This window comes from Oncorhynchus mykiss, chromosome 7, assembly GCF_013265735.2.
Source record: "Oncorhynchus mykiss isolate Arlee chromosome 7, USDA_OmykA_1.1, whole genome shotgun sequence".
Taxonomy (NCBI): Eukaryota; Metazoa; Chordata; class Actinopteri; order Salmoniformes; family Salmonidae; genus Oncorhynchus; species Oncorhynchus mykiss.
In genome coordinates, this window is record NC_048571.1 from 69389347 (window position 1) to 69518542 (window position 129196).

General features: G+C 44.1%; 4 protein-coding genes and 1 long non-coding RNA gene across 8 annotated transcripts in view; 1 reads left to right on the top strand and 4 right to left on the bottom strand.

Annotated features, from left to right (window-relative positions):
* LOC110528356 (zinc finger protein 227) overlaps nucleotides 1-2288 on the bottom strand; it is an 8748-nt gene extending 6460 nt beyond the window's left edge. The window contains exons 1-2 of one of the 3 annotated variants that reach the window (XM_021610370.2): nucleotides 1656-2288; nucleotides 1025-1172 (exon numbers count right to left, since the gene is read on the bottom strand). In XM_021610370.2, coding sequence (XP_021466045.2) covers nucleotides 1025-1079 — 55 coding nt within the window. In that variant the 5' untranslated portion in view covers nucleotides 1080-1172; nucleotides 1656-2288. The remainder of the gene's footprint in view (nucleotides 1-1024; nucleotides 1173-1655) is intronic. The other 2 variants (XM_036983944.1, XM_021610369.2) reach the window with 2 other exon arrangements.
* Nucleotides 2289-8765: 6477 nt separating this feature from the next.
* On the bottom strand, nucleotides 8766-14195 carry LOC110528357 (acidic mammalian chitinase-like). Its single transcript, XM_021610371.2, has 11 exons — nucleotides 14094-14195; nucleotides 13584-13616; nucleotides 13096-13357; nucleotides 12835-12891; nucleotides 11843-12008; nucleotides 11497-11621; nucleotides 11230-11353; nucleotides 10148-10330; nucleotides 9869-9985; nucleotides 9542-9674; nucleotides 8766-9325 (listed from the first exon to the last, which is right to left on the bottom strand). Exons 2-11 carry the CDS (start codon nucleotides 13606-13608, stop codon nucleotides 9078-9080), a joined length of 1440 nt encoding a protein of 479 aa, XP_021466046.2. The 5' UTR covers nucleotides 13609-13616; nucleotides 14094-14195; the 3' UTR covers nucleotides 8766-9077.
* A 15866-nt stretch (nucleotides 14196-30061) lies between these two features.
* chia.1 (chitinase, acidic.1) lies at nucleotides 30062-34388 on the bottom strand. Its single transcript, XM_021610372.2, has 12 exons — nucleotides 34323-34388; nucleotides 33506-33573; nucleotides 33318-33347; nucleotides 32832-33036; nucleotides 32674-32730; nucleotides 32155-32320; nucleotides 31841-31965; nucleotides 31547-31670; nucleotides 31221-31403; nucleotides 30841-30957; nucleotides 30602-30728; nucleotides 30062-30456 (listed from the first exon to the last, which is right to left on the bottom strand). The coding sequence occupies exons 2-12, from the start codon at nucleotides 33528-33530 to the stop codon at nucleotides 30248-30250; spliced, it is 1368 nt and encodes a 455-aa protein (XP_021466047.1). The 5' UTR covers nucleotides 33531-33573; nucleotides 34323-34388; the 3' UTR covers nucleotides 30062-30247.
* Nucleotides 34389-40345: 5957 nt separating this feature from the next.
* On the bottom strand, nucleotides 40346-110982 carry cntn2 (contactin 2). Of its 2 annotated transcripts, XM_036983945.1 has the most exons (23): nucleotides 110857-110982; nucleotides 110391-110536; nucleotides 66474-66619; nucleotides 57798-57939; nucleotides 57500-57672; nucleotides 57149-57244; nucleotides 56797-57009; nucleotides 56454-56556; nucleotides 56045-56226; nucleotides 55792-55928; nucleotides 55387-55516; nucleotides 55131-55281; nucleotides 54388-54515; nucleotides 54097-54272; nucleotides 52926-53046; nucleotides 52504-52662; nucleotides 52157-52377; nucleotides 51808-52042; nucleotides 51411-51526; nucleotides 50513-50699; nucleotides 45877-45989; nucleotides 45233-45401; nucleotides 40346-42348 (listed from the first exon to the last, which is right to left on the bottom strand). In XM_036983945.1, the coding sequence occupies exons 3-23, from the start codon at nucleotides 66529-66531 to the stop codon at nucleotides 42239-42241; spliced, it is 3120 nt and encodes a 1039-aa protein (XP_036839840.1). In that variant the 5' UTR covers nucleotides 66532-66619; nucleotides 110391-110536; nucleotides 110857-110982; the 3' UTR covers nucleotides 40346-42238. The 2 variants fall into 2 exon arrangements, with proteins under 2 accessions (XP_036839840.1, XP_036839841.1); XM_036983946.1 differs by lacking the exon at nucleotides 110857-110982 and having other exon boundaries at nucleotides 110391-110658.
* Nucleotides 46512-51518, top strand: LOC110528360. The gene is made up of 3 exons (XR_002474239.2): nucleotides 46512-46740; nucleotides 51075-51261; nucleotides 51403-51518. It is a non-coding gene; the product is annotated as an uncharacterized LOC110528360 (long non-coding RNA).
* Nucleotides 110983-129196: the final 18214 nt, after the last annotated feature.

The window sequence follows — 129196 nt, forward strand, 5'->3', positions numbered from 1 at the left end:
TGTGATTCTTGAAAATGTGTATTTTTTTACCAAACGCCCCTCAAGATTAGAGTGGAATTGAATGGAGAGAGAGAGAGAATGTTCTCTGCTGAGTTTATAAAATGGTAAAAAACATTTGTAGATACAATATTGTCAACAAATTTACTCCCATCCTTATTGCAGAATGCAGCAATTTGACAGCATGTACTAATGTCGAATTAATCCACACTTGCATTAGTACCATTGTTTTGGTGATTGGCATTTAGGCTCTGACAATGAAAAGGTAGCAGACAGACCTACAGTATGTTTAGTAGTGATTTGTCACTATGAAAATCATTTGGTCAAACAGATTGTGAACTCAAAAGCGTAAGTTTGATTCTAGAGGGGAGACAATAGATATAAAAACATTTTGGTTAGGGTGTAGGGGCAGATTTATGTCTTGCCTAGAGCAGATTTGATTATCAATTTACTTTATTTAGTCTGATCAGTTGAACAATTCTCATTCTTAACAATGGGCTGAAATAAAAAAGTGGAATTAGTGTGCATGTCAGAAAGATCCCCACATTTACAGTATTTTATTGCTCCACTTCTCCCAATTTTGCCAGTGTAATCACAGATTTTAAATCTGATATGCCTACTTGTGTCTTTGAAAATGAATATAAGGCTATATATTTTTGCAGCCATTCATTGACAGTTTTGAAGTCCTACAAATAAGTATTGGATATTAAAATGCTCTAGGCCTCAAATATAATTTCACATTTTAGTACTGTGCACATGCAAGGCAGCGATAGAGGGAGACTGACAATTCATTAACAAATATTTTGTCTATGTAGAGTAAGAGAATGACAATGATCTTCAACTAGTAGACATAAACCACCTGAATATTGATATTCATTCGACTTATTTTAAACGGTTGGATGATTGACAAATTAAGAACATCCAGCACTTGGGAAACATAGATCAAGGAGAGCAAGCAGGATTTTCATCCAGCACTATTTTAAAGAGTTCACCAAAATGACCAAATACTAAATGTTTGTGTCCTTACCTTGAAAGCAGTCTACGACAAAACTGCAATCTATGATTTGGTTACCCACTGCCATCAACCATTAATATTAGTATTTCCTGTGCAGAGCATTCTCACTGACCTTCCCACTGTTTCTCCCATTGGCCTGTTTCCTCATCTAATTTCATTACTGAAATAAAAAATGTTTAAAGTGTCAAACCACCTAAAAAATAAATTTAATTGTATACTTTTAATTCCATCCCCCCCAAAACCTAAAAGTAACAAAGTCGTAGAATTGAGTGTTAATTTATTGTTTTAAAAATTCTGAATACATCTGACCTGTTTTTTTATATATATATATATATATAAATATATATATATAAATATATATATGATATATATATCATGTCGAAATACATATTACAGGAAATTAGCTTTAAAACAGTAACATTTCACAGGCCCCGTCTAGGCAAAATCTCACTCCAAGCTTTCTTCAAAGTTGGCAGCCCTGTGGTCGGCTTTTCATATTCTCAGTCTAGTCTAACGTTAGTCCAATAGAACAATTCTGGTATTTTGTATATATTATTTTGTGGAGTCTGGCAACAAACAAAACAATTCCCTCGTTTTGAGAAATAAAAGTAGGTTCATATCCTAGCGTTACTTAGCTAGTTACCTGTTTGAAGTAGAACGCGCTGAACAGCGATATCCAGCAGCTTTCGGAGACGATTGTTCTCCTCCTTGGAGCGAACGATTTCTGTCTGGTACTCAACTATCGTACCCTTCACAGCTCCAAATATCTCCTCGGCAGCCGCGGTTAATCTCTTCGTAAGAAATATATTCAACAATTCCAATTTTGACATTTTGTTTGCTGTGCGAGTAGTACCACAAATGAAAGATGTTACTTATCTTTCAGGTAGTATTATTATTTTTAACAATCCACCATCTTTGTTTATAGCTATCTAGTTTCACGAATGTGACGACACAGATAAAACAATGAGCCAGATATTTCACCGGATGTATAAATGTGAAGCATCCAGTTGGCGTTTCCACTAACTACCAAATCTGATAATAAGAGGAAGCCCAGTGACCGGTAGTGGGAGAAGATGGAGGGAGATGGATTTTGAACGACATTCTGCAAATGTTGTCATCGATGAAACATTTGATCTACATAGTTTTATATTTCCAAAACTAGAATCTGTTACGAACAGAGTGGACTTATCTTTGTAGACTTCACCCTTTGCAATAGTTTTTTAAAATTGCGTTTTTTAGGAGCGCAAGGGCGTATTGAGTTATTGCAAACGCGCACTTCAGAGTAGGCGTTCTCTTACGGAAATATGCAAGTACATGCTAGCTTTGCCTATATCCTTGCTTGTTCTGCCTACTTTGATTAATTTGCTCCCATTGGAAACACAGTCCATGGTCTATCTTGATTTATAAAAAATCTTCGCCTACGATGCGTCTATTTCGGCTCAGATAGCACTGACCAAACTTAGGAGCGCCGTCTGCTGTATCGGAGGGGAAAACAATTTATATTGACAAACACACGTTTCAAGTATTATAAAATCAACAGTAGTTGGTTGATTGCTCCAGGTAAGTTTAGGGCACATTAACTGAAATGACCCTGGCACTCAGATTTTTACATTGTAGCTGTAACAACCACTTTCTTAGATTGACATGTCTTCAGTCATCTTCATGCCATTTGCACACACTGTATATAGACTTCTTTTTTTTCCTATTGCGTTATTCACTGTACGCTTGTTTATTCCATGTGTAACCATGTTGTGGTTTGTGTTGCTCTGCTTTGCTTTATCTTGGCCAGGTCGCAGTTGTAAATGAGAACATAGCCTTAAACCTTAAATAAAGGTGAAATAAAAAAAGTCCTCGAGACTGGGGAATCGCAACTTGTCATGAAAGCCTTTTTATTATGTACTACACCCTTTAGACATTTACATAAGAACAGGCTCAAGCAGGTACAGATACACAATCAACAGACTCATCATCCATGATCATACAACTCTGATCAGCAGATATCTGATCACAGTTGACATGGGACAGGACCAACTGGTACTCCGACCACTAAGGCCAGTTGTCACATGCTAGCAGTGGAAAGTGTCAGTTGAATTCAGACATGGTGTATGAACATTACAAATAGGTTCAAAGTCAGACAGCAGATTCATAGTCCTTGAGAAGCTGCTTTTTCACATTTTAAGATTAGAAAACACTATTTGTAACAAAAGGTTTAACAGAGAGCAGGTTGTATGTTAAACAGTGTGTAATGTTTCATATTCAACTGTGTCAAATAATTGGGTAGGTTTAAAACATTGTCCAAAATGGTATTTAATCCAAACACGTGTTGACCAACGTACAATAGGGAAAATAGGTAGGTGAAACTAGAGGAACATGGTAGTTGTATTTAAAAAAGGGACTTATTTCAGAGTTAACTTCTGTAATACAAAACTGAAAAACAAATCTTACTTTTAAACATTAAAACATTAAACATTCACTTCATACTTCAACCCATATTTCCATTTAGTTCATCTCAAATATAGCTAACTCAAAGTTCCCACAACCACTTTACATTTACCGTTGAATCAGTTCAGAACTTGAGGTGAACAAAACTTTGTACATTATTTTTGGAGAGTGAATGGGGTATAAGGTATCAGGTGACAGGAACATAAGCGTTACTCAAGGTCAAGGGTCGGCCAGGGGTCGTGATTGGGTTAACTGGTAGACAAGTTTAGCTGTCAATCATCTCAGACAGCTCCAGCAGGTAGTCGTCCTCTCCCTTGCCGGGGTCCAGCTCCAAGTCGTCTTCCACACGGTCATCTGTGAACTCGATCATCAGTTTGTCAAATTCGTCCATGGCGGAGGAGCTAACGGTGGGCCGCCGAGCCTTGGGCTGGGTGGACGTCTTCATCAAAGGACTGGTGAGGAGAGCAAGAAGAGCAGAGTTCATTTAACACCAAACTGATCATGCCACACCAAACTGGTCTTCCGACTAGCTTGGAAAGACAGTACTGTGCAGTATCAAAGAGCCCTCACTGCTGCTCGATCATCCTATTTTTCCATCTTAATTGAGGAAAATAAGAACAATCTGAAATTTATTTTTGATACTGTCGCAAAGCTAACTAAAAAGCAGCTTTCCCCAAGTGAGGATGGCTTTCACTTCAGCAGTAATACATTCATTAACTTCTTTGAGGAAAAGATCATGATTATTAGAAAGCAAATTATGGACTCCTCTTTAAATCTGCGTATTCCTTCAAAGCTCAGTTGTCCTGAGTCTGCACAACTCTGCCAAGACATAGGATCAAGAGAGACACTTGTGTTTTAGTACTATATCTCTTGACACAATGATGAAAATAATCATGGCCTCTATACCTTCAAGCTGCATACTGGACCCTATTCCAGCTAAACTATTGTAAGAGCTGCTTCCTGTGCTTGGCCCTCCTATGTTGAACATAATAAACGGCTCTCTATCCACCGGATGTGTACCAAACTCACTAAAAGTGGCAGTAATAAAGCCTCTCTTGAAAAAGCCAAACCTTGACCCAGAAAATATAAAAAACTATCGGCCTATATCGAATCTTCCATTCCTCTCAAAAAATTTAGAAAAGGTTGTTGCGCAGCAACTCACTGCCTTCCTGAAGCCAAACAATGTATATGAAATGCTTCAGTCTGGTTTTAGACCCCATCATAGCACTGAGACTGCACTTGTGAAGGTGGTAAATTACCTTTTAATGGCATCAGACCGAGGCTCTGCATCTGTCCTCGTGCTCATAGTCCTTGCTTGCTCGCTACCCTAACTTCCTTTCATTAAGATTAGCCTACTACATCTAGCACCAAACTGAACTTCCATCCTCTCAGGCCAATGTGTGAATTTATAGTTGAATCAGAATCGCATTTGAAATCATTGGCCATTATGGAGAATTAAGTAAAACCAATTTTAGCTCGCTAGTTAGCCATCGGAGGACAACAACACAACGAGACGTAACAATTTAAGTTATTTTCTGTCAACAACGTTTTGCTCTCGATGTGATGGGACTGAGGTGAAGCCAAATCCAATGGCTGAATGGCTTCCCATTCACAGTTGAGCTCACTCAGTTTAGCTCAACGCTGATTGGCTATTATTTTATACTTTTTTTTATCAAGGGAGACCAAATGGTTACTGGCTTACCTTGCATTCAATGCTACGACTGACAATATTGTCATACTCTTTTTGACCAGACATCATCAGATAGATGGCGTACACATACAGAGACAGAGGTGTGCTGTTTCACTCACTCGGATGCTTTTTCCAGTGAGATACATTCAGCCTCTTGTGAATTGAAGGAAAATTATGAAACACAGAGAGATGAAAGATATATTGTTGTGTATATATTTTTTCTTATTATCTTGGTTTTGATTTTGGGGGATGAAGCCCGACTGCTCCTCACCCAGCTACTGGCTGGTGTTCCTATACCGTCCTATACAGAGAAACCTGACCTACTACAATGTCATGGTGTCTGTCAGGCCAACATTTTTTGTGAACTGCGGAATATTACGCTGCCATTTATTTATTTATTAAGGTTTTCTTTTGTGTTTTGTGCTAAATTGCTGTGTATATGTGTGTTGAGAGACGGGAGTGGTTTAAAAAAATAATCTCTGTGGGATGTTTTTCATTCATGTTTTATTATATGAGGAATTTCAACATTTGTTTTGTACTATATCTAATTTGCAGCCCCATTCCCAAGATAGTGCATGTGTATTTGAACACCCTTCTATTTAACTTAAATGTGTTTTCCACATGTTTTCACTCCCCTTTCACATTGTCTTGTGCCAGTAGCAATATAGGCTCCCGTGTTGTGAATTCTATGTTTTTTTTATTTCTATATGTTTTTTGTATTACTAAACCCCAGTAATATGCGGCGATATGAGGAGGCAGCACAGCAGCGCGACAGGCACGAGAGGCAACAGGGAGTGTGTCATAGTCAGGTTGGAGACCTGAGCCCACTCCTCGGGCTTCCTGAAAGAAGCGCAGTTCTGGTCAGGGACCATGTTATGCGGTCAAGCGCACAGTGTCGCCAGTACGCGCTCATAGCCCGGTGGGATAAAGGCCAGCCCTCCGCAAGTGCCAAGCGAGAGTGGGCATTCATCCAGGGCATGTTGTGCCAGCCCAGTGTGTTTGGTCTCCAGTACGCCGTTTCGGCCAAGGGTATCCTGCGCCGGCGCTGCGTGCTGTGTCTCCGGGGCGCTGGAAGGGTGCAGTGCTCGTTCTATGCCTGTGCTCCGCCCGTGCCGGGCGAATGTGGGTCTTGAGCCTAAGGGAGAGGTGCGAGTGGTATGCACCAGATCTCCAGTGCTCACCCACAGCCCGGTTCAACCTGTGCCTGCACTCTGGAGGGTCCGGGCTAAAGTGGTCATCCAGTCTGGAGGAGGGGAGCCAAGGCTGCGCAGCAGAGCTCCAGTACTCCTCTACAGCCCGGTCCATCTGGTGCCTCCTCCAAGCACCAGGCCTCCTGTAGGTCTCCCCAGCCTGGTGGGTCCTGTGGCAGCCCCACGCACCAGGCTCTCTCTCCGTCTCCTCCCTCCAGGTCCGCCCGTCTGTCCTGAGCTGCCAGAGCTGCCCGTCTGTCCTGAGCTGCCAGAGCCGCCCGTTTGTCCTGAGCTGCCAGAGCCGCACGTCAGTCAGGAGCTGCCAGAGCCGCCCGTCAGTCAGGAGCTGCCAGAGCCGCCCGTCAGTCAGGAGCTGCCAGAGCCGTCCATCAGAAAGGAGCTGCCAGAGCCGCCCGTCAGTTAGGCGCTGCCAGAATCGCCCCTCAATCCAGCGTAGCAGGAGTCTGCCGCCTGTCCGGTGCTGCCGGAGTCTCCCGTCCATTTGGGGTTCGCTGCTAGGGTCCCCAGGCCGAGGTCGGCGGCGAGGGTCGCCGCTCCAAAGGCGCCACGGAGGCGGGTAAAGAAGCGAGCAAAGACTATGATGGAGTGGGGTCCACGTCCCGCGCCAGAGCCGCAACCGCGGACAGACGCCCACCCAGACCCTCCCCTATTGGTTCAGGTTTTGTGGCCGGAGTCTGCACCTTTGTGGGGGTGGGGGGGTACTGTCACGTTCTGACCTTAGTTCCTTTATTACAGTGCCTTGCGAAAGTATTCGGCCCCCCTGAACTTTGCGACCTTTTGCCACATTTCAGGCTTCAAACATAAAGATATAAAACTGTATTTTTTTGTGAAGAATCAACAACAAGTGGGACACAATCATGAAGTAGAACGACATTTATTGGATATTTCAAACTTTTTTAACAAAAAAAAGCGCAGAGAGCATCATGAAGAACAAGGAACACACCAGGCAGGTTCGAGATACTGTTGTGAAGAAGTTTAAAGCCGGATTTGGATACAAAAATATTTCCCAAGCTTTAAACATCCCAAGGAGCACTGTGCAAGCGATAATATTGAAATGGAAGGAGTATCAGACCACTGCAAATCTACCAAGACAAGGCCGTCCCTCTAAACTTTCAGCTAATACAAGGAGAAGACTGATCAGAGATGCAGCCAAGAGGCCCATGATCACTCTGGATGAACTGCAGAGATCTACAGCTGAGGTGGGAGACTCTGTCCATAGGACAACAATCAGTCGTATATTGCACAAATCTGGCCTTTATGGAAGAGTGGCAAGAAGAAAGCCTGATGGAGTCTGCAAAAGACCTGAGACTGGGACGGAGATTTGTTTTCCAACAAGACAATGATCCAAAACATAAAGCAAAATCTACAATGGAATGGTTCAAAAATAAACATATCCAGGTGTTAGAATGGCCAAGTCAAAGTCCAGACATGAATCCAATCGAGAATCTGTGGAAAGAACTGAAAACTGCTGTTCACAAATGCTCTCCATCCAACCTCACTGAGCTCGAGCTGTTTTGCAAGGAGGAATGGGAAAAAATGTCAGTCTCTCGATGTGCAAAACTGATAGAGACATACCCCAAGCGACTTACAGCTGTAATCACAGCAAAAGGTGGCGCTACAAAGTATTAACTTAATGGGGCTGAATCATTTTGCACGCCCAATTTCTCAGTTTTTGATTTGTTAAAAAAGTTTGAAATATCCAATAAATGTCGTTCCACTTCATGATTGTGTCCCACTTGTTGTTAATACTTCACAAAAAAATACAGTTTTATATCTTTATGTTTGAAGCCTGAAATGTGGCAAAAGGTCGCAAAGTTCAAGGGGGCCGAATACTTTCGCAAGGCACTGTATGTCTTTGTTTTAGTTTCGGTCAGGGTGTGAGTTGGGGTGGGTAGTCTGTTCCTTTTTCTATGTTGTGGTTTTATGTTTGGTCTGGTATGGTTCTCAATCAGAGGCAGGTGTCGTTCGTTGTCTCTGATTGAGAATCATACTTAGGTAGCCTTTCCCCACCTGTGTTTTGTGGGTGATTATTTTCCTGTTTAGTGTTTTTTCATTCACCTTAATTAAGAGGACTGTTCATTTGTCGTTTATTGTTTTGTTCAGTTATTTTATTAAAGATATGAACACTAACCACGCTGCGCTTTGGTCCTCCTCTCCTTCCACCAAGGCAACCATTACAGTATTACTGGTATATTTTCACCTGCCATTTGATGAGGAGTCAGTAAGAAAAGGGGAAAAGATACGGATAGTCAAATAGAATAGAGAAAATATAGTTAAATGCCTTTGGGTTTGTAGAAGTATCGCAATACAAAGGTGCAATGTTAAAGGTAGCCTCAAGGTAATATATGTTGTAGGGCTGAGAATGAAAAGTCTTAAAAACCATGTCAAACACAGGGAAATTACAACAAGATAAAGCAGGAAAATGTTTTATTCATATGCTTCTAAAGTTAAATGCACATTCAAATCAACCAATTTCCACTACTACTAAACTCAATGCAAGACTCAACTGAATGCATCTCAACTATTGTCTACAGAAAGTATTCTTCCACAAAACCTTTTTTTCACGACGATAACACTTGAAGTTGGTAAATACAAAGTTGGTGTTAGCTTTAGCATTAACGATGCTAATGGACGCTAGGAACGAAAGCTGCTTTTTCTTCAACAGCTAATGGGGATCTGAAATTATAATCACAAATCATAAATTCACTCCCTAACAACACGCTCAAGGCCACACACAGCACTTGCAGCTATCGTTGAAGACGGTGCCGCTGCCGCATTTGCTGAGGTTAGTGATGCCACCAGCGCACATGTAGAAGGAGTTGTTGTCCTCTGCGTTGGCGTAGATGCCATCAGGCTTGCCGTTGCAGAAGCCGGTCCCAGGGGCGTGGGTGGTGGGGCGTGTGGTTGTGGGGCGTGTGGTGGTGACTGAGCCAGGTTTGGGGGTGGTGGTAGGGGGCAGAGGGGGCAGCTCTGGATGGGAGGAAAGAGAAAAGGAGAGAGAGTTTTACCATGAGGGACAGAGCTGAGGTGATGAAATGTCTGGACATTATTTAATCTGACTGCATTTACCATAGTGGCCCCCTCCACAGTGGGATAATCTGTTCCAGTATTTGGTTCACTTCCGATTACACTTTAGTTAAGTTTTGGATTGTCAAGTTTGTTCCTTCATTGAAAAGTCAGACTTACCAATGTCAAGAAGGTTGCGCAGATGTCCCAGCAGAGGGTGGTTACCCTCGGCGCAGAACTGGTTGGCGAAGTCATCAAGATCCAGGGCCCACACGAAGGCCCCGCCAAACTTGTTGGCCTTCATGTAGCGGACCTGTGGGATTGAAGGAGGACAGAGAAAGGTAGAGAGACAAAGACAGAGAGAGAAAGGGTATATATTTAGAGGCTATGTCACCCAAGTTTTCACAAAGCTTAAGTATCAGATACTTTGTTTACCACTTTAATGACTGGGCAAGAATGTCTTATTTTCTAAATTAGTATCATGGTAAATGTTGAATTGAAAATGACCTTGGTCTCGTAGCTCTGCCTGTTGTCAAATCCAACCCACTCATTGCCCTTGTAGGCATAAGGAACCATCTGGTCTGCAATCATCTCAACTGTTGTGCCCTTCACAAAGGTGCAGATCTGAACAAAACACATGAAACGGGAGATTGTTTTGTGAAATCATCATGCAAATGAAATCATCCTCTTGTACTGCATTCTTGAAATAACAATGAAAAACAAATATATAACTTTGCTTAACATTTTGGTCCTGAGTGTATGAATGTTTTGGCCCCCAGCTTTCACCTCATAGTATGCCCAGAAGCCGGCCTCGCGGGTATAGGGCCCGGCGGAGGCGGGGCCACTAGCTGGTGCTCCAACACTGGTGTCAGATGATGTAAGGCGGAAGGTACGACCATAGGAGGCAAAGCCCATGTTCAGCTTCTCCACTGGGGTGCCATTGTCTCTCCAGTACTTCATGGCATAGTCCTGAGAGAGGAAGAGAGGGGTGGAGGGATGGGGGGGATGGGGAGAGAGGTGATAAATATAGCAAGTACCTCAGCAGTGCTAGGGCATTTATTGTTGTTGAACAGGGATGGGTAAATTTGATGGAGGTGGGGGCCACAAAAAAATGGAACTCATCATTAGGGGCCGCAGTGGCTCGTGGGTCTGCGTACTCACATCCATACCCCGCCACCTTGCGAACATTTTAGTCGTCGTCCCCCCCCCCCCCCCCCCGTGACAGCAAAGAGAAAAAAAATCCTGCAATTCTGCTCATCTTGCCATGGGGTGGAGATGAAAAAGTGAAGTTTTACAGCTAATTTCCTGCAATTCTACACATTTTTCCAAAAAAGGTGGAGGCAAATGTCTGCAGTGTTTAATGTGATAACTGATGATCACTGGGCCCCACCCCGGTCGGTAATTCAACCATGATTACTACAAGTTTAGATAGCTGGCCACTAGACTAATTTACCAATCTATAACAAATGTAGCTGACATGGGCTAATTAAAGGATTGCTGATGCACAACCAAACTTCAAAATTGCAACTCGTGTATTCTAAGACCCTGACTGAGTCCCCCCCCCACCCCCCAAAAAAAACCCATAAATAATGGGGGCCGCAATGTCCCATCCCTGTTGTAGAATAACACTCAAAGGTGAAGTGGCACTATGGTGCAAATGTCATATTTCTACCATAATAAGGCAACATAAGGCAATATCATCGGTAAAGCTGTATGATGTATGAAACCAATTTGTCTTCATGAAGATGGTTGGAATGAGAAGGGTTTTGAACTTACTACTCTCTTCCTTCTACAGGTTTAGTCACTACAAAAGTATCATTATACACACTGCTAAACATTCTGTCAGTTTGTGTGGAATCTTTCCTTACAGTGTTGAAGAAGATAAGGTCTCCCGTGTCATGAGCACCACGGTAGAGTGGGCTGTTGTGTCCAGTGAATTGCTCCCAAGTTCCGTGGAAGTCATAGGTCATCACGTTGATGAAGTCTAGAGACCTGGAGATACACACACAAGCAGACACATAAACTATAACTATTTAGATCAGAAATGCCACCTGGAAGCTGTTTCTAAAGATCCAGAGCTTACTATAAAAACTGATGGAACAATGCTGGAAACATTCATATTAAAAATGACTCACTTGGCGATCTCAGCAATCTCATATCCAGCGTCGATGGTTCCCTTTCCAGCGGACACGGCAGCAGTCAGCATGAGCTGGGCATTGCCGGTGGACTTGGCCTCAGCTGCGTAGGCAGCCACAAGCTCCTGTAAAACGTACATACACAAAGCATCATGGGTCAGAAAGGGTTGGAGATACACGGTAAAGATGTATTATGGGAAACCATACAAGCTTGGGAAAATATATGAATATGATGCACTCAGTTTTTGTAAAGCTCTTTGGATGCTTGGTAAAGCACTAATAAATCCAAATCATTATCTACATTGTTTCCATTGACTAATAACTGTAGTGGAGGTGCCACACCCACCTGGCACAAAAGAGTGAACCTCTTCTTGTCCTCTGGAGGGCTCCCTCGGGCTCCAGGGTACTCCCAGTCCAGGTCCAGCCCGTCAAAGCCATGAGTCCTCAGGAAGCTGATGGATGACTGGATGAATGTATTACGGTTGGCAGCATTGCTCACCATGATGGAGAACCTGAGGTGAGGAAGAAAGTTTTATCATAAGGCTGTGTATTACAATACACCATGTGGTTTCTAAATACAACCTACTACTGTTCTACTTCCACAGATATACTACTAGCTAATTTCTCATGGACCAAGTACGTAAACATAAATCGAGCATCTGACAGAACTAGGTGAGATTTTCGTTCTGGGTTAACTCAGTTTTCTACTAGAACACCATGATGGAACACCTGAGAGAAGATCAAGGTTTTATCACAATGCCTTAATATAATACACTATGGATGCTAAAGTGTGCTACAAGTAAATTAGTACAGATATCAGTAGTCATATAGTACTGATAGTCATGATGAAAGTAATCTTGACAACACAAACGTGTGGCATTGTCCTTTGTCAAAAGCACTTTGAACAGCATCGTATCTTCACTTTGCTTGTAAAACACGATCGTTGTGTGATTTCAGGTCCCCTAGTATAGTTAACATACACCCAGACAACCTACATTCTATTAATATGTATGTGTGAATTGGAAATCTGTTTTTTGCATATCCCAACTCTTCTTGAAACAACCTCAGGGAGTTGGGTCACAGCCAGGGTCTGCCATTATTAACAGTAACCCTGGTGCAATTAGGGATAAGTGCCTTGCCCAAGGGCACATCGAGAGATATTGAATCTTGTTGGCTCAGGGATTCGAACTAGCAACCCTTCGGCTTGCCGCCCTTTCCGCCAAACACTACGATACTGTAGGTACAGTTGAAGATGTACTCTAAACCCAAGTCTGGTCGTTTAAGCCAAATGTATGGTGTGTTTCATAGCCCTGTGGCATGACTAAGGAAGGTACTTACTGGGAAGAACCGAAGTTCCATCCTCCGACAGCCAGCAGAGTCTTAAGATGAGGGTTCCTGCAGAGAGACGGCAAAGAAAGGCGAGTTTGAGATTATTCAGCGATTTTGGATATAAGTAGATTGAAAAATCTAAGTGGCTGCTAAAAACTAGCTCCAGTTCAGAGAAATGAATAACAACAACAATGAAATATCCTGGACAATTGGGAATCTAAGTTTCTCATTCAACACCAACACTAATAAGTTGTGACGCGAGCCACTTACTTGGTCTTCAAGGCGTTGAAAGACTTGTAGAGGACATCATCATTCCACTCGTATGTGACCAGCTCGTTGCGGCTGTTGATGATGGAGAAAGCGTAGATCAGGTGAGTGCACAGGTGGGGGTCCACGTTCTCGGGCTTGTACTTCCCTTTGTCTGGTCTGTATTGAGACCAATTGGTGAAGTAGCACACCATCTTGGGAGAGGCTGCAGCTGTGGTGGACACTGAGGTGGAAGCACCCAACTGGCACAGCACCAGGCACAAGCCTAGAGAAAGAGAGAGAGAAAAATCTGAGGTTCATACATGAGTAACTCATGAGAATAACTTTTATCTGCACTGATGTGATAGGCATTTGCTTTGCCTTTCAAAACTGCACTTTGTAAATTGCCAAAAAACATTTGTCAAAGCATATCCTTTTATTAGACGACAGAAGGCAGTGATTGTGCCTGATGTAAACTATGGAGTCGTAGTGGATGAGTTGTATGTTATCACCTGCTAAGATTGTCAGCTTAGACATCTTAACTTCTGTTTGATACAAGAGAGAGAGAGAGAGAGATTAATCAATAAATCTTGAATCTGATATTAATGATTACAGTTGGTATTTACAGTGGGTTATGCCAGCATGGAACTGATGCAAGGTGTCAAACATGTACCTGCCCACTACATCACAAGAATAAACTACCCACAACTAATATTTATCTCCCCATTAAATAAATAAACCTGACAAACTGTACTGTGCATGGTACTGTCCTAAACAACATGTCCTACACTATTGAAATTATAGCATTAAATGTGTTCATTCACGGACTCTCATTAATACATTTAGATACTTAGAATCTTTAGAAAACTAATTTAGCAATAGAATTAAAAGCAACAGTGTCTAGCAACTAAAACAAAATAGCAGCTAACATCAAAGGTTTTTTCATCCAATTACACAATGAATCATTGGTCAAAATATGACGGAATAAACTGTCAGCTCTCAGAGTTTCCTTCTAAGCTTACCTTGGGAATTTCAATGATGAAAGAACCAGTGATGAGAAGTTTCGTTTGTCCTTTTATATAGATTATGTGATCAAATGGGAGGGGGGTTGATAAAATGATTGCAATACATCAGATAAGATAACTACAGAATGGTCTGGACTGGGTGGAGATGTATTTATGACAGGGTCGTGCCAGGTAATGCACAGTACTCAGCTGAGAAATGCAAAACAAGACAGATAAGACACAGTGCCTATAGAAAGTACACCGCCTTGAACTTTTTTTCAAATGTTGCCGTGTCATTGGCCACGTTTACACGTGAACAGTATTCCGGATAGTAGCTCATACTCTCACGAGTATACCTGTAACCATGAATAACAAAATATTCCTAATTTAAGTTTATATGGGTTAAAAGGAATGGTAACTGAAATCTGGACACTGACCGTAGTCCTATGACCTCTCACATGTAGCCTAATAAAATATGAATTATTGCAGACTTGCAGACTGCATTTGTTGCAGTAAAATTATATAACGCATGTTAATTTTGTCTCTGGAACAGAAGTGGAGAAATATGATTACTTTCTTTAAGCAACTCTTGAGAACATTTTAATATGTGTGAAACAGTTATCTTTGACACTGCTATGCATGTCACGACTTCCGCCAAAGTTGGTTCCTCTCCTTGTTCGGGCGGCGGTCGGCGTCGCCGGTCTTCTAGCCATCATCGATCCACTTTTTATTTTCCATTTGTTTTGTCTTGTCTTCCCACACACCTGGTTTCAATTCCATCATTACGTTGTGTATTTAACCCCCTGTTCCCCCCATGTCCTTGTCCGGAATTGTTTGTAGTAAGTGCATGTGCACGTTTATCTGGTGTGCGACGGGTTTTGTATCCATTGATTGTTTGTTCTGATTCCGGTGGTATTTATTATTAAACTGCTCCGTTGTAAACACTGTTTTTGCTCTCCTGCGCCTGACTTCTCTGCCGCCTGTACGGACCCATTACAGAATTCTGGACCAACTATATGGAGTCAGCAGGAGCAGGTACCCTGGGTATAGGGGTGGAGGATGCGCGTCCGGGAGCACGTAGCAATGCTTCACCATCTTGGCACCGCCATGGACCGCGTTGTCCAGACAATGGACCGCTGGGAGAGACAGGGAGTTCTATCAGTCCCTCCTCCAGCACAACCAGGGTCTCCACTATTCTCACCCAGAGCCCTCTGATGCACATGTGTTTTGTCGGTGGATTTTCTTACCGATCTCCCCCCTCACAGGGTAACACCGCGATGCTGGTCGTTGTGGATCGGTTCTCTAAGACCTGTCATCTCCTCCCTCTGTCCGGTCTCTTACGGCTCTACAGACTGCGGAGGCGTTGTTTACACACGTCTTCCGGCACTACGAGGTGCCTGAGGATATAGTGTCTGATCGAGTTCCCCAGTTCACGTCTAGGTTCTGGAAGGCGTTCATGGAACGTCTGGGGGTCTCGATCAGCCTTACCTCGGTGTTTCACCCCGAGAGTAATGGGCAGGTGGAGAGAGTAAACCAGGATGTGGGCAGAATTCTACGGTCTTATTGCCAGGACCGGCCGGGGGAGTGGGCGGCGTTCGTGCCCTGGGCCGAGATGGCACAGAACTCGCTTCGCCACTCCTCCATTAACCTCTCTCCCTTCAAGTGCATACTGGGGTACCACCCGGTTCTAGCGCCTTGGCATCAGAGTCAGACCGAGGCTCCTGCAGGGGACGACTGGTTCAGGCGCGCGGGGGAGACATGGGAAGCTGCCCGTGTTCACCTTCAGCGGGCCGTGCTGCGCCAAAAAAAGAACACAGACTGTCACCGCAGTGAGGCCCCGGTGTTCGCACAGGGGGACCGGGTCTGGCTCTCGACCCGAAACCTGCCCCTACGCCTGCCCTACCGGAAGCTGGGTCCGCGGTTTGTGGGGCCATTTAAAGTCCTGAGGAGAGTGAATGAGGTTTGTTATAGCTTACAGCTTCCCCCCGATTACCGTATTAACCCCTCGTTCCATGTCTCTCTCCTCAGGCCGGTGGTGGCTGGCCCGCTCCAGGAGTCCGTTCGCTCCATACTGGATTCGAGGCGTCGGGCGAGGGGCCTTCAGTATCACGTGGAGTGGGAGGGGAACGGTCCAGAGGAGAGTGCATCGTGCACCAGTCCCTCGTGCAGCAAAGCACCCCAACAACATGATGATGCCACCCCCGTGCTTAACAGTTGGGTTGGTGTTCTTTGGCTTGCAAGCCTCCCCCTTTTCATCCAAACATAATGATGGTCATTATGGCCAAACAGCTCTATTTTTATGTCATCAGGCCAGAGAACATTTCTCCAAAAAGTACGATATCTGTCCCCATGTACAGTTTCAAACCGTAGTCTGGCTTTTTATGGCGGTTGGACTCTTTTACTGACTTTTCAACTCGTTCAGTAAGAGGAATGAATCTTTCGACTAACTTGATTCAGTAATGCCCAGAGCACACAGGACCCACCTGCGAACGATGAACTAAAATCTAGAATAAATCATGATTCTGCAAGCCCCTCATTCACCATAGGGAGCTTATTGGAGATGTTATCTGTGACTGAGACTTATTAAAATGTGCCTCAAACAATATACATGCATTTTTCTTCTCTATGCATGATCTATTGTTTCTGCACAAACATGATAGACTTGTCCGAAGCAGCTGAGCCAGAGGAGCGTGTATTGACCCTGCTGTAGAAATCTTTGCGCCCAGCTGGTCAAGCTATCGACTAAAGTGAACAAGTCACTCGGAAAAACGATCATGACTGTTCAGTCACAAAAATGAGTGCTTGAAAAATTATGAATTGTTCGCAACATCATTCTTCTACAAGAAATTCCAGCAATTTTTGTTTTGTTGATGGTGGTGAAAAACGCTGTCTCAGTCGCCGCTCCATAATCTCCCATAAATGTACAATTTGGATGAGATCTGATGACTCGGACGACCATGGCATATGGTTAACATTGTTTTCATGCTCATCAAATCTTTCAGTGACCACTCACGCCCTGTGGATGGGGATATTGTCATCCGATGGGGGCATTGCCATGGTAGCCAAAATAATGGATTGCCCAGCATTTTTATACATGACCCTAAGCATGATGGGATGGTAATTGATGAATTAACTCAGGAACCAGACCCGTGTGGAAGAACCTGCTTTCAATATACTTTGTATCCCCCCTTTACTCATGTTTCCATTATTTTGTCAGTTACGTGTATATAAAAATAAATGTGACCAGGGAGCAGGCATGCTGCTGATTTGACACTGAAAAAAAGCAGCTTGCCCTTTGACTGGCAGATGTAGTGTCGCAGGTCAGGAAAAGGGCAGTTGGTGTGTGTGAGGAAAACGGCATGTCAGCAGCAGGAGCACGTCTGTCATGTGACTAAAGCAGCCAATCGCAAGCACCTCACCGGTGAGGCCACCGAGCATCTGGGCTATCTCGCCATTGCGCAATCACTTTGGAGGGCCGCCTTCCTGCTGCCTGCTTGTTGCTATCTGGGTACTTCTGAGTCTACTGATTACAGTAATAGATACTAGTGGTGCAATGTCTTCAACAACATTTAATAAACTGTCTATCTGTAAGTAATAAAGCATTATCTAAACTGTCCTCATGAAATATGGTATAGCTATGCATTTGTTTCTTTTTTTCAAACCTTGACTTTTAGGGTTCAGTCAGTGACAGCAATGGCAGTTCAAATCAATCATGTAAGTTACATTTTTTCTTAAAATCATTACTAAACAAAAATACTGTGTAAACGCAACATGCAACAGTTTCAAATATTTTACTGAGTTACAGTTAATATAAGGAAATCAGTCAATTGAAATAAAGTAATCAGGCCCTAATCTATACATTTCACATGACTAGGACTACAGATATGCATCTGTTGGTAACAGATACCTTAAAAAATTGTAGGGAAGTGGATCAGAAAACCAGTCAATATCTGGTGTGACCACCATTTACCTCATACAGCGTGACACATCTCATTCGCATAGAGTTCATGAGGCTGTTGATAGTGGCCTTTGGAATGTTGTCCCAATCCTCATCAATGGCTATTCAAAATTGCTGGATAATGACAGGAACTGGAACACACTAGAGAGAATAAAGTAGACGGCGAGCGTCAAACGTTTGATTTATGACCCTATGTCCAGATGACGCGTACATGCCCAAATATGGGCATCCGGTCAGGACATCCTGGCGGGAAGGTGTCACGTGGTTATGCCAATATAAGTGCATCCTGTTCCTGTTGTCACGTGTTAGAGTGTGTGCTATTTTATGGCTATATTGCATTTATTCCTTTGAAGTTGTCATGATGATTGATGTGTAGGGACCTCGTTGAACTGGGGGGGATGTGTTTGAACATTTCAAAGAGGATGGCCCCACACCCACCCTACTTTATTGCCCTTAGGGTTGTTGTCTATGAAGCAGGAATGTCCGGGGGCGAGTGTGTTGGCGGCAGACGCATTATAAATAAGGCCCAGAACAACACATGCTGCCCCAGAACACTAAACAATATTTTAAAAATAAACATGGATTTTGTGATCAGTGGCAAAGCAGTGATTACCGCAACAATGGAAGCAGGACCGCGGCTGAAAGATAGAGAAAGGGCCAAGTATAAAGCAACAATATACGATGCACCAAAAAAAAACGGATTCTAAGTGTGTATAGAACCCAAATACCGCCCCCAACAGCGCTGAAAGATCAAGTGATGATGTCTAATGGACAGCAATGGGGGTATCAGTTTGATTACCAGGCCTGTAGAGTGAAACTCTATACCGTAGCCGAAGGAGAAGTATATACAGACCAGACTTTAGGAGCGGACTACGGGCTTGAAGACCGGTTTTTCGCAAGGTTGTGTGTCCCGAACTGAGAGTTATCACAAAGGGGTATAGCGTGTTCACAGGCTACGAGACCCGTTGGGAAGGTACCCCTGACTCCTCAGGAAGAGTATTTCACCAGGTGAAAATACAAAGAAAGAATGGACTTCCATGTGGATGCGTGGAGTTCTATATCAGCAACGAGGAAACCCGCAACCAAAACATTTGTGATGGGTATTTTAGGTTGTGCATGCTTATTCCTTTTAAAAGTTGGGATCTACTGGAATTGAAAATGTTAGAATTGTTGGACGCTCTTTTTGTACAGAGCCAAAAGGGTCAGCCCCCAAAGAAAACTAAGTACACGGCTGCGTAAACCACGCCCTGATACCCAAAGGACTGGTTCAACAATGAAAGGAGTGTCGATAAAGCCTCCGGTTCTTCATTTCAGCATACATCATGGATATTCATACAACATACCAGGACTCAGATACGTCATGGGGGCCAGACCCTAAGGACTCTATGCCTCGCAGCCCACCATTCTACTCCCCCCAGGCAAGACCCCCGACACCTCCTACATGTACACAGCCTGAGGATGTGTTTGATGGGGTGGTCAGTACTATTTTTGTGGACACCATCAAGGCCTCTGTAGCCACACTTTTAGACGTTGTGAATGGAGAGTATATAAGAGAAAAATGCATCGGTTGTGAGTGTCACGCCCTGACCTTAGAGAACCTTTTTATGTCTCTATTTTGGTTTGGTCAGGGTGTGAGTTGGGGATGGGCATTCTATGTTTTGTGTTTTATGTTTTATATTTCTTTGTGTTTGGCCGGGTACGGTTCTCAATCAGGGACAGCTGTCTATCGTTGTCTCTGATTGGGAACCATACTTAGGTACCCTTTTTCCCACCTGTGTTTGTGGGAAGTTGACTTTGTTTGTAGCATTATAGCCCTTAGGCTTCACGGTCATTTTTGTATGTTATTGTTTTGTCAGCGTCATCCGAAAGAAAGGAATATGTACGCTCAACACGCTGCGCTTTGGTCCTCCTCATTCAACGATCGTGACAGTGAGATCAATCACTCCAGCCAGCGTCGTCATCCGTGTTTATACGAGCCCCCAAGACACTACTTCTTCAACCATTTTGAGGAGCTGGTGAAAAGACTGTGGTCCTGCAGGTTTATACCTTCACTGGTCAGAGCCCTGGAGTCTTGTGCCGTCTATTCCCAGAGTTTACGGGGTAACCAAGGCTTTCCTACATGAACTGAAGGAGGCGATCTACATCCACTAGAAACTCAAAGAAATCCGACACACTCTGGTGGACGACAATAAATACAGGGAAGCTGTGGTGGCTGATGTGATGACTTTTTTACTCAATAAACCCCAAGAGACAGAGTGACAATACATATTTATGATTTAAATGTAAAGAAATGGGTAACTATATGCATACGATGTTAGAGAGAATAAATACATTTTTACTTTTGAGAGAACTTACAAATGTGATGCATCAAATTGTTGAAAATAAAGTGAACAATGTATCGTTCTACACAACCCACAATACATGGGCTAATGTAGAGTGTGTGCTAAAAATTGAGCAAATCATGAATCATGTACGACATACGGGCGAGAGTCTACAATGGACACAACTGGTATCCCATCTTGTGGATGATTCTGAAGAACTAGAAACAACTTTGTCTAAGATTTTACTTTATTTGTTTGAAACACTGTATAATTGTAACATGTATCATATTTGTTGTTTATATACTTATATAGCGGATGTGTGTGTTTTAATTCAGTGACACAAGCCTGTAAATCTTAACCAAATATACAGGGTATTGCATGCTTGGATCGTTGATGTCATGATCGTTAGAATGATTGGACCAAGGCACAGCATTCTTAGAGTTCCATATGTTTAATAAATATGCAACTCACCAAAAACAAACAGAAGAATACGAAACGTGATGTTCTGGGCTGCTCACAGGCAGCTACACAAAAACAAGATCCCACAAACAACAGGTGGGAAAAGGCTGCCTAAATATGATCCCCAATCAGAGACAACGATAGACAGCTGCCTCTGGTTGGGAACCATACCAGGCCAACATAGAAAACTAAAAACTAGAATGCCCACCCTAATCACACCCGAACCTAACCAAATAGAGAAATAAAAAGGCTCTCTAAGGTCAGGGCATGACAGTTGAGAAAATGGGGACAAGTATCCTGCAACTAATCCTGAATTGTCTGTATATGTAATACTTGATGTTTGCAAAAATAAAAATTCAAAAATGAAAATGAAATGTTGTCGTTATTTGAAAGTGGCTCATTAACGTTATTGTACCCCATAGAGGCAAGAAGGATGGCGAAGCAAATGTTGAAAAACATATATTTTACCCCCTCTAATCCTGGGTCTTATGGGGGTAAGGAGCATTTACAAGTGCTGCTCAAGTGAATGAGTGGTTATCAGAGCAGGATGCTCATACATAAACCTGTACGAAAACAATTTCCAAGAAATATAGTTTTTTCTATCCCATCCTCATCCCAGTTTCAGGCGGATCTATATGACATGCAGGCCCTTACAGATAAAAATGATGGAAATCGCTACATGCTAGTATTTTCTCTAAAATAGCATTTGTAAGGGTCTTAAAAAATAAGAGCGGGCAGAGGTGACCCGGGCCTTTGACTCTATCTTTAAGGAAGGAGAGCCCCCAAAAAAGTGCAGACTGATGGCGGAAAATCATTTTTTAATAATACTTTTCAGAAACTCATGAAGAAGCACAATATAGTACATTTTGCTACAGGCTCGGATTTGAAAGCTGCAGTTGTTGAACGCTTTAACAGAACTCTGAAGGAGCGGATGTGGCAATATTTTACAGCTCACAACACGCATAGATATATCGATATAGTTCAAGATTTAGTAAAGGCGTACAACAACAGCTGCCATAAGAGTATACGTATGAAACCCTCAGAGGTCTCTTCTGAAAACTCTTTTCAAGTCTTTAAAATCTGTATGGTTTGTTCCCCCTTCGCCGTGGATTTTAAATTCATAGTGGGGGACTTGGTACGTATATCCAAGTTGAGAGCTGTTTTCGACAAAAAAATATGAGCAAGGCTACAGCGATGAGTTGTTCACGGTTACCGAATGTCTACTGCGCATACCCGCTTTCTACAAGTTAAAAGATTATGATGGGGAGCTTATAGAGGGATCTTTTTATGAGAAGGAACTACAGAAGGTACAGTTGGGTAAAGACAAAGTCTTTCACGTGGAGGAGATTCTAGATCAAAAGAGAGAAAAACTGGAAAAACTGGCCCCAAAAGTTCAACAGTTGGGTATTAGAGCACGATGTGGTGGAGGCATCGGGGGTTAACTTAAACCCTCATGCATGATAAATACAACATCATTCGTGTGTAGACAGGAGTGCATCATGGAACACAACGGCTTCTACCTGACTCTCCCCAGTAATGCATCTGCACATATATATCGTAATAACCAAAGTTCGAATTATACAACCAATTTTCCAAAGCCTATAGAGTTATCAGAGGCCTGGAAAGTAGGTCTCAGTGATATTACATACCCCCATAGTTGGTATAATATCAAAGATAAGGACCTTGTTTTTTATTGCAAAAGGATATCGGAACCTCCAAAACTTATTAATTTTAAAAAGGGTTCTATAGAACCGTCGACAGGATCGTCTCAGACTTGAATGAACTCCTAACCCTGAACAATATGGAAATACTTGATCTACAACCCTATACATAAACGTGTACAAATCTCAGGGGATGCTGATGGGGTATCCTATCAAAGGGTAGGAGACATTTGTGTGCCCCTCCTGAGAACAGTTCATATAGATGGAAAGGATGGCGATATAGTCACTGTTAATGCAACCACTGTGTCAGATTTCAAAAAAAGCTTTACCGAAAAAGCACACCATGCAATAATCTGAGTACAGCGCTCAGGCAACAAAACAGCCAAACAGATATCTGCCATGTTGTGTAGTCAACAGAAGTCAAAAATAGCATTATAAATATTCACTTACCTTTGATGATCTTCATCTGAATGCACTCCCAGGAATCCCAGTTCCACAATAAATGTTTGATTTGTTCGATAAAGTCTATTATTTATGTCCAAATACCTCCTTTTTGTTTGTGCGTTTAGTACACAATCCAAACTCACGACGCATTGGCAAGTCCATGCGAAAGTTCAGACGAAAAGTTATATTACAGTTCGTAGAAACATGTCAAACGAAGTATAGAATCAACCTTTAGGATGTTTTATCATAAATCTTCCATAATGTTCCAACCAGAGAATTCCTTTGTCTGTAGAATTGCAATGGAACTCAAGCTGACTCTCACGTGTACGCGCGTGGTCAGCTCAGGGCAATCTGCCAGAGCCCTGACTTAATCTCCTCTCATTCGCCCCCACTTCACAGTAGAATCCTCAAACAAGGTTCTAAATGCTGGTGACATCTATTGGAAGCCTTAGGAAGTGCAATATGACCCCATAGACACTGTGTATTCGATAGGCAATGAGTTGAAAAACTACAAACCTCAGAATTCCCACTTCCTGGTGGATTTTTTTGCCATATGAGTTCTGTTATACTCACAGACATAATTCAAACAGTTTTAGAAACTTCAGAGTGTTTCCTATCCAAATCTACTAATAATATACATATATTAGCAACTGGGCCTGAGTAGCAGGCAGTTTACTCCGGGCACCTTATTCATCCAAGCTACTCAATACTGCCCCCCAGTCCCAAAGAAGTTAACAAACGTGGCATTGTTCGATGCCAGAAGGATAGATCCTGACTGTATTGCCGCTCGAGTAAAGCCACCATTTGTTTGTGTAGCAAAACCTTTCTGTATTTTAGAGCCCTGGAAAAGGCTGTGAGAAACCTAGCTTGTTCTATTTCAGGTTTGTGTGTTTCTACAAAATAATTGGAGGAATCAAGAAGGTTGGCCGCTTCACATAACATCACGTCATCTACCTCTGAAATGTAATTTAAAATTTATTCGGGATGTCCTGTGCGCCAAAATCCTGCGTGCTCTCGTTGTGTATGGTGTTCTGTGCCGTTATACGCCGGGGAGGAGTCTGAAAGAAAATAATACATACAATATAATATAGATTATATATAGATATAATACTATATATTAACAATACGTAATTAAATTACCTTGGCTTTTTTGAGAGGGCTGTTCTGACAAATCGCGGAAACCGGGGGCTCTAGACTTTTTTGACCAAGCATTCCAGATTCTGCCGGGCATGTCTCATTATTTGTCATTGTTTTAACATATTCAATCATAAAAATGCATAAATAATAATAAAATATGTATAACTAATAATATATATATATATATATAATGGCTTCCTTGTAGCGCTGTTTTTTCAAGCAGTAAGTTGACGTCCCAGTAACACTTTTCGGGCTGGAGTGATTCTGCGCAATGCACTAGCGCCTGAGTTGTGCGTTGCTGGTTTGGGTCTGGAATATAGAGCGAGCGGTTGGAGGTTCCTGGGGGAGTTGATGTGACAGTTAAAGCCTCGGTTCTTGGTGTGTTTGAATAAACATTCGTACAGAACGGGAGAATAGCATCAATGTCATCGTCTCCGCCGTAGTCGTTCAGAGTCCATAATGCAGCCATGATCCTTCTTTGCGGTCTGTCAGCTGTTAACACAAAAATAGCTTTTAATATAGGGTGCACACTTTTTGTTTTTAATGTATAAATATTCTTATGGATTTTATTATTGGACTTACAGTACGTTGACAATAGTGTGATGGGGACTGGCTGCACTCGTTTTGCTCCACTGAATCCACTTCTAATGAACGCTGTTCCAAATCATTTATTCCCCGGAGCAACTGGGTAAAGGATTGATATCCTGTGAAAACTTCACAGTTGAATCCTCAGGTTGGAATATGTAAGCCATATGTCCATCACTCGAATCCAAAACTCCTTTAAAACATTCAGGGGCCTCATATAAAATGTCCTCGATGCTTTTATCATTGGGTTCGTGACAAGATAATCATAGCACCCCGTGAATTGGTCTAGGTGACATAATTTTCTGTTTAATGTTCTGGGTTTTATTTTTAAAATCTTGTTTAGTGTTCTGGGGCAGCATGTGTTGTTCTGGGCCTTATTTACAATGCGTCTGCCGCCAACACAATTCCCCCCCCCCACCCCCCCCCCCCCCCCCCCGGACATTCCTGCTTCATGGACAACAACCCTAAGGGCAATAAAATAAATAAGGCCATCCTCTTTGAAATGTTCAAACACATCCTCCCCAGGTCAACCAGGTCCCTACACATCAATCATCATGACAACTTCAAAGGAATAAATGCAATATAGCTATAAAATAGCGCACACTCTAACACGTGACAACAGGAACAGGATGCACTTATATTGGCATAACCACGTGACACCTTCCTGCCAGGATGGCCTGACTTGATGCCCATATTTGGGCATGTACGCGGCATCCGGACATAGGGTCATAAAGACGCGCGCCGTCTTCTTTATTCTCTCTGACACTGTCGTGCACATCGATCAAGAGTATCCCAAACATGCTCAATGGGTAACATGTCTGGTGAGTATGTAGACCATGGAAGAACTGGGACATTTTCAGCTTCCAGTAATTGGGTTCAGATCCTGGTAACATGGGGCAGTACATTATCATGCTGAAACATGAGGTCATGACGGTGGATGAAAGGCATGATAATGGGCCTCAGGATCTCATCATGGTATCTCTTTACAATCAAATTGCCATCGATAAAATGCAATTGTGTTCGTTGTCCGTAGATTATGTCTGCCCATATCATAACCCCACTGACGCCATGGGGCACTCTGTTCACAATGTTGACATCAGCAAACCGCCATGCTGTCTGCCATCTGCCTGGTACAGTTTAAACCGGGATTTATCCATGAAGAGCACACTTCTCCAGCATGCCAGTGGCTATCGAAGGTGAGCATTTGACCACTGAAGTCGGTTACGACGCCAAACTGCAATGAGGTCAAGGCTCTGGTGAGGATTTCGAGCACACAGATGAGCTTCCTTGAGACGGTGTCTGACAGTTTGTGCAGAAATTCTTCACTTCTGCAAACCTACAGTTTCATCAGCTGTCCGGGTGGCTGGTCTCAGACAATCCCACAGGTGAAGAAGCCAGATGAGGAGGTCCTGGGCTGGACATTCCTGCAGTCAGCATGCCAATTGCACGCTCCCTTAAAACTTGAGACAGTTGTGGCATTGTGCTGTGTGACAAACTGCATATTTTAGTGGCCTTCTATTGTGCCCAGAACAAAGGTGCACCTGTGTAATGATCATACTGTTTAATATGCCACACCTGTCAGGTAGGAGGATTATCTTGGCAAAGGAGTAATGCTTACTAACGGGGATGTAAACAAATTTGTGGCCAAAATAAATAGGCTTTAAGTGTGTATGGAACATGTTTGGGATATTTTACGTCAGCTCATTAAACATGGGACCAACACTTTACATGTTGTATATCTATTTTAGTTCAGTATAATTTGTAGACTGAAAATTGACGGCAATAAGCCCAATACAGTGCATTCCAAACACTTGACTTTTTCCACATTTTGTTATGTTACAGCCTTATTTTAAAATTGATTAAATAAAATGTTTTAATCATTGATCTACACACAATAACCCAGAATGACACAGCAAAAATAGGTTTTAGAATTTTTAGCAAATTTATGAAAAATTAAAACAGAAATACCTTACATGAGTATTCACACCCTTTGCTTTGAGAGTCAAAATCCAGATTTCTGGACATGGGAGAAGATATTGGATGGTGAAGGACCCTGGGCTCAGCCTGGAGAATATCGCCGCCCCAAAGAAGAGCGGCGCTGGTATGAGGAGGCAGCACGGCGACGCGGATGGAAGCCCGAGAGTCAGCCCCAAAAATGTATTGGGGAGGGGGCACACAGGGAGTATGTCGAAGCCAGGTAGGAGACCTGCGCCAACTTCCTGTGCTTACCGGGGGGCTAGAGAGACCGGGCAGGCACCGTGTTATGCTATGGAGCGCACGGTGTCCCCAGTGCGGGTGCATAGCCCGGTGCGGTACATACCAGCTCCGTGTATCGGCCGGGCTAGAGTAAGCATCGAGCCAAGTGTCATGAAGCCGGCTCTACGTATCTGGTCTCCAGTGCGTCTCCTTGGGCCGGCTTACATGGCACCAGCCTTGCGCACGGTGTCCCCGGTTCGCCTGCATAGCCCAGTGCGGGCTATTCCACCTCGCCGCACTGGTAGAGCGACCGGGAGCATTCAACCAGGTAAGGTTGGGCAGGCTCGGTGCTCAAGAGCTCCAGTGCGCCTGCACGGTCCGGTCTATCCAGTACCAACTCCACGCACCAGCCCTCCGGTGGCAGCTCCCCGCACCAGGCTTCCTGTGCGTGTCCTCGGCCCAGTACCACCAGTGCCAGCACCACGCACCAGGCCTACAGTGCACTTCGCCTGTCCAGCGCTGCTGGAGCCTTCCTCCTCTCCAGCGCTGCCGGAGTCTCCCGCCTGTCTAGCGCTGCCAGAGCCTTCCTCCTCTACAGCGCTGCCGGAGTCTCCCGCCTGTTCAGCGCTGCCAGAGCTGCCAGTCTGCAAGGGGCAGCCAGAGCTGCCAGTCTGCAAGGAGCAGCCAGAGCTGCCAGTCTGCAAGGAGCAGCCAGAGCTGCCAGTCTGCAAGGAGCTGCCAGTCTGCAAGGAGCTGCCAGTCTGCAAGGAGCTGCCAGTCTGCAAGGAGCTGCCAGTCTGCAAGGAGCCGCCAGTCTGCAAGGAGCAGCCAGATCTGCCAGTCTGCAAGGAGCAGCCAGAGCTGCCAGTCTGCAAGGAGCTGCCAGAGCCGCCAGTCTGCAAGGAGCTGCCAGAGCCGCCAGTCTGCAAGGAGCTGCCAGAGCCGCCAGTCAGCATGGAGCAGCCAGAGCCGCCAGTCAGCATGGAGCAGCCAGAGCCGCCAGTCAGCATGGAGCAGCCAGAGCCGCCAGTCAGCATGGAGCAGCCAGAGCCGCCAGTCAGCATGGAGCAGCCAGAGACGCCAGTCAGCATGGAGCAGCCAGGGCCGCCAGTCAGCATGGAGCAGCCAGATCCGCCAGTCAGCCAGGATCCGCCAGTCTGCCAGGATCCGCCAGTCTGCCAGGATCCGCCAGAGCCGTCAGTCAACCAGGATCCGCCATTCAGCCAGGATCCGCCATTCAGCCAGGATCCGCCAGTCAGCCAGGATCTGCCAGAGCCGCCAGTCAGCCAGGATCTGCCAGAGCCGCCAGTCAGCCAGGATCTGCCAGTGCCATTAACCTGCCTGAGCTTCCTCTCAGTCCTGAGCTTCCTCTCAGTCTTGAGCTACCCCTCAGTCCCGAGCTACCCCTCAGTCCCGAGCTACCCCTCAGTCCCGAGCTACCCCTCAGTCCAGAGCTACCCCTCAGTCCCGAGCTACCTCAGTCCCGAGCTGCCCCTCAGTCCAGTGGGGCCCTTGGTTAGGGAGACTCTGGCGGCTCAGGACAGACGGGAGACTCTGGTGGCTCAGGACAGATGGGAGACTCTGACAGCGCTGGGCAGGAGGAATGCTCTGGCAGTGCTGGACAGGCGGGAGCATCTGTAGGGGGAAGACGGAGAGACAGCCTGGTGCGGGGGGCTGCCACCGGAGGGCTGGTGCGTGGAGGTGGCACTGGATAGACCGGACCGTGCAGGCGCACTGGAGCTCTTAAGCACCGAGCCTCCCCAACCTCACCTGGTTGAATGCTCCCCGTAGCCAGGCCAGTGCGGCGAGGTGGAATAGCCCGCACTGGGCTGTTCTGGCAAACCGGGGACACCATGCATAAGGCTGGTGCCATGTACGCCGACCCGGGGAGATGCACTGGAGACCAGATGCGTAGAGCCGGCTTCATGGCACCTGGCTCTATGCACACGCACCGGGGACACAGTGCGCTCCACAGGCACCCTCTCGCTCTCCACCGCATAACACGGTGCCTGCCCGGACCCTCTCGCTCTCCGGTAAGCACGGGGAGTTGGCTCAGGTCTCCTACCTGACTTAGCCACACTCCCCGTGTGACCCCGCCAATACATTTTTGGGGCTGCCTCTAGGGCTTCCTTGCCAGCCATGTTCCCTCGTATCGCTGGCTCCTCTCTCCGGCTGCCTCTGCTCTCCTAGCTGCCTCCACCTGTTCCCATGGGAGGCGATCCCTTCCAGCCAGGATCTCCTCCCATGTGTAGCAACCCTTGCTGTCCAAAACGTCCTCCCATGTTCAGGAGTCCTGACATCGCTGCTGCTGCTGTTGCTGCCTGTTACCACGCTGCTTGGTCCTTTTGTGGTGGGTGTTTCTGTAACGGTTGTCTTGGGTGGAAGAAGGATCGGACCAAAGCGCAGCGTGGTAAGTGTTCATGATGATTTATTCAAATCGAACTAAACACTGAATAACAAAACAATAAACGATGTGAACAAAACGAAAACCGAAACAGTACCGTGTGGCCCAAACACTCAAACGGAAACAAACACCCACAATCCAAAAGTGAAACCCAGGCTACCTAAGTATGATTCTCAATCAGAGACAACTAACGACAACTGCCTCTGATTGAGAACAGGCCTAACACAAAAACCCAACATAGAAAAACAAACAGACTGCCCACTCCAACTCACGCCCTGACCATACTAAAACAAATAATAAAATAACAAAACTATGGTCAGAACGTGACAACTCCTATGGTTATAGACTGCTCTACCTGGATGTTTACCAGAAAACATGATAAACCACTCCCATGGTTGTAGACTGCTCTACCTGGATGTTTACCAGAAAACATGATAAACCACCATGGGAGTGGTTTATCATGTTTTCTGGTAAACATCCAGGTTTGTAGGAAGGAAAATATTTTTCAGTCCCCGATATTAACTTAGAAATTACTTGGTAAACTGGTAATAATATAACATTGGCTGTTATGTATAATATTGTGTGAGATGACACAAGGTAACCCCCTAACTTTGGGAAGTTCTTTGAGACCAAGAGAAAATTGCTAAACTATAGTAATGTAATTGATTATGAATTTGTTCATAAGCGACTTGCCTAGTTAAATAAAGGTTACATTTAAACAAATGTTAACACTTGCCTTCTAGTGGCCTCATGGGTGGAACGTTGTTAATATTTTTCATAATTTCATAATCAATATACAGGATTGTCAAAAAAATTATACATTCACATTATATGTTATTTTTTTATTGAGGAAGATTGTAGCCAGGCAAACAAGAAAGGACAAAATTAAAACATTTATTTTCATGACTAAGTTGCTAAGGTAGGTTAATGCCGTAACAGCATGTTGTCATTGAAGGTTGTTATGGCATTCTAACTAATTGGTCCTACAGTACATAGCTAGCAGTAATTCAGGGCCAGTTGCAGCACTTGCAGGCATCAACATAGACCAGGCCGGGCTGGCATTTGTGCAGGTAGGTGTTGCCACGGAAACACTGGAAGTAGGTGGTGTTGTCGAAGATGTTGACGTACAGGCCGTCTGGGCGTCCGGAGCAGAAGCTGAGGATGGGGTCTGGGGTGGTGGTGGGTGCCCGAGTGGTGGTGGGCTTGGGGGCGAAGCCTGGGAGAGGGAGGGAGAAAGGAAAGGATGTATGGAGAAAGGGAGGAGAGTTTGAGATGATATATAGACCTACATACTGTATAGCTTTACTTAGAGGTTTGTAAAGTCAACTGAATTCAATTGAACTGAATGGAAGTTCATTTACCCAGAGAGTTGCGGAGGTGGTTGACGAGAGGGAAGGGGCCATCAGCACAGAAAGCACCACTGAAGTCATCCATGTCTAGGGTCCACACAGAGGCTCCTCCCAGGTTCTTGGTCTTCAGCCACTGGACCTGATGAAGCAAAGAAGACACAGACAAATGTGCTAACATGGACATGGCTTTAGTGATAAATCAGTTGATTGCATGATTGATTGATATTGACTCAGATGTTCCTGGCATGTACCTTGGCAGCGTAGCTCTCCTTGCTGTCGTAGCCCACCCAGGAACTGCCTTTGACGGCGTAGGGGACCTTCTGCTCATCAATCCATTCGATAGTGGCACCGGAGGTGAAGGAGCAGACCTGGGGGGAGCGAAACATTCTGTTAGATAATGACAAACAAACAGATAAACAAACAAACTACACAAAATGGCGTATTGTTTTGAGATTTGTGGCCTGTGTGCTTTGAGTAAAACATTTTATATATATATATATATATATATATATATATATTATTATTATTATATATATATATATATTATATATATATATATATATTATATATATATATATATATATAGATCAGATGTATGATCATGAACATAGTTATTCAAGTTTTAGCGCACCTCGTAGTAGGACCAGTATCCTGCGTCCCGGGTGTAGGGACCAGCGTCAGCCGGGCCGTTTGTGGGGGCTCCCAGGCCAGTGTTGGAGGTGGTGAGACGGTAGGTACGGCCGTAGGTGGGGAAACCCATCAGCAGCTTCTCAGCTGGAGCACCGTTGTCCAGCCAGTAGGTGATGGCAGAGTCCTAACACATAGAGACAGGTGGTTAAGACAAGGGAGCTACAATGGAGGACATCTATACCAATATTTTGTATATTTACATAATTTCTTCACAAGTTTCCTGGTGAAAAACTTGGTGTAGATGTTAAAAAATAAAGTGTGTCTTACGACATTGAAGTTGTAGTGTGTCCCCGAGTCATGGCTGCTGCGGAACAGTGGGCTATTGTGTCCTGTGGCTCTCTCCCAGTGTCCGTGGAAGTCATAGGTCATCACGTTGATGAAGTCCAGAGAGCTGCAGAGACATGAATAGACAGGGGAATGAAGTATATAAAGTGTGTTTGTTTGAAAAGGAGAGCGAGGGAGAGAGATAAAAAAGAGAAAGAGAGAAAACAGACTTCAATTTATATCAGAGACTTCTATCAGCTGAGTGGGTTTCTCCCAGACCCATGCTGTCTACAGTACCTGGCGATCTGGGCCACCTCGTAGCTGGAGTTGATAGTGGGCTGAAGAGCAGCCACGTTGGCAGACAGGAGCAACTGGGTCAGCCTGGTGTCTTTAGCGTCATTCTCAAAGGCCTTCTGCAGCTCCTGTTGAGCCATACATAGACATTAGGTTCAGAAAATAGTCAAAACTATATGGCCCTTCAGGCTGAGCTGGATAGACAGCGCTACAACGATAACAAGCCACAGAAAATGACAGAAACACATTGAAAGCTAAAGGTGCAAATCCTCACTCATGTTATAACTGTCAGTAAAAAAGTTTATGTGCAAGCTTACTCTGACGAGCTTGGTGAATCTCTCCCTGTCTCCATCGGGGCTGCCGTTTTGAGTGGGGAACTCCCAGGCCAAGTTGAGACCGTCAAAGCCATGGGAACGCAGGTAGCTGATGGCAGACTTGATGAAGGCCTGGCGGCCCTCAGGCTTGGACACCATTCCAATGAATCTAGAGGGGTGGAGGGAGACAATGTAAACCGTTTCTCTGGTCCTGAGTCTATTGATGTGCAGAAGTAGGGAAATGGAAAACACTATGATAAAACACTATGATAAAACACTATGATTAAACACTATGATAAAACACAATGATTAAACCTGATAAAAAAAGGAGTGGAATGGGCAACAATAAAAACCTTCACCATTGAAATTGACTTTTTTAGATGCTGGGTACAAAAACACAAATCTGTTTAATGTGGAGTAGTGGAAAGATGTGAAAGTAAAATTTTATCTTATCACAAACCATGCTTTTGGAGAGCTGTGAAATCGCAATAAAATGCTGTGAAGAACCAATAAGAGACTTACGGGCTAAGTCCGTTGACTGTGCCTCCGACAGACAGCAGAGTCTTCATCATTGGGTTCCTGCAGATCAGAGAGGTAAGATGAGGAGTCAAACCGAGTGTTCACCATGGAATTATTAACTAAGGCCCAACTCTCACTGATGTCAACCCAGAGTCACTCACACGTTCTTCAGGTGGTTGAGGCTCGTGTAGAGGGTCTCGTCATTCCACTCGATAGGGGCGACCTGGTTGAAGCTGTTGATGGTGGCCAGGGCGTAGATCACGTGGGTGCAGAGGAATGGGTCGATGTTCTCGGGGGTGAACTTCCCAGTGGTTGGGCGATACTGGGACCAGTTGGTCATGTGACACACCAGTTTGGTGGAGGCAGCTGAAGGTAAAAGAGGAAATCTATCCAGAGACTGAATTTCACATTGACCCTTTGGGGTGCTCTAAAATAATGGGTTGGATTATTTTACTTTATGGGATTCCTCATTTTAAATGCTTATGTAGGATGCATGAATTTGAGTAGGATTACCGAGCCTCAGAGGTGTAATTGTGGCTCAGATAAGGAGATTTAAACCACAGAATTAGATTGAACACAATCTTAATCTCTATGGTTTAAACATGTCAATTGAGAAATGTAAAAAAGTTGATGAGGGAAACGCTTACCAATCTGCAACATCAGCAGAAGGCCCAGACCTGAGGAAAGATTACTGAGTTAACAGAGTAGACACTAGGGACTCGTTTGCCAGTGGGTCATGTTGAAGAATAAGATGAGGATGATGATAATGATAACAACAAGGACAATGGGGATGATGATAGTGATGGTAATGACTGAAGACGGCATAGGCATGTACCTGCAAGCACAGTAAGTCTGGCCATTGTGTTGTAAAAATAAAGTATGTTTTCCTTAGAAACAATGTACCTGAAAGAAAGGATAGATTATTAAAATAAATGAATACATACAAATAAACAAACAAATGACTTAAGAAATACATTCTTAAATATAAATATATAACGAAATCGTATAATTATGCAATTATAACATTTTATACATGCAATTCTGTTGTTATGTTGTTCATTCAGGTCAACCAAGTATGTAAATATTAGATATCACAAAGTATTGGATAGTGTTTTGTATTTCACAATCTCTAACATTTAGTAACCCATGTAACTATTGTTCTTGATTAGCTGGATCTTAAACAAAATCACATTCATGTATACCCAGACCTAGGTCAAATGTATAAACACTTTCAAATACTTGAAGTGCACTTCACATACTATAACTTGACTGGTATAATGGAACCAATTAAAAAGTCCCCCAAAAAAGTAGTTTTGAAAAACATTTTGAAACGTTTTAAATGTAACCTTTATTTAGGCCCTGGTCACCATAACCAAAAGGGTCAACTCCACCCACCCTGCAGTGTATTCAATAATGTATTGGAACCAAGTCTGATCTAAGCATACACACACTTATATCCACTGTTAACAAACTGAAATCTTTTCAAATGCTATTCACAGGTTAATTAATAAACTGTTATCACCATGTCATGCATGATAGGTAAGTTGCAACATAGCGATGATATTACATATGAAATTACAAGCTATGTTACATACATTAATATAACATTACATATTACATACAAAACATGAATATGGATGTGATCATATTACCTTTCTCCACCAGTGACAGAGGGCGAGTTTCTAGCTGTGCTTTGTTCTTGCTTATTTATACTTTTCACTTTCCTTAATAATAATTGGTATCAAAGTGCAAGTGATAAGTTTCCCGGCTATTCTGGGTAGTGGGAGATTGACTGATTAGGGGAGACCGGAGTTGGCTTTCACACTTTTTACTCTCGTGTATTTCTCAGCGCTAGTATATCTTACAAGACTATTTTAAGCCTTAATAGAAATACCAAGGCCTTGGGTTGACATACAGTACAGTAGTCTATCCTCATATCGTATTCCAACATTGAGCTAAAAGCCATCAAACACACGCTCCATTCTTGGGTTGGTTGTCACAATGTTTGCTAGTTGCTTATTCCTTTTGTAACAGGAACTACAGCATACAGAGTCTTAGAAATAGCCAAGCCTTTCTTTGATCAAAAAATATTCCCAACAAAATTCAGCATTTTACATTTTGAGTAAATTTGTTTGTGTATGCATGTCTTTGCATACACATGTGTACGTGTGTGTATTTCACAGTGTATGGATGGTGTATACCATGTGTATATTCTGTACATACGACTAATAATAACGTGAAACATGTCATGCTGACAAGAATTGACCAGATGGATGAGATCTTTCAAATAATTGACATATTTTAATATTACACAGCAATCTCTAGATTGGGAATAATAAGGACTGTGACAACCAACCCTTGAGACAATCAACCCAGGTCCCCCCTCCCTAATAGATGAAATGACGCACACTAGGTAAAATGGCAAGTATTTAGGGGCTATTCATCCTGATATGTCACAAGTGACATAATAAAGCAATATTTGATCATGCTACATCATCCATGCAAATTCAACAGTGATAAGAAAATAAAAACACAGTGGAACAGGAACGTTTTAAATACAACCTCAAGGTGTTTATTTAGTCACATTTACAAGTGCCATCCCCCCTTCACATTTCCATTCAATCACAGATTTAGATTGGCCAAACGGTATCATAACATATCAACATTTCAGCCCGACCAGCTGACAGGCAAGCACATCCTAGCAGAGAGGTTGCCCTTTTTAACCACTGATACAGGGACAGTGTTTTCACCCCCTTAATGCTTCAGGTTAGTATTAAGGGGAGAGTAACTGATCCTAGATCTGTGGTTACGGGCAACATCTACTTCGAGCACCATCATAGCTTCCACCATGAAGTGAGAGATGAACCGACCAATCAGACTTCCTGAAGTTGACACAACATTCCAACAGTTTTTGGACATGATGTCACCTTAGTATTACAGAGATATCTGATGGTAGTTTTAAATATGAAAAGCGTTGCGTTAACAAAAACATTTACACACACACACACACACACACACACACACACACACAAATGAATAAGCTAGCATTACGTACATAACCAAAAGGGCAACAACATTCCATGGCTGAGGCAACCTTCCCGATTGGGGTAGAATAAGCAAGGACAGATCACGTGTACTTGTGCGTCTTCTCAGACCTATACCAGTGCTGGGTGAGGAAGGAACAACACTACCCACCAAACAGTAGGCTCTGAGTTGTCAGCTAAGTGTGTGCTAACAACTGTACTCTAGCAGCACAGTACAGTACAGTATAGTATCTACAGACCGATGATAAGTGAGATCCAGTGTACGAATACATTGAGTGTACAAAACATTAGGAATATCTGCTCTTTCCAGACTGACCAGGTGAATCCAGGTGAAAGCTATGATCCCTTTTTGATGTCACTTGTTAAATCAACTCCAATCAGTGTAGATGAAGGGCAGGAGACAGGTTAAAGAAGGATGTTTAAGCCTTGAGACAATGGATTGTGTATGTGTGCCATTCAGATGGTGAATGGGAAAGACCAAAGATTTAAGTACCTTTGAACGGGGTATGGTAGTAGGTGCCAGGCGCACAGGTTTAAGAGTGTCAAGAACTGCAACACTGCTGGGTTTTTCACACTCAACAGTTTCCCGTGTGTATCAAGAATGGTCAACCACCTAAAGGGTATCCAGCCAACTGTGGGAAGCATTGGAATCAACATGGGCCAGCATCCCTGTGGAACGCTTTCAACACCTTGTAGAGTCCATGCCCCGTCGACTTGAGGCTATTCTGAGGGCAAAAAAAGGGTACAACTCAATATTAGGAAGGTGTTCCTAATGTTTTGTATGCTCAGTCTTTACCATAGTAACTCCTATCCTGTGCTTACGGGAACACAGGCTGCTTTCCCAGTTGGTGGCTGTATCAGTTTAGATGCGATACAGTGTACAGAGCTGAGTGGTCCAGTGGCTTCCAGCATGTCAGGCCTTAGTAACTGTTTGACCCTGCAGAAGCTGCTGAATGAGATATATGTTTGACTATAGTTTGACCGGCATGTTGAAAGAGAGTCAAATTGATGCCCTTGTTCTGCAGTTTTAACGACAGTATTACCATGCATTCATTGTCTTCAACTTCAAAGTGAGAGTTTGTGTTTCCTCAAGTAACTCGACGTATGGACGTATGGACGTATGGACATGTGGACATATGGACGTGTGGACATGTGGACATATGGAGGTATGGACGTGTGGACGTATGGACGTGTGGACGTGTGGACGTATGGACGCATGGACGTATGGACGTATGGATGATGGACGTATGGACGCATGGACGTATGGATGTGTGGACGTGTGGACGCATGGACGTGTGGACGTATGGAGGTATGGCGTGTGGACGTATGGACGCATGGACGTATGGCGTGTGGACGTATGGACGCATGGACGTATGGCGTGTGGACGTATGGACGTATGGACGTATGGACGCATGGACGTATGGCATGTGGACGTATGGACGCATGGACGTATGGCGTGTGGACGTATGGACGCATGGAGGTATGGACGCATGGACGTATGGCGTATGGACGCATGGACGTATGGCGTGTGGACGTATGGACGTGTGGACGTATGGACGCATGGACGTATGGCGTGTGGACGTATGGACGCATGGACGTATGGCGTGTGGACGTATGGACGTATGGACGCATGGACGTATGGCGTGTGGACGTATGGACGCATGGACGTATGGCGTGTGGACGTATGGACGCATGGAGGTATGGACGCATGGACGTATGGCGTATGGACGCATGGACGTATGGCGTGTGGACGTATGGACGCATGGACGTATGGCGTGTGGACGCATGGACGTATGGACGTATGGACGCATGGAGGTATGGACGCATGGAGGTATGGACGCATGGACGTATGGCGTGTGGACGTATGGACGCATGGACGTATGGCGTGTGGACGTATGGACGCATGGAGGTATGGACGTGTGGACGTATGGACGTATGGCGTGTGGACGTATGGACGCATGGAGGTATGGACGCATGGACGTATGGCGTATGGACGCATGGACAGTCACGTTTTTTCTTTTTTAGCTGCCCTCTTTATTTTAAGGTACAGTGATCAACATACCAAAACAGTTTATAAAACACAACACTCCCGATCCAATAGAAAATGACCTGAACACTGTCAGGCACAGGATTGGGTGGCTTCACACACTGGAATCAAAACACTACGGGTCTGAAACATCAAAACTGACAGGTGTTGAATACATCAATTTATTATGAAAACAAAATGACTGTCAAAACTGGGAACTCTGGGTATAGTGGCGTTGTTTCTGTACTAACAGATTGTCATCAAAATGTTTCATGCCCAGAGTGTGTTTGTATCTCGCTCATTCTGATGTTGACAATCAGTCGATGTCTGTTTAAAACAAACAATAACTTCTATACAGCTTTGGCCCTAAAATGTGAGATGTAGCTAGCAAACAGCACTGGAAAAAACAAGTGATCCATCATCCAACCACTTGCTCAACAAACCGTTTTCAACTCCCAGACTTTTACAAATAACAAAAAAAGACCCCTTGCAAACCATAAAAGGTATTGTTTGATTCCTACACTCCTGAGATGTTTTGAAATCATAGAATTACAATTAGTGATGACTAAGAAACACTGGAATGCCACAGAGCATCTTGGTTCCTAGAACTGTTCTACTGCATAGAACAACATGTAGAAGCACAAACGTACTGCTACTGCCCAACCTGCCTTTATAAGGTTCAGACCAACAGAAATTGAATAAAACAAGAGACAACATACAGTAGTTGCCATCTTGTTTCACGTTAAGATGTATCTAACAGTAGTTATATTGAGAACAGACACACTGTGTTGAAAGAGCAGTTTACCATTGAACTTCTTGGCTACGCCCAAAATCAATAGTTCAAGGTATTGTACTGAACATACATTCCAGAGACTTTCTAGGTGCAGGAGTTATCAGATGGGAAAATATAGGAGAAGACCCACTGTTCAAAAGCTGCCACGGTTTTAATGTACAGTGGCATAACACTTGACAAAGACAGTGGTTGTGTAAAGCTCGTCATCGGTGGAAGGAAGAGTGGACCAAAGTGCAGAGTGGAAAGTGTCCATGATGTTTATTTTCAAAAAACACTCAAACAAAAATAATACATTCAAAAATGAAAGCGAAAACGAACAGTTCCGTCAGGCACAGACACTAAACAGAAAATAACACCCCACAAAACCCAAACGGAAAATACCAACTTATATATGATCCCCAATCAGAGACAACAATAGGCAGCTGCCTCTGATTGGGAACCACACGCGGAAAAAACAACAAAGAAATGGAAAACATAGATTTTCCCACCCGAGTCACACCCTGACCTAACCAAACATAGAGAATAAATAAGGATCTCTAAGGTAAGGGCGTGACAGTAACCCCCACAAAGGTGTGGACTCTGGCCGCAAATCTAAACCTATAGGGGAGGGTCCGGGTGGGCATCTACTCTCGGTGGGGGCTCCGGTCAGGGATCGTCGCCGGGACCTCCGGACCGTAGATCGTCGCTGCAAGCTCTTGACTGGGGACCGTCGCTGGAGGCTCCGGACTGGGGACCGACACTGGAGGCTCCGTGCCCTGGATTTTCACTGCAGGCTCCGGGCCATGGATCATCACTGGAGGCTCCGGGCCATGGATCATCACTGGAGGCTTTGTGCCATGGATCATCACTATAGGCTCCGGGCCATGGATCATCACTGGAGGCTTCATACGTGGAGCCGGAACAGGTCTCACTGGACTGAGGAGACGTACTGGAAACCTGGTGCGTGGAGCTGGCTCCGGGCCATGGATCATCACTGGAGGCTCCGGGTCACGGATCATCACTGGAGGCTTTGTGCCATGGATCATCACTATAGGCTCCGGGCCATGGATCATCACTGGAGGCTCCGGGTCATGGATTATCACTGGAGGCTTCGTGCCATGGATCATCACTACTGGCACCGGGCCATGGATCATCACTGGAGGCTTCATACGTGGAGCCGGAACAGGTCTCACTGGACTGAGGAGACGTACTGGAAACCTGGTGCGTGGAGCTGCCACAGGGCTTACCAGGCTGGGGAGACATACTGGAGGCCTGGTACATGGAACCGGAACAGGTCTCACCGGACTGGGGAGATGCACTGGAAGCCTGGTGCAGGCACCGGATACACTGGGCCGTGGAGGCGCACTGGAGGTCTCGAGCATAGAGCTGGCACAACCCGTCCTGGCTGGATGCCCACTTTCGCCCGGCAAATGTGGGGCGCTGGCACAGAGCGCACCGACCTGTGAATGCTCACTGGAGACACCGTGCGCATCACCGCATAACACGGTGCCTGACCAGTCATACACTCCCCACGGTAAGCACGGGGAGTTGGCTCAGGTCTAAACCCTACCTCCGCCAATCTCCCCGTTTGGGGCTGCCTCTCGTGTTTCCGTTGTTGAGCTAACTCTTCGTATAGTCGCCGTTCCGCTCTCGCTGCCTCCATCTGCTCCCTTGGACGGCGATACTCCCCGGCCCGTGTCCAGGGTCCTTCTCCCTCCAGGATTTCCTCCCATGTCCAGTCCTCCTGGCCACGCTGCTTGGTCCTTCTTTGGTGGGGTGTTCTGTAACGCTCGTCGTCGGTGGAAGGAAGAGTGGACCAAAGCGCAGCGTGGAAAGTGTTCATGATGTTTATTTTTGAAGAGACACTCAAACAAAAATAACAAATTCGAAAGCGAACAGTTCCGTCAGGCACAGAAACTAAACAGAAAATAACACCCCACAAAACCCAAATGGAAAATACCAACTTATACAGTATATGATCCCCAATCAGAGACAACGATAAACAGCTGTCTCTGATTGGGAACCACACGTGGCAAAAATAACAAAGAAATAGAAAACATAGATTTTCCCACCCGAGTCACACCCTGACCTAACCAAACATAGAGATTAAATAAGGATCTCTAAGGTCAGGGCGTGACATGTTGACATGTTGCTTTTGTAACTCTGGAAACATCGGGAACATCTAAACAGCTTGCGGGAATTATCTTTGCTTTACACCCAAATCAATATCACAGGGGCTTCATGATTAACTAGCATATGCAGTATGTTCCTTAGATGTCGTATCCTTGCCGTGAACCCTTCTCAGACAGACAGTATTTATGGCAGGTGTGTTGCATGATTAACAGTTAATGAACAACAGGACATGTTACATAAAAGTTCATGGATAAAGGGTGACAGAATAATGGTGGCATTAATAATAATACTAACGATAACTCTGTACTTTGGTGATCACACTTTCATCGTATTTTTGCTGTTGAAAGAACTGATGAAGCTCTTTATCAAGTTGAGTTCTCTCATCTAAACATAAACAATAAAAAAGGTAAACATTCATTTGGACCATTAAAGTTATTCATCCGGATGCTGCCATCGCAAACAAATAATAAAGCAACCAAACAAATACACAGGTAGACAATCCAAAGAGAAAAGGGACCATTTTAAACAGAGACTGTGTCATAAGAAAGACCAGTAGGCTAAGGTAGCGTTCTATTTACAGTGAGTTCCATTTGAAGTAGACTTTCTCAAAAATCATGACATTTATGACATCACTGTTTTATCCCCCTTCATCTTATTCTAGATACAAACGTTTGAGTTGGTCAGTGTCTGAGAGAACCAGAGATGTTGTCTACTGTTCCGTATGTGTGTACCATAGATAATTACAGAGGACTCATCATTTTACCTGTCCCATTATGGGGTCTGTGAGCGCACGGGCAGCGCCATTGAGACCATCTCCATTTTGAGGTAGTACATTTTCTTCTACTACTACTTCTATGAGTTGGTAAAAAAAAAATGAAAGGGTGCATACTGCCACATGGTAGTGTGTTGCTTAAACAGGTATAAAGTGAAGGTTGGCGATTTACTGCCACCTGCAGTTACGGAATGTTTGATCACAAGTATAATTCATTGGCTGATCCCTCCTGAGGACCTGGATGGAATTATGTGATCCTTCCTTAACCCATAGGATGTCCCACCCATTTGACAACTTCAAAATGGTGAAAGTCCTCAATTGCGCAGCCCTTGCTAGAACGTGCTTTTGGGCACTAGAGTCCTCTTTCATTCTCAATGGTATGTACACATGATGCTCTACATACACAGGCTGATTTGGGTGACATACGCCAGTGAGCCTTGGGTTTATAGCAGAGTAGGGAAAGCCAGGAGACATGGAGAGAGTGACCTATTGCTGTGAAGCACAAAGGCCTCTCTTATCCCCATAAGGCATGGTTCTAACGACACCAATGTAACTGACAATCAGGTAGTCTGACCCACTTGAAACCCCATAGACACACACATAAAAAAATTACCCTCTTTGATTTTCTTATAAAAAGAATAAAGTAACCATTAGTCATTTTGACAACTCCCACCATCCCCCTTGCTTCAAAATATTACCCCACACATCCCTCCCCACCTATTCAAATTCATCCCTTAACCCCACCCCAACAAAACTCCAGATAGGTGAATTTGACCAATCGGCTTAGATCATGAAACATAATGTCCAGGGATTGTTGTAGATCACAGGTCCAGTAAGCCAATGAGAGTGATGGAGAGTGTGGCGGTGAGCAGGAGAGGAGCATGATTGGACCATGGGGATCCCGCCTGGTTCTGCACCATCATTCCAGTTCCTGTTTGAGAAAGAGAAAGAGAGCGAGATAGAAAGCGAGAGAGAGAGAAAATTGGGGACATGCTCTGGTACAGTATTATCATAACAGTTGCCTTCTTGTCTCCTTTGCTTATTGAAGGAGTCACAGTTCTAATACTGAGCTCAGTAAGCAAAAGCTAATTGACAGACACTGACTAACAACCACTGTCTCTCTGACTGGCTCACACAGCCCTCCCGGCTCTAGAGACTGGGACTGGAACACAGCTAGTCTTAAGCATACTCCAAATAACAATGTGTGTGTGTGTGTGTGTGTGTGTGTGTGTGTGTGTGTGTGTGTGTGTGTGTGTGTGTGTGTGTGTGTGTGTGTGTGTGTGTGTGTGTGTGTGTGTGTGTGTGTGTGTGTGTGTGTGTGTGCGCGAGCGCATATGTGTTCAGTATGTGTGCATTCCTGCATGTGTGTGATAGACAGGCACTAATACAGAATCCAGTGAGGTAAACCCCCATTAACCCTCTCTACCTCTCATTAAACCCTGTCACTCACTGACAAACCTCAGCTTCCCACACCAGCCTAGCAACCTCACAGGCAGCAACGGGACTCCAGAAAGCTACCCAGATCCAATATTCCAATTCCCACTTGAGAAATGATAGGCTATCAGAAACAGGAAGGCCAAAAAGGTCAACAAGGACAACAACCACCAGAGCCACTGCCTGTTCACCCCACTATCATCCAGAAGGCGAGGTCAGAACAGGTGCATCAAAGCTGGGACCGAGAGACTGAAAAACAACTTCTATCTCAAGGCCATCAGACTGTTAAACAGTCATCACTAACATTAGGTGGCTGCTGCCAACACACTGACTCATCTCTAGCCACTTTAATAATAAAAAAATGGATGTAATAAATGTATCTCTAGTCACTTTAAACAATGCCACTTTATATAATGTTTACATACCCTAGATTACTGATCTCATATGAATATACTGTACTCATCTACTGCATCTTGCCTATGCCGTTCGGCCATCGCTCATCCATATATTTATATGTACATATTCCTATTCATTCCTTTACACTTGTGTGTATAAGGTAGTTGTGAAATTGTTAGGAATTGTTAGATTACTTGTTAGATATTACTGCACGGTCAGAACTAGAAGCACAAGCATTTCGCTACACTCGCATTAACATCTGCTAACCATGTGTATGTGTAACCGATGTGAAATGGCTAGCTAGTTAGCGGTGGTGCACTCTAATAGCGTTTCAATTGGTGACGTCACTTGCTCTGAGACCTTGAAGTAGTGGTTCCCCTTGCTCTGCAAGGGCCGTGGCTTTTGTGGCGTGATGGGTAACGATGCTTCGTGAGTGACTGTGCTTGATGTGTGCAGAGGGTCCATGGTTCGAGCCCAGGTTGGGGTGAGGAGAGGGACGGAAGTTATACTGTTACATATGTGACCAATAAAACTTGACTTGACATGGATTTCACAGAACAGTTTGACCTCATCCTCCCAGCTAATTATGACTGGGCTGCCGTGTATAGCCGCGTGGTTCCAATTACCACTTAAGCTCTTGTAACCTTCTTTGTGTGAAAGCTAGCTTATCCTGTTAGCCATGGGCTAGACTAGCTGTTGGGGCAGACTCATGCAGAACAGGAGATGGGATTTTGTTATTTTATATTTTATATAGAGTAGTCCTAGGTGGGGTTGTGACTTAAACTTGGCACAAAACCTTGCCTGAAGAAGCTCTGGGTCTATGTGGTGTGTATAGAGTTGCAAAGCTATTGGTAATTTACCAAGGTTACTGGAATGTTGGTCAAGAACAGGTCATCTATGGCAACGTTGGTAATTTATACTTGTATAACTTTTACATTTATTCATAATTAACATGATTTTTTTTTTTAATATCTGTGTCCATATTGTCCATGGGTTTCTAGTGGACAGACCATATGTGATTACGTGCGTCTAGGTGAGAGGTGTAGGAGTCAGGCGCAGGAGAGCAGGGATGTCTGAGAAGCGTGTTTAATACAAACTACGCTCTCGATACTGAGAACTCGTGCAAACGCACGGAGGAACAAACACAGTTCCGACACTCAAATACACGTGCGTAACCGTGAAAACAACAAACTTTAAATACAATCGAGCACAATACACAAAAGTCTAATCCCGCACAAACTAAGGCAGGCAACAGGTTACCCTATATACACACAGAAATAAACGCAAATGAAACCAGGTGTGAAAAAGGAACACAGACAAAACAAACAGAAAAGGAAAAAGGGATCGGTGGTGGCTAGTAAACCGTCGATGCCGAGCGCCGCCCGAACAGGGAGAGGAGTTACCTTCGGTAGAAGTCGTGACACCATAAGTGTCAAGATAATATAGACTAATTAATGAAAAAAGTATCTAATCAACAATGGCAACTCTGCAAATCTTCCAACAATTGTATTTTATCACAACTGCCACCAGTTTGGCCCTAAAACAACAAAGACATATTGACATCGTAAATTAAATTAAAGTGGGTAAAAAAAAGACAAAGGCTATTTCATGCTGAAACCCTCAGTAGAAAAACCAATGGTATTATTTCATTATTTAACATAGTATACATGTGATAAGGCCACACGGAGGGACAGAGATAATTAGACACCTGTGATAATCTGAACTACCCAAAAAGGCCCTAGATGCAATCTGATAGAATTCCACAAAATCCTTGAAAGTTACAAAAATGATGTTAGTGTGCACTTGTTCACTTCCCTTCATTGATATGAAAGGAAATGACTGGTATAAGAAATATGGTAGAAACAATCTATAGCCCATCCTTTCACCAATCCAATGCTTATAGATTTAGGGGCAGTAGTGAACGAGTGTACACTTTATGAGAAAAAATATATTATTGGGACACACACAGTCAGTCCAAGTCTCACCTGAGTCTCGAGAGACGATGGTCTCTTGTGCGGCTCCGTCGCCCCCCTCCCCCCAAGAGCGTATCTCCAGGACCACGTAGCCATTGTCTTTAGGTAGTGGCAGGGTCACAGACGTCTTCCCCTTGTCCAGAACCTTCAGAGCAGACTGGCCCTCGTGCTTGTACAGGACCTGAGAGAAGACAGAGGGAGGGAACCTATTCACACAATTTCTACAGAGGAAATACATTTGTTGGGTTATTGAATGTGTCCTTTCCACCTTGATGGACTATTATTTGTTTTATTAAGATAATGTTTTCATTACTTTTGTGTTCTCTCTGCACAGCATCACACTATAAAACCAGAATAGGATGGTTCATGTTATCTACCGATGATATGTCATATCTTTAATGTTTTTCTATTGCCAGGCTGAGCCTTATCAAATGCTCTTTGATTCCTTTACATGACCTTTTTATTGCACTACATATCTGATTATTTACAGAAGGTTTTACAAGTAGCTTATGAGAACAACTTTATTCATTTTGACCACATAATCCCTTTCACTTCACACATGTTAACAGGATTTAATATATTTTGACAGTGCATTCGCAATATGACAAGAACATACCTACCTGCACACACCTCTCCTACAAACAGACACCACTCACCTTGTAACCCAGTACGGCTGATTCATTGTCTAGGGTCTTGACATGATCCCACCTAACAGTTACCCATGAGCCATCAGTCTTCCAGGACACGTTGCCAGGGGGACGATTAGGAGCTGTAAAGGTAAACGAAGGAAAACAACTAGAGACACCAACTTATTGACCTGCCTCACCTTCCGGGAGTCACATGACCAAGACATGAATTAAACTTAGATACATGTACTTGAAAATACAATGGTCTCACACACGTTTTACGGACACAGAAACATGACGATCCAAACTGTAGCCAAAATGCAAACCAAAAGGCATGATATCATATAGAATATATTAATATAGGCATATTTTTGCCTAATGTTGACAGTGGGTTAAGGTATCAGTATCAGTAGCTTAAGGAGAGGAGATCAGCACAGACATGATTCCCTCTCACTCTATAAATCCTCCACAAGAATCCCTTTACACTCTTAAGCCCAGTAGATACTGGTAGCCAGGTGCATATCCACCCTCCCCAAAACACTGGGCCATACTTACGAACTTCAGACAAAGTTTAAATTCAAGTTTAAGCATCAGCCAATAAAAATGGTTGGTGTATTGTCACGCGATAGAATGCTGCATTGCAGCTGGTCCCATCAGATAACATGGCACACGTCAGCCCTATGCTAAGTTCACCAGGTGGCTGTAATTATTTCCTTTAACAACTTCCTCATCAGCCTATCAAAGATGTTAAACTTGTGGGCGACAAAAGTCAAGCGGCACAATCTGCTTTTGAAGTTACTAAAAAGCTTCTTATTTAAACTGGATGTTTAGATCACAGTGTAGTGATCCTGGCACCTGGTACTTTTCACGGTGTGCTGCAAGTTGGAATCCCAGGTGAGATACATTTTCTTTCCTTTAAAATATAGAATGACATTTGTAGTGTTAGTGTGTTGCAGGGAATTGCATACAAAACCTTGGAAATGAAGATCACCAATTGACTACTGCTACTACGCAGGAGTATAACATTAGTGCGTATAACATTAGCGATGCTCCACCACTCCTCAGAATGGTGCATGTTTAATACAGTTTATATCAAAGCTGAATCAATGTCTTGTAAGACCACTTAATGATGAATTTGTATTCTACATAGGCCAAGCATACTGAATATAATAGCATAGTATAACAGTAGTGTTAGACCAAAAACGTCCTTTAATTTCTGATGTAGGCTACACTTACATGTACAACGTTTTGTATGCGTTGTTAGAATCATCCACTTCGTCATTTAAGCCTTATTTGAATTGAGCTTTGAGGACCAGCAGTGAACAGTTTTTTTTCTCAACAAAAAAGCTTGACTTCACAGGGACTCAAACCCACAATTACTGTGCCCCAGAGATGACAAGTTAAACCCCTTAGTGCTGTATGCCATCTGGCAGGGATATCAATTGTGGTAAATGACAGCTTTTTGACAAGGCCACAAGGCTCTTTGTCTTTTTTTTTTACAAAGAACTTTGTCTGACTTTAGTAGCTAGTAGCCTTGGCAAGGATGCATCATGCTACATATTGATCTTTGTGACAGACCAAGTGGAACAAAAGTAAACCTTGACTTTGGATGTTTACCAAATCCATCTGGAGGCCAAGTTGACCTATTTCATTGAAATACCGTTGGTTTGTGGAGAAAAAGTTGAACATCTTTGATAGACTGATGACGAAGTTGTTACAGGAAATATTCAGTGCCACCTGGTAAAGTTAGCATAGGGCTAAAGTGTGCCAGGTTATCTGATGGGACAGCTACAATGTAGTGTTTTATCACGTGACACTACGTCAGCGATTTAAACTGGCTGATGCTTAACTTCTTGGTGACAGGGGGCAGTAATTTCACGTCTGGATGAAATGCATGTCCAAATTCAACTGCCTGCTACTCATCCCCAGAATATAAGATATGCGTATTATTAGTAGATTTGGATAGAGGACAGTCTGAAGTTTCTAAAACTGTTTGAAACATGTCTGTGAGTATAACAGAACTTATTTAGCAGACAAAACCCTGAGGACAAACCATTCAGATTAAATTTGAGGTCACTCTCTTTTCAATGAGTTTTGATTGGGAATCCAGATTTCTAAGGGGCCTTCTTGCAGTTCCTATCACTTCCACTGGATGTCAACAGACTTTAGAGAATGGTTGAGGTTATTCCTTTGTGTAATGAAGAAGTACGGCCATCTTGAACGAGGGTCACTTGAAGTGTACTGTTAGATAGAGGCGCGAGACCAGAAAGCATGCTACAGTTTGTTTTCTTCCTGTATTGAACACAGATCATCCCGTTTTCAATTTTATCGATTATGTACGTAAAAAAATACCTAAAGTTGTATTACAAAAGTAGTTTGAAATGTTTTGGCAAAGTTTACAGGTAACTTTTGAGATATTTTTTAGTCACGTTGCGCAGGTTGGAGCCAGTGTTTATCTGGAACAAACGCACCAAATAAATTGACATTTTGTATATATATCTACGTAATTAATCAAACAAAAGGACGATTTGGGATGTTTATGGGACATATTGGAGTGCCAACAAAAGAAACTCGGCGAAGGTAAGGCATGATTTATATTTTTATTTCAGGGTTTTGTGTCGCGCCTGCAGGGTTGAAATATGTTTTCTCTCTTTGTTTACGGAGGTCCTATCCTCAGACAGTTTGCTTTTGCCGAAAAGCCTTTTTGAAATCTGACCTGTTGGCTGGATTCACAACAAGTGTTTCTTTAATTTGCTATCTTACATGTGTGATTTAATGATAGTTTGTTTTTATAGTAATTTATTTGAATTTGGCGCTCTGCATTTTCCCTGGCTTTTGGCCAGGTGGGACGCATCCCACATATCCCAGAGAGGTTAAACTTAACCTTGAACTTAAACTTTTTATAATGTTTGCAAATATGGCCCCATTGTGTTTGACCCCCTGGGATGTTATGTCATATATACGGAATGGTGTCTTGATGCTGGCAACACTGTGTGTGTGTGTGTGTGTGTGTGTGTGTGTGTACACATGTTAGGTATCCTACAGTGCCTTGCGAAAGTATTCGGCCCCCTTGAACTTTGCAACCTTTTGCCACATTTCAGGCTTCAAACATAAAGATATAAAACTGTATTTTTTTGTGAAGAATCAACAACAAGTGGGACACAATCATGAAGTGGAATGACATTTATTGGATATTTCAAACTTTTTTAACAAATCAAAAACTGAAAAATTGGGCGTGCAAAATTATTCAGCCCCTTTACTTTCAGTGCAGCAAACTCTCTCCAGAAGTTCAGTGAGGATCTCTGAATGATCCAATGTTGACCTAAATGACTAATGATGATAAATACAATCCACCTGTGTGTAATCAAGTCTCCGTATAAATGCACCTGCACTGTGATAGTCTCAGAGGTCCGTCAAAAGCGCAGAGAGCATCATGAAGAACAAGGAACACACCAGGCAGGTCCGAGATATTGTTGTGAAGAAGTTTAAAGCCGGATTTGGATACAAAAAGATTTCCCAAGCTTTAAACATCCCAAGGAGAACTGTGCAAGCGATAATATTGAAATGGAAGGAGTATCAGACCACTGCAATTCTACCAAGACCTGGCCGTCCCTCTAAACTTTCAGCTCATACAAGGAGGAGACTGATCAGAGATGCAGCCAAGAGGCCCATGATCACTCTGGATGAACTGCAGAGATCTACAGCTGAGGTGGGAGACTCTGTCCATAGGACAACAATCAGTCGTATATTGCACAAATCTGGCCTTTATGGAAGAGGGGCAAGAAGAAAGCCATTTCTTAAAGATATCCATAAAAAGTGTTGTTTAAAGTTTGCCACAAGCCACCTGGGAGACACACCAAACATGTGGAAGAAGGTGCTCTGGTCAGATGAAACCAAAATTGAACTTTTTGGCAACAATGCAAAACGTTATGTTTGGCGTAAAAGCAACACAGCTGAACACACCATCCCCACTGTCAAACATGGTGGTGGCAGCATCATGGTTTGGGCCTGCTTTTCTTCAGCAGGGACAGGGAAGATGGTTAAAATGGGAAGATGGATGGAGCCAAATACAGGACCATTCTGGAAGAAAACCTGATGGAGTCTGCAAAAGACCTGAGACTGGGACGGAGATTTGTCTTCCAACAAGACAATGATCCAAAACATAAAGCAAAATCTACAATGGAATGGTTCAAAAATAAACATATCCAGGTGTTAGAATGGCCAAGTCAAAGTCCAGACCTGAATCCAATCGAGAATCTGTGGAAAGAACTGAAAACTGCTGTTCACAAATGCTCTCCATCCAACCTCACTGAGCTCGAGCTGTTTTGCAAGGAGGAATGGGAAAAAATGTCAGTCTCTCGATGTGCAAAACTGATAGAGACATACCCCAAGCGACTTACAGCTGTAATCGCAGCAAAAGGTGGCGCTACAAAGTATTAACTTAAGGGGGCTGAATAATTTTGCACGCCCAATTTTTCAGTTTTTGATTTGTTAAAAAAGTTTGAAATATCCAATAAATGTCGTTCCACTTCATGATTGTGTCCCACTTGTTGTTGATTCTTCACAAAAAAATACAGTTTTATATCTTTATGTTTGAAGCCTGAAATGTGGCAAAAGGTCGCAAAGTTCAAGGGGGCCGAATACTTTCGCAAGGCACTGTACATACGTGGTCTCCTGGTAGTGACAGTGGTTCTGGGTGAGGCTGGTCCTGTGCCAGCGCTGTTGTAGGCCATTACGGTAACATGGTACCGGGTGCTGGGTCTCAATCCCACCACACGAGCCGTGGTCTCAAGCCCAGCTGTACGCACACGGTCTGCAGATGCCTCCCGCTCATGCTGACGCCAGTACCGGATCTGTAAACATACACAGCATTGTCAAACAATTAGTTACGTGACCGTGGGTACATCTCTTAAAGGAATGAGATGCCTAATACTGGAATTGTTTCTTCTACTGAAAAAAAACACATTTTGTCAAATCATTAGGAATGTTAGATACCTGTACTCTTCCTCACAATATACTGTGGTTCTATAAATTTGAGCATATTTTCTGGTGAGCCTTGTATCTAAGCCCTTTGCTGTTTTTTGATTCACCTGAAGGCACTGTGTATTCTGTATTTTTTACTCACTTAAACTCTGTTTCCTTTCAAATATGTACAATAAAAAAATATGAAAGTGTGACACCTGTTGAACCATGATAATATTAATGATTCTGCCATTGTTTCCCCACAGGGCCATCGTGATAACCAACCATCAGACCTAATCTGCCTGTCGACAGACTGAACATGCTGATCCCAACCACACACAGGCCATCTAATACATTAGTACCATCTTTATTGGTGTGAGAAGATAAGATGAGGTGAGGTCAACTCCAGGACGGTCTCTCACTGGCGTCAGGGGACTGATGGCACCATAGATGGTACTGACTGGGACTGACTGGTTTTGAGCAAAAGTCCAGAGATGGGTCCCAAATGGCACCCTATTCCATTCATAGTGCACTACTTTTGACCAGGGCTCATATAATAGCTTGTCACATATGTTATATGCTGGTGTTGTGCAGGTCCTGACCTCATATCCTTGGAGGATACCGTTGGTGCTGAGATGTTGGATGGGGTCCCACGACACCTGCATCTCGAATGCTGTCAGAGCCGTGGCATTGATCCTCAAGGGCGCCACCGTGGGCTCTGCATGGAGGGTCATGGGTAAAATAAGGGTTGGGGAGTCGGATCATATCTAACACACATAAGTACAATAAACACAATTAATTTACATAATGTGGTTGGTAAACATCTGCCTTTTTGTGTTTTTGTTCGCCCTCTTGTGGCAAACAAGCATAATGCTCCTAATCCTTCCTGCATGCCCCAGACCTGTTCTGACTCAGCCTCCTCTGCAGAGTGCACCAGGGTGATCTGACTGAAGGGTTAAGGCTAGGGTTGAGGTTAGGGTTAGAGTTTGGGTTGCTCACCCTCTTCTGCAGAGTGCACCACAGCGATCTGGCTGAAGGGACCCTCTCCTTTACGGTTGTAGGCTTTGATCTTCACCTCAAAGAGGCAGTAGGGAGACAGGCTCTGGTTGGAATAAACGTAGCGAGACGACTCCACGTTGGAAACACGCTCCACCACCCACGTTGGAGAGTTCTGCTTCCGGAATGCCAGGATGTAGCCGAAGCCATCTCCGTTCTGGTACTCTCTGGCCATGGGCTGGGATCAGATTCAAACAAAACTTTATGTACATTTTCACAATGACAAAACTCTCTCTCTAACACCCCCCCCCCCCCCACCCACACACACACACACACACACGCACACACTGACCGTCCAGGTGATGATGAGTTCGTTGCGGTCTCCTCCTCCTCCACCTAGTCCACTAGGGGCCACTGTGGGAGCTGCTTGCTGGGTGCGTATAGTGTGAGAGGACATACTAGGCTCTCCACTACCCAGGATGTTACTGGCAATGACCTGGAACTCATAGTCCATCCATGGCAACAGGCCAACCACACGAATCGACTCAGCATTGCCTTCAATGTTAGATGGGTCTGTGGGAGAAGAGAGGAGGAGAATGCGGAGGAAGGAAAGAAGGAGAAGTCAGGGACTAATTGATTGACACAAAAACACACAGGTACACAGATAAGCACACACATAGACAGTGGTGGTCCTCTTACCTGTCCTCATCCTCTTCCAACCAGGAGACAGTGGAGAGTGACCCATGATAACATACTTTCCGATGGGGCTGTGGTTGTCATAGCCACGACTCCAACGCAACTCCACCGACGTCGAGGCAACGTTCTTCACCACCAAACCACCTGGAGGTCCCGGGGGACCTGAGGAGAGACAGTTGGAGAATGCCTAGTCAGGACTTTTATCTAACCTCCTTCATGTACATGCAAGTACAAATTCTCACCCAGAAAGTAGTGGACGTAGCTCATTGTGGCCTGGGGATAAGGATGATTATGTAAGTAATTAACTCAAAAATCCTCATAAAATGTTACAATTAAGTTCTGCAATGCTGTAAAACAAACATTTTATAAGGATGACCATCATAGAAAAGGTCAGGTGAGTTGTTGTGATATGATCGGGGTCTTACCTCTGACCACCAGTTTAGCGGAGGCTGAGGCGCTGTCCACCACAGTCTGAGCTGTACAGCTGTATGTTCCTGCCTGACTCAGATGACCACTCACTATCAACAGGTCACCTACGGTCTCCTTCTGTTAGAGAGAGATAGATGGGTGGAGAGGGAGAGAGAATGGGAGGGTGGAGAGAGAGAATGAGAGTGAGAGATTAAAAAGAAAGAAGGCGAGAGATTAGAGATTAAAGAGATGAAAGAGGGCAAGAGATGAGATGAAAGAGAAAGAGGGCAAGAGATGAAAGAGATGAAGGAGATTAAAGAGAAAGAGGGCATGAGAGAAATTAAAGAAAGAGTGGGAGAGATTAAAGAGAACGGGGCAAGAGATTAAAGAGATTAAATAGAAAGGGGGCAGAGATGAAAGAGAGATTAAAGAGAGAGTGCGAGAGAGATTAAAGAGAAAGAGGGCGAGAGAAAGACAGAGAGAAAGGGAGGCAGATATATATATATAGAGAGAGAGACCGAGAGAGAGACCGAGAGAGAGGAAAGAGAGAACAAGTGATAGTGGAGAGAGAAAGAGAGAAAGAACTTGTTTAGTAATTGGAGACATGGTCTGTCTGCTACAGAGAAACAAGCCAGATATTCAGTATTCATATCATCACCATTTCACAGCAGTATTGAAGGTAACTTTAATTAAAATTCAATTCAATTATATCCAACACTCGGATTTAAAAGTATATACCATTATAAAGATGACTCCAGTGACAGTGAAATATTGGTGCTGACCGAAACTTGTTTGGGTCAACATTCTAAACTCTAATCCCCAGTACACCCAGAGTCACATCATCAACCTAGAAGTGTTAGGTCAGCAAGACGTGAACGGTAGGGAGGGAGACACATTACACGGATGGTCTCCTTGATATGGTCTGCAGCATAGATCTTAAGTGATTCAATTAAGCGTATAATAGCTGTCTCTAATAAAATGTTTGTTGTTTAAATAAACCCTGCTGAATGGTTCTTATTTCCATTAATCACACTGGGAATCATATTAATTTCAAGCTGTTTGATTCCAAAATCAGTTAAGCAGTTTCATTAAATTTCTAACTCTTTGATTCAAAATAACCCCAAAAGAACCCGTGGACGCACCCCCATTCCTGCAATGGTTTGCTCTGCTGTGGCCTGACTAACTCACCCCCTCTACGCGATGGTACGGTCCGCCGGGGTCCTCCAGGTCCAGCAGAGCTCCGTTGAGAGCCCAGGTGAAGGTGAGGTCCATGGTGGGGTCATGTGAAGCGTGACACTGCAGCGTGACGTTCTCCCCCTGGTTGATGTCAGCGTTAGAGGGAGCCAAGGTGATCTTAGTAGCATCTGGAGGGAAGGAGGGAAAGGACAAAGGGGAGAGTAGGAGGGGAGGATAGTGAGGGAGTTCAGTTACCTCTGACAGATTCAGTGTGTGTGTGCGCGCGTGTGTGTGTGTGTGTACCTCTAACAGAGAGGTGTCCAGTGCTGTTGGCCTTGCCCAGGTAGTTCTCAGCAAAGCAGGTATACTTCCCCTCATCGGCCCTGCTGATGTTGTGGATCCGCAGCATCCCGTCTGGAGTCACTGTCACCCTGGAAGAAGAAGCAGGAAGCTCAAGTTACCTTCATTATCTTTTTGGGCTTTTTAAATGTTTGGGCCTTTTAAGTGTTTGCAGTTTGTTGCTAGACGGGAGTTAAGGACGAAATCAAATCTAAAACATGACAGACTCTCCTTCAGATCACGTTTCTCTTCTAATCTCCATTTGACCTTAACTTCGACCTTTTATGTTTACTTCCCTCTGGAGATGTATCAAGTGAACATTCATACACGTACACACATGCGCATAGACACACAGGTTAATTAATTATGTTTTTCATCTAGACACACAGACCTAACAAAGCACCAAAATGTGATGAAATCCGAAGAAATAGGTTCCTTTGATACACACATAACAGGGGAATGCTCTTTTGATCTTACCTTCTACTATATACCTATTGCACATTTTGGTTTCTCAATCAAGCCTCAGGGTTGAGGTGTGTGTGTGTGTGTGTGTGTGTGTGTGTGTGTGCACCTAAGTGTGTGTGTGCGTGAGTGTGTGAAAGGGGAAAGGAAAAGAGGGATACCTAGTCTGTTGTCCAACTGAATGTATTCAACTGAAATGTGTCTTCCGCATGAGTGTGTGTGTGTGAGTTAGTGTGTGTGTTTACCTGCTGCTGTTGGTAAGGAGCTCAGTACCGCGGCTCCAGAACAGGGTGGGTTTGGGGGCGGCTCGTGGCCGACACTCCATCATCACCTGCCCCCCTCGGGCTGCTGGGACAAGCCTCCTCACCGGGTTGGAGCGGAAGTCTGGAACTTGGACTGGAGACCACAACATGGGGGAGAGAAGTTACAACTGAGTTCCAGTTCTCTTGGACTGCAGTGTTTACAGGGTTTGATTTTAACCCTTGAACCCTGACCTCTCACCTTGCACCCTCAGCTCAGCGTTGGAGTAAATGGTGCCGTGTTTGTTCTCAGCCACACACTGATACATCCCAGAATCCTCCAGGGCCAGGTTGATGACCTTCAGACGACCCCCATTGACCTCCACCCGGTCCTGAGAGAGAGAAAGGGATGGATTGAGAGATAAAGGGAGGGAGAGATAGTGGGAGAGATAGAGAGAGGGATGGATTGAGAGATAAAGGTAGGGAGAGATGATGGGAGAGATAGAGAGAGGGATGGATTGAGAGATAAAGGAAGGGAGAGATGATGGGAGAGAGAGAGAGGGATGTATTGAGAGATAAAGGAAGGGAGAGATGATGGGAGATAGAGGATTGTATGTATGTATGTATGTATGTGTGTGTGTGTGTGTGTGTGTGTGTGTGTGTAAACCTGTGTGCTGAGGGGCTGTCCATTGCGTAGCCAGCGTATGGAGGGTCTTGGTTTGCCTGCTGCAACACAAGTCCAGTGCAGCTCAGAGCTGATCTCCACCTCAGAGTCACTCATAACTTGCAGCCACTCTGGCTGTGCTAGAAGGGACCAGATAAACACAGGGACAATAAAGTGCAGGTCAACACGCATGGTTTTGATGGTCATATTGTGTGTGTGTGTGTGGGGGGGGGGGGGGGTTGTGTCTCTACCCTACCTTGCACGGTGATGCGTCCTTGTTGTGTGTCGCGGCCCTCAGAGTTGTAGGCCTCACACTCATACACCCCCTCTTCATGGAAAGTCATATCAGGCAGTGTGAGGATGGGTCCCTCTGCACTAGCCCCGGCCTTAGACGGCAACAGACCATCCACCTTCCTCCAACGAAGTTTTGGGACAGGACTGGGGAGGGGAGGAGTAGGAGAGGAGGATTAAGAGTGCAAGAGGGTTGGAGTTGGGGAGGAGGAGGGGGAGGGGGGGGAGAGAGAGAGAGGGGAAATGGTGGAGAGAGGAGGAGAAGGAGGGAGAGGCAGGAAGGGACATGTAGGGAGAGAGTGTGTGAAAACAAAAGAAATACAACAAATCAGAGATATCCGAACATGGGACAAGAAAATGGATCAGGGACTTACTTTCCGTAGGCGAAGCATTCCAGCTGGGTGGTGTGTCCTGTCAGGGCGTACGTCTCTGCTGGGAAACCCACTGTGATAGCAGGAGCTGACTTCCTGGCGTTGGCTGTGGTGAATAGAGAGGATATGTCAACAACAGAGAAAATGGCTGATGTGGTTCAAATCTTCCCTCTTACAGGAGAAACACACTTTATCCTTCCACTTTATTTCACTGTCCTGAAATTGTCAATTGAAATGTCAAAACTTTTCAAAGCTGTACAATTACTGTGTAAGAGTAACAGAGTCTTGAATAGGCCTTTTTCTCACTCAGCTACATGCACAAACACACACACACAGAGTCCAGTACCATCTGGCTGCACGGTGAGCTGGTTAGCCTTGCTGAAGGTACTCTTGGTGCTAATGTCCATGTTGATGGTGGTGAAGCAGAAGTAACTTGCTGTATCGTTAGGCTCCGCCTTGGCCAGGTACAAGTTGCCCGTTACCTGGGAAACGAACCACCGACCCCCGTCAGGCTTCATGAAGCTAGGAAACTCGCTAACGAACCAGCGGTAGGAAAGAGCTAATGAGAGATGAGAGAGAGGAGAGGAGAGTGAGACTCGCATGTGTGTGAGTGTGCATGTGTGTGTGCATGTGTGTGTGCATGTGTGTGTGTGTGTGTGTGTGTGTGTGTGTGTGTGTGTGTGTGTGTGTGTGTGCACCTGGGTAGTGGGCGGGGGGCTGGCAGGCTAGGAAGGCACCTGCTCCCTCGTAAGCCGTCTGTGGGCTCCTCCCTTCCCCAGGGAAGTCATGGAGGTCTGGAAAAGGAGGACAGAAGGGTCACAAGAATAAGAAAAAATCTAAGAAATCCACTCAGTCAAGACAAAAATGTACTTCTCACTCAGAAATGTATTCTTTTCACTATGTAAACCAATCAATGGAATGAGATGAGATCCAAATAAGGTTTGATGAACAACAACTGGGATCCAGTAAATGTTGATGAATATGCATTGTCCCCATAAACACTGAGAGAATGGAAAATAATACCTGAATAAATAAATCAATGTACTCACAACCGAATTTGAGGTTGGCGGCCCGGCTGAGTATGGTGCCACAGCGGTTGATGGCCAGACACTGGTAGGAGCCTCCATCATGGCCGAACTGGGGACTGCTGATCACCAGGTTACCGGCTACCAGTGTGTACCGGGGGTCACCTACAGGGACGTCTGTACCATTGACACGCCAGCTACCGGACAGGGAGGGGTTAGATGACAGACCTGTCCGATGCATACTCTGGCTGTACCCTTCTCTCTCATATGTGACCATTTGATTTGATTTGTTTTCTGTCTGTATGTCTGTGTGAGTGCTTACCTGTACGTAGCAGCAGGACTGGCTCTAGCCTGGCAGTTGAGAGTGACTTTGCCCTCACTGAGTCCCTCTGGGTAGACCACACTGCTAGGCTGCTCTTCAAACACTGGTCCACTGTCATGACCCGTTATGCACACGTCCCCGCCTGTGAACACACACAGCCAATCAGAATCCCCCATCACCCAATGAGGGAGTTCTATTAACCTGAGACATGGTGCACCGGTCTATAGCCCGTGGAGTAAACTGGCAAAATAGATGAGGGAGGTGCACCCATCTCAAATGGAATAGTAATCTGTGCTGTTAGGTCATGTAATCAACAAGGTAGGATGGTGCATCGTCCACAAACACATAACATCCCTTTTACATAAAATATATGTTCATATTTTCAAGCAGAATTCTAGTCATTACTCCACGTGCTTAATCTAGCCTAGGCTACGTCACTTTGTTTTGAGCAGATTTTGCCTTGGGCTTGGAATAGGGAACAGGGAGGCAGCCCAGGGAGGCAGCCCAGGGTGGCAGCCCAGGGAAGCAGCCCAGGGAGGCAGCCCAGGGAGGCAGCCCAGGGAGGCAGCCCACGGAAGCAGCCCAGGGAGGCAGCCCAGGGAGGCAGCCCAGGGAAGCAGCCCAGGGAGGCAGCCCAGGGAGGCAGTCCAGGGAAGCAGCCCAGGGAGGCAGCCCAGGGAGGCAACCCAGGGAGGCAGCCCAGGGAGGCAGCCCAGGGAAGCAGCCCAGGGAGGCTGCCCAGGGAGGCAGCCCAGGTAGGCAGCCCAGGGAGGCAGCCCAGGGAAGCAGCCAAGGGAAGCAGCCCAGGGAGGCAGCCCAGGGAGGCAGCCCAGGGAGGCAGCCCAGGGAGGCAGACCAGGGAGGCAGCCCAGGGAGGCAGCCCAGGGAGGCAGCCCAGTTACAAAATGAATGCAATCACTTTTCACCCAGTGCAAACTCCTCCCACCGAGGCCAGATAATCGAATCCCCTCAATGTCCTACTACCAGCCCCTTCCAACCAATCAGGAGTCAAAAACTGATTCCAGTGACTTTCCCTTTTCAAGCAAGTAGTTTTGTATCACTTTAACATATTTTTGCTTAATTAAATGAAAATGTTTCATCACCAAAACATCCTGAATCCCATTCAGTTCACTAGAGGTAAATCAGAGGTTAATCTGTGCTTTTGGAAGCCAAGGTAAGAAACATTTGAATTGTCTAATTGAATGATACATTTTTACAAACAGAAGAATTTTCTTAAATGTAATCTAATCCAATTTTATCTGGTACTCTGGGAGAGTGTGGATATGGCCTGTTGTCCCCTATTCCCTCTTCCCCTGACAGAAACCCATACTTAGTTTTGCATGGCTCAGAGATGGTAACATAAAATATTAAAATCAAATCAAAATAAATCTAGAAGTATTTGTGGCGTACACAGATTAGCGAATGTTAAAGCAGGTGTAGTGAAATGGTCATGTTTCTAGCTCCAGCAGTGTTGTACATTTCTAACAGTACAATATGAATACACAAATAACCCCCCCCCCCCCCCCCAAAATAACATAAAAAATAACCAACTAAAATGAAGAAATATCAGATTTGGTTTGTGAAGTAAATGTGTATGCAAGTGTGTGTGTGTGAGTGAGTAAGTGTGTGTGTGTGTGTGTGTGTGTCTGTGTGTGTGTGTGTGTGTGTGTGTGTGTGTGTGTGTGTGTGTGTGTGTGTGTGGTGTGTGTGTGTGTGTGTGTGTGTGCATGCGTGCTTGTGTGTGTGTGTGTGTGTGTGTGTGTGTGTGTGTGTGTGTGTGTGTGTGTGTGAAGCAGGAGTTGTGCAGGCAAACAGAGTACAGGATCCATCTGCACTAGAGGTGGGAGTGAGTCTGGAGGGGCTACAGGCTGTCAGGGATAATACTGTTGCTACAGTGAAGAGGAGAGAGAGGGAGAGGAGGAGATGGGTAGAGGGAGAAGAGGAGGGCCTGAGAGGGGGAGAGGAAGGAGGAGACATAGCTTAAAAAGAGGGGAAGATAGTGTTGGGGTGGAGATGAAGGGGAGAAGATAAACAAGTGTTGGGGTGGAGAGAGTGAAGAGAGGTGTGGGTAGAGGTGGAGGGGAGGAGAGTAAAGGGTGTAGAGGTGGAGAGAGGGAGGAGAGGCACGGGTAGAGGTGGAGGGGAAGAGAAAGCGATAAATGAGGAGAGTAGAAGGTGCAGGTGAAACAGCAGGCTGGAGCAGACAGCTATTCTCAGGGTACACAGAGAATCAGGGTACACAGAGAATCCATGTTACACAGCACAAACTGGGTTAGAGATGCCTCATGACCATATGGGAATCCTCATGGCACAGAGCGTGTGTGAGAGAGAGAGGGAAAGAGGGATGGTGTTTTTGTGCGTGATGTGTGTATGTATGTATGTGTGTGCGTGCGTGTCTATTGTGTCTATCTTTTTCAGCCATCTATTTCCTGTGTTTGGGGGCTGCGAAATCCACTGGTCACTTACTGTAAATCTCGCTGGATTGATTGCTTTCATTTTACACCTGCAACCCTTTCATACTCTTGCTTGTGCCTGTCATTTTTTCCCGCTAACGTTACGACCAGGGAAATGTTTGTAATGACCTGTCAAACACATCCCGGTAATGGCTGAAATGGGCTCAATGGGATACCTTCGCTTTCTGTGGAATCAATAAGAAAGCTTTGCCTGGGATTTAACACACCATCTCCACATCACAAGAAAGAGAAGAAACAAAACTTTATTTTGATGGGTGTTCATTTTTGTGATTTTTAAAAAAAAGTTATAATTTAAAACAGTTGAAATTTTACAAAATAGAATAGTTGAAATGAAAGCAACTTCCGAAAATGAAAACTCGGATTAGTGATATTAGTGATATTATGCCTAATCTCACAAACAATGTAAAGTATGTTGAGATAGGTGTAATCTAGAGCTAAGCATGTTGATTTTTAATCCCAGGGTATCCTGCTATTGACACACTTGTTGAATTACGCAAGAGAACATCACAACAAACGTAATTAATGAGGCAGTCTAGACAGCACAGGTGAGTGCAGGTAGGCCAAGACAGCAGTACAGACATGTCTCTGGACCCACTCACTGTCACAGTCATACTCTGGACCTAGTTTTGTCCCATGGAATAAATGTTGTGATCTTAAAGTTTTTCCTCATAATCCTGGACTATCGGACCACCATTTTATTACGTTTGCAATTGCAACAAATAATCTGCTCAGACCCCAACCAAGGAACATCAAAAGTTGTGCTATAAATTCACAGACAACACAAAGATTCCTTGATGTCCTTCCAGATTCCCTCTGTCTACCCATGGACGCCAGAGGACAAAAATCAGTTAACCAGCTAACTGAGGAACTCAATTTAACCTTGCGCAATACCATAGATGCATTTGCACCCCTAAAAACTAAAAACATTTCTCATAAGAAACTAGCTCCCTGGTACACAGAAAATACCCGAGCTCTGAAGCAAGCTTCCAGAAAATTGGAACGGAAATGGCGCCACACCAAACTGGAAGTCTTCCGACTAGCTTGGAAAGACAGTACCGTGCAGTACCGAAGAGCCCTCACTGCTGCTCGATCATCCTATTTTTCTAACTTAATTGAGGAAAATAAGAACAATCCGAAATTCCTTTTTGATACTGTCGCAAAGCTAACTAAAAAGCAGCATTCCCCAAGAGAGGATGGCTTTCACTTTAGCAGTGATAAATTCATGAACTTCTTTGAGGAAAAGATCATGATTATTAGAAAGCAAATTACGGACTCCTCTTTAAATCTGCGTATTCCTTCAAAGCTCAGTTGTACTGAGTCTGCACAACTCTGCCAGGACCTAGGATCAAGGGAGACGCTCAAGTGTTTTAGTACTATATCTCTTGACACAATGATGAAAATAATCATGGCCTCTAAACCTTCAAGCTGCATACTGGACCCTATTCCAACTACACTACTGAAAGAGCTGCTCCCTGTGCTTGTCCCTCCTATGTTGAACATAATAAACGGCTCTCTATCCACTGGATGTGTACCAAACTCACTAAAAGTGGCAGTAATAAAGCCTCTCTTGAAAAAGCCAAACCTTGACCCAGAAAATATAAAAAACTATCGGCCTATATCGAATCTTCCATTCCTCTCAAAAATTTTAGAAAAGGCTGTTGTGCAGCAACTCACTGCCTTCCTGAAGACAAACAATGTATATGAAATGCTTCAGTCTGGTTTTAGAACCCATCATAGCACTGAGACTGCACTTGTGAAGGTAGTAAATTACCTTTTAATGGCATCAGACCGAGGCTCTGCATCTGTCCTCGTGCTCCTAGACCTTAGTGCTGCTTTTGATACCATCGATCACCACATTCTTTTGGAGAGATTGGAAACCGAAATTGGTCTACACGGACAAGTTCTGGCCTGGTTTAGATCTTATCTGTCGGAAAGATATCAGTTTGTCTCTGTGAATGGTTTGTCCTCTGACAAATCAACTGTAAATTTCGGTGTTCCTCAAGGTTCCGTTTTAGGACCACTATTGTTTTCACTATATATTTTACCTCTTGGGGATGTCATTCGAAAACATAATGTTAGCTTTCACTGCTATGCGGATGACACACAGCTGTACATTTCATTGAAACATGGTGAAGCCCCAAAATTGCCCTCTCGAGAAGCATGTGTTTCAGACATAAGGAAGTGGATGGCTGCAAACATTCTACTTTTAAACTTGGACAAAACAGAGATGCTTGTTCTAGGTCCCAAGAAACAAAGAGATCTTCTGTTGAATCTGACAATGAATCTTAATGGTTGTACAGTCCAAGTCCAAGTCAAGTCTCAAGTTGTTTGATTTTCTATCAAGTCGAGTCTCAAGAAATCAAATTTGTGACTCGAGTCAGACTCCACACAGCTGGTGTGTATACAGTATGTGTGTGTGTATGTGTGTGTGTGTATGCATGCGTGTGTGTGTGTGTATGAGTGTGTGTGTGTGTGATTCACTTCATCAACAGACCAATGGAGCATTGACGGAGCTAGTAATTACAATTTCATGGACTGCGTGCTGTCCACAGGGATCGACTATGCGTGACTGCACGCTTGGCTACAGTGGAAAAGCTTTTTTAATTTCAACAAAGGAACGCTACAACACATCTTCATTTATCATTCATGAGATCCCTGAATTATTTCAACTCTGTCGTCAAAAGAAAAAAAAGAAGAAAAAGACATCTCAAGAAAATCGAATCCCTTCCGCCTGCTGGTAAAAAGAAACAGCATACAATTTTAATCTGGCCTGAAGCCCCCAAGATCTGCAGACCCCCTACTTTTGGATCTCCAGACACACACTCTCACACCCAACCATCAGTCTGATAGCACGCATGGACATGTTGAGTGTGTGTCTGGTGTGAGAGGCAGTGGCTGTCTAGGGAAGCACCATAACAGAAATAGGTTGCATTGCAGGGGAGAGGTGAAGGAATGGGAGGGGAGAGGTGAATGAAGGGGAGGGGAGAGGTGAAGGAATGGGAGGGGAGAGGTGAATGAAGGGGAGGGGAGAGGTGAAAGAATGGGAGGGGAGAGGTGAAGGAATGGGAGGGGAGAGGTGAATGAAGGGGAGGGGAGAGGTGATTGAAGGGGAGGGGAGAGGTGATTGAAGGGGAGGGGAGAGGTGAAGGAATGGGAGGGGACAGGTGAATGAAGGGGAGGGGAGAGGTGATTGAAGGGGAGGGGAGAGGTGAAGGAAGGGGAGGGGAGAGGTGAAGGAAGAGGAGGGGAGAGGTGAATGAAGAGGAGGGGAGAGGTGAAGGAATGGGAGGGGAGAGGTGAATGAAGGGGAGGGGAGAGGTGAAGGAAGGGGAGGGGAGAGGTGAAGGAAGAGGAGGGGAGAGGTGAATGAAGGGGAGGGGAGAGGTGAAGGCAGGGGAGGGGAGAGGTGAAGGAAGGGGAGGGGAGAGGTGAAGGAAGGGGAGGGGAGAGGTGAAGGAAGAGAAGGGGAGGGGAGAGGTGAATGAAGAGGAGGGGAGAGGTGAAGGAATGGGAGGGGAGAGGTGAATGAAGGGGAGGGGAGAGGTGAAGGAAGGGGAGGGGAGAGGAGAGGTGAAGGAAGAGGAGGGGAGAGGTGAATGAAGGGGAGGGGTGAGGTGAAGGAAGGGGAGGGGAGAGGTGAAGGAAGGGGAGGGGAGAGGTGAAGGAAGGGGAGGGGAGAGGTGAAGGAAGGGGAGGGGAGAGGTGAAGGAAGAGGAGGGGAGAGGTGAAGGAATGGGAGGGGAGAGGTGAATGAAGGGGAGGGGAGAGGTGAAGGAAGGGGAGGGGAGAGGAGAGGTGAAGGAAGAGGAGGGGAGAGGTGAATGAAGGGGAGGGGAGAGGTGAAGGAAGGGGAGGGGAGAGGTGAAGGAAGGGGAGGGGAGAGGTGAAGGAAGGGGAGGGGAGAGGTGAAGGAAGGGGAGGGGAGAGGTGAAGGAAGGGGAGGGGAGAGATGAAGGAAGAGGAGGGGAGAGGTGAAGGAAGAGAAGGGGAGAGGTGAAGGAAGAGAAGGGGAGAGGTGAATGAAGAGGAGGGGAGAGGTGAAGGAAGAGTAGGGGAGAAGTGAAGGAAGGGGAGGGGAGAGGTGAATGAAGGGGAGGGGAGAGGTGAATGAAGGGGAGGGGAGAGGTGAATGAAGGGGAGGGGAGAGGTAAAGGAAGGGGAGGGGAGAGGTGAAGGAAATGGAGGGGAGAGGTGAAGGAAAGGGCGGGGAGAGGTGAAGGAAGGGGAGGGGAGAGGTGAAGGAAGGGGAGGGGAGAGGTGAAGGAAAGGGAGGGGAGAGGTGAAGGAAATGGAGGGGAGAGGTGAAGGAAATGGAGGGGAGAGGTGAAGGAAATGAAGGGGAGAGGTGAAGGAAGAGAAGGGGAGAGGTGAATGAAGAGGAGGGGAGAGGTGAAGGAAGAGTAGGGGAGAAGTGAAGGAAGGGGAGGGGAGAGGTGAATGAAGGGGAGGGGAGAGGTGAATGAAGGGGAGGGGAGAGGTGAATGAAGGGGAGGGGAGAGGTAAAGGAAGGGGAGGGGAGAGGTGAAGGAAATGGAGGGGAGAGGTGAAGGAAAGGGCGGGGAGAGGTGAAGGAAGGGGAGGGGAGAGATGAAGGAAGAGGAGGGGAGAGGTGAAGGAAGAGAAGGGGAGAGGTGAAGGAAGAGAAGGGGAGAGGTGAATGAAGAGGAGGGGAGAGGTGAAGGAAGAGTAGGGGAGAAGTGAAGGAAGGGGAGGGGAGAGGTGAATGAAGGGGAGGGGAGAGGTGAATGAAGGGGAGGGGAGAGGTGAATGAAGGGGAGGGGAGAGGTAAAGGAAGGGGAGGGGAGAGGTGAAGGAAATGGAGGGGAGAGGTGAAGGAAAGGGCGGGGAGAGGTGAAGGAAGGGGAGGGGAGAGGTGAAGGAAAGGGAGGGGAGAGGTGAAGGAAAGGGAGGGGAGAGGTGAAGGAAATGGAGGGGAGAGGTGAAGGAAATGGAGGGGAGAGGTGAAGGAAAGGGAGGGGAGAGGTGAAGGAAAGGGAGGGGAGAGGTGAAGGAAATGGAGGGGAGAGGTGAAGGAAATGGAGGGGAGAGGTGAAGGAAAGGGAGGGGAGAGGTGAAGGAAAGGGAGGGGAGAGGTGAAGGAAATGGAGGGGAGAGGTGAAGGAAATGGAGGGGAGAGGTGAAGGAAATGGAGGGGAGAGGTGAAGGAAATGGAGGGGAGAGGTGAAGGAAATGAAGGGGGAGGGTGATTTTAATAACGAAGACTGACATAATGGATGTGTTCATTTTGATGGGGAACGAGCCTGGAACTGAAGTCCATCTTAATTTACTAGTCAATTCAGGCATTGAATACCACTCCTACGGAAAATGTCATTTTATTCAATTCACAGGCCAGGACTGACAGGAGACACATTCATTGGTAGTATTGAACGTTTCTGACTGATGGAGTGGGCGTGAGAGGAGAACTGACAGTGAAAGGGATGCGAGGAGGAAAGGTTCTGACTGATGGAGTGGGCGTGAGAGGAGAACTGACAGTGAAGGGGATGTGAGGAGGAAAGGTTCTGACTGATGGAGTGGGCGTGAGAGGAGAACTGACAGTGAAAGGGATGTGAGAAGGAAAGGTTCTGACTGATGGAGTGGGCGTGAGAGGAGAACTGACACTGAAGGGGATGTGAGGAGGAAAGGTTCTGACATTGGAACACAGGAGAAAGAGAATAGATGAGAATGCTGGAGGAGAGGAGAGGAGAGGAGAGGAGAGGAGAGGAGAGGAGAGGAGAGGAGAGGAGAGGAGAGGAGAGAAGAGGACATGAGAGAAGAAGAGAGAACATGAGAGGAGAGGAGAGGAGAGGAGAGGAGAGGAGAGGAGAGGAGAGGAGAGGAGAGGAGAGGAGAGGAGAGGAGAGGAGAGGAGAGGAGAGGAGAGGAGAGGAGAGAAGAAGAGAGAACATGAGAGGAGAGGAGAGGAGAGGAGAGGAGAGGAGAGGAGAGGAGAGGAGAGGAGAGGAGAGGAGAGGAGAGGAGAGGAGAGGAGAGGAGCAGACATAGAGGAGAGGAGAGGAGCAGACATGAGAGAAGAGGAGAGGACATGAGAGAAGAAGAGAGAACATGAGAGAAGAGGAGAGGACAGGTGTGGAGAGGAGAGGACAGGAGCAGACATGAGAGAATAGGAGAGGAAAGGAGTGGAGAGGAGAGGAGTGGAGAGGACAGGTAATAGAATATAGAAGGAAAAAGTAAGAAACCTTACCGACAGCGTAGCTCAGAGCTAAGGAGCTGAGGCTCAACAGAAACAGCAAAAGCCCCATTCTCACACTCTGATCAGAACTGGACCAAACAGGATCAGAACCAGATCTGCACCACACCAGGAGGAAATTAGAAGTGGCTTATCAGTGCCTGTGGAGAACAAAAAAGACAGATTTACTCCTGGTTAAACTACACGGCTAGTACTCTTACACGTGGCCTATAAGCAGAACTTATCTATTCTTCTGAACATCCTAACAGTACAATGTCTCTGGACTGAAGCATTGTGGAACAACACTAGAGCTGGGGTGTGTCCCAAATGGCACCTTATTCCCTACTACATCATTTTTTTGGGAACAGAGCCTTATGGGCCTTGGTCAAAGGTAGTGCATTATATAGGGAATAGGGTGCCATTTAAGACTCAACCCTGGCTAGTATGCTCCAGTGGCCTTATCTCTTTAGTAGCTATCTCTCCTGCTGCCTCTCACACACCCAGGAGACTGTCTCCCCATGCAGTGTGCACTCTGCTTCATGTTACATTACGGAATAAATACTAGCCCAAGGTAGAGGAGAGAGAGAAACAGAACAAACATAACAAACCTTTAACAATGTCGTCTCTTACCTTCTTATATTCCCTCCGTCCCCGCTCTCTATCTCCTTCGCTGTCTCTCTATCTCCTTCCCTGTCTCTCTACCTACATCCTTTTCTCTCTATCTCCTTCCCTTTCTCTCTATCTCCTTCCCTTTCTCTCTATATCCTTCTGTTTCTCTCCATCTCCTTCCCTTTCTCTCTATATCCTTCCGTTCTCTCCATCTCCTTCCCTTTCTCTCTATCTCCTTCCCTTTCTCTCTATATCCTTCTGTTTCTCTCCATCTCCTTCCCTTTCTCTCTATATCCTTCCGTTCTCTCCATCTCCTTCCCTTTCTCTCTATCTCCTTCCCTTTCTCTCTATCTCCTTCCCTTTCTCTCTATCTCCTTCGCTTTCTCTCTATATCCTTCTGTTTCTCTCCATCTCCTTCCCTTTCTCTCTATCTCCTTCCCTTTCTCTCTAGCTCTCTCTCAGTTGAAACCGCTGGCCAAACACGCAGACTCACTAAACACATTTCCACCTAATATAAATTCAGCATTGTATGGCAAAAATAACTCAAAATAATATTGTCCAATCCGAACGTAGAAAGCAATGAGAGGGTATTAATTGATCAAGTGTATTATACTCTTCAAATCCAATAAAGGTCCAAGGACCTTAGAAACATCAATAGAACAGGAAGGTTCAGGCTTTTTTCCCCGGAAGCTGGCACATATGGTACAATTAGATCTAGCACATCTGTCGGAATGTCGTCTAGACAGCTCACAGCCTAGTAGACTCGCTTACAGACCAGGAACAAGCTACTCCATGGCAGAATTCCCCACGACAGACCCTGGCTAACATAATCTACTCTGTCAGTCTGTGTTCTCGCACAGTGTTCTCCCTCTGTGTGCTCCCTCTCTCCCCAAACTGTCACCTTCTGACATTTCACTGGATACTACTGTTATTAAACACACAGCAGAAATAGAGAGGGGGGGGGGGGGGATTGGGAGGAAGGAAGAAAGAAAGAGGGAGAGAGAGTTATGACGAGAGAGAGGGGGGACTGGGAGAGGCAGAGAGAGAGGGAGAAGGAGAGAGAAAGAGAGGGGGCAGACAGAGAGCGAAAGATAGCAATAAATAATAATATTTTGAGGGTGTTTATATTTGCTCTGTTAACACAAGTGTATAATGGAAATGTCCAACGCTCTAACCTTGCGGCTACCTGCCATCCTGAAGACAGCAGAGACAGCAGAGAAACAGACAGAAACCGAGCCGGGCAGAGACAGAGAGATATAGCTCATCAAATCAGCTCACAGCTTAATGGACTGTGGAAGGAGAAGAGGAGAAGGGAGCAGCATATCACATTGCTCTCACGTCTCCATTACACCACAGCTAAACATCTGAGGCTGGTTCAACAGTTAGCTCAAAGCAGATAGAAACATTCTGTATGACATTCTTTATGTCCAGTCTATGCTTTAATAAGGCTTGGATACACTGAGTTCGCAATGGCGCTGGAATGTATAGCAGACGTTTTACATGCTCCTGACCAATTCTGTTATTTTGTGGATTTTTGCGTTGATCGTAACTGTTTTTTACATAATGTTCCTGCCATCATTTCCTAGTGACGAATATACAATCACTGGAGAACAAACTGGACAAGCTCCGTTCAAGATGATCCTATCAACAGAAACTGAACAGGGACATGGATAATACACATCTAGCTGTTTTTTCTATGCTTTGGCAGGACAGAATGGCAACGTCGGGTAAACTCAAGGAGGGGGGCGGGGGGGGGGGGGGGGGGGGGGGTGTTTGTCTCTTTGTTAACAACAGCTGGTGTGCTATCTCTAATATTAAGGAAGTCTTGAGGTTCTGAGTTAGAATACCTCACGATAGGCTGTAGATCATACTACTCCACACACAGAGATGCATACAAAGCTTTCTCTCGCCCTCCATTTGGCAAATCTGACTATAACGCTATCCTCCTGATTCTTGCTTACAAGCAAAACCTTAAACAGGAAGTACCAATTACGCGCTCAATACGTAAGTGGTCGGAAGCGGATGCAAACCTACAGGACTGTTTTGCTAGCACAGACTGGCACATGTTCCGGGACTCATCCGATGGCACTAAGGAGTTTACCACATCAGTCACCGGCTTCATTAATAAGTGAATCAACGACTACATCCCCACAATGACCGTACGTACATATCCGAACCAGAAGCCACAGGCAACATCCACACTGACCTAAAAGGCTAGTGCTGCCGCTTTCAAGGAGCGGGACACTAACCCGGATGCTTATAAGAAATCCTGCTATGCCCTCTGACAAACAAACAAACAGGCAACGCGTCAATACAGGACTAAGATTGAATCCTACTGCACCAGCTCTGATGCTCGTCGAATGTGGCAGTGTTTGCAAACTAGCACGGATTACAAACTAGCACGGATTACAAACTAGCACGGATTACAAAGGGAGCCATGAGCTGCACAGTGACATAAACCGACCAGATGAACTAAATGCATTTTATGCACATCGAGTAAAGCAACACTGAACCATGAGTGAGAGCACCAGCTGTTCCAGACAACTGTGTGATCACACTCTCCATTGTCAATGTGAATAAGACCTTTAAACAGTTTAACATTCACAAGGCTGCAGGGCCAGATGGATTGCCAGACGTGTACTCAGAGCATGCACTGACTAGCTGGCCAGTGTCTTCAATTATATTTTCAACCTCTCTGTGACCCACTCTGTGTTACTTACATGGTTCAAGCAGATCACCATAGTCCCTGTGTCCAGGAATGCCAAGGTAACCTGTCTAAATGACTATCGCACCGTAACACTCACATCTGTAGCCATGAAAGGTTTTGTAAAGGCTGGCTCACATCAACACCATCATCCCAGACAGCCTGGACCCACTCCAATTCACATTTCTCCCCAACAGATCCAAAGATGATGCAATCTCCATTGCACTCCACACTGTGACTTTCCCACTTGGACAAAAGGAACACCTACATGAGAATGCTGTTCATTGACTACAGCTCAGTGTTCAACACCATAGTGCCTTCCAAGCTCATCACTAAGCTAGGACTCTGGGACTGAACACCTCCCTCTGCAACTGGATCCTGACTTCCTGATGGAACGCCCCCAGGTGGTGAGGGTACTGTAGGCAACAACACATCAGTCACGCTGACCCTCAAGACGGGGTTCCCTCAGAGGTGCGTGCTTAGTCCCTTCCTGTACTCCCTGTTCACCAATGACTGTGTGGCCGCGCACAACTCAAACACCATCAATAAGTTTGCCGACAACATGACGGGGATAGGCCTGATCATCGATGACAATGAGACAACCCATTGAGAGGTCAGAGACTTGGCAGTGTGATGCCAGGACAACAACCTCTCACTCAATGTCAGGAAGATAACGGAGCTGATCATGGAATACAGGAAATGGAGGGCTGAGCACGCCCCATTCACATTGACAGGGCTGTAGTGGAGCGGATCGAGAGCTTCAAGTTCCTTGGTGTCCACATCACTAACGATTTATCATGGTCCAAACACACCAACACAGTTATGAAAAGGGCACTACAATGCGTCTTCAACCCCCTCAAGAGGTTGAAAAGATTTGTCATGGGCCCTCAGATCCTCAAAAAGTACAACAGCTGCACCATTGAGAGCATCTTGACTGGCTGTATCACCACTTGGTTTGACAATTGCTTGGCATCCAACCGCAAGTTGATACAGAAGGTAGTGCATACAGCCAAGTACATCACATCCAGGACCTCCATAGCTGGCGGTGTCAGAGGAAGGCATTAAAAATGGTCAGACTCCACCCACCCATCATAGACTGTTCTCTCTGCTACTGCAAGGAAAGTGGTACTGATACACCAAGTCTGCAACCAACAGGACCCTGAACATCTTCTACCCCCAAGCCATAACACCCGTTTTGCACACATTTTTTTTGACTCATCATATGACACTGCTGCTACTGTTTACTATCTGTCACTTTATATCAACCTCAATGACCTCATACCCCTGCACCCCTGCACAGACTCAGTACTGGTACCCCTGGTATATAACCAAGTTATTGTTACTCATTGTGTGTCTACTATTACTTTTATTATTATGTGTTTTACTTTTCTATAATTTCTCTATTGTCTTTCTCACTGCATTGTTGGGAAGGGCCTGTAAAGTAAGCATCTCACTGTTAGTCCACACCTGTTGTTCACAAAGCATGTGACAAATACAATTTGATTGATTTGATTTAGATGAAGACAAGACAAGACATTTAGTCAAATAAAATAAAAAGGTTGTTGCAATGGAACACGACTCCTGCAAATGCAGGTGCATCACTTTCAAGATCAGTGCAGACATTTTGTTGAACCAGATGGTTTCCTTATGGTATCTCATTACTAAATGAGGAGCTACAACCAGGTGTTGTGCATTTAGCAATCAACCAAACCACAAATGAACAAGACACGTCTGTCTCACAGAATGAGAGTTTTCTGTCAATCGCGCGGGACTAATTGTCGTATTAGAGTGAAATCTGTCCAATGTGTGAAGTCAGTGCAGACCCTTCCATTTCTGTGTGCAGCGCTGTGGAACATTGTGGCCCATTGTGGATCCTCGGGTGAGTCACCCATCAGTGCACACCTCTTCCACTCTATTCCCCCTCTCTCTTTCTCTCTCCTCTCTCTGCTCCTCTCTCTGCTCCTGTAATTGGAACTCAGAACTCTGACACATTCTGACAGATAACAGTAATGGAACCAGCACTCTAGAAGGGAGAGGTTCCTCCCTTGAGCACTGATCTAGAACCTGTTATATAGCCTCTCCATATCCTAACCATAATCATAAGAGGGGGGAAACACAACTGACCCTGGATCAGTGTCTGGTAGTGGCAACTTCATTGTTTTCTGTTTTCTGCTCTTAGCTGAATCATTCTGGGCACACACACAAACAAGGAGAACTGATGGGGCGTTTTTAATGAGTGGTTTGAAGAGGAGAGGGCCCAGAGTGGGGATTCTACAGAGTGGGGATTCTACAGAGTGGGTATTCTACAGAGTGGGTATTCTACAGAGTGGTGATTCTACAGCATAGAGTGAGCAGCAAAGAGAGGGAACACACACAGCAGCGCTCTCAGCAGCCCTCAACAACATGCCACACACACACACACACACACTATGGATGACTGGGTCTAGACTAGAATAAAGGGTGGCTGGATGCGGTAGTCCATCTTGGTAGTACGCGCCGTGTGTGTGTGTGTGAGGGTGTCCGTGCATGTTTGTGTGTGTGCTGTAGATGAGGGGTTGAGTTAACACTGACTCCACTTGTGTGGAGCGGAGTGTAGGTTTGATTGCTGAAGAAATCTCTGCTGCTCACTCTTCTCTTCCCTCATTGTCACAGTTTTCTCCTATGTGCTCCTCTCCTCTCCATCAGACTGAGTAGGAGTGCTGGTTGATGGTACTTTTTTGGGAGGTGGAATATTTTGCCAATTGACATTCAGATCCTCGTCCTTCACAGTGCTTCCAAACCACATCCCACAGACAGACACCACAACATCTCCCTTTCCTTCTTTTACCACTATCTCTCATTGTCTACCTTCTCCTCCCTACATCCCTCCATCCCTTCGTCCCTCTGAAGTCGTCACGCTCCGTTAAGGAGGGAAGGACTGCCTGAGGCCACGGAGCTTTTAACTCAGCCTAGACATCTGTCGACGGGACACGCACAAGGACCACACGTGCACCACACACACACACACACACACACACACACACACACACACACACACACACACACACACACACACACACACACTCACACAGGGACAACAAAGGACACTGTCAAAATGCACTACACACCCCAGTTGGCTGTTTGGGACACCACTCTGGGCAGGGGAGGGGTAGAGGGGAAGAGAAGGAAGGAGTGAGGAAAAGAGGATGAGAAGGAGGAGGGAAGTGAGGTGACCCACAGTGTCACCAGAAGACAACACCTTTATTTATTGATCAGCTAAGATTCCCACCACTCTGGGCAGGGGAGGGGTAGAGGGGAAGAGAAGGAAGGAGTGAGGAAAAGAGGATGAGAAGGAGGAGGGAAGTGAGGTGACCCACAGTGTCACCAGAAGACAACACCTTTATTTATTGATCAGCTAAGATTCCCACAGTACTGCCCTATCCTCTGGGGTGACAACTAATATCCTGTCTGCGCTTGCCTTAGGTGCGGGTGACACACACACACACGTACACACACACGCACAGGCTGCTCTGAAATCTCCTGTCTTCTTGGCGATAACCATCTCTTTAGCAGGTGTTTGATGAGAAAGCAGAGGGAGTTAGCTGTCCCTGCCAGTCCCCCTGAGAACATCAAACAAAACACTGATCTGCTCCCTAAATCCATCTCTGGGATGAACTGTGGAGATTGTGAGCTCTAGATGACTTCTACATCATACACCTCTCTGAATATCACACACACACACCTGCATAGTCAGTCAGTCAGTCAGTCAGTCACACAGACACACACACACACACACACACACTGATCCCTCCCTGTTGATTCAGAGATAGAGAGGCTTGAAGATGGAGACGGCTGATATTGCAGCGTGAGACGACAGACACTGGCAGCGTGACTGGAATCATATAACGGAGTCATCACATCACATCACACACACGCACACACACAGAGATTAAAGGTAAAGAGATCATTACCACAATTAGTCAGGAAGACCAAGGACTGTTAAGTTACGATTTCACAGGTAAATCTGAATGCTCCTGATTTTAACACCTAATGATATAATGCATGACATGTCAATTCCACAGCTGTAAGATGTAGCACCTCAGACAGATGGAACTGTGACAGTCACAGTAGCAGTATTCTGCACACGCATATTCTATCTCCTCCAGGGTAATTGGAATTCAGACTCAAACTCACTTGATACACACTTTAAATGGTTAGACTGTCATTCACATACTATTGGGCTTGTATATCTGACTTACGAAGAGTACTCTACACACATACAATGCTGGCAGGCAGGCAAGCATAGACACACACATACTTTCTCAAATACTCACTGTCCTTACCTGGCTCTACCCCCCATCTCTCACCCTCTCTCTCTCTGTCCTTCTCCAGTCATGACCAAGTCTGAGCAAATACAAACACACAATACAATACAACCGCACACACACACACACACACACACACACACACACACACACACAAACACACACACACACACACACACACACACACACACACACACACACACACACACACACACACACACACACACACACACACACACACACACACACACACACTGTGCTGGTCATACATTATGTATTGAATCACCACATTCGCTGTCAGTCAGTCGCTGGGGAAGAACCAACCAGATTACACTGTAAAATAAGATTAGAGGGTTATCCACATTCAAACTGATGGAAACAGACATACACACTGTCAAAAACAAACACGATTATACGACACACACACACACACACACACACACACACAAGATAACCTCCCCCACACACACACACTGTTTCTAAGGGCGATGTTTGACCATGCGGGGCAATGAGAGTACAGAGAGCTCAGATGTGACTATTGTAGTCCTATTGTTGAACAAACATTAGTACAAATCAATAACAGCATTATAATCACACCCCTATATTCTACAGACCTCAATATCCTAGAGTTTAGACTTGGAATTTAGAGTTTAGTTTACTGTTGGGATTTAGAGTGTAGTTTACAGTTTAGATTTGACAGAGTTACGAGTTCAGGACTCTGCAGACAACCATGGCAATATTTGGACAGGGATGAGTGTGTTTGAGCCGGGTTCATCAGGATTTGGATTGAACCAACCATGACCTTGTTTGACTGGACCGTTGCTTGTTCACACACTCTCCTTTCTGAATGTGGTGTGAAGAAATATCTTCACACCACATAAAACCCTTTATCAACAATACAGTATATGCAGCAAATGGATGGTAGGAGGGATTGCTATATTGTACACAGAGTGTGTGTGTGTGTGTGTGTGAGAGAGAGAGAGAGAGAGAGAGAGAGAGAGAGAGAGAGAGAGAGAGAGAGAGAGAGAGAGAGAGAGAGAGAGAGAGAGAGAGAGAGAGAGAGAGAGAGAGAGAGAGAGAGAGAGAGAGAGAGAGAGAGAGAGAGAGAGAGAGAGAGGAGCAAACAGAACTTGCTCTAAACATTGTAAATCAATCCGGGGGTTCATATTTCACCCAAACTGTCTTTTAGGTGCTTCTTCTACATGGAGCTCAGTGTGCTGGTCTAGGTTAGAAGCAAGATGTGTTTTAAGCTCTGATGATGAGATACCATTCCTCTGTGTGTATTTGAACAGTGCTCTGCTGAGGAACAAGGGTTAGAGGGCTGACAATCATTCTGATACAGAGACAGAGTCTGATGGAGTCTGATAGAGTCTGGAATATTGCAATTTAAAGTCTGATTTAGAAGGTTTGCCAGTATCATCAAATGTTCCAGAATACTTGAGTGCAAATCTAAATGCTATGCTTCATCGCCTGGTATTTACTAGAAAACATATGAAAAGGTTAATGACATTACTACACTGAACAAAAATATAAACACAACATGCAATAATTTCAAAGATTTTACTGAGTTGCAGTTCATAAGGAAATCTATGAAATCTATGGGATGCAGCACTGCACATCGCATAGAGTTGCCTCATGTAGCACTGCACATCACATAGAGTTGATCAGGCAGTTGATTGTTGCCTGTGGAATGTTGTCCCACTCCTCTTCAATGAGGCACTCTGCTCACAACATTGACATCAGCAAACCGCTCACCAACACAACGCCATCTGCTCGGGTACAGTTGAAACCGGGATTCATCTGTGAAGAGCACACTTCTCCAGCATGCCAATGGCCATCAAAGGTGAGCATTTCCCACTGATTTAGATTACGATGCCGACCTGCAGTCAGGTCAAGACCCTGGTGAGGATGACGAACACACAGATGAGCTTTCATGAGACAGTTTCTGACAGTTTGTGCAGAAATTCTTCGGAATGTGCAAACCCACAGTTTCATCAGCTGTTGAGTGGCTGGTCTCAGATGATCCCGCAGGTGAAGAAGCCGGATGTGGAGGTCCTGGACTAGTGCGGTTACATGTGGTCTGCAGTTGTGAGGCCAAATTCACTAAAATGACATTGGAAGTAGTAGAGAAATGAACATTCAATTCTCTGGCAACAGCTCCGGTTGACATTCTTGCATTCAGCATGCCAATTGTACGCACCATGAAACTTGAAACATCTGTTGCATTGTGTTGTGTGACAAAACTGCACATTTTAGAGTGGACTTTTATTGTCCCCAGCACAAGGTGCACCTGTGTAATGATCATGCTGCATAATCAACTTCTTGATATGCCACACCTGTCAAGTGGATGGATTATCTCGGGAAAGGAGAAATGCTCACTAACAGAGATGTAAACACATTAGTGCACCAAATTTGATAGAAATAAGCTTTTTGTGCACCTGAATCTTTTAGTTCAGCTTATGAAACATGGGATCAACGCTTTGGGTTTATATTTCTGGCAGTGTATTTCTTTACATACGTGTGTGTATGTATCTAAGCATGTAGCCTACAGCATGTGGATATGGAGTGAAGAGAGCAGGACTAAAACAGTCTCCCTGAGACACTGACCATCACCTTCCCTGAGTTGCGGTCCGCAGGTATGTGTATGTGTGTGTTTGTGTGTGTGTGTGCATATGTGCGTGCGTGTGTGCGTACATACATCTGTCTGTGTGTGTGTTATAGACTGATATTGGTTGAGATAGGACTTCAGAGTGTTCTGCCTCTCATGAATGGTGATTGTGCACATTTGCCCTTTCCAGAAACTGGAAGAAAACACGTCTATAGCTCTGACCTTTCAAGAAGACGACAAGAAGGATTATTTTGCATTCAGACTAAATGTCTGGAAGTTTAGCAGCCCACAGAATGAGCTGAGTTTTGCTGGGGGCCATTTTCATCCATGATTTAAAATCTACCTCCGTACTGTAGAGTGCTGGGAAGAGTTGATACCAATAGTGACTTAATCTGTGGATGGAACTTCTCAGCATCTATGCGTGTGTGTGTGTTCATAAATCAGCAGATGAGGAATGACACTGACAGTTGTGAATCTGATGCAGCCGAAGAGCTACTGCCCCCTTACCTGGGAAGCACCGAACAACAGCAGACAGGGACGTTGGACCATCGAAGAGGCGCAAATATGATGAGAACTACATTGATTTGGGGTTCACTTATATTGGGTGTAGTGCCTTTCCTCAGCCACAGTGTGTTAAATGCGCAAAAGTACTATCTCACATCTCGATTAAACCTTCACTCTTGCGCAGCCATTTAGAAACAAAACATGAGCAGTTGAAAAATAAGCAGCGGAAGTTTTTTGAGCGAGAATTAAGATGACTTTCGAGTAGTAAGACATGTATATAAGCAACAGATCCATTAATAACAAGGGGCTAGAAGTGTCTTATATGGTGAGCTACCGAGTGGCTAGGACCGGCAAGTTCCCATACTATTGTGGAGGACTTAATTCTTCCTGCTGCCGTGGATATGGCTGGGACAATGCTGGGGGAAAAGGCCAAAAAAACTATACAGACAATGTCTCCATCAAACACTGTTTTACAACGCATCAGTGACATGGCAAGCGATGTTTTGAAACAATTACTGCTACGCATACAAGCCAGTGAATTCTATGCGTTACAGCTGGATGAGTCTACAGACCTGGCATCTCCTGGTATATGTCTGTTACGTTTATGGGGGGTCAATTAAGGAAGAGGCCACCGAGAGGCTCTTGCAGCCAAGGGAATGACTGACAGCTTGAAATACATTTTGGACACTACATTGAAAATGGTTAACTTTGTTAAAGCAAGGACCCTGAACTCTCGTGTATTTTCTGCACTATGCTTTTACAACATACAGAAAGAAGTGTGCTGGTTATCAAGGGGCAATTGAGAGACGAGCTTAAAGTTTTCTTTACTGACCATAATTTTCACTTGTCTGATCGCTTGCATAATGACGAGTTTCTCACACGACTGGTCTATCTGGGTGAGGTTTTTTCTCGCCTGAATAATCTGAATCTAGGATTACAGTGACTCTGCGCAACTATATTCAATGTGCGGGACAAAATTGAGGCTATGATTAAGAAGATGGAGCTCTTCTCTGTCTGCATTAACAAGGACAACACACAGGTCTTTCCATCATTGTATTATGTTTTGTGTGATAATGAACTCAAGCTTACAGACAATATCAAATGTGATATAGAGAAGCACATGAGTGAGTTGAGTGTGCAATTACGCAGGAACTTTCCCGAAAAAGGTGACACAAACATCTGGATCGATTATCCCGTTCATGCCCTGTCTCCAGTCCACTTACCGATATCTGAACAAGAGAGCCTCATCGAAATTGCAACAAGCGGTTCTGTGAAAATTTGATTTAATCAGAAGCCACTGCCAGATTTACAGATTGAGCTGCGCTCACAATATCCTGCCTTGGCAAATCGGGCTGTTAAGACACTGATGCTCTTTGCAACCACATACCTATGTGAGAGTGGATTCTCAGCCCTCACTAGTATGAAAACTAAATAGAGGCACAACTGTGTGTGGAAAATTATTTAAGACTGAGGCTCTCCAATACAACCCAACATTGCAGAGTTATGTGCATCCTTTCAAGCACACCATTCTCATTAACCTGTGGTGAGTTATTCACAATTTTCGATTAACAAATAAGGTTTTATATGTAAGATGGTTAAATAAAGACCAAAATGATTGATTATTATAATATTCTTATTTGTGCCCTGGTCCTATAAGAGCTCTTTGTCACTTCCCACGAGCCGGGTTGTGACAAAAACTCACACTTATTCTTATGTTTAATAAATGTATTGTATAGCGTGTGTGTAGCAGGCTTACAATGATGGCAAAAAACAACATTTGAGAGTATGCTGACCCTGGTACTAGAGGGGGTACACAGCTGGAGGTTGAATGTTTGAAGGGGTACGGGACTACAAAAAGTTTAGGAACCACTGCTCTAGAGGACATCATTCTGCTGCACAAATGATAGATCCAACAGCAGAAAGCTTCTCACACAACGCCAACGGCAGGGAGTTGAGTTATATCCGACCTAATGGTATATGTGCTGCTCAGGGTGAAATAAGTTCATGATCTCATCTAGGGGGACAAATGAGTGATTTTTGTAACGAAATACCTAAGATTCCAAGCACACAGGATGAGATGTTACTATCCTTTGTGCAAGCACTTCCAAGAGTTCATGAACAGTGAGCCTGATGAAATTTGGGGAGCGCATCGTCAGTAGTGTACCTTTGGTTCCTAGGGTGTTTCGGCCTTTCACACTATACACCCTCCACAAAGGCGGCCAGCGACAGGGTGATCAATCCTACGCTTGCGTCCCATTCCCAATTAGTCATAGGAGTTGCCTTGTTGTTGATAGCCAACATCCCATGGGACTATGCATGGCAGGGGCGTCCTCCTCCCTGAGTCAAGCATTGTTGACCGCATACCTCCTGGCCCTCTCACTTCGGGGCCCAGCTGGGGTCTTTCCTCTTCATCCAGAGCCACTGACTGCTGCCTTCTGCCACCTCCGATACAGCTTTGATTGCCGAACGCTGACTCTGGCCCTTAATTCCCAGGTCTCTAAGCAGTCTGGTTGTAGATGTTGCCACAAAACCTCTGCAGCCCACCTCCACTGGTCGGACTTCTGTGTTCCAGCCATGATGCCGTGCTTCGGCAGCAAGATCGGCATAGCGCAGATGTTTTCGCTCATAAGCCCATAACATATTATCTCATGACAAACCAATGGTTTTTAACATCCGGTTTTTTAACAGCTCTGTAAGTGTAACGGATGTGAAACGGCTAGCTTAGTTAGCGGTGCGCGCTAAATAGCATTTCAATCGGTGACGTCACTTGCTCTGAGACCTTGAAGTAGCAGTTCCCCTTGCTCTGCAAGGGCCGTGGCTTTTGTGGAGCGATGGGTAACGATGCTTCGAGGGTGACTGTTGTTGATGTGTGCAGAGGGTCCCTGGTTCGCGCCCGGGTATGGGCGAGGGGACGGTCTAAAGTTATACTGTTACATTGGTGCCATGACCTGGATCACTGGTTGCTGCGGAAAAAGGAGGAGGTCAAAAGGGGGGTGAGTGTAACGGATGTGAAACGGCTAGCTTAGTTAGCGGTGCGCGCTAAATAGCGTTTCAATCGGTGACGTCACTTGCTCTGAGACCTTGAAGTAGTAGTTCCCCTTGCTCTGCAAGGGCCATGGCTTTTGTGGAGCGATAGGTAACGATGCTTCGAGGGTGACTGTTGTTGATGTGTGCAGAGGGTCCCTGGTTCCCGCCCGGGTATGGGCGAGGGGACGGTCTAAAGTTATACTGTTACATAAGAATAAAATATTGCAAACTCCACGGTTATCGCATTAAAAAGAGTGGATCTCTTTTATTGACATGTATTAAAGCTAAATCAGAGAGCCAGGCTGTAAAACAACAATATAATACATAGTCAAGGTAACACTCTCTTAACCTTGAAACAGCATGCCACCAGCTAATAATACTTGATATCTCAGCCTCTGTCTTGCCCAGCAGGGCTGAAATGGAGACATGTGTTGCGCCTAGTTGCTCTCTGTCTCCGGTCACCCTGTCCAGAATCTTTCTCGCCCTCCCTCCCTCTCTCTGTTTAACCTTCTGTCTCACTCCCCAGAGAGGGGGAGTGTGTCACAAGCACAGGAAATGAAGCACTTTGAATAACCTGGCGATGTTAGGAGGTGTTACATGTGTCTGGCTGAGCTAGAACGTTTTTATAAGTGCTGTAGAAAAATGTGTTGGCGTGGTGGGCATAGTGTTGGTGAAAGTGTTGTGTGGATCGACCTTGAAAGAATTAGAAATGTACTCTTGAATGTAGAGATGGCCATCTCTGAAGGAGGTAGGAGGAACTAGCTACCGTAACTAACAATCACTACTCAACTTCAGTTATATCTGAAGTAGGCAGTTTTACATCTGCAGCGAGTGTTCTATAGGGCCTCCAGTGTTCTAGAGGGCCTCTCAGCTCTCACAGACACACATGAGAGGAGAAACTGCAGCTTTGAGATATAATATATTAAGTCTGATTGAAGTGAGCTGATGCTAAGTGCGTCGTTACGGCAATCAGAAGCACAGGCTGGTTGGGTTAGGAGAAGAGATCCTTCAAAAGAACAAAGCTCATGGCTTAGCAAGGAGAAAGGAAGGCAGTCAGAGATTTAGACATCAGTGTCAGTATGGAAGACTAACAGGCAGAGATTTAGACATCAGTGTTCAGGGTGGAAGAATAACAGGCAGACATTTAGACTTCAGTGTTTTCAGGGTAGAAGACTAACAGGCAGGTATTTAGAAATCAGTGCTCATGGCGGAAGACTAACAGGCTTAGGGAAGAACGCACACTGTGTTTTGGGTGATTGATTGATCATCAGCCACTCTGAAAATACACATCTGGTCTGACTTAGGCTCCTGTAGATTTGACAAAGGAGCATCTCCACAAACTATACTGGCCATACATCATATTCAGAATGCATGTTTGTTTCAGGATCATGTTTTCTCATCTAGGGAGATCTTACTTTCTCCCCATGATAGTTTAATAGTTATGTGCCAAGACCCCCAAAGCCGAACTCAGCACAATGTTCTTTAGAAATGAGTACATCTTATTTCTGCCCAATAACTTGAAAAGCCTTAGCTGTATCCATTATTCAAAAGGCCTTCCTTAGTTTTAGGGAAATCCCAGTTGGATTCCGTGAGGCAAAAGTTGTGTCAAATAAATTAGAAATATAATTTCTAAATGTTACTCACTCCCAAAAAAAGCTTTTGGAGGTACAGCCTAACTTTGCTGCCGTAGCAGAGGCCAACTCTTTGAATCTATCTGAAACAGTTCAAGTTCAAGTTTAAGGACATTGTGTGTGTCCAGTCTGCTGCCGTTGACCTGCACTTAACAGGTAAGCTGACTGAGAACACATTCTCATTACAGCAATGATCTAGGGAAGAATTACAGGGAAGAGGAGAGGAGCTGGGCATTATTATGTTACCATGGCACCATGAGCTGCCAGTTTGGGAACTGCTCCAGCCAGGACACTGTGCCACATCTGCTCCTGCTACGCCCTCTTGTGTTCATCCGGTGTCTTCTTGAACTGCAGTTACTCCCCCAGTACACACTCTCTCTCCCTCTCCCTCTCTGTGTGATTGTGTGGTTGGAGACAGGTGTGCTGGAGTCAGAGCAGATCCCTACCAGCTGCAACTCGTTCCATAATCAAGACCTCTGCAAGTCTTCAGTCCTGCCACTTCCACTCTTCCAGATCGTAATCTCTGCTCAGTCAGTTCATGCTTCTAGCTATTTATGATTATTCAAGATCCTGTTACTCTGCTGTGCCTGTTTCCCTGCCTGATGCTATTTATCCTCACATTGCAGTTTACCTCTATGTCTCTGGCTCCTGTCTCCCGTTCCACATCTCACCACCATACTATCCTGTTCTGGATTTAGCTCACCACCACTACTTTGGATTCCGCTCCGGACCTGTATACCTGGTTCTACCCAGCTCACTCCAACCTCAGTCTCCATATCTGGTTTTCTACAAATCATCTGAGCTTCCCCGGATCTGCACTCCATATCTCCCTGTTTTACAACAAATATCTTGGTTAATTCATCCCTGTTTCTTCATCTGAGTCTGCTCTTGGGTTCCCCTGTGTCGATCCACCTAACACATTGGGGTTTAGTGTGGGTACTGCTACTCGTGTGACAGGTTAATGACAGGTTACAAATCATTAAAATCCAGACAGATAATATTTACACAAGAAGCAATCTAATATCACACAGTCAAACTCTCAGTTGTTTAGTAAGTTCACCATTCTGCGATTCTCACTGTTAATAACCATCGCACGGTCAGGACCCTGGTTCAACATTTAATCCATTGTCTGAACAAATAGATTGGTTTTTAATGTGCCCAGATCTATGATCAGTTTACCCTCACACTAGGGCTGGGCGATATGGCAAATTCACAATATTTATTTTCAATCAATGGTTATCACGATAAACTAGGGGGCACTATTTTCATTTTTGGAAAAATAACGTTCCCAAAGTAAACGGGCTATTTTGTCAGGACAAGATGCTAGAATATGCATATAATTGACAGCTTAGGATAGAAAACACTCTAAAGTTTCCAAAACTGTAAAAATATTGTCTGAGTATAACAGAACTGATATTGCAGGCGAAAGCCTGAGAAAAATCAAATCCAAAAATCCAACCTTGACTCTTATTTAGAAAGCTCTGCGTTCCTATGCGTCCCTATTGAGCAGTGAATGGGATATCAACCAGATTCCTTTTTCTATGGCTTCCCTAATGTGTCTAGTGTCACAATACATAGTTTCAGGCTTTTATTTTGAAAAATGAGCCTGAACGATAACATTGGTCAGCTGGAGGCTCTCAGAGCGATTTGTGCGTAATAGACAAATGCAACCATTGTTTCTCTCTTTCCTACTAAGAAGCCACCTGTCCCGGTTGATATATTATCGAATAGATATTTGAAAAAAACCTTGAGGATTGATTATAAAAAACGTTTGCCATGTTTCTGTCAATATTATGGATCTAATTTGGAATATTTTTCGGCGTTGTCGTGACCGCAGTTATCGGTGGATTTCTCAACCAAACGTGAAGTACAAACGGAGGTATTTCGGCATTAAAAATAATATTTATGGGACAAAATGAACATTTGCTGTCTAACTGGGAGTCTCGTGAGTGAAAACATCCAAAGCTCATCAAAGGTAAACGATTTAATTTGATTGCTTTTCTGATTTTTGTGACCAAGCTGCCAGCTGCTAGCTAGGCATACTGCTATGCTAGGCTATCGATAAACTTACACAAATGCTTGTCTTGCTTTGGCTGTAAAGCATAATTTAAAAATCTGCGATGACAGGGTGATTAACAAAAGGCTAAGCTGTGTTTCAATATATTTCACTTGTGATTTCGTGAATATGAATATTTTCTAGTAATATTTTTTTGTCCGTTGCGTTATGCTAATTAGTGTCAGTTGATGACAATTCTCCCGGATCCGGGAGAGAGAGGTCCAAGATTAATCTACGTTTAAAAGTTGCATATCTGCTTCAGACTCAAGAATGCCTGAACAAACAAGGTTTTAATGTTTGTTATTGTCAGAAGTAGAACTCACATTTTAACTCCACTTTTATTTAAAGCTGTAAACCCTTACAAGTCATGAGCAAAAAATAAAATGGTGCAAGTCAATATGCCTTATAACTATTAACCTAATGGCACATCACAGTTTTTTGGGGTAGTTCTTGTCAGAAGTAGAACTCACAAAATATTAAGCAAGAAAGACAAGTGTGTCTACAGTCTCTGGCTTTAAAGATGCCCTATGGCAGGTCACTGTGATGCCACCTGTGCTTAAAAACATGCTCTGAGGGGGAGCTGGTCGCAGGAATGCACAGGTAGCATTTTGCCAGGTGGTTGACTTTGGGAAGGTTTTTGGGGTGGATCTTCCACCAGTCCAGTGGATTGGTTTCACTGTCAGCATCAGGAGACTGAAGGTAGCAGCTGAGTTCCTTTTATACCAGCTGGATATCAGTAAGACCTGTGGTGGTGGAGCATGGATTTTTTTAAAAACTACCCAGTGACTTTCTCTTTTTAGCTGACAGTTGTGGTGAAGCAGCAACAACATCTCCCTGTGCTGGGCTTGGGTTTTCATGTCCCTCATTGACCATCTCTGAGACAGCTCTTGCTTTTATGTGACCCACTTTCTCCTCTTTGATGTAATGTGTTATAAACCGTGGGTCAACTAATGAGGCTATGTCCAGGAGGTCACCTGTGGCTAGGTCATCATATTTCTCATTCAGATAGTCCATGACTATCGTTTTGATGGTTTGGGTGAGCTCTGTTTCACCATCATCAGGTTTCATTACATCTGTATAGAACAGGTGTATTACTGTCTTCAGGTAAGACACAGTGACATAAGACTCACCAGACAGAGCATCTGTGAATTCTAGTGGGGTCAATCAATGCCTGGTTGATGGAATCAAGAACATCTATATCTGTATAGGTGGGAGCTCAGTGCCGGGTCTTCTTGTCTCTGGACAAGATGTGTGAAATGGTTTTCTCCTGCTCCAGTACTCTTTGCACCATCTTTTGACTTGATCCCCACTCTGTCACCAACTTGTTCTGGGGTAGGTTGTGTTCTTTTTGAGCAACTGCCAGGTCTCTCTTCTTTTTCCACCAATAGGAAAAGGCACCTACCACTTTCTTACAAACTCCAATTGCTCGATTTACCCGTTTGTCTGAACCACTCTCTCTAAGAGAAGTCAAGAGATTTTAATACAATGTTAAAATCACAATAATCCCTTTAGTTAAGTTTGAATGTAATAGTTATCAGCTGATCAGCTGATGAAAAAAAATCACATTGAGTTTAATCTAACCAATCACTTCAATATACACAATTGACAAGGTTACTTACCAATGGCCAAGTGCAGACGATCATTGCAGTCGGATCCATTTGTTGATTTGAGCGGCCTTCACCACGTTCGCACCACTATCCGTTGCAATGCAGACCTGTCTGTCTTGACTGATTCCCCAGGAGGCGAGAGCGTCAATGAGCCCCTCTGATATAGCTTCACCCGTGTGGTCGTCGGGAAAGCATGATGTTGAAGGCATTTATTTCAATGATTCCACTCTCTGTCAATATAGTGGATCGTGAGGCTAATATAAGGCTCTGACGTGTGGCCAGACCACAGATCGGTAGTAGTAGCAAAATACGTCAAATGTGTCTTGAGCTGTTCCTCAACATTTTCCCTACACTCTGTGTAGAGTTTAGGCAGTGCGGTGTGATAGAAATGTGCAGCCAGGGAACACGTACGTGGGGTCAATTAAATTGATAAGCCTCTTGAAACCTTCCAGTGTTGACTGCTTCGAGCGAACATCCCTAGATTGGCTGGTGCTTGAATGGCGTTTATCAATACCGAGGTGCAAACTCAAACTTTCTGCATGTTCCAAAGAGTGATTTTGTTTCAGATGGTGAAACAGGTTTGTCGTATTACCAGACTTGGTAGCCACCTGTCTACGGCACAATTTGCACCGAACATTGTTTTGCTCTTTGTTGGACTTCAAAAAGCCAAACCACTTCCAAATTACTGAAACAGTTGAACCCTTTTCATCAATCATTTCTTCATGTGAAGCTGCTCCTTCTCCATGGCTATCACTGCCACTGGTTTCGCCTAAAACACACATTTTTTGTGTTTAATAGTGGCTACTCCATCACTCAAGGTGCTAAGTGGTTTTTAGTGGGTGTATACCTCTCCACGTGCATATTGTCACTTCTCTGCACGTTCCTGCTGCGTCACAGAGGTGAAATGGACTGCTGGACCTAATTATTCAATTCCAACATTATCGAAAATGTATCTAAATGTTTTAATATTGTAATTGAGGGAAGTAATTACCTGTAACTATATACATTGATTTATCACCCAGCCCTACCTCACACAATGTTAACCTTAACATTAGGAGTGGGCGGAACACAAAACTGACCTTGGATCAACATCTAATGGGCAGTTTCCACTTACTGTGTGTGAATACAGCATGCTGCCTGTGTGGATGTGGTCTGCTGCCTGCCTGGCTCCCTCAGTGCTGTTTGGAGGCTATATTTACATGATTTATTTTTATAAATGATTCCAGCTCAGCCAGTCCTGGGCAAGATCGTGATTAGAGCATTAAGGTTATGAGACGACACTGACTGTACCAACATAACTATATCTCCATAAAAGTCACAGTAAAAAGGTCCTCCTTGAGTCTATCTCTCTCGCTCATATATATATATATATCGCTCATATATATATATATATATACACACACACACACACACACACACACAGTTGAAGTCGGAAGTTTACATACACCTTAGCCAAATACATTTGAGAAACAGACGCCTCACAAGTCCTCAACTGGCAGCTTCATTAAATAGTACCCGCAAAACACCAGTCTCAACGTCAACAGTGAAGAGGTAACTTCGGGATGCTGGCCATCTTGACAGAGTTCCTCTGTCCAGTGTCTGTGCTCTTTGCCCATCTTAATCTTTATTTTTATTGGCCAGTCTGAGATATGGCTTTTTCTTTGCATCTCTGCCTAGAAGGCCAGCATCATCGCCTCTTCACGGTTGACGTTGAGACCGGTGTTTTGCTGGCACTATTTAATGAAGCTGCCAGTTGAGGACTTGTGAGGCGTCTGTTTCTCAAAGTAGACACACTAATGTACTTGTCCTCTTGTTCAGTTGTGCACCGGGGCCTCCCACTCCTCTTTCTATTCTGGTTAGAGCCAGTTTGCGCTGTTCTGTGAAGGGAGTAGTACACAGCGCTGTACGAGATCTTCAGTTTCTTGCCAATTTCTCGCATGGAATAGCCTTCATTTCTCAGAACAAGAATAGACTGACAAGTTTCAGAAGAAAGTGCTTTGTTTCTGGCCATTTTGAGCCTGTAATCAAACCCACAAATGCTGATGCTCCAGATACTCAACTAGTCTAAAAAAAAGGCACATTTTATTGCTTCTTTAATCAGAACAACAGTTTTCAGGGGTGCTAACATAATTGCAAAAGGGTTTTCTAATGATCAATTAGCCTTTTATAATGATAAACTTGGATTAGCCAACACAACGTGCCATTGGAACACAGGAGTGATGGTTGATGATAATGGGCCTCTGTATGCCTATGTAGATATTCCATAAAAATCTGCCGTTTCCAGCTACAATAGTAATTTACAACATTAACAATGTCTACACTGTATTTCTGATCAATTTGATGTTATTTTAATGGACATTTTTTTTTGCTTTTCTTTAAACACAGACATTTATATATACAGTACCAGTCAAAAGTTTGGACACATCTACTCATTCAAGGGTTTTTCTTTATTTGTACTATTTTCTACATTGTAGAATAATATTGAAGACATCAAAACTATGAAATAACCAAAAAAAAGTGCTAAACAAATCAAAATATATTTTAGATTTTAGATTCTTCAAAGAAGCCACCCTTTTGCCTTGATGACAGCTTTGCACATCCATGGCATTCTCTCAACCAGCTTCACCTGAAATGCTGTTCCAACAGTCAAGTTTCCACATATGCTGAGCACTTGTTGGCTGCTTTACCTTCACTCAGTCCAACTCATCCCAAACCATCTCAATTGGGTTGAGGTAGCCCTTACACAGCCTTTTGACTCGTACTGTATATATACTGTGTATATATATATATATAATGTATATGTAACGATTGTCGTTGGTGGAAGGAGTAGACCAAAGCGCAGCGTGGTACTTGTTCATATTTCCTTTAATACACTCAACACTAAATACAAAAGAACAAGAGAATAAATTAAAACCGAAACAGTCCCGTATGGTGCAAACACTGAAACAGAAAATAACCATCCACAAACAAAAGTGGGAAAACAGGCTACCTAAGAATGGTTCTCAATCAGAGACAACGATTGACAGCTGCCTCTGATTGGGAACCATACCAGGCCTAAACATAGAAAACAACACCTAGACATACAACATAGAATACCCACCCACATCACACCCTGACCAAACAAAAAGTAGAAACATACAAAGCAATCTACGGTCAGGGCGTGACAGTATATCCTTATATATCTGTGTCTTGCGCTTTTTCAGTCTCTTCTTCCTCTCTCGCCCTCTTTTCCCCAAACTCATGTTCTTCTCCTTGTTACCCCCCAGTGCTCTGTCCTGCCATGACTCAGTGTTAGCTGGCTAGCACTGCCCTGATATTGCCAATGTAGTAGTTGGCTAACGCTGCCCTAACATTATCAGTGTGATAGCAGGCTAGCTGTGCAGGGCCCCAGCATTAGCAGTCTGCATCGTGTTCCCCTATAGCGCTTCACTGACTTTTAATTTGCACCTCTGCTGCTCGGCTTGTATCTGCTGCCCTGACAGTCCCTGGACTCCCACACCGCTCCAGCCAGCCAGTCTGTACTCAGACAGACACACACATTACCCAGCAAACTGGGAACATCCCCAGAACATTAGCTAAGATTCCCATACATTTATAGATAAGGTTTGATCTTTTTTTGTTTTAAATGAAATATCCTTGGAAAGTTCTAACATTCACTAAAATGACGTGCACAACATCTGTAGCAACCACCACAGATCATTGCCTAAAAGTTCTCATTAGGTTTTCAGGTAATGTAATTACACAATGTACCAGTAATGTTTTCTCAGTAACCCAACTTGGTTATGTGCAAATTCCCAGAACATTACCTAGGTTGTGGAAAATGTTCTCATAACACAAAAACTGTCTTGTCATGCTGATGAATGTTTGTATAAAAAAGTCATTTCATCTTGCAAGAAGGTTTACAGAACAGCCTTTCTGAGTTCTTTAAAGTTTCCCAAAACATTTAATTAGGTTGTGGGAACGGTGTGGGTACATTACAAGAGAGAGGTTCCCAAAACACACTCAGTTTGGTGAAATGTATACAATGTTTAAGTTAGGTTGCACAGTAAGTAGCCTTGCACAAGCGAGCCAGAACAGCTCATAGGGCAGAAGCCTATCTTCTCATTCTGTAGCATAAGGCAGCTTGATGTACAAGTACACTGCAGATCCTCTCAAGCTCTGTCTTGTTGGATGGGGAGCATCGCTGCACAACTTTTCAGGTCTCTCCAGAGATGTTCGATCGGGTTCAAGTCCGGGATCTGGCTGGGCCACTCAAGGACATTCAGAGACTTGTCCTGAAGCCACTCCTGTGTTTTCTTGGCTGTGTGACGAGGGTCGTTGTCTTGTTGAAAGGTGTACGTTAAGCCCAGTCTGAGGTCCTGAGCAGGTTTTCATCAAGAATCCTTCTGTACTTTGCTCCGTTCATCTTTCCCTCGATCCTGACTAGTCTCCCAGTCCCTGACACTTAAAAACATTCCCACAGCATGATGCTGCCACCACCGTGCTTCACAGTAGGGATGGTGCCAGGTTTCCTCCAGACATGATGCTTGGCATTCAGGCCAAAGAGTTCAATCTTGCTTTCATCAGACCAGGGAAACTTGTTTCTCATGGTCTGAGTCTTTAGGTGCCTTTTGGCAAACTCCAAGTGGGCTGTCATGTGCCTTTTACTGAGGAGTGGCTTCTGTCTAGCCACTCTACCATAAAGGCCTGATTGGTGGAGTGCTGCAGAGATGGTTGGCTTTCTGGAAGTTTCGCCCATCTCCACAGAGGAACTCTGGGGCTCTGTCAGACTGACCATCCGGTTCTTGGTTCCCTCCGACCAACTCAATTCTTCCCCGGTTGCTCAGTTTGGCCTGGTGGCCAGCTCTAGGAAGAGTATTGGTGGTTCCAAAATTCATCAATTTATGAATGATGGAGGCCACTGTGTTCTTTGGGACCTTCACAGCTGCAGATATTTTTTTTTCTCCAGATACCTTAAAAAAAGGGAGGGGCCTGGATCAGAAAACCGGGCAGTATCTGGTGTGACCACCATTGGCCTCATGCAGCGCGACACATCTCCTTCGCATAGAGTTGATCAGGCTGATTGTGACCTGTAGCATGTTGTCCTCATTCCTCTTCCATGGCTGTGTGCGAAGTTGCTGGATAATGGTGGGAACTGGAACACGCTGTCGTAAATATTAATCCAGAGCATCCCGAACATGATCAATGGTTGACATATCTGGTGAGTATGCAGGTCATGGAAGAACTGGGACATTTTCAGCTTCCAGGAATTGTGTACAGATCATTGTGACATGGGCCTGTGCATTATCATGCTGAAACATGAGGTGATGACGGCAGTTCAAATTGCCATAGATAAAATGCATTTGTGTTCTTTGTCTGTTGCTTATGCCTGCCCATACCATTACCCCACCGCACTCTGTTCACAACGTTGACATCAGCAAACCGCTCGCCCACACGACGCTATACACATGGTCTGCAGTTGTGAGGCTGGTTGGACGTACAGCCAAATTCTTGATAACAACATTGGAGGCGGCTTATGGTCGAGAAATTAACATTACATTCTCTGGCAACAGCTCTGGTGGTTAAAATGACAATTGCATGCTCCCTCAACCTGAGACATCTGTATAATTGTGTTGTGTGACAAAACAAAACTTTTGGGGCCTTTAAATGTCCCCAGCACAAAGTGCACCTGTGTAATGATCACGCTTAATAAGCGACTTGATATATCACACCTGTCAGGTGGACGGATTATCTTGGCAAAAGAGAAATGCTCACTAACAGGGATTTGTACACAAAATTTGAGAAAAATAAGCTTTTTCTGGGATCTTTTATTTCAGCTAATGAAACATTGGACCAACACTTTACATGTTACATTTACATTTTGTTTTCAGTCTGGTTTGAAGGTTCTGAGCCTGTATTTAAGAAGCAGGTGAATAAATAAGTATACATGTTATTTAAATGAAGCTCTATCCAACTAAAATCACATTTCATAAGACACATTTCATCACATGGGATGAAGAGCGAACATCGTAAAATACAGTGTTACAAGTACAAAGCATATGAAAAGGATGAACATTTTAATGACTCAGAAATGTTGTTCTGTGTCCTAAATAGACTGGGGAAAAATGAACTACCACAGAAATCCCCTGCTGGTGCAGAGGTTTAATGATTTGGCTGCAAAGCTGAAGATGGTAGGTTTCCTTTGAAAACATTGAGTCTCAGATATAATCTACTTAAATAGAGGATGCATTTCACTTGTCCAGATTTATAAATCCAGTCTTAAAATTATGTAAAACTATAGAAATGAAATGTGTAAAAATTGACTGTTCAGCTTTTTAAAAAGCACACAATTTAATTCCTGCTTTAAGACGCTTCCTATGGTCCCCCTTGTCTTATTTTTCATTATCTGAAAAGCAAAAGTGATCCTAGATCAGCACTCATAGTCTTGTAAATATGGGCCCAGAAGCACATGAGTGAAGGTGAACAACCCATGTATTTTTATTAAACTAGGCAGGTCAGTTAAGAATAAATTCTTATTTACAATAACAGCCACAGAACAGCGGGTTAACTGCCTTATTCAGGGGCAGAACGACAGATTTTTACCTTGTCAGCTCAGGGATTTGATCTTGGCAACCTTACGGTTACTGGCCCAACAAGTTAACCACTAGGCTACTTGCCACCCCATTTACCAGTATTTCCCTGGGTTATGTCTAAGAAGCATGGAATTCATGATTGAACATACTTCCATCACTATATATGGAAACAATAAGACATAAGAGCGATTCTCTGGTGGCACAGATGGTAAATGACTTGGCTTAAAAAGTAAATATTGCCGGTTTTAACCTGATGTGTGCAAATTGTCAACATATGAAGAAAACAATTTTTTGTTGTGTTTGAATGAGTAAATGCTGGTAAATGTACTATGAATGAAATCAAAATGCTATGTTGCTATATCACCTACAATACATTTCTGAAATTGAATTTGCATTAAATCTGGAGAAAAACAATTGGGATCTGTTGTTCTGTGTTTTTAAGGAATTACATGAGTGTTATGGCAATATTATGTCAAGCGTTTTAAATGTTTCAGGGACCTCTAAGACGAAGTCAAATGTATTTTGTGTGAACATAAATGCAATATTATGTGAAACCTAAAACAAATGGTGGAACATTGTGGGAATGTTCTCTGTGAAAATCAACAAGAATATTCTTGCAACATAACTTCATTTTACCTTTAGTCATATCAGTTAAGAACCAATTCTTATTTTCAATGATCGCCTAGGACAGTGGGTTAACTGCCTTGTTCTTGGGCAGAATGACAGATTTGACAACCTTTTGGTTACAAGTCCACCGCTCTAACCACTAGGCTACGCTGCCACCCCAAATGCTCTGGGAACATTTAAAGAACAGACCAGGTGTTCTGTTAAGATTCTTAAAACATTATAGAAATGTCCTGTGCAACTTAAACATTGCGTGAATGTCATCACAACTGATTATATTTTGTGTTTTAGAAACCTATCTTGTAATGTAACCACACTGTTTCCTAAATGTAATGTTCTGGTAACTTTTAAAAAACTCAGAAAGGCTGTTCTGTCAACATTCTTGCAACATGAAAGGAGTGTTTTGTGCGCCCTGACACAAACATTATGTGAATATCAACGCAACTGGACAGTTTGTGTTTTGGGAACCTACAATGCATTTGGAAAGTATTCAGGCCCCTTTACTTTTTGCATAAAATGTAGTTACATTACAGCCTTAATCTAAAAATTATTAAATACAAAATATATACACAATACATCAGGGAAATGTTTTACACAAAGATCAGCAAGACTGGACAGTTTTTGTGCTATGAGAACATTTGCAGCGACCTAACTAAAGTTCTTGGATCTTTCACAGAACAAATGTAGGTTTTCTGGATGGAATACGCAGGCACGCGCATGCACGTGAAACAGATCACACACACACAAAATTTATAGTGACATAAAAAAAAGCACATACATGACTCTTCACTTGACACGTCTCAAACACATTTCATATGTGTGGTTGCGGAGACACACACACACACACACACACACGCACACACACACACAGCTCACTGTCTCCCACTCAGTTCTCAATTTACAGAGTGCTTTAGGAGGCTAATTCATGGGTATGTGTGTGGACTCCTCAGCAGTGTGAGACCAGATCAGAACTCTTTTAGACGGGTCACATCTAATCACCGATGGTCATAACAAGTGTTACAGTCTCAACAGTCCCTACTGCACTAAGCCAGAGAGAACAAGTGTCACAAGCTCAACAATATAGCCATTCAAACTATTAATTACACACATTATCACACTGACCAAGCTGAAAGAAGTGTGTCTCACTCACAGGATACAGTGTGTGTGTTAGTGGGAATCAGACCCATTGAACTCCTTCATCTCTGCAGGAGAGATACGATGACTGGGAGGGATGACGTGTAGCTGGGATAGAACACCAAACCACTGTTCCCTGGTGGGGGGTTGGGAGTTCAGAACCAGAGTGTTACGACTGAGACTTCAGCAGAGAGAGTGAGAGAGAGAAGAGGTTCTGAACAAATGTATGTTCTCATTGGACAAGAACTAGCTCCTCCATTTGATAAGATGTTCTTCAGCTTCTTGCCTTCTGAACACAACCCAGCCCAATGCTTCAAAATATTCACTCCAAAGCAGTGGTCATCAACCTTTTCTGAGTCAAGATCACGTTCGCAGTTAAAAAGCAAGCCAAGATCTACTGCTCAGATTTTTTTAAACATGACTTAATTAAAAAAAAAATAATAATCTAATTAAAATAGTTCTGTAGGAATGACGATTGTGCAGTACATTATCACAGCATATTGGTTATATGTCTGGCCTGCAAATATTGTTCTTCTCAGACCTTATTATATTTCAAAACTCAAGCTTTGATAACAAAATAGATCAGTTGGTGTAGCACTTGCGAGAAACAGCTGAACATAAATTTAAACAATTTGCAAATAATTCGCTTTTTTATTTTATTGGACTGATGGTACCTGCATCTGATGGTCATGGTGCTTTCAAGACAACTGGGAACTTGGGAACAAAAGGAGTTCCCCAGTGATCATCAGGTCAATAATTCAGAGCTCCAGAAAGATGCCAGAGTTTCTGACTTGGAATTCTGAGTTGCATGACCTATTTTTCCCAGTGTCACACCCTGATCTGTTTCACCTGTCGCCCACCTTCCCCATTATCCCCTGTGTATTTATACCTGTGATCGCCAGTTCGTCTTGTTTGTCAACCAGCATTTTTCTCAGCTCTTGCATTTTCCAAGTCTCTCTTTTGCTCGCCCCCCTGGTTTTGACCCTTGCCTGTCCTGTCTCTGGGCCTGCGTGTCCGACTGTCCATTCTTCTTCTCCTCCCACCGGCACAGGGTTCTTCTTTGTGGAGAAGAAGGACAAGACCCTGTGCCCGTGCATCGACTACCGGGTTCTCAACGACATAATGGTGAAGAGCCGCTACCCGCAACCACTCATCTCCTCGGCCTTCGAGCCGTTCCAGGGGGCCACCGTGTTTTCCAAGCTGGATCTACGGAACGACTACCACCTGGTGGGAAGGGGATGAGTTGAAGACCGCCTTCAACATGGCCAGCAGTCACGATGAGTATGTGGTCATGCCATTTGGCCTTACCATCGCCCCTGCTGTGTTCCAGGCTCTGGTCAATGATGTTCTCCGCAACATGAACCAGTTTGTCTTTGTCTTCCTAGATGACATCCTCATCTTCTCCCGTTCCACCCAAGAACATGTGCTCCACGTCCAGTAGGTTCTCCAATGCCTCCTGGAGAACCAGCTTTTTGAAAAGCGGAGAAGTGCGAGTTCCATTGTTCCACCATTTCTTTTCTGGGTTTCATCATCGCTGCAGGGAGTGTGCAAATGGATCCTGGGAAGGTGAAAGCAGTGGTGGATTGGCCCCAGCCTCCTCCCAGGGTGCAGCTGCAACGCGTCCTCGGGTTTGGCAACATCTAGGCTACGCGGCAGCGTTGGACTAGTAACCGAAAATAAACATTTGTTCTTAACTGACTTTCCTAGTTAAATAATCTACCATCTTGGTTCATCCGGACCCTTCCGTTAGTTCGTGGTGGAGGCCGACGCTTCGGATGTCGGAGTGGGGGCAGTCCTGTCTCAGCTTTCTGCCCTGGACCTCAAGCTGTGCCTTCTTCTCCCACTGCCTTAACGCCACGGAAAATAACTACGATGTGGGGAATCGTGAGCTTCTTGCGGTGAAGATGGCGTTGAGGGAATAGAGGCACTGGCTGGAGGGGGCGGAACATCCATTCATCGTGTGGACCGACCACAAGAACCTGGAGTATCTCCGCACTGCCAAGCGCCTCAACTCCAGGCAAGCCAGATGGGCCCTGCTGTTCACATGGTTCAATTTCTCCAACTTGTACCGGCCGGACCCAAGAATGTCAAGCCAGATGCACTGTCCCGCCGCTATAGCCCCACGGGTACCACCCCGGAGCCCGAGACCATCCTTCCCACCTCGTGCCTGGTGACGACACTCAACTGGGGTATAGGGAAACAGGTCCAGGAGGCGCAGCGGTCCCAGCCTGAACCCTGGGGGGGCCATGATAATTGGATGTTTGTGCCTGACGCTGTCCGATCTAGAGTGGCCCCATTCCTCCAGGCTTGCCTGCCACCCAGCTCCTGTTGGACCCTGGCCTTCGTGCGACAACGCTTTTGGTGGCCTACGATGGTTCCGGATGTCGCCACGTTTGTCTCCGCCTGCATGGTCTGTTCTCAGAATAAGACTCCTCGGCAAGCTTCGGCTGGTCTTCTGCAACCACTGCCTGTCCTGCACCGTCCCTGGTCCCACATATCCCTGGATTTCATCATGGGTCTCCCCCCGTCTGAGGGTAACACTGCCATCCTGACTGTGGTCGACCAGTTTTCCAAAGCGGCTCACTTCATTCCTCTTCCCAAACTACCCTCGGCCAAGGAGACGGCCCAGTTCATGGTGCAGCATGTCTTCCCGATCCATGGACTGCCCGTGCACATGGTCTCCGACCGGGGTCCTCAGTTCTCATCCCGGTTCTGGACGGCATTCTGATCCTTCATTGGGACATTCGCCAGCCTGTCCTCTTGGTTCCACCCCCAGTCCAATAAAGGACCCGAGTCTTTATCATTGGATTTTCTACAGAAATGTTGGTGATCGGCTAGGAATGCCTTGAAGATCGACCAGTGGATCGCAATCAACCGGTTGGTACCCATTGATGTAGTTAGAGATTAAAAGGTCAGAGCAGAGATGGTCCAGAGGAATCATCTGGAGAGATTGAATGACTGATATCTCCTTCCATCGCTCATAGCCTGTAACAACAGTATATGTAATAACTTTTCTATTTGTAAAAAAAAAAAACGTTTAACTTGCTGGTAAACGTAATAAAATGTTGACCTGTAAATGTAATAACTTTTTACGCTAAATGTAATAAGTTATTACATTAACAAGTGTTGAGTAGCAACTGTTTGTATGAATAATGTAATAATCTCAACCAGTCATGTAATAACATTTCAAAATCAATGCTTTTATGTGCTACTTTGCTCAATTTGATGCACATGCAGTGCCTTCAGAAAGTATTCATGCCCCTTGACTTATTCCACATTTTGTTGTGTTACAGCCTGAATTCTAAATGTATTAAATATGTTTTTTCTTCACCCATCTACACACAATCTACACACAATACCCCATAATAACAAAGAAAAACATGTTATGAAACATTTTTGCAAATGCATTGAAAATTAAATACAGCAATGTCTCATTTATATAAGTATTCACACCCCTGAGTCACTACTTTGTAAAAGCACCTTTGGCAGTAATTACAGCTGTGTGTCTGCCGGGGTAATTCTCCAAGAGCTTTCCACATCTGGATTGTGCAACATTTGCCCATAATTATTTTCAAATTTCTTCAGGCTCTGTCAGATTGGTTGTTGGTCATTACTAAACAACCATTTTCAGATCTTGCCATAGATTTTCAAGTAGATTTAAGTCAAAACTGTAACTTGGTCACTCAGGAACATTCACTGTCTTCTTTGTAAGAAACTCATGTGTAGATTTGGTTTTAGATTAAAGTCCTGCTGAAAGGTGAATTAATCTCCCAGCATCTGGTGGAAAGCAGAATGAACCAGGTTTTCCTCTAGGATTTTGCTTGCGCTTAGCTCCATTCCATTATATCCTGAATAACTCCCAAGCATAACAATTACAAGCAAACCCATTAAATTGCGCAGCTATCACTATGCTTGAAAATATGGAGAGTGGTTCTCAGTAATGTGTTGTATTGGATTTGCCACAAACACTTTGTATTCAGGACAAAATGTTAATTGCTTTGCCAACTTTTTTGCAGTATTACTTTAGTGCCTAATATTTTTATTCTGTTCAGGCTGTCACACCCTGATCTGTTTCACCTGTCCTCGTCATTGTCTCCACCCCCTCCAGGTGTCGCTTATTTTCCCCAGTGTATTTATCCCTGTGTTTCCTGTCTCTCTCTGCCAGTTCGTCTTGTATTTTTCAAGTCAACCAGCGGTTTCCTGTTCTCTTTTGCTAGTCCTCCCGGTTTTGACCCTTGCCTGTTTCTGGACTTTGTACTTGCCTGCCTGACCATTCTGCCTGCCTTCACCACGAGCCTGTCTGCCACTCTGTACCTCCTGGACTCTGATCTGGTTTTTATCTTTTTGCCTGTCCACAACCATTCTCTTTCCTACCCCTTTGGATTAATAAACATTGTAAGACCTCAACCATCTGCCTTCTGTGTCTGCATTTGGGTCTTGCCTTGTGCCTTGATACAGGCTTCCTTCTTTTCACTATGTCATTTAGGTTTGTAATTGTGGAGTCAACAAAGTTGTTGATACATCTTCAGTTTTCTCCTATCACAGTCATTCAACTCTGTAACTATTTCAAAGTCATCATTTGTCTCATGGTGAAATCCCTGAGTGGTTTCCTTCCTCTCTGGCAACTGAGTCAGGGAGACACCTGTCTGGGTGTATTGATACATCATCCAAAGTGTAATTAATAACTTCACCATGCTCAAAGGCATATTCAATGTCTGATTTTTATTATCCATCTACCAATACATCTGCATTGCTTGCTGTTTGGGGTTTTAGGTCGAGTTTCTCTACAGAACTTTGTGCCATCGGCTGATGTAAAAAGGGCTTTATAAATACATTTGATTGATTGCATAGATGCCTTTCTTTGCGAGGCATTGGAAAACCTTCCTGGTCTTTGTGGTTGAATCTGTGTTTGAAATTCACTGCTCGACTGAGGGACCTTACAGATAATTGTGTGTGTGGGATACAGACATAAGGTAGTCATTCAAAAATCAAGTTAAACACTATCATTGCACAGAGTGAGTCCATGCAACTTATTATGTGACTTACTAAGCACATTTTTACTCCTGAACTTATTTAGGCTTGCCATAACACAGGGGTTGAATACTTATTGTCTCAATAACTTTCAGCTTTTCCTTCTTGATGAATTTGTTTCAAAAAAATTGAAAAACATATTCCCACTTTAACATTATGGTGCATTGTGTGTATGCCAGTGACAAACCAATCTCAATGTAATCCATTTTAAATGCAGGCTGTAACACAACAAAATGTGGAAAAGGTCAAGGGGTGTGAATACTTTCTGAAGGGACTGTACCACCCCCACTTACAACACAAATAAACTCATGCACATCATATAGGAATACTCATACATAGACACTCACAAGCACACATTGACACAGTTTGTCCCAAGGACATTGCATCATGGTCTCCTGGAGGTTTACGCTTGTTGGTGTACTATTTTTGTGAGGACTTCTGGTATACACACACATATTTTAACATACTGTAGTTTTAACTTACATTTCATACAATAATTATTGATTAACATGTCCTCACTTGGGAATTGAACTCACAACCTCTTGATTCACAGGGTTTCAATCTTCCTGCTATGCTACCATGTCTGTATGCATGACTGATTTCACCTGTATGCCTATTGCATTTCAAAGTAAAAATCAGCTCTGTTACACTCAAGAAAAACTATTATATTTATCATAGTGATTCAGGAGTAGTGATAGTGATTCAGGAGGAAAATTAAAACAGATTATACCACAGCGTGGGTGAATACTCATTTCTGATTGGCTAGAAAGGCACTCTAGAATGAACATTAAAACCAGATATGGGTACAATTGTGAAAAGATTTCGGGACACCTTGCAATCATGACTTAATAAGCACTTACACATACAGACTGTTCTTGCCACAAAGTCACAGAAAGGTAAACCAACAACCACACGAACTGTAATTGGATACATTGTAAACACAGGTCCAACGTGTCCCAACACTTATACTTAGCTAGTTGGCTAGCTAGCATGTATTTGTTTATGCACAGACATATGTTTGGGGAGGATTTGATGACCTAGCGTGTTGAATGATGAACATGAAATTCTCTGGTCCCTACTGTTGCAGTCATGACGCAAGTGGCACTATGCTGCCAAATCCTCACACATGTTTGGAGTTACACCAGCTGTTTTCAGCAACTGGTATTTTTGAATTCAGTTGTCATATTGCCAGGTTTGCTAGCAACAAACTATTTAGCTAGCTTCTACCCTAGCAATTGATATGCAATGTGATCTCCTCCTAATGAACAGCGTTGAGTGTCCTGACAAGAAGGCAAACTTTTCTAGCTACTTTTCTAGCATAATCGGGTATTTTCAGCTCATTGTTATGGATGTATTCAAATAAATATCAAAAGAGAACAGCTACTTTGCTGTTATACTGGTTTAGTATTTAAGTTTAGTCTTAAAATACCTTTTAGCCTCAGTCACATTTTAATAATTTCATCCTTCATTAACTGTAGTATTTCACAGTCGACTAAAACGCTGGACAACGTATGTCTAGCTTTAGTCACAGACACTTTAGTCACATAATAGTCAGTGCTTTTTCTTCTATTAAATAATTAATATTTAGACTACCTTCCATCACGTTTACAGTGCATTCGGAAAGAATTCAGACCCCTTGAATTTTTCCACATTTTGTTAAGTTACATCCTTATTCTAAAATGTATTACATTGTTTTTCCCCTAATCATTATACACACAACACCCCATAATGACAAAGAAAAATATATATTTTTAGACATTTTTGCAAATGTATTATCAATTAAAAAAGTAAATATCACATTTAATGAGTATTCAGACTCTTTACTCAGTACTTTGTTGAAGCACCTTTGGCAGCGATTACAGCCTCGAGTCTTCTTGGGTATGACACTACAAACTTCGCACACCTGTACAGGTATTTAGGGAGTTTCTCCCATTCTTCTCTGCAGATCATCTCAAGCTCTGTAAGGTTGGATGGGGAGCGTCAGTGCACAGCTATTTCCAGGTCTCTCCAGAGATGTTAGATCGGGTTCAAGTCCGGGCTCGTAATGGGCCACTCAAGGACATTCAGAGACTTGTCCCAAAGCCACTCCTGCATTGTCTTGGCTGTGTGCTTAAGGTTGTTGTCCTGTTGGAAGATGAACCTTCGCCACAGTCTGAGGTCCGGGGGTGCTCCGTAGCAGGTTTTCATCAAGGATCTCTCTATACTTTGCTCCATTCATCTTTCCCTCGATCCTGACTAGTCTCCCAGTCCCTGCCACTGAAAAACATCCCCACAGCATGATGCTGCCACCACCATGCTTCACCGTAAGAATGGAGCCAGGTTTCCTTCAGACGTGACACTTGGCATTCAGGCCAAAGAGTTCTATCTTGGTTTCATCAGACCAGAGAATCTTGTTTCTCTTGGTCTGAGTCCTTTAGGTGCCTTTTGGCAAACCCCAAGCGGGCTGTCGTGTGCCTTTTAGGAGTGGCTTCCGTCTGGCCACTCTACCATAAAGGCCTGATTGGTGGAGTGCTGCAGAGATGGTTGTCCTTCTATAAGTTTCTCCCATCTCCACAGAGGAACTCTAGAGTTCTTTCAGAGTGACCATCGGGTTGTTGGTCACCTCCCTCACCAAGAACCTTCTCCCCTGATTGCTCAGTTTGGTCGGGCGGCCAGCTCTAGGAAGAGTCTTGGTGGTTCCGAACTTCTTCCATTTAAGAATGATGGAGTCCACTGTGTTCTTGGAGACCTTCAATGCTGCAGATATTTTTAGTACCTTTCCCTAGATCTGTTCCTCGACACAGTCCTGTCTCGGTGCTCTACGGGCAATACCTTTGAACTCATGGCTTGTTTTTTTTCTCTGACATGCACTGTCAACTGTGCAACCTTATATAGACGTGTGTGCCTTTCAAAATCATGTCCAATCAATTGAATTTACCGCAAGTGGATTCCAATCAAGTTGTAGAAACATCTTAATTAAGGATGATCAATGGAAACAGGATGCACCTGAACTCAATTTCAAGTCTCATAGCAAAGGGTCTGAATACTTATGTAAATAAGTATGTATTTCTCTTTTTTATTTCTAATAAATTTGCAAACCTTTCTAAAAACCTGTTTTCGCTTTGTCATTATGTGGTATTGTGTGTATATTGATGAGTAAAAAAAATATTTAATACATTTTAGAATGAGGCTGTAACTTAACAAAATGTGGAAAAAGTCTAGGGGTCTGAATGCGCTGTAGATGGCTTTGCCCAAATAGTCCTAGTATCCCCTCATATACCTTAGCTTACCTTAGCAACATTGATATTGTGGTAGATTGTAAAGTCTTGACCGAAGGTTAAACAATTTACAACTCTTATTTGAACCCCATCATAACCGTCAAGGGCTTGTCGTTGTGAGATGTATTGACAAGTTGAAATCACAAGCTGTCTGTTTAAGCAACTAGCACATGGCTCAGACACCCATACATACAGTGCCTTGCGAAAGTATTCGGCCCCCTTGAACTTTGCGACCTTTTGCCACATTTCAGGCTTCAAACATAAAGATATAAAACTGTATTTTTTTGTGAAGAATCAACAACAAGTGGGACACAATCATGAAGTGGAACGACATTTATTGGATATTTCAAACTTTTTTAACAAATCAAAAACTGAAAAATTGGGCGTGCAAAATTATTCAGCCCCCTTAAGTTAATACCTTGTAGCGCCACCTTTTGCTGCGATTACAGCTGTAAGTCGCTTGGGGTATGTCTCTATCAGTTTTGCACATCGAGAGACTGAAATTGTTTCCCATTCCTCCTTGCAAAACAGCTCGAGCTCAGTGAGGTTGGATGGAGAGCATTTGTGAACAGCAGTTTTCAGTTCTTTCCACAGATTCTCGATTGGATTCAGGTCTGGACTTTGACTTGGCCATTCTAACACCTGGATATGTTTATTTTTGAACCATTCCATTGTAGATTTTGCTTTATGTTTTGGATCATTGTCTTGTTGGAAGACAAATCTCCGTCCCAGTCTCAGGTCTTTTGCAGACTCCATCAGGTTTTCTTCCAGAATGGTCCTGTATTTGGCTCCATCCATCTTCCCATCAATTTTAACCATCTTCCCTGTCCCTGCTGAAGGAAAGCAGGCCCAAACCATGATGCTGCCACCACCATGTTTGACAGTAGGGATGGTGTGTTCAGCTGTGTTGCTTTTACGCCAAACATAACGTTTTGCATTGTTGCCAAAAAAGTTCAATTTTGGTTTCATCTGACCAGAGCACCTTCTTCCACATGTTTGGTGTGGCTTGTGGCAAACTTTAAACAACACTTTTTATGGATATCTTTAAGAAATGGCTTTATTCTTGCCACTCTTCCATAAAGGCCAGATTTGTGCAATATACGACTGATTGTTGTCCTATGGACAGAGTCTCCCACCTCAGCTGTAGATCTCTGCAGTTCATCCAGAGTGATCATGGGCCTCTTGGCTGCATCTCTGATCAGTCTTCTCCTTGTATGAGCTGAAAGTTTAGAGGGACGACCAGGTCTTGGTAGATTTGCAGTGGTCTGATACTCCTTCCATTTCAATATTATCGCTTGCACAGTGCTCCTTGGGATGTTTAAAGCTTGGGAAATATTTTTGTATCCAAATCCGGCTTTAAACTTCTTCACAACAGTATCTCGGACCTGCCTGGTGTGTTCCTTGTTCTTCATGATGCTCTCTGCGCTTTTAACGGACCTCTGAGACTATCACAGTGCAGGTGCATTTATACGGAGACTTGATTACACACAGGTGGATTGTATTTATCATCATTAGTCATTTAGGTCAACATTGGATCATTCAGAGATCCTCACGGAACTTCTGGAGAGAGTTTGCTGCACTGAAAGTAAAGGGGCTGAATAATTTTGCACGCCCAATTTTTCAGTTTTTGATTTGTTAAAAAAGTTTGAAATATCCAATAAATGTTGTTCCACTTCATGATTGTGTCCCACTTGTTGTTGATTCTTCACAAAAAAATACAGTTTTATATCTTTATGTTTGAAGCCTGAAATGTGGCAAAAGGTCGCAAAGTTCAAGGGGGCCGAATACTTTCGCAAGGCACTGTACCCCACAAGACATGCCACTAGGGTTCACTTCACAGTCCCTAAGTCCAGAACAGACTACGTGAAATGCACAGACAGACTACATAGAGCCATGACTACATTGAACTCTACTCCACATCATGAGGGGGGGGGGGGGCTTTCCAAAAATATTACTGTACTCCTAATATTCAACAAATAGCATTACTTTTCCCCAAAGGAATAAGCAGCCACAACTCACATTTGCGGACCGCGGTGCAAGAGAGGCAAAACAGATGAATAAATTACAGAGCACATGGGAAAATAGAGTTTCTGATATGATCGAAGAAAAAATAGCCTACATGAAAGTAAGGGAGAGAGAAAACATTGCTGTTTTTAGTTGAAGTTAGTTACAAGTGAAGTGTCCTGGCTTTACATCAGTTCAAAAAATGTACTTGTGACTGGAGCGAATGCCTGGGAGCTACTGTATGTGGGAGAGCCGGGCAGATCAGCTCAATCAGTCCATGCAACTGAAAGACCTCAATTCTGCCAATGAGAGGATTGTATGAAATATTCTGAATGAGTGCATTCTTGTGATTGGACAAAACAGATGAAAAGGAGCTTCATGTCAAATCAAATTTCCATTAGTCTCAAGTGGAATTCTTGTCTCGTCACATTTTCGTAGAGTAAAATTTAAATAAAATTGTAATAGTTATAGATTTTTTTAAAGGGCATCCCATCATAGTTTTAATCAGGAAAAATAGGTTACTGACAATTATTTTTTGTCATAGTTATTGTTGACAAAAATTAACACTGCAGCGTAAACACTAACCTTAAAAACCCCACACCATTTCATGACTTTATTTATAATGGTTTGGGCCACCTGGGACCATCATGTGACAAATACCTTCAAGAACTTCCAGGGAAGCTTCAGGGGACCGTGACACAATGTCGCATGAACGTCCTAAAAACATTCTCGGGGACGTCCCGGGACCAACCGTGAACTAGAAAAAACCTCCAGGGGACCATGACACATGTCCTAAAAACGTCCTTGAGTATGTCCCCGGGACAAACTGGGAACTAAAGAAAACCATCAGGGGACCATGACACAAAAAATGTACTGACATGGTCCTCAGTGACATCCTGGGAACTTACAGGGAAATAGACAAAGGTCCCCCAGAGAACATTCCCTTACGACCATCACACAATGTCCTAAGGACTAGTAAAATGAAAATTCTACAAAGGTCCTGACATGGTCCTCTGTGATGTCCTAAAACTAGACAAAGGTCCCCAGAGAACATTCCCTTGGGACCATCACGCAATGTTCTTAGAACGCTCTCAGAACATCAGAGAGATAACGTTGTGCCGAAACCCTTAAGGGGCCTAATGGGAACTTTGCAGAATGTCCTCAGGACCTTCACTGTTTGCTGGGTTACTGCTGTTCAGTCTTCATGTCAATTAATGCATGCATGAATGTGCATTTATTGTGTTTTTTGCTGTTTATAGTGTGTGAAGTCGTAAATTCTTTGTCAATATATTCTGTCTGTATACAATCTTTATCGCCTATATTCACCATTTCAGTGAATCGAATTCTGGGTATATGTAAATGTCCTTTGCGAATAAAGGTGATTCTGATTCTGAATGTTACATACTGTAGCTATCTCAATCGTTATTTGAAATAATTTTGGTGACTTAACAGCAATTGCTAGCTAGCTAAAATGTAGCTAGCTAGATACAAATCCCCCTAGATACAACCATGTCTCATAGTCAAGGCCTGAGATTTGTAAATGAAAGAGGAATATAATAATATGAATTTAATGGAGTTTCCCATTTTCACATTTAGAGTTTCTGGCACAGCACAGAAATGCCCTTAACCAGACGGTGTGACAAAGGCATTTCCTAACAGACCTGCTAACTTTCTTTGTTGTTATTTTAAGGTTGGGAACCAACATGCAGTACCTCCAGCAGGAAGAGAGGCAAAAAACATTATTCCGCCAGCTCAGGGCCAAGCTACACAAATCACAGCCCTGTGTAATGTTCAATGTAACTGTATTGCTGGACTTCATGTATTTGCATTGTTTAAAAAAAAAATACAAATAAAAATAAATGTATGGTTTAAACATGTCTTTAAATGTTTATTTGTTTAGCTGTTAGTGATAATTCCTCAAGTGTTAATACATTTTTGTTTACATCAAGAAGCCATTATGTATGTTATGAATGACCAAAGGTGTCTGACCTTATAGTAAGTACAGCGTCATATGATACAAGGCATTTATGTATGTGTTATAAATGATCAATTGGGCCCAGCACCGCGTGGTATGGCTCGTTTTTGTAATGTGCACGTTTGTGTACTGAGGAACATGTCACTTGGTTCCAGAAGAAATACACTTTCAATTTCTTTAGGTTGGGGGCTTTCATCAAGGTAAGTGGTTCTTGGGGTAACATCGTCCCCAGGCTATTGCATACATAGCACATATAAGTGTGGGATATCAATCATTCAAGTTGGCCTTAGTGGGAGTGACCATAGAATTCTATAGGAGTGGCCTTACTGATGTCGTAACATTTGCTGTTCATTAATGTGAAGACTGTTACATCATCAAATCAATTCTCTATGTGATTAAACTAATCATGGAATAGTAATTAACTAGGAAGTTGGGGCACCACCGGAAAATGTTGTTTAAAGAGTTGCAATTTCACAATTTTAACTCTCTTCACATATTTTCATATCTTATCGATTACAGTCACTTCATAATGTATTATTACCTCATCAATCATATTCTGAATGTCGCAATCCCTTGAATATCTGCACGAACCCTAGCATAAATTAGCGATATACAAATTGGCTTAAGTATTTATTTACTAACTAATGAAATAATCACACAGAATTATATAAATACACTCACAAGAAGAAGTCCCTAGTGGAAGAAACCGATATGACGGCTTGGTAGACAAATGAAAGGGTTGGGGACAACTCGAGCGGGAAAGCCAGAGAAAAAACACAAATATACAGTTGATAACTACACCCATGGAAATGTTAATACTTTACAAAGAGCTATATAAAGACATTTGATTTGATATGATTTGAACATGCACAGCCGCTTATTTAAAAATAAATTGCAATTTACATATTTACAAGTGTATGCCTTTGTTGTCTCTCGCCGGTCCGTCTGCTGGAGAGAGTTGACAAAATGTCTCTGGTTGCGTTCCCCAGAAGTCCCAAGGACTTTCTTGGTTGTAGTTTTCTCAGCGAGCTCTGGATAATGTCTGTTGTAATGGATACTTCAGACGTACCCCTGGTCGCTTGATAAGGAAATGTTCTCCAGAATGGATCTTTCAGAGTACCGTTCGATCGGTTGCATTTACCAGACTAAAATACTTAAACAGCTGCAGACTGGATAATTGGTCTTTGGTTTGTAGATTTCTTAACCATTTCAGCGTGGGGATGATGGCCACGTTCTCTGGTCTTGTCCTTTGGTAGAGTTGTAGTTTAAACCATTTTACAACATCCGGCTCATGCCTTGGTCTGCTTGGTCTATATAGTGGTAGATTTCTCAACCATTTGTAATGTATTCAGCTGGCGCTGCACGTGATTGGTCTCATGTCACTATTTCTATTTAAATTGCCAACCATTTCCATGCTTTCTGGTCTCATATACATTTTGTCGGAAGTGGGTTTTATACTGGAGTAGAAAAGGGGGCGTTCCATGACGCCGATGTAAATGTCTGTGCTCACAGGTGCATGGCCACTGACTAATCATAAGTTTCTATGAAAAACATAAGTTTACCATTCAACATTTTATTACGTTTACCAGCAAGATTTTTTGAATTACCTGGTTAATTACATAAAAAAATTAAAAGTTATTACAAAAAGAAAACGTATTACATTTACCGGTGTTATTACATTTAACGTTGTTACAGAGCCTATCAAAGAGGAGCTTTAGAGCATCAAATGGAGAAGGATGCGAATCACTGAGCTCTTCCATAACTAATCAGGGCACCCCCAGAACCTTCAAAACATTGATATGGTCACCCCCATAATGTGTTAGTTGGTCTAGTCCTTCCCATAACCTTAACCTTAACCCTTTAACCTAACTCCAAAGCTTAACCCTAACCTTAACCCTAATCCCATTGTGATGGACATCCACAAAATGATTCATACCATACAAAAAGTAACATATCATACTAAATGGAGTTTCTCAGATTTACGTACAGAATTATATGAAATGCTCTGAGACAAGGTTGTTGCACCATGCAGCCAAATACTCTGTCAAGTGTAATTGTAGCCTTGTAGTTCCCAATCTGAGAGGGTTCCATACAGAACAAAGCATTCCACCAATATTCTATCTGCTCTATTTGCCAGTGTAAGACAAAGCATTCCTCTCCCTTCTATCGGTTCTAGATCTAAGATTCTAAGACGCTCTGCAGTGGTGCCATGAGTCACTGAGCAAAACATGCATACGCACGCGCACACACGCACGCGGGCGCGCACACACACACACACACACACACACACACACACACACGCAATACAGACACACAGAGCTCTGAGGGAGGATTGACCCCTGTGGTCAGCCCCTCGTTAGAGGGAGCAGAAGGAGTCTTTGAGCTAGTGGTGGGTCACCGAGACACAGAGACACAGCCAACGGGGGAAAGACAGATGCTCCGGCTAAAGGAGCTAAGCATGCTTAAGCATGGGAGGGCTAACCTTGCCAAGTTTAAAACGAGAGGAACCCCAGTACATCATCAGCAACATGAGAAGAAAGTAAATGTGCACAGCGGTCACACATTGTCCAGGCCTCAGCCTGATCATTGCTGAGGTGGAGGTGATACAGCCTTGCTGGCTTTCACATAGGAAGACAGTGCTGCTGCAGCAACACAGAGATACAAAACTAGAGGGATTCTCAAGGCTCCTCAAGGCTGAGTAGCCTATTCACGCTGTAACAACACTATAGCTAACACCTCAATTTGAGGATTAGCATGGGTCTCCTCACCACAATGCAACACTGTCACCGGCTCACAATGCCTAGATGATAGAGCAATATCCATCTCTACTACCTCTATCTTTGCCTCTTACTGGCCATCCCAGTAAGTAGGCTACTATCACATCATCCTAAAGTAGCAGGCCTAGAAGAAATGCCTGGAACCAAACCCCCACATTCTGGTCTTGATGAGACTTTTTTTTAAACTGTTGGGGAGGTTATTTTCTGCACTGTTCAACCAATCTAGTAAATATGAAGTAGGAGTTAAGACATACTGTCGCATTGTTAACGTCCAAAAGTGGAAGTCAGGCGCTATCTTAAATTTCCCCTGGAAACCTGAATTTATCGTAGTTGTTGGCAACTCTGCTAAGGTTACTATCACACCAACGCAAGCGTGGATGCTTGACTGTTTCTGCACTGAACATTCAAAACATGCTACAGTGTTGCTTTGCCAAATAAACCAGAGCAAAAAAAAAGCATAAACATGCACATTCACCCTCCACTCGCAACTTGTGTACTAACTTCGTAGTACTACGTATTTAATACAACGTACTTTAGAGGTGTTCTGTTGATAGCATGAAGACGCATTGATTTATTATACATTGACTGTGCTGTCGCTCGAGATAAAGAGAAACCCGAATAGGCTATTATGTGAAAAGGTTCATATTAACATTCAACACGAACTGTCTGGAGTGGTGCTCTACAACCTGGGCGCAATGCAGCGAGATACTGTATGTTCAGAATCCTGTATGTTCTTCAACATTATATGAGTCATTTGATATGTACAGTATTAATATGTTGCATGTGCCCTTTCCCTTCAGCACTATTAGCCTACTCTCTTGATTGCGTTCATATTAACTGTGGACTGTTTCCTTCTCCACCTTTCCTCAGTCTACTCTACTTGACACCGCTACTGGGTGAGTCGGATGTGTGTGTGTGCGCGCGCGTGAGCGACAGTGTGCGCCGGTGGCATCAACTATAGGTCATACACCTGCCCGCCAGCCGTTCTCCTAGGCATCGTATGATGAAGGTAGGCTGTGGGTACCCTATATTCACCGGGAGAAGCCGTGGGGTTTCTCCACCTAAAGGTTGAACTAAACTGAGTTTCCCGTCACTTTAGCTGAGATAAAACCAAAACACAAGCTAACGTTTTACTGTTCACCAATCAGGGTGCTGTCAATGGAGCATGAACCATGCCCCAGTTTGATCCGGTAAACTATGGGAATAATCCATGAGATGTCTCCAAACGAGATGGGGAGGGGGGGGGGGGGGGGGGGGGTGTAACTCTAGAAGTATAATCATGCTAAATGGCATATCAGTGCGTATCTCCATCCCACACACAGTTAGTGCGTCTAATGAGGTAAAAACGGAAAACCAAACCTAAACAACCGCTCAAGCGATATCATGCATTTTGAAGCCCCTTCAACGACAGGTAAACACAAGGTTTAATCCGCCCAATTTTTAGTTCAGACTACAAACACATCTCATCTGATAGTGCGACAGATAAATATAAATGCGCATTTACCTACCTCAATTAGCGGAGGAGAGCGAGCGTTTTTATTTCTTTCTCTCTGCTGGCGGAGATGCTGAGATGTGGGTTCACTCCGGCCAGAAGGGATGTGTAGACGGCTGATCATGCGCAAGAGACACACTGATGCAGCCCGCTCAGAACGCCCTGTAATAAAGGAGACCACACGGGATTTTCAGATAATAGAAGCGTCTCTAGCCTCATCTGACAGATCTTTGTTGTCCCTCCCTCTCTCTCTACCTCGCTCTCTCTTTCCCCCCTCTCTCCCTTTCTATCTCCGTTTGTCGTCGCTCACGCTCTGTTTCCTGTCTCCCCCCCTTCTGCGCTACTCAATTTAGTCAAGCTGCAGCCCCTGTCGCATTAGGATGTCCTCTCTCCCTATCTCCCTCTCATTTTCTAAAAGCAGCCCACTTCTTTTTCTTTCGCTGCTATACCCCTTTCCCATCTTTCTCTCCCCCTTCTCTCACCTTCTGTCCTCTTCTCCTCTAGAATGAAACGAAGAAAAACAACGCGCCTGCCTCGCTTTTGTTGCCGGCCTCTCATACGCAGCAGCTACTCATTTTAGAATAGGAGCATCGGTGATTCCCTCCCCTTTCTCCCTTTTTTTCTCCCCCTCGCTGTTTCTCGACCGTGTGTGCTGCGCACCCGCCCCCCATCCCCCATCCCTCCCTTCACACCTCACTAATGAACATCTCATGCCCCAATATGCACACAATGTCATCACGGAGTGGGACCGGCTGTCGCACTGGGTGCTCAAGCGCTCTCCTTAAAATGATTTCCTCCGAATTTATTACACCAGTCTCATCTAGGAGTCTAGGCCTACACACACCTGAGCCCCGCTCCCAGCCTATGGGCCACATTAGGCCGCTGACACTCACAGCACTAATGACAAAAGAACAGGCACAATATGAATTAGAGCCATATATAGCCTAGGCTACATATGACTTCACAAGGAATAGTAACACGCAAAAATACAGTAATAAGACATGCAAGTTTAATTTGAGCACTATTACAAAGCACATCCACACAGGCCTATTGTAGAGATTAACCATAGGTTAAGACAATTAGCGCATACAATACACTATTAGACATGTCTAGACTAGACAGACTAGACAGAGAACTGCAACATAACATATACTGTATATCTTCACGGTTAAGATCACTCATAATACACCCATGTAGATCAGTGGTAGGTGAATTACTTACATGAGTGACACTGTATATGGGACAATTCCTTCATAGGCAAGTAATGGGTCCGTTACTGTGACAACATTCAAATCACCATTGTTGCAGAAAGTCAACATCAAATAATGTGCTAACATGAGTGTAGTTGACATGAACATGTCCAAATTTTTACTTCATCTAATTAACTCTAATAAAAAGACAGGTCATTCATTAAATGTAGTCTGAAATGAGAAAGAAATGAATTCAACCCAATGTCATTTGCAGAATGGGAAAGTGTTGTAGGTGACGGTAGCAGCGGTAGCAAGCATAGTGAGTGAAATGGAGTCAAACTAATTCAGTATGCAGACTCATAGAGTGTATCTACAGTATCAAACAGTGCAGGCCTGAGTCCAAGACTGTCATCTTGGCTGCATTTGAATCTCAGGGAGAGGTCAGAGTGGTTGCTGTGTTATTGTGATATGCTGGAGCTGAAAGAGCGAGAGAGAGAGAAAACACCACCAACAATTTCTTTAAAAAATATATTGAGTATTTCTCTCTTTATACAAATGAAACTACACAATGTGTGAACAATTTAAATTGGATGCTGAGAAGATGAAATAACAGACAATGTAGACATGTGGGCCAGGCTGTAAAACTCTTGTGGGCTATCCATTCATTTTCAGACAAATCATTTAGTTGTTAGAAGTTTTTCATTGGAGAAGTTTATGAAGAAACCTAGAAAAATCTTGTTGATGATCTCTTTTACTGCATGGGGAAATTACTCAATAATATACAAATTGTTTTAGTTGTAATATTTGGTCTACTCAAGGGGCCTAAAGCATGAACACTGTGCAACTATATAAGCCAATTCCTAACAACCCATTGGGATATAATCCATATGAATTAAATCAACACTCAACACAAAAACAGCAGACAATCATATTCATATGGTTGTTACTTTATTAAATTGAAAAAATAAAGAAGCATCCACCACATTTAAATATACCCAAATGTGTTTAGGTCATCTTACTTGCAGCATACACATGATATACAAAAGTATAAATTCAAATGAGTAGATTCAACTTTTTCAGCCACGCCTGTTGCTGACAAGTGTATAAAATCGAGCACTCAGCCATCCAATCTCCATAGACAAACATTGACAGTAGAATGGCCTTACTGGGGAACTCTGTGACTTTCAACATGGCACCGTCATAGGATGCCACCAATCCAACAAGTCAGTTCGTCAAATTTCTGCCCGGCTAGATCTGCCCCGATCAACTGTTAGGGTTGTTATTGTGAAATGGAAACGTCTAGGAGCAACAACGACTCATTTGCGAAGTGGTAGGCCACACAAGCTCAAAGAACGGGATAGCCGAGTGCAGATGCATGTAGCTCGCAAAAATCGTCTGTCCTCGGTTGCAACACTCACTACCAAGTTCCAAACTGCCTTTGGAAGCATAGTCAGCACAATAACTGTTCGTCGAGAGCTTCATGAAATGGTTTACATGGCCGAGCAGCTGCACACAAGCCTAAGATCAGCATGCGCAATGCCAAGAAGTGCTGAAGTGGTATTAAACCCTCCGCCATTGGACTCTGGAGCAGTGGAAACGCGTTCTCCGGAGTGATGAATCATGCTTCACTATCTCGTAGTACGGCATACGAATCTGGGTTTGGCAGATGCCAGGAGAATGCTACTTGCCCGAATGAATAGTGCTAACTGTACATTTTGGTGGAGGAGGATTAACGGTCTGGGGCTGTTTTTCATGGTTCGGGTTAGGTGCCTTAGTTCCAGTGAAGGGAAATCTTAACACTACAGCATACCTCAAATCAAATCAAATCAAATGTTATTTGTCACATACACATGGTTAGCAGATGTTAATGCGAGTGTAGCGAAATGCTTGTGCTTCTAGTTCCGACAATGCAGTAATAACCAACAAGTAATCTAACTAACAATTCCAAAACTACTGTCTTATACACAGTGTAAGGGGATAAAGAATATGTACATAAGGATATATGAATGAGTGATGGTACAGAGCAGCATAGGCAGGATACAGTAGATGGTATCGAGTACAGTATATACATGAGGTGAGTATGTAAACAAAGTGGCATATTTAAAGTGGCTAGTGATACATGTATTACATGAGGATGCAGTCGATGATATAGAGTACAGTATATACGTATGCATATGAGATGAATAATGTAGGGTAAGTAACATTATATAAGGTAGCATTGTGTAAAGTGGCTAGTGATATATTTACATAATTTCCCATCAATTCCCATTATTAAAGTGGCTTGAGTTGAGTCAGTGTCAGTGTCAGTGTGTTGGCAGCAGCCACTCAATGTTAGTGGTGGCTGTTTAACAGTCTGATGGCCTTGAGATAGAAGCTGTTTTTCAGTCTCTCGGTCCCAGCTTTGATGCACCTGTACTGACCTCGCCTTCTGGATGATAGCGGGGTGAACAGGCAGTGGCTCGGGTGGTTGATGTCCTTGATGATCTTTATGGCCTTCCTGTAACATCGGGTGGTGTAGGTGTCCTGGAGGCCAGGTAGTTTGCCCCCGGTGATGCGTTGTGCAGACCTCACTACCCTCTGGAGAGCCTTACGGTTGTGGGCGGAGCAGTTGCCGTACCAGGCGGTGATACAGCCCGCCAGGATGCTCTCGATTGTGCATCTGTAGAAGTTTGTGAGTGCTTTTGGTGACAAACCAAATTTCTTCAGCCTCCTGAGGTTGAAGAGGCGCTGCTGCGCCTTCTTCACGATGCTGTCTGTGTGAGTGGACCAATTCAGTTTGTCTGTGATGTGTATGCCGAGGAACTTAAAACTTGCTACCATCTCCACTACTGTTCCATCAATGTGGATAGGGGGGTGTTCCCTCTGCTGTTTCCTGAAGTCCACAATCATCTCCTTAGTTTTGTTGACGTTGAGTGTGAGGTTATTTTCCTGACACCACACTCCGAGGGCCCTCACCTCCTCCCTGTAGGCCATCTCGTCGTTGTTGGTAATCAAGCCTACCACTGTTGTGTCGTCCGCAAACTTGATGATTGAGTTGGAGGCGTGCGTGGCCACGCAGTCGTGGGTGAACAGGGAGTACAGGAGAGGGCTCAGAACGCACCCTTGTGGGGCCCCAGTATTGAGGATCAGCGGGGTGGAGATGTTGTTGCCTACCCTCACCACCTGGGGGCGGCCCGTCAGGAAGTCCAGTACCCAGTTGCACAGGGCGAGGTCGAGACCCAGGGTCTCGAGCTTCATGATGAGCTTGTAGGGTACTATGGTGTTGAATGCCGAGCTGTAGTCAATGAACAGCATTCTCACATAGGTATTCCTCTTGTCCAGATGGGTTAGGGCAGTGTGCAGTGTGGTTGAGATTGCATCGTCTGTGGACCTATTTGGGCGGTAAGCAAATTGGAGTGGGTCTAGGGTGTCGGGTAGGGTGGAGGTGATATGGTCCTTGACTAGTCTCTCAAAGCACTTCATGATGACGGATGTGAGTGCTACATTCTAGACGATTCTGTGCTTCCAACTTTCTGGCAATAGTTTGGGGGAGGCCCTTTCCTGTTTCAGCATGACAATGCTCCCGTGCACAAAGTGAGGTCCATACAGATATAGGTGTGGAAGTACTTGATCGGTGTGGAAGAACTTGAATGGCTGGCACAGAGCCCTGTCCTCAACCCCGTCGAACACCTTTGGGATGAATTGGAACGCCGACTGCGAGCCAGGCCTAATCATCCAACATCAGTGCTTGACCTCACTAATGCTCTTGTGACTGAATAGAACAAGTGCCTGCAGGAATGTTCCAACATCTAGTGGAAAGCCTTCCCAGAAGAGTGGAGGCTGTTACAGCAGCAAAAGGGGGTCCAACTCCATGATTTTGTACTGAGATGTACAACAAGTACTTTTGGTCATGTAGTGTAGATCATTTTGTCTTCATCTGCTTTTTATATTATATTAAGCCATGACTTGCTTAATGAATTAAGCCGTGCACCCATGTCAGACGACATGTGTATTTGTGGTAAAAGGGTTTCATTCATTTATTTGGCCCTGTTCTGGGAAGTACATTTTTTTCCCCATCGTTCCCGTCTCTTTTTACATGGCTGATGGATGCTCATTTTTCAGACCTAATACCCCTGAGCCTCCCTCGTCACCCATCCCTCACCCGCTCCTCATCCCCTCTCTTTTCCCTGAGTGCTGAGCCTTCAAAGCTTCTCATCCCAAAAACTCTACCCCAAACTGTCTCCCTTCACCATCCAAACACAACTCCAGCCCCTCTCCTAAATCCATTTTGAGAGCTTAGCCCCAAAAAAACCTAACCCCCTCTCCCCTCCTTCTCCTCCCCACCCGCCCCTTGATGTCCAAGCCTTGAACCTTCAAAGATTTGCGCAAAACCTCTCATCCCGTCCACTTTCCTTCCACATCCCCTTCACCCCCTCAAACCCAACCTCACCCCCTTTGTTCAGTTTTGATAACTTGGACCGAAGCCCCTCAGTCTGCTACCTAACACCCCCACTTCTCCCTCACCCCTCCCTCCCTCCCTCCCTCCTCATCCCTCCTGTTGAGAGCTCCCCCCATCCACGCCCTATCCCCACCCCCTCCCCCCACATGCACGCACCCTGCCTGTCTCCCTGCTGTCGTATTAATTTTTATTCTGACTGCTTGGGCCTCGCGATCCTCCACAAATCACCTCCGGCCTGTCACATGTCAGACGCCACCATGGTGTGTCCGCACACAAGCATGTGTGTGTGGGCTGTCTGGGCTGAGATTGGTTAGACAGGGTGACGTGATACAGTAGTCTACATAGTATTTCAGTCATTTAGCAGATGGAGCATACTGGGCTGGGATGGGTTAGACAGGGTGACGTGATACAGTAGCCTACATAGTATTTCAGTCATTTAGAATATGGAGCATACTGGGCTGGGATGGGTTAGACAGGGTGACGTGATACAGTAGCCTACATAGTATTTCAGTCATTTAGCAGATGGAGCATACTGGGCTGGGATGGGTTAGACAGGGTGACGTGATACAGTAGCCTACATAGTATTTCAGTCATTTAGAATATGGAGCATACTAGACTGGGATGGGTTAGACAGGGTGACGTGATACAGTAGTCTACATAGTATTTCAGTCATTTAGCAGATGGAGCATACTGGGCTGGGATGGGTTAGACAGGGTGACGTGATACAGTAGCCTACATAGTATTTCAGTCATTTAGAATATGGAGCATACTAGACTGGGATGGGTTAGACAGGGTGACGTGATACAGTAGCCTACATAGTATTTCAGTCATTTAGAATATGGAGCATACTGGGCTGGGATGGGTTAGACAGGGTGACGTGATACAGTAGTCTACATAGTATTTCAGTCATTTAGAATATGGAGCATACTAGACTGGGATGGGTTAGACAGGGTGACGTGATACAGTAGCCTACATAGTATTTCAGTCATTTAGAATATGGAGCATACTGGGCTGGGATGGGTTAGACAGGGTGACGTGATACAGTAGTCTACATAGTATTTCAGTCATTTAGCAGATGGAGCATACTGGACTGGGATGGGTTAGACAGGGTGACGTGATACAGTAGCCTACATAGTATTTCAGTCATTTAGAATATGGAGCATACTGGACTGGGATGGGTTAGACAGGGTGACGTGATACAGTAGCCTACATAGTATTTTAGTCATTTAGCAGATGGAGCATACTGGGCTGGGATGGGTTAGACAGGGTGACGTGATACAGTAGCCTACATAGTATTTCAGTCATTTAGCAGATGGAGCATACTGGGCTGGGATGGGTTAGACAGGGTGACGTGATACAGTAGCCTACATAGTATTTCAGTCATTTAGCAGATGGAGCATACTGGGCTGGGATGGGTTAGACAGGGTGACGTGATACAGTAGCCTACATAGTATTTCAGTCATTTAGCAGATGGAGCATACTGGGCTGGGATGAAAAGGGATGAATGAGACAAGGTGAGGCGAAGTAGGACATTCATGAGATTCACTACATTCATTTAGCAGATGCTCCTACTTAGAGTGATTTACATTAAGTGTGAATTTATTATAGGCTCTATATTGCAGGGTTTCCCCAAATGTTTTAATTCAGGCACTCCTTCCAGCATTGGGGAACATTGGGAGGCTCCTCTTACAATTCTATACATTTTTCCATGTCTAATGTGAATGATTCATGTGATATTTGATTGAAATCTATGGGCTAATAAACTTGATCTGGACATTTCTGACAAGTTATAAACAGCTCTCTAAGGAATGCAATGACTGGCATGACAAGAGGACAACTGATGACACGCCACCCAATTTCCAAATTGCACTGTGTGCATTCTACGATTAACACTTTCAAGAGTAAGTTTTTTTTGTTTTTGTGGGGGGACCCCCACACTGCTTTGTTCTGCACCGATTAAAAGGTTAATATTGTCAAAGTGTTTTTTCTTGGTAATGCCAACATTACATCTAGTTTTCAAAGTATGTTTTGCTATCCTTTTGTCATGACCGTCCTGTGAGGATCCAAATGGGTCAGGTCAGGGGGGAGAAGGGAGTTGCTGTGTGGGTTGACATCTCACACCCTGTTGTAAATTAAAGGACAGGAGATCTAGGGTCTCCCTCTCCAAATTCACAAAGGAATGTGCTTTGTCTCCAGAGACGTTTTCCCGCCGGAACTCTAACACGCTCTAAAGCGAATACAGGAACAATATTTCTAACATAGAACATGGGGAACTAATGTCATATTGTTGGTTATTTTGTGATGTCATAAAACATGTTATAGAGGAAATACTGTAACTTGAGAAGTATACACACTACATGTACGAAGTCTCCATCCTTGAGCATGAAATATGAAACATTATGAAAGTATTGTTGTTACGATAGGGATGTGATTTTAGGAGTTAAGAGATTATTTGTTTTCTACAAACTTTGCACAGTAAGTAGCCATGCCCCGAGTGGGGTCAGAAAGCATGTCAGCCTGACGGAGCCGTCCCTTTCGAACAGAGTGTATAAAAGGATTGATAAAAAATGTACATTGAGACCAGAGAGGCGTGTAGCTGCAGCTCACCTCCAAAGTGGTTCGAACTTTGACTATCAACACGAGGTAGAGGTGGGAAGTTCACCTCCTGGACAATCATTGGTACATCTGATTAGCTGTCCTAAGTAAAATATCTAGAAAAGAGAATTTAAGTGGGACATTTCAACCACTCTTCAAACCATCCTATTGTACTACTCTTCTCAAATCACTGTGTTCTACTACTGTCATCACTAATGGGAACCGTCGAAATGGCTGGCTAGCCTATCTTCAAAGGAGCATCTTCCAGAGTTTAACAACAGTAGAAGACTGGGGGGGACCCCTTTTGAACAATCAGAGCCTTACAAGTGTGCTACGGAAAGGCCCAACACACTTCCTAAGAAGGCCTGGTACCAACAGAGACACGGCGAACAAAGGCATTTGCACGTAAATACATTCATGATTTCTTACTCCAAACAGGGGGCGGTTTTTGTTCAATGTATATGATTACTGTGAGAGTAGTTCCTAAAATGTATCAAAGATAAGTATCTCTCTCTCTCTCTCTCTCTCTCTCTCTCTCTCTCTCTCTCTCTCTCTCTCTCTCTCTCTTGCAAGGGACATTTTTCTGATGTATTAACTGTGTATGTTTATCTGTGTTACCATTTAGTTAGCTAGTAAATAAATAATTAAAACAATTTGTGTAGTACAGAATCATAAGTAACGCTGGGGATTTTGCAGATGCAAGGAGGTTACAACTGTTCAGAATGATGATATTGTGACGACCCTCCCACTCTGTCTGCCGTATTCTCTCTTTGTTCTTGTTTCCTTATTAGGATGCCGGTGGGCGGAGTTGGGAGGGTCGTCAGCTACATGGGAAACACCTGGGCCCGGTGTGTCCCAGGATAAATAGACCTCTTCCACATTCATGGAGGAGACTCTCTCCATGCAGACACTTTGATCGTTTTTTGTTGTGTTTCTTGGTGGTTTTTGGTTGTTTGTTTTGGCACCTTTCAAAACCCTGCATTATCACATTCATGCATGCAAAACACTCACTTACACTACTGATTACACAAACCATTGTATATTTTCCTTAGTTGCTTTAGTTAATAAATATATTTTGTTACTCCTTATCTCCACGTTGTCTCCCTTTGTTACGGGCTTTGAGCCGGTTCGTGACAATATGATATGAGGTTATCATTAATATGTTGCCTGTTTAATGGATGTGATAGGTAAAGACCTTTTAGAGTTTAATTTGGGAGATAACTCTTTAAGCATCTACTCTCGTGGTGCCCCACATTCCTAATGAGTTAATTGTTACATGATTTATTTAATTGGGTAACAATTAAACATAGTTGATTGGATAAATAACAGTAATCCGATTAATGAAAGCAAAGTCACTACACTTTCTAGGGCAGTTTCTGCCAGCGTTTCAGTCCAACAGCACCTCTGCATCTTTTTCAGCACCTGTGACAAATCAGCATGCCGCAAACTTGACTTGAGGCTTGTCACACAACTGGAAATGTGAAAGATATTCAGCAACTCTGGGAGGAGAATGGATATTAATTAGAATAATGCCTTAATATACTGAACAAAAATATAAATACAACATGCCACAATTTCAAAGATTTAACTGAGTTATAGTTCATATACAGTGCCTTCGGAAAGTATTCAGACACCTTGACTTTTCCCACATTTTGATACGTTACAGCCTTACTCTAAAAATGGATTCAATAGATTTTACCCTCATCAATCTACATACAATACCCCATATCGACGAAGCAACAATTTTTTATCAAATGTATTTCCATATGGGGCGGCAGGGTAGCCTAGTGTTTAGAGCGTTGGATTAGTAACTGGAAGGTTGCAAGTTCAAACCCCCGAGCTGACAAGGTACAAATCTGTCGTTCTGCCCCTGAACAGGCAGTTAACCCACTGTTCCTAGGCCGTCATTGAAAATAAGAATTTGTTCTTAACTGACTTGCCTAGTTAAATAAAGGTAAAATAAATAAAAAATATTTATTTATTTTTGTAAAACATTTTTTGGGGGGGATATCACATTTACATAAGTATTCTGACCCTTGGCCACCCGAGTGGCACAGCGGTCTAATGCACTGCACCACAGTGCTAGAGGCGTTACTACAGACCTGGGTTCATTCCCAACTGGCTGTGGCCGGGAGTCCCATAGGATGGTGCACAATTGGCCCAGCGTCGTCCGGATTAAGTCAGGGCTTGGCCGGTGGGGATTTACTTAGCTCATCACACTCCTTGTGGCGGGCCAGGTACCTGTACGCTGACCCCAGTCGCCAGTTGAATTGTGTTTCCTCTGACACCATGGTGTGGCTGGCTTCCTGGTTAAGCTGGCGGGTGTTAAGGAGCGTGATTAGGCAGGTCATGTTTCGGAAGACGCACCTTTGCCTCTCCCGAGCACTTTGGGGAGTTGCAGCGATGAAACAAGATGAAAAAAAAATGTGCGTAAAAAAAATATTCTAAAAGTATTCAGACCCTATACTCAGTTGATCAGGCTGTTGATTGTGTCCTGTCGAATGTTGTCCCCCTTGTGAGAAGTTGCTGAATATTGGCGGGATCATGTCGTACACGTCAATCCAGAGCATCCCAAACCTGCTCAATCCATGACATGTTTGGTGAGTATCCTGGCCATGGAAGAACTGGAACATTTTCAGCTTCCAGGAATTTTGTACAGATCCTTGCGATACGAGCCTGTGCATTATCATGCTGAAGTGATGGCGGCGGATGAATGGCACGACAATGGGCCTCAGGATCTCGTCATGGTATCTCTGTGCATTCAAATTGCCATTGATTAAATTAAATTGTGTTCATTGTCCGTAGCTTATACCATAACACCACCGCCCCCATAGGGCACTATGTTCACAAGGTTAACATCAGCAAACCGCTTTCCCACAACGCCATACACATGGTCTCTTGTAATGAGGCCGGTTGGATGGACTGCTAAATTCCCTAAAATGACGTTGGAAGTGACTTATGGTGGAGACATGACCTCTCAATTCTCTGTAAACAGCTCTGGTGGACATTCCTGCAGTCAACATGCCAATTGCACGCTCCCTCAAAACTTGAGACATATATGGCATGGTGTTTTGTAACAAAACTGCACAATAGAGAGGCCTTTTATTGTCCCCAGCACAAGGTGCACCTGTGTAATTGTCATACTGTTTAATCAGCTTCTTGATATCCCACAATTGTCAGGTGGATGGATTATCTTGGGAATGGAGAAATGCTTATTACTATCAGGGATGTAAACAACTTTGTGCAAAAAAAGGTTGCTAAATATTATTTTAGTGCATTTGGACATTTTCTGTGATCTTTTATTTCAGCCCATGAAACATGTGACCAACACTTTAGATGTTGCGTTTATATTTTTGTTCAGTGTATTTGACTAGAAAAATATTGATTAATAATTTGACCAGAAAAATGGTTGTCAAAGGTTGAATAATTGTCCTCATGGTGTGCCCATGCATGTTGTCCTTGTTGTAGAGTGGGTCTACCCAATATAATTGCATATATAATCACTCATTTATTGGATCTCTAGGGCCTTTACTTTGTCTATAGATGGCCCTTTAGTTTCTATTTCTGAACATAGATTATTATTCATTTGGAGCTCTCCTGAATCCTCATATCTCCTAATATGGTAGGGCCTGATTTGAGTGTGCTGTGTCCCTCTTCAGAATCCCTCTCCCCCTCCTCGGAGTATTGATCCTCTCAGTGAGTGTCATCATCATTCAAGGCCTCCAGTTTAGAAAGTCTATGAGTCAGCCTGTTGATAGACAGACAGACACACCCTCACTCTGGGCCCCAGTCACTCAGCTCTCCCCTAGGGCTGCTTGGGGCTATCTGTTGCTGTAGGGGATCAATAGTTGTGATTTCTAATGATGTCTAAAAGCCCAGCAGAAACCTGAGAGGTCTCTGATCCCAGGGCCCAGGGCTACGCTGTCCTGTCATACACAAGGCTATCATTCAGTTTGATGACCACTGAGCTGACCACTGAGCTGACCACTACTGAGAGGGTCAGGCCCAGCCAGGTCAACCTTCAAACTGCTGTGGACCTACTGGATCAACCTATGGCCCAACATGAACGTTTGCAGTGCGCAGAAGATCACCTACTGGTAATGCAACATGTAGAATTGTCTGGAAATCACAGCCAATGTTCTGTGGTCAGAGGCAGTAGGAGGGTCACCCAATGGGCACGGATGACGTTGGAGTTGGTCCGACCCACCCTTCAGGCTTTATTTGATCTCTGCTCTTCTGAGCTGAACACTGTCCTCACTCAAGCCTGTCAATGTCCCAACCCGCCCTAAACTCTCCCAAACCAAATCTTGCTCTGCTCATTACACTCATACCATTTATCACTGTTTCAACACAGTATTGTACAGTACAAGTGAACATGTTTTCTTGCTGTTGTAGACCCAGTGGTGGAAAAAGTACTCAATCATCATACTTGAGTAAAAGTAAAGATACTGAAGTGAAAGTGAAAGTATCCCAGTAAAAATGTACTTGAGTATAAGTCTTAAAGTATCTGGTTTTAAATGTGCTTAAAGGAAAATTACAATCAAAAAATATCTTTTGGAATTTATTTCATTAGTCCATTGTTGATATAGTCCCAAAATGTTTTGCATGTCAGCAATCAAGTTTAAGATATATAACTTTCAATATGTAGAAATATAGCCGGTATGATGCATTGGCGTTATATGTTGCAAAACGCAGCATCATACTGGATGTATTTCTGTATTTTGAAATGAAAGTAAAGTAAAAAGTAGATGCTATCCATTATTATTACATTTTTAATTACAGGCAGTAAAAAAAAATATTTGATCATATTACTCCAGTGCTAGCCTCCCTACACTGGCTTCCTGTCAAGGCCAGGGCTGATTTCAAGGTTTTACTGCTAACCCACAAAGCATTACATGGGCTTGCTCCTACCTATCTCTCTGATTTTATCCTGCCGTACATACCTACACCCACGCAACGGTCACAAGACGCAGGCCTCCTTACTGTCCCTAGAATTTCAGCTGGAGGCAGGGCTTTCTCCATTTTTATGGAATGGTCTGCCTACCCATGTGAGAGACGCAAACTCAGTATCAACATTTAAGTCTTTACTGAAGACTCATCTCTTCAGTGGGTCATATGATTGAGTGTAGTCTGGCCCAGGAGTGTGAAGGTGAACGGAAAGGCTCTGGAGCAACGAACCGTCCTTCCTGTCTCTGCCTGGCCGGTTCCCCTCTTTCCACTGGGATTCTCTGCCTCTAACCCTATTACAGGGGCTGAATCACTGGCTTACTGGTGCTCTTTCATGCCGTCCCTAGGAGGGGTGCGTCACTGATGTGATCTTCCTGTCTGGGTTGGCACCTTCCCTTGGGTTGTGCCGTGGCGGAGATCTTTGTGGGCTATACTCGGCCTTGTCTCAGGATGGTAAATTGGTGGTTGAAGATATCCCTCTAGTGGTGTGGGGGCTATGCTTTGGAAAAGTGGGTGGGATTATATCCTTCCTGTTTGGCCCTGTCCGGGGGTATCATCGGATGGGGCCACAGTATCTCCTGACCCCTCCTGTCTCAGCCTCCAGTATTTATGCTGCAGTCGCTTTTGTGTCAGGGGGCTAGGGTCAGTTTGTTATATCTGGAGTACTTCTCCGGTCTTATCCGGTGTCCTGTGTGAATTTCAGTATGCTCTCTCCAATTCTCTCTTTCTCTCTTTCTTTCTCTCTCTCGGAGGACCTGAGCCCTAGGACCATGCCTCAGGACTACCTGGCATGATGACTCCTTGCTGTCCCCAGTCCACCTGGCCGTGCTGCTGCTCCAGTTTCAACTGTTCTGCTTGCGGCTATGGAATCCTGACCTGTTCACCGGACGTGCTACCTGTCCCAGACCTATTATTTGACCATGCTGGTCATTTATGAACATTTGAACATCTTGGCCATGTTCTGTTATAATCTCCACCCGGCACAGCCAGAAGAGGACTGGCCACCCCTCATAGCCTGGTTCCTCTCTAGGTTTCTTCCTAGGTTTTGGCCTTTCTAGGGAGTTTTTCCTAGCCAACGTGCTTCAACACCTGCATTGCTTGCTATTTGGGGTTTTAGGCTGGGTTTCTGTACAGCACTTTGAGATATCAGCTGATGTACGAAGGGCTATATAAATACATTTGATTTGATTCAAGGGCACACTCCATCACTCAGACATGATTTACAAACACAGTATTAGTGAGTCCGCCAGATCTGATGCAGTTGGAATTACAACGTGTTATATTGATAGGTGTGTGAATTTGATCATATTTCTGTCCTGCCTGAGCATTCGAAATGTAACGAGTACTTTAGGGTCTCAGGGTAAATGTATGGAGTAAAAAGTCAATATTTTCTTTATGCATGTAGTGGAGTAAAAGTAAAATTAGTCCAAAATATAAATAATCAAGTACTGGCACAGAGAGACAGGAAACACAGGGATAAATACACTGGGGAAAATAAGCGACACCTGGAGGGGGTGGAGACAATCACAGGAACAGGTGAAACAGATCAGGGCGTGACACTAGTCTACAGCACTAGCATTGATCCAGTCTAGGCTACACTCTTAGATAAAGGGTTACAAAAGGGTTCTTGGCTGTCCCCATAGGAGAAACCTTTTTGGTTCCAGGTAGAACCATGTTGCATTCCATGTAGAACCCTTTCAACAGAGGGTTCTAAATGGAACCCAAAACAATTCTACTTGGAACCAAAAGGGTTAAACCTGGAACCAATAATGGTTCTTCAAAGGGTTCTCCTATTAGGTTCTAGATAGTACCTTTTTTTCTAAGCGTGTACCCATCCCTCTGAACTAACCATCTCATTACTGAACTGATGAACACACAAACACACTCAAACAGACTGGCACCAGACTCATCAGAGAGCCACTCACACATTCACAATACTCATCTGTTTTTACATGACTTGAAAACTGCTTGTTATTTTGAAAGTCTTCCAATTCATGGACTGAATTACCACTCACTTCCCCGCCCGTAAGAAGATTGAATTGACCCAAACCTCTGTCAACAACAACCTAATCACCCAAAAAAGCCTATTCAACCCTCCACTCTCCACCCTCACACCACCACCACAACAGACTGACCAGCCCACCCAGGCCTTTCCAGGCCAGGAGATATGGACTCCCTCTGGGCTTAAAGAGAGACCAATCTGGCCCGGTTTGTTCTACAAACTGATGTTGTTGTAGCGCTACAGTAGATTGCTCCTACAGCCTCCACCTGAGAGAGAGAGCAGTTATTCCATCACTGAGCCCCAGTAAAGCTGCTTCGCCTGGCTGCCAGATTGGAAAAAGAAAACATGTCATCTTCGCTGCAGGACAAAGACAGAGGCTGGGGGATTGTGTTGAGAAAGAGACTAAGATCTGCGGGAAATTACCATGGTGTCGAGTAAATGTGTAATATGATTGTGGTGGAGGTGTGGGAGAAATATATTTTGTTTCGTCACTTTCAAAGGATGTAATACTTGTAGCCAGCACATCCACACAGGCACGCACACACACGTCACACACCAACATGATAGAGAGTGCTCCTGGTCACTGAAACTTCAGCCATCCCTGGCCCTGCCATCCGGGATGGTGTATGTGTGTGTGTGTGTGTGTTTGTGCGTGTGTGTGTGGTTTAGAGAGGTCTCCAGAGCTCCAGATGTTACCTCTCTAGCGAGGTCTCATCTCTCTTCTCCCATCAGGGTTCTGTCTGAAACTGGATGTGAGACACAACACTGATTACAACCTGCTTGTCTCACACCAGCTCCCCGGGCATCACACCCTCATACCGTTTCGCTGAGTAACTACTCTGTTTTCTCCTCTCAAAAGGAAAGCACTGTTCTTCATTTAACAATGGTGACAAAGTTTCACATATAGGGAAAGCACAAGGGGGTGATTAAGAACGGCTCAGCATAGGTGTCAGAAACAGCACACACTATATGTCATAATAACACTTAAAGCAGTCTTTGTAACAAGGCCTATGGCAGAGAATCTTTTTCATTGTGTGTTCAGTTGAAACCTTCCTTTAACTCTTGTTAACCAGACAGGAGGACCAGTGGGGGTGGAACCACAGTCCCAAGTCCCATTCTCAGCATCCTTACCTTTACAAACTGTCCAAGCAGTCAACCTGATAATAGAATCCCCCACAGTGGAATTCATCAACAGCCACGTTGGCACTGCGTGCCATCTGCCTATAAGGCATATGGTGGCCGCGCACTTGGGAGTCTGTGTCTGTGTCTGTGTGTGTGTGTGAGAGAGAGAGAGAGAGAGAGAGAGAGAGAGAGAGGGGGCGCATCAGGGGCGCATGATTGGTGTTATCGAGTCAGCACACACCTGTGCCAAGCCAGGCAGAACAACAATACCAACACCTCAGCTTCCCACTGTGAGGACTGTCTAACTCACTTACAGATTAACATGCACCTCACCCCCACCCACACATGGAGGCACACACACACTCATGTAAAGGACGTCACGCTGCATGCGTAGCGAATACCACTTCCTCCTGATTCGACACACTGAAGCTTAAACCCAGGACTTCTGCCTTGCATACGTGCCTACCCTCCTGAATTGTCTTACCAGTCGGCGCCATGTGAAAAGCTAGCAATTCGGTGGTGCAAGTGGCGACACTTCAGACTGAGGAGAAAGTTTCACACATGCTCATGTGCTACATTCACCCCTCAAATTGATTTTTTCAAAACTTTTATTTCGGCAGGGAGTCATGCTGAGAACAAAGTCTCTTTCACAGATGAGCCATGGATACACAACAATACACATCAATATACACTACACACATCACAATGCACTACACACATCCCAATATGCACATCAATACATGAAAAGCTAAACACAATCATAGAAAACAAACACATTCTTTATTTAAAAGGTACTCAATCAGCCTGTTGAATTCCCCCAGAGGCACCAATTCATCCAGCTTTAGAGACCATTCATCAAGCAAAGTGCAATAAATCTTCAGGCAGATCTCCAGAGTTAGCCATCCCTGAGACCGCGTCTGGTATTTTGTACGTCTGTAACTTAACAATAAGGAAGTTTATTCAGGAGGGCTTTATAAACAAAAATGGTATAAACTTATAAAGACTTTAAATTGCATACATAAAGGCTTCATAAGCCCTAAATAAATGCTTCAGAAATCATCTTTCAGGATATGTCATACTTGATAAATGCTGTGTGAAGGGTAACATAATAATTCCAACTGTAAGGTGAATTGCCAAATGTGAAATAACACACTGTGTATGTTTATACACCATTTATAGAGTATAACATACGCTCATGGATGATTTGTGAAGCATTCATGTAGTGTGTATGAAGCCTTATGTATACTATATAAAGCTGTAAGTTATACAACTATAAGTTGTACTTTGTTTGGGACTACAAAAAGAGTGCAATGCATCAATCTAAAGAGAGGGCCAGCCTACTTTCTGATGCAGAATGCAGTGATCTTGGTTAGGGTTGAATATTTTCCCTGTATTTTACAAATGTTCCATCCCAAGAATGAATCACTTTTCTCCTTGGTAACCCAGGATTTTTTCACCAAAACCGGAAGTGTCATTCAAAAGCATTATAAACCATATACATAGGCCTATGTCTGGATTTGATGGAAAATTCAAGCATGAATTTTGAGTCTGATTAATATATATTTTTTTTAATTAACCTTTATTTAACTAGGCAAGTCAGTTAAGAACAAATTCTTATTTACAATGATAGCCAACCAAAAGGCAAAAGGCCTCCTTCGGGGATGGAGGCTGGGATCAAAAATAAACATTAATTAAATCAAAATATAGGACAAAACACACATCACGACAAGAGAGACAACACAACACTACAGAAAGAGAGACCTAAGACAACAACATAGCATGGCAGCAACACATGACAACACAGCATGGTAGCAACACAACATGGCAGCAGCACAATATGGTAGCAGCACAAAACAGGGTACAAACATTATTGGCCAAAGACAACAACATAAATGGCAAGAAGATAGAGACAACAATACATCACACAAAGCAGCCACAACTGTCAGTAAGAGTGTCTATGAATGAAGAGCCATACATTAAATACATTTTATGAACCCTACATTAAAGACATTTAATGAGCCTAAGCCCAAAAAAGCCCAAATGATTGTGCCTTTATCCAATACACATATGATATAGACTACTGCACATTACACATGACAGAAAAACATAAAAGCCTGTAGATGTAGCTAGCTACAGTATATGCTCTGTTGGGGAAATAAATGAAACTAGCTCCGGTAGTCTAAACTTTTTGAGTGTGAACTGCATTACTGCACTGTTTTGTATTATACTGTGTTATATGGACTGGGATTATGCACCTCATTCAAACCATGATAAAGCAGGGAGAGAACATACGATTCTGGTGCATCACTTGCGGCCTAAAAAGTTGCAGATATAGGCTTCCAAATTTGATATCAATTTTAACTTGGAAATATAATAGGGCCTATTTGTATAATTAGTAGGCTGACACATTTATGCCTTTCATAATATTTCCTCTAATGGTATTAGCCTACCTCCTCTTTCTCTCTCTATTGTTGCTTCATTCCTTCCTCGCTTTCAACAGTTACATGAAATACATTTTGTTGTCCTCA

Excerpts from the sequence above, each read along its gene's own strand:
- cntn2 (XM_036983945.1), bottom strand. The coding sequence starts at position 66,531 with ATGGGGCTTTTGCTGTTTCTGTTGAGCCTCAGCTCCTTAGCTCTGAGC. Across the intron at positions 55,517-55,791 it reads GACAGCCCCTCAGCACACAG|GACCGGGTGGAGGTCAATGG; the intron begins GTTTACACACAC and ends TCTCTCTCTCAG. Across the intron at positions 55,282-55,386 it reads CGCTGAGCTGAGGGTGCAAG|TCCAAGTTCCAGACTTCCGC; the intron begins GTGAGAGGTCAG and ends TGTGGTCTCCAG.
- LOC110528357 (XM_021610371.2), bottom strand. The coding sequence starts at position 13,608 with ATGTCTAAGCTGACAATCTTAGCAG. Across the intron at positions 13,358-13,583 it reads TAAGCTGACAATCTTAGCAG|GCTTGTGCCTGGTGCTGTGC; the intron begins GTGATAACATAC and ends CTCTTTCTCTAG. Across the intron at positions 9,326-9,541 it reads GCGCAACCTTCTTGACATTG|AGCTGCCCCCTCTGCCCCCT; the intron begins GTAAGTCTGACT and ends CCTCCCATCCAG.
- chia.1 (XM_021610372.2), bottom strand. The coding sequence starts at position 33,530 with ATGGCCAGACTTACTGTGCTTGCAG. Across the intron at positions 33,348-33,505 it reads CAGACTTACTGTGCTTGCAG|GTCTGGGCCTTCTGCTGATG; the intron begins GTACATGCCTAT and ends ATCTTTCCTCAG. Across the intron at positions 32,731-32,831 it reads CTCAACCACCTGAAGAACGT|GAACCCAATGATGAAGACTC; the intron begins GTGAGTGACTCT and ends TCTGATCTGCAG.